Below are 116438 nucleotides of genomic sequence, written 5' to 3' on the forward strand. Positions count from 1 at the left end.
AAGCTTTGGAAGAAAATAGCCATCATCAGCTTTAGCCTTAGAGGCAAATAAGGCTAAAGCCATCATCCTAATGACTCGTCATATGGATGATTCGCTCCAGTACGAGTGTATGAATGAAGAAGACCGCAGAAGGCTGTGGGTCTCACTCGAAGAAAGATTTGGCAACGTTCGTGTCTCCCTGCTTCCTGACCTAGAAGTGAGATGGCATAGCCTCCGCTTCTGTGATTTCAAGTCAATTATTGACTACAACTCGGAAGCACTTCGCATTAAATCTTTAATGAAATTCTGTGGTAAAGAGATCACAGATGCGATGTTGATTGAGAAGACTCTCTCTACCTTCCCCGTCTCTGCATTGATGGTTGCTAAGAACTATCAAATCGATGTTACTGCAGGACGTATCCCAAGGTTTCATGAGCTCATTGGAGCTATGAATGTCGCTGAAAAGATGACAACATCCTTGTGAATAACTATAATTCGAGATTCGTGGAAACAGAGCATATTTCGGAATCCAATTATAGTCGCGCCTCTAAGAGAGGGCGGTAAGAGCGAAACCCTAATCTTAGGGATACTTCTGGACGTTCTGGTCCATATAATCGCTCTACTTGGGAAGGTAACTGCCAAAATAGGAGAACACGGAACCGAAGAGGTAAACGTGGAAAGAGAGAGGGAGGCAACGCCTCTGGCCATGTTGGTAGCGCCACCAACACTAAGAGCCATCTAAATGATGCTTTCAAAGCGCCTCAATCAATGGAGTCTGAGCAAAGAGATGTATGTTCTCGATGTGGAGTATCTGGTCATTGGGCACACATTTGTAGAGCTCGTGAAGAAATTGTCACCGCCTACAAAGTATATTGTGCAGCAAGAGAAGCTCACGATGTTGAACAAGAAGATCAAGAAGATGATCTAGAGTGAAGGGTTGAAGACTACAAATCTGGCTGGGATCAATAGATCGCCAATTCTATTTAAGTCTTTATTTTTCCAAGAGATGTAATAGGCAATTGCCATATATTTTTGTAGTAAATGCCAATGGTTTAGTCTTTCTTCAAACTAGGCTCACCCAAAGTAAGTGTGATGTCTAGGAAGGTTCTGAGATTAGTGGAACTTAAGCGAGCCTTGCTCCACCGACATCTCTCTACTCACCTAGTCACATTTATTTTGGAATTACCGAAAGAAGTTAGACGACTACCATTGTTTTGCATTAGCTAGCATTTGGATTATATTCTCCTAATGGTTAAGAGACAATGATGTACTCTGTTGGCTTATGAATAAAATTTCGAGTTCTTTTCATTATGGCTCCATTTCGATTATGAGCATATTACTTTGTGACTATGATGGCTAGGTCATCAGTATTAATTCAAGGACCTGGAATAGCCCAAGTTCCCCTTGCCAAATGGCACCTTGATTACTGTCACAGAAACTCTCTACGCTCCTAGGGCAAATCGCACCTATGAATAGCCAATAGATTCCATGCGAAAACTCATGTAGAGAACGGAAATGAGTTCCTTTGCAATTCCTCTAATGATTACGAATAAAGGCGCGTGTTAAAGAAGTTTATGTGTCTCTCTAGTGGACTCTATGTCACTATTCGAGCTATTAAATCCAATAAAGTCATGAGAGAAGATCTCTTGGATTTAGACACATATTGGCTTTGTCACGACAGGATAGGTCATCCTGGTCATGATATGATTATCCGTCTATTAAAGACTTCACATGGACATCTTTTCTTTCGAGAGAAACGAAGCATGAATCAAAAGTTGATTCCTGGACTAAGTGTGACCACCGCCGCTGCCTCTGGAGCAGCCGCGATCCACCACCAGCCTAGGGCTGGCATAGTCCTTATCCATGACGCCATAGATAGCGTACATCATGGTGATGACGCCCTAGGTGATGTTGCAATCACCAACTTGGCTTCAAATAGCATTTCAGACACTTAGGCCCAACCAAAATCCTCATTGGTTGATTCTAAGGCCTCTCGCTTGTTTTACAAAGCCCGTTCCATAGGGAAATTAGGACTGAGACCGTCCGATGCAAAGGATATGAAAATACTCATTCTGTTCTTACATAGAATCCGTAGGGATTCTATGGACTTATTCAACCAACTTGCGGACGTTTAAATATCTCATGATATTGGTTGACACGCAAACACGTTGGTCACGTGTTGTGCCATTGTCCACTTGTAATGTTGCTTATGCTACACTCCTAGCACATATCATACGACAACGGGCTCACTCCATGAATTATCCTATTCAGTCAATTGGATTTGACTATGCTAGTGAGTTTACATCGAAGACTTTCGATGGTTATTGCATTGGGACTGATGTTGGACATCATATTCCCATGGGCACACCCAAATGGTCTCGCGGAAACGACTACGATGGTAGTCCGGACATTGGTAATGTGCACCAATCTCCTAATAGCCACTTGGGGTGATGCAATATCGCATGCAGCTATGCTAATTCGTCTACGACCCACCGCCACTCAATCTACCTCTGCGTTACAGCTAGTGACTGGGTAAAAGTATCGTACTTACGCATATTTGAGTGTGCCATATATGTGCCAATTGCGCCGCCACAGTGCACTATGATGGGTCCTGACAAACGAATGGGCAACTACGTTGGAGTGCCCTTGCTAGGCGATCTACTTACCGCTAGATTTGCATATGTCACTTTGATGAGACAGTTTTCCCGTCGTTAAGGGGAGATAAGAACACAGATGTTTAGCAGGAACTACAGGAATTGTCGTGGTTTGTCTCCACTATGTCTCATCTCGATCCCTACTAAAGTGACTAGATCACACAGATCTGCTGCAAACATGCCTGCAAGGATGGACGTCCTTATGAGAGGACGTAGCGTCACCCTACATGGAGGTAGGCATGGCACCAACGCCAAAGAGAGTGGCACTCTGGCGTCACAGGCCATGGCCCCAGCTAGGATACGTGGGAGGCCCGTGGGTTCGAAGGATACTTTGGCACAACTCAATCCTTGGATCATCGAAACTCAAAATCCGTCTCATGAGTATCTTTCGGATTATGGTTATCGTTGGGGGACACCTCAACGTCAGAACCTATTCCTGAGAATATAGAGCTCTTTGAAAATTACACTAGTGTACATGAGACGTGGGATAGAAACTCCATCATAATTGATGATGTAGTCGCGCATTTCATTGCGCATGAGTTTGTTGAGTCTGATGATATCGAACCACGCTTCGTTGATGAATGGATGCCAACTAGAGAAATTTGGCCTAAATGGAAAGATGCGATCCATGTTAAGTTGAATTCTCTAACGAAGAGGAAGGTTTTTCGAGCCAGTGATGCCAACACCTCCTAAACATAAAACCTATTGACTAATGGGTCTTCGTTAGAAAGCGGGATGAGAAAAAGAGGTGGCAATCTCGCCTTATGGCGCAAGGTTTCTCACAAAACGCCCTGGAATCGACTACGATGAGACATACTCTCGTAATGGATGTCATTGCACTCCACTACCTTATTAGTTTGGTAGTTTCCAAATAACTGAACATGCAGCTTACAAATGTGGTCAACATGTATCTCTATGGGGATCTAGATACGGAATATACATGAAGGTTCATGGTGGACTTCATTTACCCAAGTCAAGTGGCTCTAGACCTCGGAGCGCGTTTGCAATAAGGTTGAAACACTCACTAAAGTGACTACTTGATTGGGAAAGGATATGCCCGCGCGTTTCCATAATAAGTTTCGGATTCTATCGCCGTTCATGTTGAACATGATCTTCATTGGAAACCCTTACAGAGTTAAGGAAAACCGCTGAACACTTGAAATCCGATTTTGAGATGAAGGATTATGGGAGAACACGATTATGTCTTGGTTTGGAACTTGAGCATCGTGTTGATAGATGCTTAGGCATTTTGACAAGGTCAAGCCTTCAAGCACCCCGATGATCGTCTGTAGTCTTGATCTTGAAAAGGATCCTCTTCGTTCGAAGGATGATGACGAAGATGCGCTAGGGGCAGAAATGCCCTAGTTAAGTACAATAGACACATTATTGTACTTAGCTCAATGCACAAGACCAGACATCTCATTTGCCATGAACTTGTTAGCTAGATATAGCTCTGCGCCAACACAACGCAATTGGATTGGTGTAAAAGATATCTTTCGGTACTTGAGATGTACGATTGATATGGGCTTATTCTATCTCTACAGAGAGACGATGGATTCAGACCCATCACACACCAGGAACGCCGCCAACACCGGCCTGCGTCCACTATCCCCATCCCAAAACAACATGTGTTTTGGAAGGTTTGGCTGATGTTGGGTATCTCTCTGACCCACACAAAAGTCTTCCCAAACTGGTTATGTGTTCACCATGGGTAAGACCGTGATATCTTGGAGGTCTACAAAATAGACCCTAGTCACTATATCTTGGAACAATACCGAGACTATTGCTCTTCATGAAGAGGTTCGTGAATGTATATGGATTGGATCCATAATTACGCATGTTCGAACAATTGTGGTTTGAAGACTACCACAGATGAGCCTCCAGGATAATACTGCTTGTTTTGAACAAATGAAGAAAGGCTACATCAAAAGCGACAACACTAAGGATAATCAGCAACAACAGACTCTCCTCAAGATCAAAGTGAACTAGGTTAGATCTTAGGACAGTATGGCAGACTTACTCACTAAGTCATTGCCTAAATTCCACTTTCGAGGAACATGTTGGTAGCATCATTTACGGAAGTTATCCGAACTCCCATGACCGTAGTCATCAGGGGGAGATGCAGACATTAGGGGGAGATGTCTACATGTATGGTCTCGAAACGTGAAGGGTGTGTTGTGCTCTTTTTCCCTTTCGACCGAGGTTATTTTTGTCCCACAGGGTTTTTGTTACTCGGCAAGGTTTTTAATGAGGCAACGAGAGGAGCACCACGTTTGGGCGACACAAGGGGGAGTGTTCAAGTAAATCCAGAATATGTGTCTGACCCAAACTCGAGATTACTTGCTCTAGTTGAAATAGGGTTTATATTAGGAGTAAAACCCACCACTAGGGTCAAAACTTTCCTCTACCAGACAAAATGATACCCAACTTTCAAAAGTGATCAAAATGATACCTAAATTTTTAAAAGTGATCAAAATGATACCTAAATTTTTAAAAACAAATCAACTTGATACCCAACTTTCAAAAGTGATCAAAATGATACCTAAAGTTTTAAAAATAAATCAATTTGATACCTCGGTTTAATTTTTTGTAACTTTTTGTTAAAATTGATCACTTGTGGTGCAGTATTTTATGGGGTTATAATAATATTTTACACAAAAAAACTATTTTTCAATTATTTTTTATTTTACTTTGTTAATTCTCTTCTTCATCTTCTATCTCTGCCTCTCTCTCTCTTCCCATTTTTCTTTGTTTCTTTAAAAGTTGGGAAACATCCGAACTTTATTTGTTTCTACTATCGATGGTAGAATTGAAATTGAATGGAAGATTTGTTTTTTTAATTCTATAGAAGAAGAAGATTGGGTTATAGATGATTGATGGCCCTCTGACCACAAATCACTTCAATTTGTGTGCTTGATTTTGCATTTGATTTAACAAATAAGTTAAAAAAAGAAAAGGGGCTAAATACTGACTACTACGTAGTTTGGGTCCAAAATCAATTCTGTCTCTAAACTTCTAATTTCATCAAGAACACCCCTGGACTTTTAATTTTGATCTAATAGGTCCAATTTGTTAGTCTTCTGACAATTGTGTCATTTAACTTGTTGACGTGGCTCATATATGGCCTATGTTTTATGATGTGGTGTTGAGGTGGCCTGCATAGTCAATTTTGGAGTGAGTCCCACTATTAGAAATCTATCAAATAAATAGTTTTTCAACAAATTATCCAACTATAACTTGAACCCATAACAGAATATTAATGAATTGGACATATTAGATCAAAACTGAAAGTACAGGGGTGTTTTTGATGAAATTAGAAGTCCAGGGAGTGAATTGATTTTGGACCTAAACCACAGAGTGGTAACCAGTATTTAGCCCTAAAAAACATAAACTGAGGTATCAAATTGATTTGTTTTTAAAACTTTAGGTATAATTTTGATCACTTTTGAAAGTTGGGTATCAAGTTGATTTATTTTTAAAAATTTAGGTATCATTTTGATCACTTTAAAAAAGTTAGGTATCATTTTGATCACTTTTAAAAGTTGGGTATCATTTTGTCCGGTGGAGAAAAGTTTTGACCCTAGTAGTGAGTTTTACTCTTATATTAGAGATATTCTCAGAGAATCTTAAGAGATATCAAATCAATGTACGATTATGTTTTCATGTACAACTCTATCTCTAAGTTAATAATTCTCTATATAAAGAAGCTTATATTATCAATGAAAACACAACTCAATTCTCTTCCAATTAAGTTTTCCTTAAACCTTAAGCAGCTCGTTCATTATCATAATAAAGTTCATTTTTACTATAAAAAACAATATGAATGTCTGTGAAATTTGAGAAGTTTTGACATTGTATTAAATATTCGCTTATTATCTGAAATTTAATGGGTTGTTACTTGAGCATTTTTCGATAAACGTGCTCTTATCAGTCCTCAACCATCATTAACCCTAGAATATAGGTCGTCCTAATTCAAAGAACAAAATCAGAAGCAATTGCAACTGGTTTGGTCCAACCTGGGGGTGGCTTATACTTTGAAGACATTTTTCACACTATCGATGCATGCTGTTGCAGACACACCTTTAATTAAAATGGGCAAGCAAGCCCTGTTCCAAGATGTTTCTCATCATATCATATCTTGTACGTGAATCAAAAGAAACTCCTCGATATTTGTTCAACTCCAGAACCCTCCATTCTCTGTCGCCAAAACCCTCCATTCTCTCCATGTAATGCTATAAATGGGACCGATCATTTCTTCAGTGAAAACAACCGAACCAAAATTTCCAATGGCTGAAGCTCAGGTTGCTGTAGACAGATTCAGTGAACTCCCACCGGAAATAACCCATCACATTCTGGCCTTCCTTCCCATAGCTGGTGTCACTCGAGTGAGCAGCTTGTCCAAAAGATGCAGAGCGCTTCATCTATCAAATCCCACATTAAATTTCGATTCATTTCCCTCCGAGTCCACCCTTACATTTGATAAGAGGTTGGAGTTGTTGAACTCCTTGGATCGCTTCCTCATTCAACGAGGGAATAACAAGGTAAACTACTTATCCATTATTTGGACACCTGAATACCATTTTGGGGAAACCAAAATAGAAAGTCACTGTGGTCTTGACAAATCACGAATTCTGGGTTGGATTCAAAATGCAGTACGTTGTAATGTTGAAAACCTTAATGTTTTCTTTGCAACTTTTATGCCAACTCTAGGAGATACTGATCAGGATCATGGTATAGATTTTCCTTCTTGTGTCTTTCTTTGCGAGTCTTTGAGGTACTTAACCCTGGACATGAAGCGTGCAATTCTTGAAGCTCCCTCCTTTAGTACTTCTCCTACCTCTAATCTCGTGTCCTTGAGTTTGAGAAATGTGACTATAGAAGATGATGGAGGGTTTTGCAAATGGGTCTCCTACTGTTGTAGGTTTATTAAGAAATTGTGGCTGGAACGGGTTTATGGGTTGGAAAACATCACCATTGAAAGTTCGTCCTTGGAGTCACTGTCGGTCCAGTTTCCCTGTTATTTTGACGTTGCCCGTCTTGTAATAGCTGGTGATAAAATTGAAAATATAGATATAGATTGGGAGTATGATTCAGACAAGCGCAACAATAGAAGTTTGTTGAATATTTCGGCCCCAAATCTGAAGTGTCTGAAATGGGTTGGGAATATGTTGAACCATCAGCATCTTGGGGAAATGAATTGTTTGGAACAAGTTGAGATTTCTCTGACTTCTTATGATGTAAATGATTTGGATAGCGTTTGTGAGCAGTTCTTGTGCAGTATAAGCAGTGTTAAAGTTCTTCTTCTAGTCCAAGTAACTGCCAAGGTAAAGAGACACTATCTAATACTTCCCTCCTCGGTTTATATTATGATTGATTAGATTTATCCATTTTGAAAGATTTCTGACTTTGGTTTAATTATACTGTTGTAGACTTTGTTCAGGGAAGGTTTCACACCTGCCCCATTGGGCAATGTGTGGTACTTGCTTATGTCTATTTGGTGCAGTATTGATGACAACCTTGTGCTAGCCGTGACCTCTCTTTTCAGGGCTGTGCCTAATTTGATTACTTTGAACGTATCATCATCTCCTGAGTTTCCTTTTCATGGTGGTGGTGATAATGTAAGTAGAAGTTTGTGGAATTCCAATCTTGGCACATACGTACCTTCAATTCTTTTGATTGATTTGCTTGTTTATTACTTTTTCAGGTATCTGGATTTGATAGGGGATATTGGGAACTCCAGGGGCTTGATTTTGTTTCTAAGCTAGAGGAGGTAACCATAGAGCTTACCACTGGGTCTAATGGATTTGAATTAGCGAGGTACATGCTTGAGCATGCTGGTAATTTGAAGAAAATGTTTGTTATTACTACACCCGATCAATCAAGTTTAGTACCGGAAATACGGAGAACCAACCGTACTTCCAATGCTAGAGTTGTCTTTCTGGTAAAACGGAAGCTGCCTCCTCGTCGTGTTTAATGACCAAATCCTATGTCTATCCTATGTCTATACAAGTGGATTTTGATGCTTCTTTTGGGGACCTTCTATTGTGTAGTTTTTGTTCGACGTGAAACTCTTGATGCTTCTATTGTAGTTTCAAGCTAGGGGTTCATTTGTAGTAGCATAAGCAGGTAGCTGATTATGTTATATGTCTAGTGCTACTTCTGTGTAAGAAAGATGGATCTCAAATTCTCAATCTTTTGTTGCTTTAATTAAGGTATTAAGGGTTTTTGGAAATAAACTATCAAAGGGATATACTTAATTTAGTAAAGGTGTTTAAAAGATTTTGTTGTATTTCATAACACTTGAAGTGTTACTATGTTGAACGTCTTCAAAATTTGGAATAAATTTCTGCGGTGAATACTACTGAAGTATAACAAGTTTTTGGATACTTCTGTTAATAGGGTAACGAGTCAAAGCAAGAGATCGATCACAAAAGTTACTTTTTAAAATCAAAGATGAGGAGTAAATGGTTGAAAACAGACCCAAGAGTCCGAATATCTATATTCAAGACATAGGAAGCCTCACTTTGCCGGCCTGAAATATTAATAAGAAGTTTTATCGGAAATATTAAGAGAGTTTTTCTTTAAATTGAATTTCTAAATATAATAATGTTTATCTAGTAAGAAGGGATAATGACCATTTACACACTTTAGGATAAAAATTGCCCACTTACACAAACACTCTAAGAGATTATCCATTTACCCAAACACTCTAAGAGATCATTTATCTAATACCCAATTAATTATTTTTTAATTTCATTTTATTTATTTTTGGGACATTTTTGCCCTCTCCTTCTTTGTCACCTAGAGAGAGAAGTCACCGGACTCCGGCGACCGGTGAAGGGACTCCGGCGACCGGTGATAGGACTCATGCGACCGGTCAGCAAATTCCGGCGTCCGAATTTATTGCCCCCCAATAATACCCAGTAATCATATTATTGCCCCCCAATAATCATATTATTGACTCCTAATAAACATATTATTATCCCTCAATAATCATATTATTGCCCCCCAGTAAACATATTATTGCCCCCCAATAAATTTTCTATTGAGGGTCAATAATCATTGAAAAATATAGATGTTCTCAGAAATAACTAACAATACGAACACTGTGGCATTAGCAATTCCCCTAAATCACTTTGACAGAACAAAAATCAAGAAACAGAGAACAGAAGTTGAATCTAAAGTCAATTTCTATATCAATCTGATTTGATCATTAGATACACACCAGACGGTCAACTATCTATATATAATCAACTTATTACTCTCAGCAAACTCCAATTCATTGATTTACACACAACAAAATGGACCATAATCAAAGTCTCAAAAACACAAGCAATAAACAGATAACCAACATGAAAGAATCAAAGCATCACAATCCAGGTGGAGGTAAACTAATATTTGTTGGAATCAGTGTTTTTTATTTTTTTTATCGATGAAATTTCGTTGGAAAAGTATTGTTTGAACCCAAAATTAATATTTTTTCTCGATAGGAGTGTCTCGAGAAAATCCGGGTCAATATTCGTGGCCCAAGCTATATAATATATTGTTTAGAGGCTAAATAAAGTCTACTTGAAGATCAAGTAATCTTGAAGCAAATCTGAATATTCCTTGATTTACTATTAATTATTAAATATTTGATAATTAATAGTGATTTGTTTGCTTGATTACCAAGATTATGCAAGAGAGAACAACGACATCAGTCATGCGAATAGCCTATACTGCCATGCAATGAAGGAGTAGGTTGGACTTGGAACATATGGAAGCATGCGGTCAAAAAGGAACATATATATGATGTATATGGTGGCTCATGCATGGTTCAATTAAGGAAGGGATCATGGACAAGGAACCATGCAAGGAAGGTTTCCCATGCAATTAAACATGGCGAACGTGCTGTCCTCCTCTACCCATATTCAAGATTACTAATGCAATTAAGGCCTTTTGGTTAGTCAATTAAACAAGGAATATATCTGCAAGACGTGTATAGCGAACAGTTCGCATCCAAGATGATTACGTCCAGGACTCTAAGAGGCAATTAAACTTTGTTTACATTCTAGCCACGTACAGAGGCAAATTTTTTATTGTCTACGATAGTTATCAAGACTATTAAGTGTGTTGATTTGATTTAAGGCCAATAACTGTGGCCTAAAATATAGTATTTCATTCCTATTTGGAAGGTGAATCTGCGAGTAGCCTATATTTAGAGGCTAAAGCGATACAACAAGGGACAACACAACTATCCAATCAATGATCAAAGTCTCTCCGGAGCAAACCTACCTTCAACCTAGTTGAAAACCAGCGAAGCAAGGGTAACGCCCTCGCAACCCAACAAAGCTAAAGTCACGCTTTAGCAAAATCCGTCCTTTCTCCTACTTCCCGGTGATTGCTCTGCTTAGTCTACAACACTAAGTATCGACTCGGTGACGCAAGAGATCACACCACAAGTCCTTACCCGTAAGGCAAGAAGTCCTTTTCCGAAAGGCACAGAAAAGAACTTGGTGACGAGGTTGGTGCTCTCCTCATCCACAGCGTTTTATTAAGAAGTCAGGTCAAGGGACGCTCCGACGACTGCACCCCACGGTGCTGGCACGCTCGCGCACTCAAAAGAGACTGTTTGCACGCCAGACTGGTTTTGGAGCCAAACAAGTATATATATATATATATATATATATATTTTTTTTTTTTTTTTAGAAATCATTACAGATGAAATTTGTTCAGAAATTTATTTATTTATTTTGGAGACCATTGAGTTTTTTATTTTATTTTAGAGTAATGCTACATACACCAAAAAGTTATACAAAAAATAAATACCAAATTATGTGGTTTTCTATGTGGCATCTACCATGTCATCACCTTCAATTGAATAATTTTCAATATATCTATTATTTTTATTTTTAAATTGGGTTTTTGTCCATTTACCCCATTTTTAGGGATTTTTTTCCCACTAACCCCATTAAGTTTTTTTAATTCCCTCTTATCCAATACACTCTAAGGAAGTCTTCCTTAATACCTCATTACGATTTTTTTTTTGTTTTTAATTTTTTTTTAATACCATTTTAACCCTCACCCCTTTGTTACTTAGAGAAAGAGAGAGAAAATGGAAGAGAGAGAAACCATAGGAGACTTCGCCGGAGCCCGTCACCTGTCGCCGGAATCCGGTCACCGGCCGCCGGATTCCAGTCACTAGCCGCTGCCCATCGGATTTTTTTGAAAACCTCTATTGCCCCCAATAGACATCTATTTCCTCCCAATAGATGTCTATTGCCCCCCAATAGAGGGCAATAAACATCTATTGCACCCCAATAGAACTTTCGGTTGCGAGAATATAAACTAATCTCCCCAAATTTAGACAAATAAAACTTTGATTAAAGAAAACGACGAAGAGATTATATCAATTTAAAAACGTCTATTGCCCCCCAATAGACATTCAATTTTTTTTTTCTTTCCTTCTGTCCCATTACTTTAAAAAAAAAAAAATTGAACGACTGCGTTGGAGCCCGACCCGGACCGAACTCCCGTCCTGTGGGCTGTGACGAACTGAAGAATCTGGTCGGTCTGTGGGCGAGATGAAGGCGACAAAGGTCGTTCTCGGACGAATGGTGAAACCGATCTGGGCAAGAGGAGCGACGGCGGTCTTTGGCTGAAGACGAAGCCGGAAATCGATCTGAGCAAAAGGAGAGCGACGGTGACCTTTGGCTGAGAACAAAGCCGGAATCGATCCTAGCGCTTGGAGCTTTAGAGGTCTGATGACGACCCTGGCGTGGCGGTGGAGCTTCGGAGGTGTTCTTCACGTGGCGACGGTGCTCGGAATTCGAGGTGCGGTCGATGTCGACGGCGGTCGTCGACTCCAACTCCGCCCAATCCCTGTCACTATCCTCGTTCTCGACCGCAAACCTCCGTCCACGGGTCACCGGCGTCGGACCTCCTCGAGGAGAGATGTCGGCCTCATTGGGGGGAGAGAGAGGGGAGGGGAGGAGAGAGAGGGGAGGGGAGGAGAGAGAGAGAGAGAGAGATCGATGTAATTATTTAATTTAGCTGAGGGCAAAACTGTCATTTTGCATTAAAAGGGGTAAGTGAGAATAAAAATTTGTTGCTGGGGTAAGTGGGATACTTTTTGTCAATTTTGGTGCTTTTGGTCAAGGACCCTTTTAAATTAGCCTAAAAATGTAATAATAATAAAAATAAAAATAATAACTTCCTTAGCATAATCACTGATCATCAAGGTTTCATCCAAGTCTTCCACGGATGTATGCGAATGAACCAAATCACCTTTGTTGGAGATGGCACAAGAATATTGCCCACAAGAATATTGCCAACAATTGTCTGTCTAAAAACTTCCACTCCAAGAACATTCTTGATCAGCATGTGTAAAGCAACGTGATCATTGCATGTAGTTACTGTTAGCAAGAGCAAATAGCCTCTCATCGATGCGCTAAAACAACAATTAAATCAGGCAAGCTATTCCTCAAGTGCTGTAGCTTTTGGTCAGTGGTGGTGTGAGGCAAAAACAACCCATTTTTGTTCCTGGCACGATTTCTCAAATTGAAGTCTATTAGTAATGGCCATGGCTAAATGCAGATTGCAAGTTGCAGAAGCATAAGGAAACAATTCCATCAAACAATTAACAATACTTTGTTAACAATTCAGAAAAATAGATGATGTGAGAGATTGGGAAGACAAAATGAATACATTTATTCGAAATTGTGAAATCCAAGTTTAATCACACAATTGTTCTAATGATGACCAAACCCTAACAAACCCTAAGTTCAAAATTTTATCTCTTAATTCATTGATACTTTTCTAATAAAAAAATATCAAAATGAATTTTTTTTTTTTTTTTTTTTGTAATTGTTGATTTCATTTTAGATAAAAAATAATTTATCAAGTAGATATGTTGGAAATTATAAGGATTAAGATGAATGTGCCACATCATTTGGTATAGGTTTTTTGTATAATTTTTTAGTGTCTTAAGCATTTTCCTTTATTTTAATAACCATTTCTGATGAAATTTCATTGATAAGTTTTTTTTTTTTTTTTTTTCTAATTTTTGAGACCATTGCTGATGAATTTTCGTTGACATAAGTGTCTTGAAATGTTTCATGTAGTCTAGATTCCTCACTACAACATGAAATAATGGGCTGCTCCGATGTAACCCATATAAAAGCCATAAAAACACTAATTGGCAAAACATAATCCATCAATATTAAAGACAGAATAGAAATTGTTAAAATTAACATGACCACTTTAATTTGCAATTGAAAATTGGAAATTGGTCCACTTTAACTAGGTACTTTGGAGACGTAATCCTTGATAATATCCTTCGGAGAAACAAAGCTTGGAATATGGTCTGCCACGAAATGGAAGCCCCCTGGTGGCATCCCATCAATTTCAACCCTCTCAAGGGTCCTTGTTTCAGGAGTATAGAGGCACAAATTAGTGTTTGCTAACAACAAAACTTTCCCCTCTGTAAATTTCAAAACTGAAACATATCGTATATAGGACCCATATGCGTCATTAGGATCAATTGTATCATGTCCAATTACAAGCTCCTTGGTCCAAGACCTCTTGACGCCGTACTCTTTCATTACCCAAAACGTGCGGCCATCACTTACAGAAAGTGAACCTCCTAAGACTCGCATTTGAGGTATAGAATCGGGACGGAAATAATAAGGGGGCATTGGTAAATCCTTGAAACGCTCGCTTTCAACATCAAATGCACGAATGAAAAAGTGACAACCTTTTCTACAGTGGCAAACCCAGTGAAGAAATCCATTATGAAAGACCCCTTCTCGTGTTCCATGCATGACATTGGATACTTTGCCAATTCTTCTCCAAATCCCAGAGCCAACAGTCAAAACCATCACGTCCAATTTTCTTTTGTGAAAGCGATGTTCATTATCTTCATTGGATGTAAACACAACCACCTTATAGACATCACTTATGGGACTAAACCCAAACCCAAAGTGAGCCGGACGGCCTATTTCTTTATTGACTGGAAGAGGTACAGACTCGCCGGTAATGGGATTGGATATGTTAAAAATGAAAGCACCAATTTTACAATTATAGCGGAATAAGCAGAGGAAGCCATTGCAGGATCCCATAATACCTGTAACACTTGAATGGAGCCTGTTGTATAAGGCATTGGGATCTGAAAGCTTCAAGACCACGTTGTTTGGGCTCGAGACGCTTTGCAAGTTGGCCAAGATGTGCTTATTCGGGGGTATACGATGACGTATGGTGTTTTGCCTCCGGCATGGGGTCCTACTATAGTCTTGGAGAAACAAGCACGCCGGAGTACGTGCAAATAGGGATTTTGAGAACTCTTGGTCTGTGAGAGAACGGCGCCAAGACTTGCATACATACTTGCATTGGATGACCGTGTTTATTGGGATTCTACAGAAGATCTCCAGGATTATGTGGTCGGGCAATTGTAGAATAATGCAGGGTTTCTCATCATCTCTTTTGTCTTCTACTTCTTGATCTCTCTCAGTGTTGGTTGTTTTGATTTTCATCGCTCTCATTGTCATGGATGAAGGCATGAAGCGTTTTTCGAATAGACCTCGTGAGATAGAAAAAGAGTCATCGATGACTTATATAGCCACCAAGCCCTAATTCCTTCCAATTAATCACGGAAACTTTAAGCCATTTCCCAAGACTGAATGGATCGGAATTGCGAAATCTTCTGGGAGTAGGATGTGAGAATATACATTAAGTTGTCACAAGATCATTTACAAGAATATAGACACAATTGTAAATACATCCAGGATAAATGAATTAAAATTGAGAGATGTACCTGTATGATCGATTGAAGTGATTGAAGCAGCCACGAGCACAAGTCTTCTGCAATTCTCTATTCTCTAAGTTTGAGCTTCTTATGAATGGGGCAAGAACTTCTCTATTCTCTAAGTTTGAGCTTCTTATGAATGGGGCAAGAACTTATGCTCTAAGTCGTAGAGGTTGCAGAGACTTATACATCCTTATATATGAGTTAGGTTAAGCCTTGAACCCCTCCCATAAAGGAAGTTCAATACGACTCAAACTTCACTCTTAAGAATCCTTATGATATCATATCTTTGTAATTAAGTTAATAATATTTTCTGTTACATATTCATACTTAACACCGTCAAACAAGAACAGTATTAACAACGTCTAGAATTATGAACTGGATCTGGAAATTCATCCTTCCCAAACCATTTGCAATTATGCAAAGCACTTCATACTCAACTGCATGCCAGTAATAGTTTTATTGCAACATGATGATGAGTTGGCAATTTGGAAGAATTAAACATCCAAGTGATATCATTTGACTACTGAGGTCGTTCTTGATTCTCCTTCATAATCAAGTTGATCTGGTGCTTTGTTGTTCTCTTAGATTTTGGGTTTGATTATTCCACCGGAATTATTTAAAAGATCAAAACCCAGTCCTCAAGGAAGATTTCTCCCACCTTCTTTTGGATTTTCACATCAATTTTGTTCCTTCTTGTTTGAATATCTGTTCTTCCAGGTATAACAATAGACTTGAGAAAAATCATTTTCTTCACGCACTCAATCTAAAGTGAAGAGATTCTTGTATTGATCAATTTAGATATCATATATATTCAATTCATAGGTTGGATTTAAGGTTCTGGCTTTGTTTCTTTATTCTTTACGGAAGAGATAGCACAGAAGAAGAGATAACGGAGGGAGAGACGTTATGGGTGATTTGACGGAGAAAAAGTAGCAATGACGTGGACCAATAAGAATTGTCCATCACATATGCCAGGTGGAATGACGGGAGCATAGAAAAATTTCTCGCCTGGACTTTACCTGGACTTTTAAAACCATATCAATCAGGTGCTTCCGTCTACTCTCTGTCATGTCTCAGTTAATTATTCGGACAAATAAGATTTTCCCGCAACTTGACCACTGAAATGAATGTAATAACATCATCTGTCATTCTGTCAACTCAGCACACTTACCTCACCTCCAAAGTCAATTGACTCTTCCCTCCCAAATCTTCATCTTCTCCTCCCCCCATTTACAGTTGGAATAAATCCTCTTCTAATTAAATAAATATAAATATACGAGATCACCCACCTATCAGCCAAGCAAAAACAATAGTAATAGCTATGGTTGTCCATTTACCAAGTACACCCACCTATCAGCCAAGCAAAAACAATAGTAATAGCAATGGTTGTCCATTTACCAAGTACACCCATGAGAAAACAATGACAAGCTGAAGGTCTTGGAAGTACCCAATAAATTAGCTTTGCGAAAAGATAAAAAAATAAATAAACTTTTCAATTTTTGTCTAAGGGATGCTTTTATTTAACGGACGAATCTTTGGTTCGCAAAATTTTTATTTCATAGAACTTTTCTAACGAATATTACATTAGCAAAAAATTTGAAACCTTTAACATCATTAGCAACTATCATTAATGCATAAATAAAGATATCATTGAATTCCTTATATCATGTGGAACCATAAACAATTTTTGTCAAAATTAGTGTTTTGTTTAAGAAAAACTGAATTGGGAAGAGAATTGAGTCGTACTTTCATTGATAATAGGGACCTATTTATATAGAGGATTACAAGACGTAGAATCAGAGTTGTACAAGGAAAGATAATCGTACAATTAATCAGATATCTATGAATATCTCCAAGAATATATCTAATTCAAAACCTTATTACAACTAGGTCAAGTAACCTAGAGTTTGGGCCAAACACATATTCTAGATTTACGTTCAAGTAATTTATTTTTTAGTTTTGTGAGAACTTGCAGACCATCTTTCGTCTCCACAAGTGTTTTTTTAGGACCAATGACATTAGTGTTTTATTTTTTACTTTAAAAATTTTATTATTCTCTAGGCCACAAAATATATTTTCTTCTTCACATATTTAGCAAACTCTATCTCGGCTCATTAGGCTTTTATTTTTTTGTTTGAATTAAAAATATCAATTCATTTTTATATAAGCAAAATTACATATAGAGAGTTTCTATTGAGACCTCCAAATTTGCTCATTTGACCTCTCATACTCTTTACACCTCCTTTGTGCTTTTAAATACAAATATTTGCTCACTAAACCTCTTTTTGAATTCCTCAAATAACCTTAGTTATATTATTCACATACAAAAAATAAAATAGTCATTATACCTCTAATTCACTAACTACACCTCCATTCCTTTTTTTTTTTTGGTTATTTTTGCATGCAAACCTACAAAATGGCCAAAATAAATTTCTAGAACTTTAAATCATCAATCAAACGGTCATAACACAGAAATTGATCAAGCAGTCATAAATCAAACGGTTAGACATGATTCCTATGTTTCTAACCCTTATCAAAAATGAAAGGTTACAGAAATTGATATAAATAAAAAAACCCAGAACACAAAAAAAAAAAAACTAAAAACCACCGTCTCTCACCCAAACCTCATCCTCCAACCAAACCTTAAACGAAGTCTAGACTAGGAACTCAATAAAAGTTTTGGAACAATTTCTTAGTCTTTAATTTGTGTTAAAACTAGGGGGAGAGGTTTGTAAAAAAAAATATATACTAGTTGATTATAATTCATTGTCTATAATTGTCACTGTATAAGAGGATATATATGTAATTCATTAATTCAAAAGATATAGAGGTCAAATAAGCAAATTTGGAGGTCCCAATAGAAACCTTCTTACACATAACTCACCTCATGTGGGGCTGACAAAAGAGTCATTACATAAATAATTCAACATTTTAAAGACAATAAAGTACATCTAAAACTATCTACAACACCTGCACGAATCAAAATGGCATGAATGCTACAGCTACTCCTGGCAACAAATCGTAATCCTGAAAACATGCCGACTCATTTCTCAAAAGAAAAGGAGTCACAAGCATTTCAGTCTCCCAAATCCAACTAAAATAAATAAAAGTAAAAAAGAAAATTGCAAGCTCGTCCCAAGGCCCTAACAAACCTAGGCAAAAACACTTTAGCCCATGAACTTGGAATGAAACCTAGGCCCTCTGGCCCATCTGGAAACCCAAAAGTAGAATACCCCCATCCCCATTTGTAGAGGCAAAACCCAACTCCATTTGCAAGGGAGCCAGCCCAGCCACACAAACCTTGCACATGCAACCGTGCAACCACCATTGTTGCAGCTCCATCATGACACACCGCCGCAGCTCGAGTGGTCAAGCAATACCGTGTAAAACATCCACTGCAGCCTACATAACTAACCTCCAAACCCAGCAAACCTACTGCCCGAGGTGTTGCCCAGCCGCGAGCCTCTAGTAGCCACCTCCAAACTGCCGCCGCCACTTCTTACTTAGTGTTTTGGATTTTGATCATGAATTCTCATTAACAAAATACTTTTTTCATTTTTTTTATAATAAAGTAATTTATGACGCATTACATATTAAAAATCACTTAATAAGATGAATGATACTTTTGATACTTTTGCATACAAAGGGAATCGAGACTAACTAGCTAGATTGAATGTTTGATTCTTCGGAGAATCGAACCATTTTCTGAAATATTCGTTATTATTATTTATTTATATCATAATTTTCACATTCACTATTGATACATAAGTAGAAAAGATGACCGAATAGTTTCATGCTTCAAAACCCTTAGCCTGACTCAATGAGTAGAAGTAGGGCTATCATTCGGTCGGTTCCAATCGGTTATTGGCCTATCAACTTCAAAATCAAAACTTTCGGTTTCAAAATGGAGCTACTAATTTGTAATTACCGGATGGAACAAAATTTATAGAGTTTGAGTAATGACAGTCATTCAAACAAGCAACAACACAAATAAAAGAACACAAGAATTGCTGACGCAGTGTAAACCTCTCCACTGAGGAAACTTCACTGCGTGGCTTTTAACGTAGCCAACACGAGAATCAAATCCAATATAAATCAAATCGTTACAGATCACAAGTAGTGGTATTCAACACAACCACATTGACTAGCAACAATGCTAACTTGCTCACAACTGTAAAAAACCTATTCTAAACAACTATGAAGCAATCTGTATAGATGAAGAAATCTGGACACGCCTTCAGATTCAATCTTGCCTTGAAGCCTCACTGATCTCAATCACATATGCAAGTGATGAATGCAGTGAACAAGCAGTATGATCAATCAATCAAACAAACAATGAGAGTTTTGTAAAACAGTTAGTGCAGACTATGCAGCACAATTAAAATTCTCAATCAGAAAACTCTACATCTCATAATGCAGTTTCAAAACCTTTTATAGAAGATAAAGACTCCCCCTCAATCCAATCACATTAAACACCGATTGAGATAAACATGGAAAGGTTTTTCAAAACAATATGCAATCACAATCTTTTATCTGATATGTATTCAAAACAATTCTAAATGCAGATAAGATTTCCTAAACTCCTTTCCTTAAACACTATTTGAATTGGAGAGTTTAGACCCACAATATATGCATCAATCACATGCAAATTGATATGATATGCAGATTAAAAGCTCTCTAAACCTAGACCATATTTTCAGAATTATATGGAGAAAGAATCGTGTACAATCAATGCGTCTAACCCTAATTGATTCCTATTAGGAAAGATCTTTTTAACAAAAGATTGCCAATTAAAATAAACAGACCTAAATCAATTAGGTCTTCAATGGGACGATTTTAACTGGTGAAAAAATCTTTGCATAATAAAATTTAAGAATAGAAAGATACTTTCCAAAAACAAACTTCCTAAAACCTAGGACTGACTCAAGGATTGCAACACAGATTGCAATCCCAATGCATATGCTGACTCATGAGATGCATTTACCTGTAACGTATTTGAGATCAGTATTAGGCCCTTTTCCAGCTTCTTCAGTGATGAATTGTCATGATATACTTCACTAGCTTTGTATGGGAATGCCAACAAATAACATGTACAAAATCTTGTACTTACATAATTTCCAACCAAAATTTTCTGTATTTAATCATAACTACTAAATTCAATTTTTTGGTTTTTCAGTATTACCAACTTTACAACAAATATTTCTTTGTAATATAAATTAGAATGAACAATAGTAGATTTTTAATTTGATAAATTGTAGGAAACTTAGTATTCATCTAATTTTCATATTATAGCTCTCCTACATTGACATCAAGTTTTAGTTATTTTCAATAAAACTAATTACTTAACGATCATTTACTAGGTTACTTAAAATACATGTAATAATTTATTAATGTTAATACTATTATGAAAATAATTATATTTATATTTCTCAATATACATGTATATCAGTATGTGTATTGAAAACTAGAATATATATAGCTAATATATAGATAATCGGTGGGTCGGTATTTACCAAAACTAAACCAACTGTTTTGGTAATATTCGATTTCAGTTACCAAACCTAAAATAATATTGGTTGGTATTCGGTCATTTTGCTCTAAGTAGAAGCAAACATTTAAAAGGGAGTGAACAGTTTTTTGTCTCGATGCTCCTGGGACCCAATGTGTGAACTTGTTCTAAGTAGGTTAAAGGTTTGATGAGATCATCTGTAATAACCTGATGAAATGAACATTTATTATTTTTTGTGATGTTTTTTTCTTTCCCAAATACAGTATTGAAGAATCGGACCAAAAAAAAAAAAGTATTGAAGAAGTTTTCAACATAGACATAGTAACCAAACGACGCGTCGTAAACCTGGCAGACTGTACATAAACATTTACAAAACCCTTAATTAAATCAACAAATTAGGGTTCTCTTTCTGCTCTCTCTACTGCGAAAGGAAACCTGGGCTATCCGTCAAATTCCAGAACTTGGCTAACGAGAATGTGGGCACATCCACCCATTTTAGCTCCCGCGTGATCCTACCAGATAGAATAAGCTCAAGTTTTGCTGGGTTCATCAATGGTGGTACTTACTTGCATCACAACACTTCTCTGTCAACTCCCTCGTTGAATTTTAACGGATTTTCTCATGCCAATTTGTTAAATAGTGATAAGCGATTAGAGTTTTTGATTTCTTTGGATAGGTTCTTATTAGTTCCATCGAGGGTTTAATAAGCTGAAACGTTTGTGTATCTGTTTGAATGCTTGCCGAGGCAGTAAGAATGAGGCATTTCAAATAATCACATGGATCCACAGTGCTGTAAGGTGTAATGTTGAAGTCCTTGAGCTTGACATTGGTGTACCCGATGAGAAACTGCCTTTTCCCTTGTCTATCTTCCATTGTGGATCTCTGAGGTCTCTATTGGTTGAGATGAGCTGTCGGATTCTTAAAGCACCCTCACTCGCATCTTTCTCTAATCTTGAATACTTGAAGTTGACATATGTTATAAACTTATAATAGAAGGTGAGGGGCTTTTCAAATGGATCTCTTGTTCCTGCAAATGTATTGAGGAATTAAATCTTGAATATGTTTCTGGGATTAAAACTTTCACCATTCAAAGCTCTCCTTTAAAATCATTTCGCTTTTTGAACGATTTTGTGTTTTGTCCCTACAATCTCAACATCTCTGTTGGAAGACTTGAAGACATATTTAAGTCAAATAAGACGAGATATAGAGAATGAATTTTCTGATATATCATTACACCCATTCTGTGGTGTATATAAACATATTACAATCATACTACAATGTACTACTACTATTGTGTATTACTGTACTACACAACATATACAAGGTAAGTAGTTACAACAATATATTCCCTTGTTAGTCTATTCCTAATAGGGAACTATGACTCACACTAACACTCCCCCTCAAGTTGGCGCATATACATCAACCATGCCCAACTTGCTAAGTGAGTCATAAAACGCCTTCCTGGAAACTCCTTTGGTAAGTACATCTGCAAGTTGCTCTTCAGTTGGAACAAAAGGAAAACTAATAATTTTGGCATCTAGCTTCTCCTTTATAAAGTGATGATCAACATCCACATGCTTAGTACGATCATGCTATACCGGATTTTGTGATATGTCAATGGCTGCCTTGTTGTCACAATACAACTGCATGGTACTCTTGAGTTTGAAACCCAAATCACGTAACAAATTTCTCAGCCACAACAATTCACACACTCTGTGAGCCATACCCCTATACTCAGCCTCAGCACTAGATCGTGCCACAACTTTCTGTTTCTTACTCTTCCATGTAACCAAATTACCTCCCACAAAGGTAAAGTAACCCGATGTCGACCTCCTGTCTGTGATGTTTCCAGCCCAATCTGCTTTTTTGAAGCCACAAACCTCAAGAATGTTGCTGTGTTTAGAAAATAGTACTCCCCTTCCTGGAGCTGACTTTAAGTACTTCAAAATTCCCATAACAGCATCCATATGACTCTCACTCGGGTTATGCATGAACTGACTCACCACACTCACTGCATATGCAACATCTGGTCTAGTATGAGCCAAATAAATCAGGCGCCCAACCAACCTCTGATAGTGAGCTCGATCAGCAGGTACCTGATCTGGATACTCAGTTAAACAATGGTTCTGCTCAATAGGAGTATCAACAGGTCTGCAATCCAACAAACCTGTCTCTGTCAGCAAGTCAAGAATGTACTTCCTCTGGCACAGATAGATTCCTTCTCTCCCCCTGGCTACCTCAATTCCTAAGAAGTACTTAAGTTCACCCAAGTCCTTCATCTCAAACTCAGAGGCTAACTGTCTCTGCAGTCTATCTATCTCAACAGTATCATTGCCAGTGATTACCATATCATCCATATAAATAATTAGAGCTGTTACCTTCCCTTGTTGATGCTTAAGGAACAAGGTATGGTCTGAGTTGCTCTGTCTGTAACCAACCTTCCGCATGAACTGTGAAAATCTTCCAAACCAAGCACGAGGTGACTGTTTAAGACCATACAGAGATTTTCTCAATCTGCATACAAAATCACCAGGAGAAGCAACTACATACCCAGGTGGAAGGCTCATGTACACTTTCTCGGCTAACTCTCCATGAAGAAATGCATTCTTGGCCTCAAATTGTCGGAGTGGTTAGTTTAAACTAGCAGCGACTGAGAGCAGAACCCGAATAGTGTTCATCTTGGCAACAGGAGCAAACGTTTCATCGTAGTCAATACCATACGTCTGAGTAAACCCCTTTGCTACAAGGCGTGCTTTGTACCGATTCACTGATCCATCTGCATTATACTTCACGGTAAACACCTAACGACAACCTACAACCTTCTTGCCTTGTGGTGGAGGCACAAGTTGCCAAGTATTGCTCTTCTGCAACGCCTCTATCTCTTCCTCCATTGCCTTCCTCCACTTTGGATCCCCCAATGCATCCTGCACTTTGTTAGGTACTGATACAGCAGATATTTGATTCACAAAAGATTCATATGACTTAGACAACCTCCTAGTGGACATATAATTGGCTACTGGGTATTTTGATTTGGTAGTAAGGGTAGGTTCATATCTTTTGGCTGATTGACCCCGAGTGGTCCTATTTGGTAACACATATTGCCCAACATTAGACTCATTACTACTAGTAATAGTGGGTGGACATACCTCAAATGAGTGATCTTCAGTACCAGGAAGCTGTGGGTCAGGGGTAGAAGCAATGGTAGGAGGGACAGTTGTGTCTTCAACATCATTTTCTGCCATAGAGACTGGTGCTTGGATGTTTGGAGTTGTATCTGCAACATCATTTTCCGCCATAGAAACTGGTGCTTGGATGTTTAGAGCTTCTCCTTCTGGCGGCGAGCTAATGGTCTCAACTGGATCCGTCAAAATACCACCTGCTTCTTCTCCTCCTTCTGATTCCTCCCCCTCTCCATGATACAGCTCTTCAAAAAATGAATTCTCCCCCTGAAGAGCTGTATCGGAAGAGGTAAAATAACTCATGTCCTAAAAAAAAGTGACATCCACAGTGACATAGTACTTCCTGGTAGGTGGATGAAAGCACTTGTACCTTTTCTGATACCCTCCGTAGCCAACAAACACACACTTAAGTGCCCGGGCATCCAATTTAGACCTCTGGTTCTTAGGAACATGGACAAAAGCAATACAACCAAAGACACGAGCTGGAAGATTATGAAATGAAGGTAAGGAGACATGAGATGCAAGAACCTCAAATGGAATTTTTCCCTGAAGGACACTAGAGGGAAGACGATTGATAAGATGGGAGGAAGCATATACAGCATCGCCCCAAAGATACTTAGGCATATGGGCACTAAAGAGAAGGACACGAGCCATATCAAGTAAATGACGGTTTTTCCTTTTAGACACTCCATTTTGTTCAGGTGTTTGTGGACATGTGGTTTGGTGAACAATCCCATGGGTGTTAAAAAACTCTTGAAAAATATGATTAACATATTCCCCCCATTGTCAGAACGAAGGACTTTAATGGTGCTATGGTACTGTGTTTGAACAAGAGTACGGAAAGTTTGGAAAGCTTGAAAGACTTCATCTTTGGTTTTAAGAAGGGCAACCCATGACAATCTCGTACAATCATCAATAAACAACACAAAATATCTCATACCTGATACAGTGGGCTCTCTAGAAGGTCCCCAAACATCAGAATGAATCAACTCAAAAGGAATAACACTTTTGTTAGACACTCTAGGAGAATAAGTAGCACGATGACTCTTGGCCAAAACACATGTTTCACAACGTAAAGCAGACTCATTCACACCAAGAAATAGAGTAGGCATGGTTGTTTTCATAAGACTAAAAGAAGGATGCCCTAAACGGCGATGCGACAACCAAATTTCACTTATCTTATCAGAATTCGAAGTCAAAGCGACTCGGGACTGTGCTCCTGGTTTCTCTCCCACGTATGTCTGATCCAGATGGAACAACCTGCCCCTCAGATACCCCCGACCGACTATCTCCCTGGTGAGAAGATCCTGAAAAATCACATACATAGGATAAAAGGTTACGGAGCATTTAGACTCAGTATTCAACTGTGGAACAGATATCAAGTGATGAGACAAGTCAGGTACATATAACACATTATGAAGCTCTAAAGTGGGAGTAATACGCACTGACCCGGACCCTAACACAGGAAAAGTCTCACCATTGGCATTGGTGACATAGGACACTGGTGGGGAAGACAAGTTAGTAAAATATGATTTATCATAAGTCATATGATCGGAGGCACCAGAATCAATAATCCATGTATCAGAACCAACAAAGTTAGAAACCTTTAAAGCCATACCAATCTTACCACAATCCCTAAAAGAACCTCCATCTGAACTTCGCACAGACACTTCAACCCTCTGGACCTCATTGGTCTTAGAACTCTGACTTTTACTGTCATCACCACCCATTGCAATAATACAATAGAAAATATATATAAATCCCAAAGTACGCAGCGGAAATAAACAAATAATAACAATTGATTGTTTTTTTTTTTTTTTTTTTTTTTTTTTTTTTTGTGGAACCTGAGGTATGGGTTGACTGTTATCCCACGTGTGTGGCTCAGTTGGGTGAGGCGAGTAGACCGAGTGAGAGGGTTGGAACAGTGAGCCGGGTTAGGAAGGATGCCGACTGAAGTAGAAGCTCGACGGCGGGATTGAGCGACAGCCGGCGAAGCAAGGCGAGGGCCGACGGGTCTGGGCGACAGAGGGCACACGACGGCCTGGGAACGTGATGAACAGGAAACCGATGGGTCTGAGCTTGATCGGTTGAAGCTGTTCTGAGCAAGAGATGAAGATGATCGACGGTTCTGAATCTAATCGGTTCTGATGTGAACCCAAACTGCTGATGATGTCACCTGACGGAATAAATGGCAGAACGGCGCGGTGGAGGAAACTGATCTGGAGAAGACGAAGTCGACCTGGAAGTAGACCTAGCGCTGACTTTCTAGTGCTAGTACCCAAGCAAAACGTTGGGTCTGAACGAGGAAGATGAAGCCGACCTGGACAGGTGATGAAGGCGGCTGGTTTGCTGACGTCGAGGTCCAAGGAGAAGACGGTCGATCTAGTCGTTCTTGGACGGATGTCAACGCAAGAGGAATAACGACGGGAGAGTAACGCCGTGAAGGAAACAATAACCCTAACAATGGAGTTTTTAAATTAATTCCTCGAACTAGGAAAATTAAAAGTAGAAAATAAGAGACAAAGGCATCTCGGATCTTTGCTCTGATACCAAGTCAAATAAGACGAGATATAGAGAATGAATTTTCTGATATATCATTACACCCATTCTGTGGTGTATAAAACAGATTACAATCGTACTACAATGTACTACTACTATTGTGTACTACTGTACTACACAACATATACAAGGTAAGCAGTTACAACAATACATTCCCTTGTTAGTCTATTCCTAATAGGGAACTATGACTCACACTAACAATTTATTGACTTTGGATATGATTCCACTTGCAGCAAATCATTAAATCTTTTTCCCCAGATCTTAAATATTTGAATCAGTCAGGGAGCTTGTGAGCTTGTCGACTCAACAAAAACTGGGGAAAATGGCATGTTTACAGAAAGCTTAGCTCTTTCTGAAACCTGAAACAGATGACTTCAACATGTTTGAGATTCTTTGCAGTATTAACAAGGTTCCCTCCTTCTTGTGTCTTTCTTTGCGAGTCTTTGAGGTACTTAACCCTGGACATGAAGTGTGCAGTTCTTGAAGCTCCCTCCTTTTCTACTTCTCCTACCTCTAATCTTGTGTCCTTGATTTTGAGAAATGTATCTATAGAAGATGATGGAGGGTTTTACAAATGGGTCTCCTACTATTGTAGGTTTATTAAGAAATTGGGGCTAGAACGGGTTTATGGGTTGGAAAACATCACCATTGAAAGTTCGTCTTTGGAGTCATTCTCGGTCCAGTGTCCCTGTTATTTTGACATTGACCGTCTTGTAATAGCTGGTGATAAAATTGAAAATATAGATATAGATTGGGAGTATGATTCAGACAAGTGCAGCAATAAAAGTTTGTTGAATATTTCGGCCCCAAATCTGAAGTGTCTGAAATGGGTTGGGAATATGTTGAATCATCAGCATCTTGGGGAAATGAATTGTTTGGAACAAGTTGAGATTTCTCTGACTTCTTATGATGTTAATGATTTGGATAGCGTTTCAGAGAAGTTCTTGTGCCGTATAAGTAGTGTTAAAGTTCTTCTTCTAGACCAACTGACTGCCAAGGTAAAGAGAAACTATTTAATACTCCCCACGGTTTATATTATGAATTTATGATTGATTAGATTTATCCATTTTGAAAAGATTTCTGACTTTGGTTTAATTATACTGTTGTAGACTTTGTTCAGGGAAGGTTTCACACCTGCCCCATTGGGCAATGCTTGGTACTTGCTTATGTCTATTTGGTGCTGTATTGATGACAACCTTGTGCCAGCCATGACCTCTCTTTTCAGGGCTGTGCCTAATTTGACTACTTTGAACGTATCATCATCTCCCGAGTTTCCTTTTCGTGATGGTGGTGATAATGTAAGTAGAAGTTTGTGGAATTCCAATCTTGGCCCGTACCTTTTGTTTTGGTATCAAAATTCTTTTGATTTAATTGCTTGTTTGTTACTTTTTCAGGTATCTGGATTTGATAGGGGATATTGGGAACTCCAAGGGCTTGATTTTGTTTCTAAGCTGGAGGAGGTAACCATAGAGCTTGTCACTGGGTCCAATGGATTTGAAGTAGCAAGGTACATGCTTGAGCATCCTGGTAATTTGAAGAAAATGTTTGTTATTACTACACCCGATCAATCAAGTTTAATACCGGAAATATGGAGAACCAACCGTACTTCCAATGCTAGAGTTGTCTTCTGGAAAAAAGGAAACTGCCTTGTCGTCGTGTTTAATGACCAAATCCTATGTCTATGCAAATGGATTTTGATGCTTCTTTTGGGGAACTTCTGTTGTGCAGTTTTGTTTGACGTGAAACTCTTGATGCTTCTGTTGTAGTTTCAAGCTAGGGGTTCATTTTTAGTAGCATAAGCAGGTAGCTGATTATGTTATATGTTTTGTGCAACTTCTGTGTAAGAAAGATGGATCTCAATCTTTTGTTGCTTTAATTAAGGTATTAAGGGATTTTGGAAAATAAACTATCAAAGGGATATACTTAATTTAGTAAAGGTGTTTAGAAGATTTTGATGTATTTCATAACACTTGAAGTGTCACTATGTTGAACGTCTTCAAAATTTGGAATAGGTTTTTGCAGTGAATGCTGAAGTATAAAAAGTTTTTGGATACTTGTGTTAATAGGGTAACGAGTCAAAGCAAGCGATCACAAAAGTTACTTTTTAAAATCAAAGAGGAGGGGTAAATAGTTGAAAACAGACCCAAGAGTCCAAATATCTCTATTCACAAGACATAGGAAGCCTCACTTTGCCGGCCTGAAATATTAATAAGAAGTTTTATCGGAAATATTAAAAGAGTTTTTCTTTAAATGGAATTTCTAAATATAATAATGTTTATCTAATCAGCATACAATAATGTTTGCCTAGTCAGTAACTATCTGACCAAGAAATTTATTGGTATTCACTTAGTCAGTAACTCATCAAGTAAATTATGCTCAACTACTTTTTGATGTAAATTTGATGGTGGAAATAAATATTTTAAAGTTGAGTTATTTAGCTTCTCTCTCTGATGTGCACATTTATAGTTTCTATAGGAGTTCAGTATTACTGTAGTACGGCTTGGCGCATGAACATGAATACATGATGATGTTATGTTGTGCAAGAACGAGTCAATGTTTTTCATTACGGTAATAAGGGGTCTTGGAAATAAAATTTTTATTTTTTTAAACTTTCCAATCTTTTCTAGTCCAATTTTTTTTCACCGACATATTTTCGGTTGGCAAAAGTCCTTTTTTTTTTTTAATCTTTAAGACCATTGTCAATGAATGTTTGTTGGAATCAGTGTTTCTTATTTTTTTATCGATGAAATTTCGTTGAAAAAGTTTTTTTTATTTTTTTGTTTTAGAAATCATTGCAGATGAAATTTGTTCAGAAATTTATTTATTTATTTTGGAGACTATTGAGTTTTTTATTTTATTTTAATAACTATGAAATTTCATCGACCAGTTTTTTTTCTTCTTCTAATTTTTGAGATCATTGCTGATGAATTTTCGTTGACATAAGTGTCTTGAAATGTTTCATGTAGTTTAGATTCCTCACTACAACATGAAATAATGGGATGTTCCGATGTAACCCATATAAATGCCATAAAAACACTAATTGGTAAAACATAATCCATCAATAAATACATAATAGAAATTGTTAAAATTAACATGACCGCTTTAGTTTGTAATTGGGAATTGGAAATTGGTCCATAACCATCTATAATAATAATATTATTAAGAGAAGAAGCTTTGTTAGCCAAAATTGATTTTTTTTACCTTTTCAACCCTCAAATATTAAAATATCATGGATAACATTTTATTCATCAGGGATAAAAGTGTCAAAACATAATAAACAAAATAAAAAATAAATTAAAAATTTTTCCTAAAACTACCCACTACTCCCACACCCATCGGGTGTAGGAAATTTCTAGTATAGATTTAGACAAACAGCAAAATGCTTTTAACTAGGTACTTTGGAGACGTAATCCTTGATAATATCCTTCGGAGAAACAAAGCTCGGAATATGGTCTGCCACGAAATGGAAGCCCCCTGATGGCATCCCATCAATTTCAACCCTCACAAGGGTCCTTGTTTCTGGAGTATAGAGGCACAAATTATTGTCTGCTAACAACAAAACTTTCCTCTGTAAATTTCAGCACTTCAACATATCGTATATTGGACCCATATCCGCCATTAGGATCAACTTTACCAGGTCCAATTTCAAGCTCTTTGGTCCAAGACTTCTTGACGCCGTACTCTTTCATTACCCAAAACGTGCGGCCATCACTTACAGAAAGTGAACCTCCTAAGACTCGCATTTGAGGTGTAGAATGGGGATGGAAATAATGAGGGGGCATTGGTAAATCCTTGAAACGCTCACTTTCAACATCAAATGCACGTATGAAAAGAGAGCGATAACCTTTTTTACAGTGGCAAACCCAGTGAAGAAATCCATTATGAAAGACCCCTTCTCGTGCTGCACGCAAGACATTGGATACTTTGCCAATTCTTCTCCAAATCCCAGAGCCAACAGTCAAAACCATCACCTCCAATTTACGACATTGTTTTCTTTTGTGAAAGCGATGTTCATTAACTTCATTGGTTGTAAACACAACCACATTATAGACATCACTTATGGGACTAAACCCAAACCCAAAGTGAGCTGGACCAGTGAATTAAAAGGCACGCATCAGGCGTGCCTTGAGGCTTCATATGCGTGAGGCGTACGGAAAAATGCCTCTGTTTTACAGCTGAGGTGCAGAGTCGTCGGAATTTGCTGCAAAATCGTCGGAGTCTTCAAGCTTCTCACCGTCGATTTGCTCTCCAAACTTGACGATTCGATGAACAAAGACCGGAGATGGGACAGCGACACCGAGACGAAGATATTGGCGCCGGTATGACGGCCAGAGATGGCCGGATGGTGTGGTTCCGGCCGGAGCCCCTGAAAAAGCTGTGTATCTGCTGGAGAAAAAGAAAGAAAATGCAGAAACCGATTTAATCTTTGATTGTTGTTTTTGGTGCACGTGGCATGCACGTGATTGTACTATAGTGGTGACCCTTTGATTGTTGATGACGTGTTTGATAGAGTACTATGTGTACGTCGTTATGTAGCAATTTGGGATTTACAAACTAACATTTTTGATTGGATTTACAAGCTACCATCTAGCTTGAGTCTATTGGATATTTTATCATCTGCAATCATATTACCATTAGTTCTTCAATAGGTTGTCTTGCAGAGATATAATAGAGACACAATTGTATTAATGCAAATAATTTCACAAATGCAGGTCATGTTGTGAGCTTTGTTAATTTTTAGGACTCTATTTTAGTTGTCAGCTTTGTTAACTTCCAATAATGAACTATGAAATTGAGAGGCGATTAAATCGGTTTCTTGGTATCTAACAATATGATATTTAGCATGCTGGATCAATTCTCTTTCGTCAGTATCTTTATCACATCATGGTCTGTATCTTTATCACATTATGGACTGACTATTGTTATCAACTAGATTACATATGGTTTTAGTACATACTTATTATGAATAGATGATAATTTATAATGTTTTTTTTGTTACAATACATGTTCTATATATAAGACTAATGATTACATAAATACAGTTATACAACTCATTTATACATAAGGCTTATGCCTTACGCCTCAAGGCGAACGCCTTCTTGAGGCTCTCCCGAAAACGCCTCGGCCTATGCTTCAGCGTTTTAAAACATTGAGCGTACTACCTATTTCTTTATTGACTGGAAGATGTACAGACTCACCGGTAATGGGATTGGATATGTTAAAAATGAAAGCATCAATTTTACAATTATGTCGGAGTAAGCAGAGGAAGCTTATTGCATGATCCCATAATACCTGTAAAACTTGAATGGAGCCTGTTATATAAGGCATTGGGATCTGAAAGCTTCAAGACCACGTTGTTTGGGTTCGAGACGCTTTCCAAGTCCGCCAAGATGTGCTTATTCGGGGGTATACGAGAACGTTTGGTGTTTCGGCTCCGGCATGGAGTCCGACTATAGTCTTTGAGAAACAAGCACGCCGCAGTTCGTACAAATAGGGATTTTGAGAACTCGTGGTCTAAGAGAGAAAGGCGCCAAGACTTGCACACATACTTGCATTGGATGACCGTGTTTATTGGGATTCTACAGAAGATCCAGGATTATGTGGTCTGGCAATTGTAGAATCATGCAGGGTTTCTCATCATCTCTTTCGTCTTCTACTTCTTCATCTCTCTCAGTGTTGGTTGTTTTAATTTTCTGCTTCTTCATCGCTCTCATCGTCTTGGATGAAGGCATGAAGCGTTTTTTGAACAGACCTCGTGAGATAGAAAAAGAGTCATCGATGACTTATATAGGCACCAAAACTGAATGGAATTGCGAAATCTTATGGGAGTAGGAGTTCATAAGTAGTATGGTTTACTTCTAGGAGTTCATAGGTAATTTCTAGGGCTTTTATCATGAGTGAGGTCTCGATTTTTCTTTAGCAGATAAAATAGTACTCAAGGCTATGATCAAGTTGTGTGTTTAGCTGCAATTGCACGGAGATGGAAATTGAAGCTATGAGAGCCGGCCTCCTAATTGTTATCCACCAAGGCTATGATCAAGTTGACATTGAGACTGATTGTGCTGCTGTGGTGAACGCCCTAAAGGGAGATTTGGAGGATCTTTCGGAGGTAGGTTGTATTGTGGAGGATTGCAAAGCATATTTGCAAGCAATCCCCTTCTATTCTGTACAATCTATTTATCGTGAAGCAAATGGTGTTGCCTATAGATTAGTTTGCTAGTGTTAATTATTTAGATGACTATTGGTTAGAGGAGACACCTGTGATTATCCAGGATGTTCTCTATGAGGATTCTTATACTAGTACTCGAGGTATAGGTATTACGTCCCCCTCGCTGTACAATCATCCTTCTTAATTAAATAATAATAATGGGCGCGGGATGTAGCCTTCCAGTTAGGTCGGGTTCCAAACCCCTTTTCAAAAAAATAAAAAATAAAATAAAATAGTATTCAAATTTTAAAAACGATCAATTCCTAAACTTTTAAACCACATCAACAAGGTGTTTCCGTCTACTCTCTGTCACTTCTCTAATTATTCGAACAAATAAGATATTTTCCGCAACTTGACCATTGAAATGAATGTAGTAACATCATCTGTCAAGTCAGCACATTCACCTCACCTCCAAAGTCAATTGACTTTTCCCTCCCAAATCTTCATCTTCTCCTCTCCCACTTATTATCTATACTTATAGTTAGGATAAAACCTCTTCTAATTAAATGAATATGAATGTACGAGATCACCCACCTATCAGCCAAGCAAAAACAATAGTTATAGCAATGGGTGTCCATTTACCAAGTACACCCATGAGAAACAACGACAAGTTACTTAATTTGCTTTCAACTTTGCGATCTTATCTAAAAGACAAATAAATTTATTTTTGTTGTAGAGAAACTGATTTTGAGAGGAATTTGCTGTGTATTCTCATTGATAATAGGGGCCTCTTTATATAGAGGATTACAATGCATAAAATCTCAATCATACAAGGAAAGTAATTCTACATTGATTAGGATTCTAGATTCTTCTAATTAAATCCTATTACCACTAGGTCAAGTAACCTAGAGTTTGGGCTAAACACAAATTAGGTTTTCCTTGAACACTCCCCCTTGTGTTGCCCAAACGCAGTGCTTCTCTCGTTGCCTCATTAAAAACCTTGCCGAGTAACAAAAACCCAGTGGGACAAAAATAACCTCGGTCGAAGGGGAAAAAGAGCACAACACACCCTTCACGATTCGAGACTAACATGTAGACATCTCCCCCTGATGTCTGCACCTCCCCCTGATGACTACGATCATGGGAGTTCAGATAATTTCCGCAAGCCAATTCTTGCCACATGTTTCTCGAACGTGGTATTGGGCAATGACTTAGTAAACAAGTCTGCCTCACTGTCCTCAGATCGAACCTAGTTCACTTTGATCTCGAGGAGTGTCTGTTGTTGCTGATTATGCTTGGTGTTATCGCTTTTGATGTAGCCTTGCCTCATTTGTTCAAAACAAGTAGCATTATCCTAAATGCTCGTAGGCTCATCTGTGGTAGACTTCAAACCACAATTGTTCGAACATGCGTAATTATGGATCCAATCCATATACATTCACGAACCACTTCATGAAGAGCAATGATCTCTGCATTGTTCGAAGATATAGCGACTAGGGTCTATTATGTAGACCTCCAAGATGTCACGGTCTTTTCCCATGGTGAACACTTAACCGGATTGGGAATGACCATTGTGTGGGTCAGAGAGATACCCAACATCAGCAAAACCTTCCAAAACACATGTCGTTTTGGGATGGGGACGATGGACGCAAGCCAGTGTTGGCGGCGTACCTGGTGTGTGATGGGTCCGAATCCATCATCTCTTTGTAGGGGTAGAACAAGCCCATATCATTCATACATCTCAAGTATCGAAAGATATCTTTTACACCAATCCAATGGCGTCGCGTTGGCGCAGAGCTATATCTAGCTAACAAGTTTACAACATATGAGATGTCCGGTCTTGTGCATTTAGATTAGTACAATAATGCGCCTATTGTACTAAGTAAGGCACTTCCGCCTCTAGCACATCTTCGTCATCATCCTTTTGACGAAGAGGATCCTTTTAAGGATCAAGACTACGGACAATCATGGGGGTGCTTGAAGGCTTGACCTTGTCAAAAATGCCTAAGCATCTATCGACACAATGCTCAATTTTCAAACCGAGACATAATCGTGTTCTCCCAAAATCCTTCATCTCAAACTCGGATTTCAAGTGTTCAGCGGTTTCCCTTAACTCTTTAAGGGCTTCTAATGAAGATCATGTCCAACATGAATCGCGATAGAATCCGAAACTTGCCATAGAAACTCGTGGGCATATCCCTTCCCAATCAAGTAGTCACTTTAGTGAGCGTTTCAACCTCTTTGGAAACACGCTCCATGGTCTAGAGCCACTTAACTTGGGTAAATGAAGTTCGCCATGAACCTTCATGTATATTCCGTATCTAGATCCCTATAGAAATACGTAGTGACCATATTTGTAAGCTGCATGTTCAGTTATTCGGAAACTACCAAACTGACAGGGTAGTGGAGTGCAATAACATCCATTACGAGAGAATATGTCTCATCGTAGTCGATTCCAGGGCGTTTTGTGAGAAGCCTTGCGCCATAAGGCGAGATTACCATCTCTTTTTCTCACTACGCTTTCTAACGAAGACCCATTAGTCAACAGGTTTTATGTTAGGAGGTGTTGGCATCTCTAGCTCGAAAACCTTCCTCTTCGTTAGAGAATCCATCTTAACCTGGATCGCATCTTTTCATTTAGGCCAAAAATTCTCTACATTGGCATTCATTCATCAACGGAGCGTGGTTCGATATCATCTGACTCAAAAACTCATGCGCAACAAAATGCGCAACTACATCATCAATTCTGATGGAGTTTCTATCCCACGTCTCATGTACACTAGTGTAAGTTTCATAGAGCTCTATATTCTCAAGAATAGGTTTTGACGTTGAGGCGTCCCCAAACGATAACCATAACCCGGAAGATACTCATGAGACGGATTTTTGAGTATCGATGATCAAGGATTGGTTTGTGCCAATGTATCCTTCGAACCCACGGGCCTCCAACGCATCCTAGCTGGGGCCATGGCCTGTAACGCCAGAGTGTCACTCTCTTTGGCATTGGCGCCATGCCTACCTCCGTGTAGGGTGGCGCTACGTCTTCTCGTAGGGACATCCTTCCTTGCAGGCATGTTTGCAGCATATTTGTGTGATCTCGTCACTTTAATAGGGATCAAGATGAGACATAGTGGGGACAGACTACGACAATTCCTGCCGTTCCTGTTGAACATTCGTGTTCTTATCTCCCCCTAACGACGGGAAGACTGTCTCATCAAAGTGACAACCCGCAAATCTAGCGGTAAAGAGATCGCCTTGCAAGGGCATTAAGTGGCGGACGATTGTTGGAGTCTCAAATCCAACGTAGTTGTCCATTCGTCTGTAAGGACCCATGATAGAGCGCTGTGGCGGCTCAATTGGCACATAAATGGCTCACTCAAATGTGCGTAAGTACAAAATACGTGTACCCAGTCACTAGCTGTAACGCAGAGGTACATTGAGTGGCGGTAGGTCGTAGATGAATTAGCATAGCTGCATGCGATATCGCATCACCCCGAGCGGATGTAAGAAGATTGGTGCGCATTACCAATGTTCGGACTACCATCGTAGTCGTTTCCGCGAGACCAATTGGGTGTGAACATGGGAATGTAATGTCCAATATCAAGCCCATTGCAATATCCATCGAAAGTCTTCGATGTAAACTCGATCACTAGCATAGTCAAATCAAATTGACTGAATAGGATGATTTGGGGAGTGAGCCCATTGTCATATGATATGTGCTAGGAGTGTAGCATAAGCAGCATTTATAGGTGGACAATGGCACAGCACGTGACCAGCGTGTTTGCGTGTCAACCAACATCATAAAACATTTAAGCGTCCGCAAGTTGGTTGAATCAATCCACAAAATCCCTATGGATTCTTTGTAAGAACAGAATGAGTAATGTCATATCCTTTGCATAGGACGGTCTCAGTCCTAATTTCCCTAAGGAACAGGCTTAGTAAAACGAGCGAGAGGCTTTAGAAGCAACCAATGAGAATTTTGGTTAAGCCTGAGCGTCTGAAACGCTATTTTGAAGCAAGTTGGTGATTGCAGCATCACTTAAGGCGCCATCACCATGATGGACGCCATCCATGGAGTCATGGATAGAGACTACGCCAGCCCTAGGCTGGTGATGGACGGAGGCGGTGCCCTAGGCAGCAGCATCGGTCACACTTAGTCTAAGAATCAACTTTTGATTCATGCTTCATTTCGCTCGAGAGAAAAGATGTCCGTGTGAAGTCTTTTTGTAGACGGATCATCATATCATGACTAGGATGATCTATCCTGTCGTGACAAAGCCAATATGTGTCTAAATCCAAAAGATCTTCTCTCATAACTTTATTGGATTTAATAGCTCGAATAGTGACATAGAATCCACTAGAGAGACACATAAACTTATCTAAGATGCGTCTTTGTTCGCAATCATTAGAGGTAATGCAAAGGAACTCATTTCCGTTCTCTACATGCATTTTCGCATGGAATTCGTTGGCTATTCATAGGGTACTATGTGCCTTAAGAGCGTAGAGAGTTTCTGTGACAACTATAATCGAGGTGCCAATTGGCAAGTGGAACTTGGGTTATTCCATGTCCTTGAATTAATATTGATGGCCCAGCCATCGTAGTCACAACGTCATATGCTCAGAATCAAAGTTGAGTCATAATGAAAAGAACTCGAAATTTTATTCATAAGCCAACGGAATACATCATTGTTTCTATGATTAAAGAAAATCTAATCCAATAAAAGTAATATGGCAATCGCCTACATCTCTTGGAAAATAAAAGACTTAATCAAAATCGCCAATTTTGGGGTCTTGATCCTTGTAGTCTTCCACCCTTAGATCTAGATCACCATCTTGATCATCTTGTGCCATGTAATTTGCTTCCCTTGCTTCACGATACGTCTTGTATGCGTTTGCAACATTCTGGGGTGCGGTACATGTTTTGGCCCAATGTTCAGTTGATCCACATCGAAAACAAACATCATTAGGCTCCCTTGATCGAAGCGCCATTGGGGCGCGATTTGGACGACCTATCCTCTTGGTGGCGTTACCACCATGGTCGGAGGCTCCGCCTCTCTCTCTCTTCACATGTTGACCTCCACGGTTCCGTGCACGCCTCTCTTGGCGATTTCCTTCCTCTTTAGGGCGAACATATGGACCAGAATGTCCAGAATTGTCCCTATCCTTAGGGTTTCGCTCCTTGCGTCCTCCATTGGGGGCGCGACTATAGTTAGACTCCGGAATAGGCTTAGTTTCCACGGGTCTAGCATTATAGTTCTTCACAAGGATATTATCGTGCTTTTCAGCTACGTTCATGGCGCCAATGAGCTCATGAAACCTTGTGATACGTCCTGCATTTACATCAATCCGATAATTCTTTGAAATCATCAGTGCAGAGACGGGGAAGGTAGAGAGAGTCTTCTCGATCAACATCGTATCAGTTATGGCTTGGCCACAATACTCCATTAGAGACTTGATACGAAGAGCTTCCGAGTTATAATCAAGCACAGACTTGAAATCACAAAAGCGGAGGCTATGCCATCACACTTCTAAATCAGGAAGCAGGGAGTCACGAACGTTGCCAAATCGCTGCTCAAGTTCTACCCATAGCTTTCTTGGGTCTTCCTCATTGAGGTATTCATTTTGGAGCGCGTCATTCATGTGCCTTGTCATGAGAATTATGGCTTTAGCTTGTTTTGCTTCGAAAGCAGTAGCTTGCTCAATGGAGAGCACGTTCTGACCAGGCTCTTAGATGGCTTCTAGAAGTCCATCAGCCTTAAGATGTTGGCGCACATCTCGGACCCATCTATGGTATCCTGCGCCAGTTGTTTCTAGTGGAATGAAGTTCAACTTGTTCAGGTTACTCATCCTGAAAAACAACACAAGATTAGGGTTAGTTTCGGAGCGAAAAGGTTACCACGAAAAACTATTAAATTTCTAAGCGTAGTCGCTTCCAAGAAATTAGGGATTTTCTGAGCGTAGTCGCTCCCAAGAAAATCCGATTCCAAGAGGGGTTTTGGATTAGATCGAAACAACGATGTATGTGGTCGATCGTTTTCTTCTCAACAAACTCTAAGTTTGGAGGACTCTACAAGCTCCAAGCTTGGAGTGAGCGCGAACCCCCACAGTTCGGCTTGTGGTCTCCCCTATGTAGAGAAAGGGGGTAGAAGAAGGGATGTTGGAAGTCCTCAAGAAAAGAAGAAGAAATAAAAAAAAAGGGGAACTTTTAGAAAAGTTTACCTTAAAAGATAGCCGGAAAATGTCGCCCGAAAAGTTACTGTAGCTGTCTGAAAGTACTGTAGCTGACAGGAAAAGTACTGTAGCTGACCGGAAAAGTCACCGGAAAATGCCAGGAAGTGGCAGGAAAAGTTGCCGGAAAAGGGTTGACCGGCCGTTGACCGTTGACCAATGCTGACGTGGCAGTGGGACAGGGTGCTGACGTGGCCGTGGGGTCTGCGTCAGTGGGCTTGGGCTTGGGCTTCTGTCCTTCTGGGCTTCTGGGCTTCTTTTGCTTTCTCTTTTTCTTTTCTTTTCTTTTCTTTTCTGCCGGTTCAAGATGCAGCAGCTCAAGTGGCCGGTTCACGCTTTTTTAGGCCGGTTTTTGCAAATTTTCTTCTGGTTCCTGAAACTTCATATCAATGGGCTTCTGGTATCAAAATTTGGTGAAATTTGAAGGTCCGGAAGATGGTGAACCGGTGGAATATTTGCTGCGAGTTGTATGGAGCTTCCGGTGGCCGGTTCGGTAAGTTTCCGGCCGGTTCTTGGGGTGGGGCTGCCGGTTCTGGACTCTTGAGATCGATTCCTTTAAGGTGTGAGGTGGAGGCAGAAAAGGCTTCAACGATTTGTATTCGGATTCAAGGTTTTTAGCTTCTTGAATCAGGGTTTGGCTATTTGTTTCAGGGTTAGGGCTCGTGCTGATAACGTGTTGTAGAGAAACTGATTTTGAGAGGAATTTGCTGTGTATTCTCATTGATAATAGGGGCCTCTTTATATAGAGGATTACAATGCATAGAATCTCAATCATACAAGGAAAGTAATTCTACATTGATTAGGATTCTAGATTCTTCTAATTAAATCCTATTACCACTAGGTCAAGTAACCTAGAGTTTGGGCTAAACACAAATTAGGTTTTCCTTGAACAATTTTTTATTTTTTGAGAACTTGCAGACCATCTTTCGTCTCACCCAAGTGTGTTTTTAGGGCCAATGATATATAAGGTCATTTTAAAAATTTGAAAGCTGTATTATTTGTAATGATGCTTCTTTGAAATTAAAGTATCTTTCCAGTATGTCACCGCAATTGTAAAGCGAATGGAGTATGGAGTAGTCAGTAAAGCACTCCTTGCTAGTTGGTGCTTGTTAGAATACATTGTTTTAGTTGAGACTCTTGTTATTATTTCAGAAAGTTCTCATAATGTTTTTTTGTAATTTGGGGTATAGGCACCATGTCTCCCTCAAGTAAAGCACTCCTTTGACATTTTTCTACTTCTCCTGCCTCTAATCTTGTGTCCTTGATTTTGAGAAATGTAACTATAGTAGATGATGGAGGGTTTTGCAAATGGGTCTCCTACTGTTGTAGGTTTATTAAGAAATTGGGGCTGGAACGGGTTTATGGGTTGGAAACCATCGCCATTGAAAGTTCGTCTTTGGAGTCATTCTTGGTCCAGTGTCCCTGTTATTTTGACATTGACCGTCTTGTAATAGCTGGTAATAAAATTGAAAATATAGATATAGATTGGGAGTATGATATAGACAAGCGCAGCAATAAAAGTTTGTTGAATGTTTCGGCCCCAAATCTGAAGTGTCTGAAATGGGTTGGGAATATGTTGAATCATCAGCATCTTGGGGAAATGAATTGTTTGGAACAAGTTGAGATTTCTCTTACTTCGTATGATGTAAATGATTTGGATAGCGTTTCTGAACAGCTCTTGTGCAGTATAAGCAGTGTTAAAGTTCTTCTTCTAGACCAAGTGACTGCCAAGGTAAAGAGATAGACACTATCTAATACTTCCCTCCTCGGTTTATATTATGATTGATTAGATTTATCCATTTTGAAAAGATTTCTGACTTTGGTTTAATTATACTGTTGTAGACATTGTTCAGGGAAGGTTCACACCTGCCCCATTGGGCAGTGCTTGGTACTTGCTTATGTCTATTTGGGGCAGTATTGATGACAACCTTGCCCCAGCCATGACCCCTCTTTTCAGGGCTGTACCTAATTTGGCTATTTTGAACGTATCATCATCTCCCGAGTTTCCTTTTTTTTTTTTTTTGTGGCTATTTTGAACGTATCATCATCTCCCGAGTTTCCTTTTCGTGGTGGTGGTGATAAGGTAAGTAGAAGTTTGTGGAAGTCCAATCTTGGCACGTACCTTTCGTTTTGGTATCAAAATTCTTTTGATTTATTGCTTGTTTGTTACTTTTTCAGGTATCTGGATTTGATAGGGGATATTGGGAACTCCAAGAGCTTGATTTTGTTTCTAAGCTGGAGGAGGTAACCATAGAGCTTACCACTGGCTCCAAGGGATTTGAATTAGCAAGGTACATGCTTGAGCATACTGGTAATTTGAAGAAAATGTTTGTTATTACTACACCCGATCAATCAAGTTTAGTACCCGAAATATGGAGAACCAACCGTACTTCCAATGCTAGAGTTGTCTTTCTGGAAAAACGAAATCTGCCTTGTCATCGTGTTTAATGACCAAATCCTATGTCTATACAAGTGGATTTTGATGCTTCTTTTGGGGAACTTCTATTGTGCAGTTTTGTTTGACGTGAAATTCTTGATGCTTCTGTTGTAGTTTCAAGCTAGGGATTCATTTGTAGTAGCATAAGAAGGTAGCTGATTATGTTATATGTTTTGTGCTACTTCCGTGTAAGAAAGACGGATCTCAATCTTTTGTTCCTTTAATTAAGGTATTAAGGGTCTTGGAAATAAACTATCAAAGGGATATACTTAATTTAGTAAAGGTGTTTAGAAGATTTTGATGTATTTCATAACACTTGAAGTGTTACTATGTTGAACGTCTTCAAAATTTGGAATAAGTTTATGCAGTGAATACTGAAGTATAACGAGTCAAAGCAAGCGATCATAAAAGTTACTTTTCAAAGCAAGCGATCACAAAAGTTACTTTTTTAAATCAAAGAGGAGGGATAAATAGTTGAAAACAGACCCAAGAGATTCAAGACGTGATTTTGCCGGCCTGAAATATTAATAAGACGTTTTATCGGAAATATTAAAAGAGTTTTCTATAAATGGAATTTGTAAATATAATAATATTTATCTAGTCAGAATACAATAATGTTTACTTAATCAGTAACTATCTGACCAAGAAATTTATTTGGAGACAATGGTATTCACTTAGTTAGTAACTCATCAAGTAATAAATTATGCTCAACTACTTTTCGATGTAATTTCGACGGTGGAAATAAATATTTTAAAGTTGAGAAGGGCATCTCCAACAGACTACTTATTTCAAAATAAATTTAATATTTAACTAATTTTAGACTAAAATTCTACTCCAGCAGAATACCTAAATAAAAGTTAAATTTAACTTTTGTTAAATTTTCTAGCTATATTTAGCTAGGATGAGAGAAAATTTAACTGAAACCTAAATTTAACTTGAAATTTAGGTATTCTGCTGGAGCATAACTCAATAGCTAACTAGTTATATTTCACTTTTAACTATTTTTAGCTATGAATATAAATATCATTGTTGGAGATGCTTATTTTGTTTCTCACTCTGATGTGCACATTTATAGTTTCTATAGGAGTTCAGTTGTACTGCAGTACAGCTTGGCCCATGAACATGAATACATGATGATGTTATGTTGTGCAAGAACGAGGAAATGTTTTTCATTAAGGTAATAAGGGGTCTTGTCAGTAAAATTTTTATTTTCTTTACACTTTCCAATATCTTTTCTAGCATAATTTTATTTCACATACATATTTTTGGTTGGCAAAAGTCTTTTTTTTTTTTATCTATAAGATCATTGTCAATGAATGTTTGTCGGAATCAGTGTTTCTTATTTTTTTTATCGATGAAATTTCGTTGCAAAAGTTTTTTTTTTTTTTAGAAATCATTACAGATGAAATTTGTTCAGAAATTTATTTATATATTTTGGAGACCATTGAGTGTTTTATTTTATTTTAATAACCATTGCTGATGAAATTTCAACAATAAGTTTGTTTTTTTTTTTTCCCTTCTAATTTTTGATACCATTACTGATGAATTTTTGTTGACATAAGTGTCTTGAAATGTTTCATGTAGTTCAGATTACAACATAATATAATGGGCAGTTCCGATATAACCCATATAAAAGCCATAAAAACATTAATTGACAAAACATAATCCATCAATAAAGATAGATCGAATAGAAATTGTTAAAATTAACATGACCGCTTTAATTTGTAATTGAAATTGGAAATTGGTCCATATATATATTTAGACAAACAAAATGCTTTTAACTAGGTACTTTGGAGAGGTAATCCTTGATAATATCCTTCGGAGAAACAAAGCTCGGAATATGGTCTGCCACGAAACGGAAGCCCCCTGATGGCATCCCATCAATCTCAACCCTCACAAGGGTCCTTGTTTCTGGAGTATAGAGGCACAAATTAGTGTTTGCTAACAACAAAACCTTCCCCTCTGTAAATTTCAAAACTGAAACACATCGTATATAGGACCCATATGGGTCATTAGGATAAATTGTATCATGTCCAATTTCAAGCTCTTTGGTCCAAGACCTCTTGACGCCGTACTCTTTCATTACCCAAAGCGTGCGGCCATCACTTACAGAAAGTGAACCTCCTAAGACTCGCATTCGAGGTATAGAATCGGGATGGAAATAATAAGGGGGCATTGGTAAATCCTTGAAACCCTCGCGTTCAACATCAAATGCACGTATGAAAAAACCCTCCGTACAGCGACAAACCCAGTGAAGAAATCCATTATGAAAGACCCCTTCTCGTGTTCCATGCATGTCATTGGATACTTTGCCAATTCTTCTCCAAATCACAGAGCCAACAGTCAAAACCATCACGTCCAATTGACAACAAAAGCGATGTTTATTAACTTCATTGGATGTAAACACAACCACCTTATAGACATCACTTATGGGACTATACCCAAACCCAAAGTGAGCTGGACGGCCTATTTCTTTATTGACTGGAAGAGGTACAGACTCGCCGGTAATGGGATTGGATATGTTAAAAATGAAAGCATCAATTTTACGATTATGGCGGAATAAGCAGAGGAAGCCATTGCAGGATCCCATAATACCTGTAAAACTTGTATGGAGCCTGTTGTATAAGGCATTGGGATTTGAAAGCTTCAAGACCACGTTGTTTGGGCTCGAGACGCTTTCCAAGTTGGCCAAGATGTGCTTATTCGGGGATATACGATAACGTTCGGTGTTTCGGCTCCGGTGGGTCCTACTATAGTCTTGGAGAAACAACCACGCCGGAGTTCGTGCAAATAGGGATTTTTCTTTTTTTTTGAAATTCGCAAATAGGGATTTTGAGAACTCGTGGTCTGAGAGAGAACGACGCCAAGACTTGCACACATACTTGCATTGGATGACCGTGTTTATTGGGATTCTACAGAAGATCTCCAGGATTATGTGGTCTGGCAATTGTAGAATAATGCAGGGTTTCTCATCATCTCTTTTGTCTTCTACTTCTTGATCTCTCTCAGTGTTGGTTGTCTTGATTTTCTGCTTGTTCATTGTTCTCGATGTCATGGATGAAGGCAGGAATCGTTTTTCGAATAGACCTCTTGAGATAGAAAAAAGTCATCGATGACTTATATAGCCACAAGTCCTAATTCCTCCTAATTAATCACGGAAAGACCTAGTTAAAATAAAGTTTTGAATTAGAGATATTTTCGGAGATATTCATAGATATCCGATTAATTATACGATTATCTTTTCTTGTACAACTCTGATTCCATATCTTGTAATCCCTATTATCAATGAAAGTACGGCTCAATTCTCTCACAATTTCAGTTTTTCTTAAATATGAAACCCTAACCCTGAAACCCTAAAATCGTAGCCTACAAACCCTAACAACCACCGCCGCATATATTGAAGCCCTCAATCCCAAGAGTCCGGAACCTGCGACGCCTCCCCCAGAACCGTCTGGAAAAATACCGAACCGACCCCCAGAAGAAGCAAAAGGTCCCCTGCCCAGTTCGTACCCTTCCAGTTCACCTTCTGCCTTAATCTTTCATCACCTACAGTGTCTCTGCCCAAAATCCAGGAACCGGAAAAATAATTCACAGAACAGGCCTAAAAACACGTGAACTAGCCACCGGAACTGCTGCTACACCTTGAACTAGCCTTAATAATTACTCTGTTCCAGCCAGCCCAGACCCAGACGAGCCCAAAAGAGGGAGCCGCCCGGTTGGTGCAGCCCACAAAAGAAGAAGAAGAATGCGTCTCGGTCAAAGGAAGAAAGAAAGAAAAAAGGAGCACGGGCCCACTGCAAGAAAAGAAAGAGAAGAAAGAAAAAAAAAGGGAAGCCCACATGAGGTAGCAGAAGAAGAAGAAGGAAAAAAAAAAAAAAAAGAGGGAGCGGGGCCCAGAAGAAGAAAAGAAAGAAAAAAGGGTGGGCCGCAGCCGAAGACTGAAGAAATAAAAAAAAAAGTGGAGTGACCAGCCTACTGGTCCGCTGATGTCAGCAGGCCCACTTCCATCAGCACGCCTATCTCCGGCAGCAGGTTGTCCGGGGGCGTAAAAAAAATAAATTTTTTTTTTTTTAAAACAATAAACTTGAAAATGTTTTAGGGAATCAGAAATTGAGAGATAATCGCTGTGTATTCTCATTGATAATAGGGGCCTCTTTATATAGAGGATTACAATGCATAGAATCTCAATCATACAAGGAAAGTAATCGTATATAGGAATCTAGATCCTTCTAATTTAACCCTATTACCACTAGGTCAAGTAACCTAGAGTTTGGGCCAAACACAAATTAGGGTTTACTTGAACACTCACCCTTGTGTTGTCCAAACGCTGTGCTTCTCTCGTTGCCTCGTTAAAAACCTTGCCGAGTAACAAAAACCCAGTGGGACAAAAATAACCTCGGTCGAAGGGGAAAAAGAGCACAACACACCATTCACGTTTCGAGGTGAACATGTAGACATCTCCCCTTATGTCTGCGCCTCCCCCTGATGACTACGATCATGGGAGTTCAGATAATTTCCGCAAGCCAATTCTTGCCACATGTTTCTCGAACGTGGATTTGGACAATGACTCAGTAAACAAGTCTGCCACACTGTCCTCATATCGAACCTAGTTCACTTTGATCTCGAGGAGAGTCTGTTATTGCTGATTATGCTTGGTGTTGTCGCTTTTGATGTAGCCTTGCCTCATTTGTTCAAAATAAGCAGCATTATCCTAAATGCTCGTAGGCTCATCTGTGGTAGACTTCAAACCACAATTGTTCGAACATGCGTAATTATGGATCCAATCCATATACATTCACGAACTACTTTGTGAAGATCAATAATCTCTGCATTGTTCGAAGATATAGCGACTATGGTCTATTCTGTAGACCTCCAAGATATCACGGTCTTTACCCATGGTGAACACTTAACCATTTTGGGAATGACCTTTGTATGGGTCAGAGAGATACCCAATATCAGCAAAACCTTCCAAAACACATGTTGTTTTGGGATGGGGATAATGGACGCAGGCCAGTGTTGGCGGCGTTTCTGGTGTGTGATGGGTCCGAATCCATCATCTCTTTGTAGGGATAGAACAAGCCCATATCAATCATACATCTCAAGTATCGAAAGATATCTTTTACACCAATCCAATGGCGTCGCTTTGGAGCAGAGCTATATCTAGCTAACAAGTTCATTGTAAACGAGATGTCCGGTCTTGTGCATTTAGCTAAGTACAATAATGCGCCTATTGTACTCAAGTAAGGCACTCCTGCCTCTAGCACATCTTCATTATCATCCTTCGAACGAAGAGGATCCTTTTCAGGATCAAGACTATGAATGATTATGGGGGTGCTTGAAGGTTTGACAATGTCAAAATGCCTAAGCATCTATCAACATGATGCTCAAGTTCCAAACCGAGACATAATCGTGTTCTCCCAAAATCCTTCATCTCAAACTCTGATTTCAAGTGTTCAGCGGTTTCTCTTAACTCTTTAAGGGCTTCTAATGAAGATAATGTCCAACATGAACCGCGATAGAATCCAAAACTTGTTATGGCAACGCGTGGGCATATCCCTTCCCAATCAAGTAGTCACTTTAGTGAGCGTTCAACCTTATTTTAAACGCGCTCCATGGTCTAGAGCCACTTGACTTGGGTAAATGAAGTTCACCATGAACCTTCATGTATATTCCGTATCTAGATCCCCATAGAGATACGTAGTGACCATTTTGTAAGCTACATGTTCAGTTATTCGGAAACTACCAAACTGACAGGGTAGTGGAGTGCAATGACATCCATTACGAGAGAATATGTCTCATCGTAGTCGATTCCAGGGCGTTTTGTGAGAAGCCTTGCGCCATAAGGCGAGATTGCCATCTCTTTTTCTCATCACGCTTTCTAACGAAGACCCATTAGTCAATAGGTTTTATGTTAGGAGGTGTTGGCATCACTAGCGCCAAAACCTTCCACTTCGTTAGAGAATCCAACTTAACATGGATCGCATCTTTCCATTTAGGCCAAATTTCTCAACGTTGGCATTCATTCATCAACGGAGCATGGTTCGATATCATCAGACTCAACAAACTCATGCGCAACGAAATGTGCAACTACATCATCAAATATGATGGAGTTTCTATCCCATGTCTCATGTACACTAGTGTAAGTTTCATAGAGCTCTATATTCTCAGGAATATGTTCTGACGTTGAGGCGTCCCCCCAAGATAACCATAACCCGGAAGATACTCATGAGACGGATTTTGAGTGTCGATGATCCAAGGATTGGTTTGTGCCAAGGTATCCTTCGAACCCACGGGCCTCCCACGCATCCTAGCTGGGGTCATGGCCTGTAACGCCAGAGTGCCACTCTCTTTGGCGTTGGCGCCATGCCTACCTCCGTGTAGGGTGGCGCTACGTCCTCTCGTAGGGACGTCCTTCCTTGCAGGCATGTTTGCAACATATTTGTGTGATCTCGTCACTTTAATAGGGATCAAGATGAGACATAGTAGGGACAGACCACGACAATTCCTGTCGTTCCTGCTGAACATTTGTGTTCTTATCTCCCCCTAATGACGGGAAGACTGTTTCATCAAAGTGACATCCGCAAATCTAGCGGTAAGGAGATCGCCTTGCAAGGGCATTAAGTGGCGGACGATTGTTGGAGTCTCAAATCCAACTGAGTTGCCCATTCGTCTGTAAGGACCTATCATAGTGCGCTGTGGCGGCACAATGGGCACATAAATGGCTCACTCAAATGTGCGTAAGTACAAAATACTTGTACCCAGTCACTAGCTGTAACTCAGAGGTACATTGAGTGGCGGTAGGTCGTAGACGAATTAGCATAGTTGCATGCGATATTGCATCACCTCAAGTTGATATAAGGAGAGTGGTGTGCATTACCAATGTCCGGACTATCATCGTAATCGTTTCCGCGAGACCAATTGGGTGTGTACATGGGAATATAATGTCCAACATTAGTCCCAATGCAATAACCATCGAAAGTCTTCGATGTAAACTCTCCCGCATAGTCAAATCCAATTGACTGAATATGATGATTCGGGGAGTGAGCCCGTTGTCATATGATATGTGCTGGGAGTGTAGCATAAGCAGCATTACAAGTGGACAATGGCACAACACGTGACCAGCGTGTTTGCGTGTCAACCAACATCATGAGATATTTAAATGTCCGCAAGTTGGTTGAATCAGTCCATAGAATCCCCATGGATTTGATGTAAGAACAAAATGAATATTTTCATATCCTTTGCATAGGACGGTCTCAGTCCTAATTTCCCGAAGGAACTGGCTTTGCAAAATGAGCGAGAGGCCTTAGAAGCAACCAATGAGGATTTTGGTTGGGCCTGAGCGTCTGTAGCGCTATTAGAAGCAAAATGTGTGACTACATCTCCCATCATGGCGTTGGAGCCATGGAAATTAGCATGTATGGCGTCATGGCCACTAGGAGGAACAACCATGGCGTTATGCTCATGGTTGGCGCCATTTATGGCGTCATCAGATTCTTGCTTCGTTTTGATCAAAAGGATGGATGTCCGTGTGAAATCTTTAGTAGACGGATCATCATATCATGACGAGGATGACCTATCCTGTCGTGATAAAGCCAATATGTGTCTAAATCCAAGAGATATTCTCTCATAACTTTATTGGATTTAATAGCTCAAATAGTGACATAGAGTCCACTAGAGAGACACATAAACTTCTCTAAGATGCGCCTTTATTCGCAATCGTTAGAGGTATTGCAAAGGAACTCATTTTCGTTCTCTACATGCATTTTCGCATGGGATCCGTTGGCTATTCATAGGGCAATTTTCCCTAAGAGCGTAGAGAGTTTCTGTGACAGCAATTAAGGTGCCATTTGGCAAGTGGAACTTGGGCTATTCGATGTCCTTGAATTAATATTGATGGCCCAGCCATCGTAGTCACAAAGGTCATATGCTCATAATCAAAATGGAGTCATAAAGAAAAGAACTTGAAATTTTATTCATAAGCCAACGGAATACATCATTGTCTCTTAACCATTAGGAGAATCTAATCCAAATGCTAGCTAATGCAAAACAAAGGTAGTCGTTTGACTTCTTTCGGTAACTCTAAAATAAATATGACCAGGTGAGTAGAGAGATGTCGGTGGAGCAAAGCTCGCTTAAGTACCACTTATCTCAAAACCTTCCTAGATATCACACTCATTTTGGATGAGCCTATGTGAAGAAAAACTAAACCAATGGCATTTACTACATAGTGTGGCAATTGCCTATTACATCTCTTGAAAAATAAAGACTGAAACAGAATTGGCGATCTATTGATCCTAGCCAAATTTGTAGTCTTCAACCCTTTACTCTAGATCATCTTCTTGATCTTCTTGTTCCACATAGTGAGCTTCTCTTGCTTCACAATATGCTTTGTAGGCAGTGACAATTTCTTCACGAGCTCTACAAATGTGTGCCTAATGATCAGACACTCCACATCGAGAACATACATCTCTTTGCTCAAACTCCATTGATTGAGGCGCTTTGAAAGCGTCATTTAGATGGCTCTTAGTGTTGGTGGCGCCACCAACATGGCCAGAGGCGTTGCCTCCCTCTCTCTTTCCACGTCGACCTCTTCGGTTCCGTGTACGCCTATTTTGGAGATTACCTTCCCAAGTAGAGCGATTATATGGACCAGAACGTCCAGAAGTATCCCTAAGATTAGGGTTTCGCTCTTAGCGCCCTCTCTTTGGGGCGTGACTATAATTGGATTCCGGAATATGCTCTGTTCCCACGGATCTCGAATTATAGTTCTTCACAAGGATGTTGTCATGCTTTTCAGCGACACTCATAGCTCCAATGAGCTCATGAAACCTTGTGATTCGTCTTGCAGTAACATCGATTCGATAGTTCTTAGCAACCATCAATGCAGAGATGGGGAAAGTAGAGAGAGTCTTCTCAATCAACATTGCATGTGTAATCTCTTTACCACAGAATTCCATTAAGGATTTAATGCGAAGTGCTTCCGAGTTGTAGTCAAGAACTAACTTGAAATCACAGAAGCGGAGGCTATGCCATCTCATTTCTAGGTCAGGAAGCAGGGAGTCACGGACGTTGCCAAATCTATCTTCGAGTGAGACCCCTATCCTTTTGGGGTCTTCTTCATTCATACACTCGTACTGGAGCGAATCATCTGTATGATGAGTCATTAGGATGATGGCTTTCACCTTATTTGCCTCTAAGGCTGCTCTATTTGCTTCCAAAGCTTGAGCTTACTCAACAATTAGCACGTCCTGGCTAGGTTCGAGAATGGTATTCAAGATTCCATCGGCCTTGAGATGCTGGCGGATATGACGAACCCACCTGTGATATTCAGAGCCAGTTGTTCCCAATGGAGCAAAGTCCAATTTGTTCAGGTTACTCATCCTGAAAGTGAACAAGAAAAGGGTTAGTTTAGGAGCGGAAAAAACTACCACGAAAACATATAAAATTTCTGAGCGTAGTCACTTCCAAGAAATTAGGAATTTCCTAGCGTAGTCGCTTCCAAGAAATTCTATTCCAAGAGGGATTGGATTAGATCGAGACAATGATGCAAGTGGTCGATCATAAATTCTCTACAAACTCTAAGTTTGGAGATCTCAACAAGCTCCAAGCTTGGAGTGAGCACGAACCCCCACAGTTCTGCTTAATTAGGTCTCCCCTATGAAGAAGAAAAGGGGGGGGTAGAAGAAGGGAAGTTGCAAGTCCCCGAGAAAAAGGAAGAGGAAAACAAAAAAAAAATTCCAAAAACGGGAATTAAAAGAACCTTGAAAACATACCTCAAAAGGGGTAAAAACTTTGCCAGAAAAATCGCCGGAAATTTGGTCGCTGGAGGTGGCCGGCGATGGTCGCTGGCCGGAGCTGCTGCAGGGCTGCTGCGCAGCGCTTGCAGGGCTTGTGCAGGGGGCTGTCGGCAGATGTCGGTAGGCGCTCGGCAGGCTCTTGGCAGATGTCGGCAGGCTCCTCGGCAGGTGCGCGCAAGCACTAGGTAGACACTCGGCAGGTCTGGGCAGCAGGCGCAGGGGCGCGCGCAGGCTTGTGCGGGGCCTAGGGCAGGCTTTGTAGACAGATGTCGACAGGAGCTCGACAGATGCGGGCAGGCCAGGTACAGGGGCTTTTGGTAGCGAGGCTAGCAGAGCGAGGCTAACCCGAGCAGTTCAGCCTATTCCGGCGGCCGGTTCAGGCGGTTTCCGGCCGGTTCCGGTGGTTCCGCCGCCGGTTCTGGGTTCCTTAAGGCTAGGGCTTCAATATGTGGGGCGGTGGATGTTGGAATTTGATGGCTACGAAATTAGGGTTTCAGGGTTAGTGCTTCGTGCTGATAACATGTTTTAGGGAATCAGAAATTGAGAGATAATCGCTGTGTATTCTCATTGATAATAGGGGCCTCTTTATATAGAGGATTACAATGCATAGAATCTCAATCATACAAGGAAAGTAATCGTACATAGGAATCTAGATCCTTCTAATTTAACCCTATTACCACTAGGTCAAGTAACCTAGAGTTTGGGCCAAACACAAATTAGGGTTTACTTGAACAGAAAACAATTTGTTGTTTATTGTAACAATTCGAAGGAGTACTTAGCAAAAAATTACAATACATCAAAATCTTAACAAAAAGAAATAATTGGAGCTTGGTTTAATCAAGTGTTGGTCATATAACTATTATTGTTTCGGTTACTCTAAGGTCATATGCCTTTATGGCTCCTTCTTTCATTAAATGTTTCTGTTTCTTTTTTTTTAATCAAATGTTTCTGTTTCTTTTTCATTTAATTACACCTTGTCCCATAAAAAGTCTATTAGGCTGCTACACGTTTGACACCAATTTCATCTCTATAATTACCAATTGTATTAGTATATTTTGATCCAAAAAAAAAAAATTGTATTACTATATATGTTATTAAAATATTAGGCTAAGACGCTAAGCGGCGGCTTATATATGTTAACATTTTGTCTCCTAGCTTAATTAGATCATCAATGAAGTACATTGTGCACAAAATTTCAGTGGGCACATATGCCCCCACTTGCCCCTCCTTCGGTCCACCAATGGGTCATCCCACATGTCAACTTTGGTCAGCAGGTCAACTTCGGTCAACTGTGTCAACTCCAGTTGACTGTTTCCGGTCAACTACCTCCTGCCACTTCCGGCGACTTTTCCAGCCAGATTTCCGGCGACTTTTTCTGATCAAATTTTATGGCGACCTATTTCAAGGTATTTTTTTACTAAAAGTACCTTTTTTTTTTTTTATTCAATTTCTCTTCTTTTTCTCGGGGACTTGCAAACTCCCTTCTTCTACCCCCCTTTTCTTCATCATAGGGGGGACCTAATTAAGCTGAACTGTGGGGGTTCGTGCTCACTCCAAGCTTGGAGCTTGTTGAGATCTCCAAATTTAGAGTTTGTAGAAAATTTATGATAAACCACTTACGTCATTGTTTCAATCTAATCCAATATCTCTTGGAATTGAATTTATTGGAAGCGATTACGCTAAGAAATTTTATGTTTTCGTGGTAGCTTTTTCCGCTTCGAAACTAACCCTTTTTTCTTGTTCTCTTCCAGGATGAGTAACCTGACAAATTGGACTTTGCTCCACTGGGAACAACTGGCTCTAGATATCACAAGTGGGTTCGTGATGTCCGCCAGCATCTTAAGGCTGATGGAATCCTGAATACGATTCTTGGGCCTAGCCAGGACGTGCTAATTGTTGAGCAAGCTCAAGCTTTGGAAGCAAATAGAGCAGCCTTAGAGGCAAATAAGGCGAAAACCATCATCTTAATGACTCGTCATATGGATGATTCGGTACGAGTGTATGAATGAAGAAGATTCCAGAAGGCTGTGGGTCTCACTCGAAGAAAGATTTGGCAACGTCCGTTACTCCCTGCTTCCTGACCTAGAAGTGAGATGGCACAGCCTCCGCTTCTGTGATTTCAAGTAAGCTCTTGACTACAACTCGGAAGCACTTCACATTAAATCTTTAATGGAATTCTGTGGTAAAGAGATCACAGATGCGATGTTGATTGAGAAGACTCTCTCCACCTTCCCTGTCTCTACATTGATGGTTGCTAAGAACTATCAAATAATTGTTATTGCAGGACGGATCACAAGGTTTCATGAGTTTATTGGAGCTATGAATGTCGCTGAAAAGCATAACAACATCCTTGTGAAGAACTATAATTCGAAATCCGTGGAAACAGAGCATATTCCGGAAGCCAATTATAGTCACGCCCTTAAGAGAAGGCGCCAAGAGCGAAACCCTAATCTTAGGGATACTTCTGGATGTTCTGGTCCATATAATCGCTCTACTTGGGAAGGTAACAGCCAAAATAGGCGAACACGGAACCGAAGAGGTCAACGTGGAAAGAGAGAGGGAGACAACGCCTCTGGCCATGTTGGTGGCGCCACCAACAGTAAGAGCCATCTAAATGACGCTTTCAAAGCACCTCCATCAATGGAGTCTGAGCAAAGAGATGTATGTTCTCGATGTGGAGTATCCGGTCATTGGGCACACATTTGTAAAGCTCGTGAAGAAATTGTCACCGCCTACAAAGCATATTGTGAAGGAAGAGAAGCTCATTATGTGGAACAAGAAGATCAACAAGATGATCTAGAATGAAGGGTTGAAGACTACAAATCTGGCTGGGATCAATAGATTGCCAATTCTGTTTAAGTCTTTATTTTTCCAAGAGATATAATAGACAATTGCCATATATTTTGTAGTAAATGCCATTGGTTTAGTTTTTCTTCACATAGGCTCATCCAACATAAGTATGATGTCTAGGAAGGTTTTGAGATAAGTGGTATTTAAGCAAGCTTTGGTCCACCGACATCTCTCTACTCACCTGGTCATATTTATTTTGGAGTTACCAAAAGAAGTCAAACGACTACTTTTGTTTTGCATTAGCTAGCATTTGGATTAGATTCTCCTAATGGTTAAGAGATAATGATGTACTCCGTTGGCTTATGAATAAAATTTTGAGTTCTTTTCATTATGACTCCATTTTGATTCTGAGCATATTACTTTGTGACTATGATGGTTGGGCCAACAGTATTAATTCAAGGACATGGAATAGCCCAAGTTTCCCTTGCCAAATGGCATCTTGATTACTGTCACAGAAACTCTCTACGCTCTTAGGGCAAATCACACCTATGAATAACCAACGGATTCCATGCAAAAAGGCATGTAGAGAACGAAAATGAGTTCCTTTGCAATGCCTCTAACGATTGCGAACAAAGGCGCATCTTAGAGAAGTTTATGTGTCTCTCTAGTGGACTCTATGTCACTATTCGAGCTATTAAATCCAATAAAGTTATGAGAGAAGATCTCTTGGATTTATTGGATTTAGACACATATTGGCTTTGTCACGACAAAATAGGTCATCCTAGTCATGATATGATGATTCGTCTACTAAAAACTTCATATGGACATCCTTTCTCTAGAGCGAAATGAAGCATGAATCAAACGTTGATTCCTGGACTAAGTGTGGCTACCGCCGCTGCCTCTGGCACCGTCACAGTCCACCACCAGCCTAGGGCTGGCATGGTCCTTTTCCATGACGCCATGGATGGTGTACATCATGGTGATGGCGCCCCAGGTGATGTTGCAATCACCAACTTTGCTTCAAATAGCGTTTAAGACGCTTAGGCCCAACCAAAATCCTCATTGGTTGATTCTAAGGCCTCTCAGTCATTTTTACAAAGCCCGTTCCTTAGGAAAATTAGGAGAGATCGTCCTACGCAAAGGATATGAAAATACATTCTGTTCTTACATAGAATCCATGGGGATTCTGTGGACTAGTTCAACCAACTTGCGGACATTTAATATCTCATGATATTGGTTGATACGCAAAAATGCTGGTCACGTGTTGTGTCATTGTCCACCTGTAAATGCTGCGTATACTACACTCCTAGCACATATCATATGACAACGGGATCACTCTCTGGATCATCCTATTCAGTCAATTGGATTTGACTATGCTAGATAGTTTACATCGAAGACTTTCGATGGTTATTGCAATAGGACTGATGTTGGACATCATATTCCCATGTACACATTCAAATGGTCTCGCCGAAACGACTACGATGGTAGTCCGGACATTGGTAATGCGCACCAATCTCCTTATATCCGCTTGGGGTGATGCAATATCGCATGCAACTATGCTAATTCGTCTACGACCTACAGCCACTCAATGTATCTCTGCGTTACAGCTAGTGACTAGGTACAACTATTTCGTGCTTATGCATATTTGAGTAAGCCATTTATGTGCCAATTGCGCCGCCACAACGCACTATGATAGGTCCCTATAGATGAATGGGCAACTCAGTTGGATTTGAGACTCCAACAATCGTCCGCCACTTAATGCCCCTTGCAAGGCCATCTCATTACACCTAGATTTGCGGGTTGTCACTTTGATTGGACAGTCTTCCCGTCGTTAGGGGGAGATGAGAACATAAATGTTCAGCAGGAATGACTGGAATTGTCGTGGTCTGTCCCCACTATGTCTCATCTCGATCCCTGTTAAAGTGACGAGATCACACATCTGCTGTAAATATGCCTGCAAGGAATGACGTCCCTACGAGAGGACGTAGCGCTACTCTACACGGAGTTAGGCATGGAGCCAACACCAAAGATAGTGGCACTCTGGCATTACAGGCCATGGCCCCAGCTAGAATTCATGGGAGGCCCGTGGGTTCGAAGGATACATTGTCACAACCCAATCCTTTGATTATCGACACTCAAAATCTGTCTCATGAGAATCTTCTGGATTAAGGTTACCGTTATGTGATGCCTTAACGTCAGAACCTATTCATGAGAATATAGAGTTTTATGAAAATTACACTAGTGTACATGAGACGTGGGATAGAAACTCCATCATAATTGATGATGTAATCGCGCATTTCGTTGCGCATGAGTTTGTTGAGTCCGATGATATCGAACCACTCTCCGTTGATGAATGAATGCCAACGTAGAGAAATTTAGCCTAAATGGAAAGATGCGATCCATGATAAGATGGATTCTCTAACGAAGAGGAAGGTTTTTGAGCCAGTGATGCCAACATCTCCTAACATAAAACCTATTAACTAATGGGTCTTCGTTAGAAAGCGTGTTGAGAAAAAGAGATGATAATCTCGCCTTATGGTGCAAAGCTTCTCACAAAACTCCCTGAAATCAACTACGATGAGACATATTCTCTCGTAATGGATGTCATTGCACTCCACTACCATGTCAGTTTGGTAGTTTCCGAATAACTGAACATGCAGCTTACAAAAATGGTCACTACGTATCTCTATGGGGATCTAGATACGGAATATACATGAAGGTTCATGGTGAACTTCATTTACCCAAGTCAAGTGGCTCTAGACCATGGAGCGTGTTTAAAATAAGGTTGAACGCTCACTAAAGTGACTACTTGATTGGGAAGGGATATGCCCATGCGTTTCCATAACAAGTTGTATCACGGTTCATGTTGGACATGATCTTCATTGGAAGCCCTTAAAGAGTTAAGGGAAACCGCTGAACACTTGAAATCCGAGTTTGAGATTAAAGATTTTGGGAGAACACGATTATGTCTTGGTTTGGAACTTGAGCATCGTGTTGATAGATGCTTAGGTATTTTGACAAGGTCAAGCCTTCAAGCACCCCCATGATCGTCCGTAGTCTTGATCCTGAAAAAGATCTTCTTCATCCGAAGGATGATGGTGAATATGTGCTAGAGGCGAAAGTGCCCTACATAAGTACAGTAGGCGCATTATTGTACTTAGCTCAATGCATAAGATTTGACATCTCATTTGCAGTGAACTTGTTAGCTAAGATATAGCTCTGCGCCAACGCGACGCCATTGGATTGATGTAAAAGATATCTTTCGGTGCTTGAGATGTACGATTGATATGGGCTTGTTCTATCTCTACAGAGAGATGATGGATTCGAACCCATCACCCACCAGGAACGTCGCCAACACTGGCCTGCGTCCACTATCCCCATCCCAAAACGACATGTGTTTAAGAAGGTTTTTCTGATATTGAGTATCTCTCTGACTCACACAAAGGTCATTCCTAAACTGGTTAAGTGTTCACCATGGGTAAGACCGCGATATCTTGGAGGTCTTTAAAATAGACCCTAGTCGCTATATCATCGAACAATGCTGAGATTATTGCTCTTCATGACGTGGTTTGTGAATGTATATGGATTGGATCCATAGTTACGCATGTTAGAACAACTATGGTTTGAAGTCGACCACAGTTGAGCCTACGAGCATTTAGGATAATGCTGCTTGTTTTGAACAAATGAAGCAAGGCTACATCAAAAGCGACAACACCAAGGATAATCAGCAACAATAGACTCTCCTCAAGATCAAAGTGAACTAGGTTCAATCTGAGGATAGTGTGGCAGGCTTGCTCACTAAGTCATTGCCTAAATTCCATTTTCTAGAAACATGTTGGTAGCATCATTTACGGAAGTTATTCGAACTCCCATGATCGTTGTCATCAGGGGGAGGTGTCTACATGTATGGTCTCGAAACGTGAAGGGTGTGTTGTACTCTTTTTTCCCTTCGACCGAGGTTATTTTTGTCCCACTGGGTTTTTGTTACTCGGCAAAGTTTTTAATGAGGCAACGAGAGGAGCACCACGTTTGGGCGACACAAAGGGGAGTGTTCAAGTAAATCCAGAATATGTGTCTGGCCCAAACTCTAGGTTACTTGACCTAGTTGTAATAGGATTTTGAATTAGAGATATTCTCAGAGATATTCATAGATATCCGATTAATTATATGATTATCTTTCCTTGTACAACTCTGATTCTATGTTTTGTAATCCTCTATATAAAAAGGCCCCTATTATCAATTAAAGCACGACTCAATTCTCTCTCAATTCAGTTTTCCTTAAGTAAAGAGATTATTCTTCTTTTTTTTTTTTTTCCAAAGAGAAGGTCATCTTAATTTAAAATTTAAAATACAAAAAGAGAAGAAGACCCATAAGATCCAAACCACCTCACCTTTCAATCTTCACAGAACCATCGACTCCCAAACCAACTCTCTCTTTTCCGTTAGAACCAACTAGAAGTAGAAGCTTATTAGGCTCATAGTTCTCTACATGGGCTCTTTGAGCAGAGAGCACTGACAAAGAATGAAGCTTTTCTTCTTCTTATTATTATTGTAAATTTTGTTGCTTTTGTGCTTATAGACCATAACAAGCCATGCCTTGTTTGTTTTGGAGCCATAGTTGTACCTGACCCACTTGTTACTCCACATCTGCTCTCTTCTCATCAAGCTTCTCACCTGCTTGCCCAATTGCTTCATCAATGGCTTCCTTTTCTCCAGGTACATCATTCTTGCTCTACTCTCTCATTCTAGCACCTTCAGATATGAAAGAGATCCTAGATTTGTTTGGCAGACCGTAGACATTAGAAGGTATATTTATGTATGAAAAATAGAATAGTTCATATGGATAACTATGTGAACTAAAAATATCAGCAGCAACCTGATTGACTCACGGATGTCAGTGTGAATTATTCACACAGATATCTGTAGAGGTCAGACAAACAACAATGAGGAATTGTCATGTTACAGATTTATGTGTTAATGCAATTCGTTTAAAAATGTATTATTTCTGTTATTTTGTACTAATATCCGTGTAAATAATAACTCTTACTGATTAATGTGTATGTTACAGTTATGATCATATCTGTGTATAATGCTAATCACACTTACGTCTGTCTATAGGTGTATGATAAATTCTAATCGGGGGCCCATCTCAACTTATTATACACTGACTGACTGACATCAATGATAGATTAAAAGTTTACACAGACATAATGGCCTATACGTCACAAAAGCAACAAATATAATCAGTGTGAAGCTTAATGTGAATTAAATCAGTGTAGATTACCCTTTTTACTAGTAGTATATGCTCGATATATAAGATATTTAGGATATATCCCGATAAGATATTTAGGATATATCCCGATAAGATATTTAGGATATATCCCGATAAATCAGCAAACCCGCACCCTTGCATATCCCAACAGCTCCGCGTCCTTGCAGATCCCCGCGCACAGCAGCCCAGCCCTTGCCTAGCCACACGTCCTCGCTGCCTAGCCACACGACCTGCTGCACGCCCTCGCTGCCCCACCGCACGACCTGCTGCACACCGTCGTTGCAGACACCAATCTGCAATCCAGAAGGAAGGAGAAGAGAGAACCAGAAGGAAGAAAGAAAACACGAAGAAGAAGAGAGGAAAAAAAAACAAACAAAACAAAAAGGGGTGCATGACTCGGCTCAGAAAAGAAAAAGGGCGGCCCAGAAAAAAGAAAAAAGAAAAGAGGAAGCCGCCACTACTAGAATTATGCCATCAGACATCACCACTATTAAATCGGTCGGAATTGCACGAGATGTAAAAAATACATCCTAACATCGGTTTATGAAATATCGATTTCTATTGTGATTATAAACATTGGTCGTTAAATTAACCGATGTGTAAAGTCTCGTTCAAAAATTTTGAAAAAACGCGGAGGGACTAAGTTAAGAAGTTTGAGAAACGCGGGGTTCAAAATTTTAATTCCCTCCAACACTTGTCTGAAACTTTCGAACCCCAACTCTCACTTGACTACGATTGACACCAGCACAGACGCCTCGAGCTCGTTCTCTGGCCTGAGCTCGTTCTCCGGGTTCAACTCTTTGTTTCTCACTCTTCCCTGAAACCCGAGCGCTCTCCTCCTTCTTCTCTTGCTCTCTTTCCACGGCTACTGTCTCTCCCTCGTTAATCGCCTTTGTCCACTCACCAGCACCATCGCCTCTGAAGACGCTTCTCGTCTAACGCCACCACGTCCTTGCTCCGAGATCTGAACCCCAACTAGTCCAACCGGCCTCCAAGGAGTCTATGGTCCTCGATTGGTGCGACTTCGAGCACCAAATGCCTGGGACGGAGGAACCGTACACAACCACGATGACGACGGCGCAACCTGCATCAGGTACTCTGTTCTATGTTTCCGGGTTTGCAAATTCTGGGTTCTTCCTGCTTCCTCTCTGTCTCTACCCCTCTCTTTTCTGCTTAAAGATAAAATCGCATAATTGCAGCAGCCATGGCCACCGCGTTGCCCTTGGATTCTCCGAAGACCGACTCCGAAGCCGCCGACACGGAGCCAAACCCTAACTCTAATCCTTCAAACGCATTGTTCCCTGTTTCCCCAAACGGCTTTGCTGTCTGCCTTCTCAGGTTCGCTGGGGACTCCGGCGGTGCATTCATGGACTCTATCTTTGGCTATGGTTTCGCCTCTTCCTCTTTCTCTTTCTGTTTATCTGCCTATTGCGTGGCCTATGGGAATTTGAGTTATTTTGGATGTTGATTTTGAATTTTTGACAAGATATTATATGCAGTTTTCATTTGGGATTTTGCTCTCTCCAAAGAATAAAAGGATTGTTCTTTTTGTTCGATACTGCTTATTTTTAAGTATGCTAGTGTTTGAAAGTTTGATGTTATGGTTTGTATGGTGGAATTGAGTTAAGGTACTTAATTTGATGCATGAGGGTGTGATTTGTGTCGCGAACGGATGAATCAGTAATTGGGATTAAGTTGTTAGAACTTAAAACAGTATCAAAGGTTAGAAATTGCACGAGTCTAAGGTTGGAGATGGATTGGTGCAGGATACATGACTGGTTTTGGCCTATGGTGTTATTGGTTATGTAATACCATGTTTTTCCCAATGCAAGTACCAAACCTTTAGAATTTGTCATGCAAGACACTTGTTTTTTACAGTGTTTTTTCAATCATTGACTCTATCATGAATTGACAGCGTCATTGATTTATGGGTAATCATGCACACATGGCAAGGGATGAAGAACAAACCATCCCTGTTAAATTTGGCTTTTGATTTGAAAGTTTGTACTTGTAAAAGGAAGAGATTCAAGGATATAAGTTTAGCACCAAATCAAATATGCACAGACCCTTCTTAAGAATCTATGCTCAACTATCTCAGTTAAATTGTTATATGTATATATACAGTACATAGATCAAACTTTGAGAAACTTTTAAGAGAGATACATGTAAATGTGTCTGTGTGCCCATGGTTATATCATTATAGTTCGATGTTGTAATTCTGGTGGCGAAATCTTTTCTTTATCAACTATGTGATTATCTGTGTAATTCAGTACTTACTGCGCAATTGCATCGGTATTCTTCTATGAATGTTGTGTCTCAATAATTCAAACTTCTTTACTACCTGAGTTATGGGATTTTGCAGGAAGTGTAAATACAGTACTGTGTTTCTTTATATCATGTATATAGTTATTATTTTCTCTTTATGTTTTAAATATGTTAGTTTGGGAGTTCATCATGTACTATCAAGAGTTGCTTTTACAGTAGAAATAGACAGAGATGAATCCGCATGCATTGTCTATTTGTATTGCTAAAATTATTCTGTATCACATAATTCATATTTGGTTAAGAGGATTTTTGTGTTTCTGAGTTCATTCTCTATGTTCTGCAGGTTGACAACATATGTGGAGAAACATGAGTTTGTTTTTGATGCAGTGCTGAATGAGGAAGTGTCTAATGATGAGGTTTATACATATATATTTGCATACATATTGCAATTAAACTTGGAGTAGAAACAAGAATTTGAAATCATGTATAAACATTAGTGGTATTCAGAATATTGGTCTTTAATATGTTTAAGGTTACTTATCAACTGTTGTCATTCTGTACTAATATGTAGGCTTTGTGCTCAACTTGGAAGGATGATGGGGCGACTGTCTTCTCTTGAGGCTGTGACAAGCAAGCTAAGATGTGGTCCTTGGCTATTAACCAAATAATGACTGTTGCTCTGCATGATGCCCCCATTAAAGACATGGCTGGGATCCCCAAGTTGAACCTCTTAGTCACTGGAAGCTTGGACAAGACTGTAAAGTAAGTAATACATGTAAATGTTTTGAAAATGTTATGAGCTTGAACCTGTATAGCTGTCTTTCTAAAATGTTATGAGCTTGAACATTTTGGTCATTTAAAGCAGAAATATGGAGATATTTGTTGCTTGCTAATGCTTGATTTTCTTTATTAAATTTTATTTGCAGGGGCTTTCACAGCATTATTTGCAGATGCAGTTGTATTCATTGTATTGGCCATCATGTCTTCGCTTTTTGGTTTTCTTTGGCCTCATTGTAGTTGGAGGTGCCAACATATGATTGGGAAGGCATGGCATGGTGATCTGGTCTTTCACAAGCATGTCTTGATCCCTTTAAGTCTCTGTGTTTCTGCTTGTATCCGCTTGCTCGACAAATAGTAAGATTTGCCAAATCCTTTAAAGCAACAACTGTGGTCCTGTTGTTTGCAGTATTTTCCTACTGCTGTTTCTTATGTGGACTCCTATTTTACTTTTTTGGCTTTATCTACTTGAAAAAGGAAACCAAAAGACATATACTTTGTTTAGTTAATTAATTTGGTAACTAAATGTTCATTTCTTTATGCAGTCGTTTCTGTGGTAAACATTTGCAGTTATTTTTCAAATTAGCCATACTGTTAGAGTTTCTGTTCAGTGGATAATGTAGTGAAAGATGGTAAAGTAGTAGTCTAGTACCCAAGTTTTGGCGGGCATGATTATTTTAGTGAATATTGAAATGTCCAGTCATTCAATCTTACCAAGCTGTCAGTCGGTTTGAATTGAAGCTGGCTTCAAGTTTGTAGGTAAATAGTGGTCTAGAGGTAAATATATTCTTTGCAATCTCTCTGTGAAATTTAACTGCTCATATTTGTTTGTAGGTAAGCCTTGATATGGACCAAATGATGAGGCTGCTTCATTACTGTGGATTACCAGTAGACGATATTGACTTTATCAACTCTGCAGGGAAGACAATGAACAAACTATTATTGAAGTGGTCGACTACTTACAGACTTTACAGTAGATTCCAACTAGTTTCTTGATTTTGAGTAAGGCTTGTGATTGTTTACCTTTTTGTAGTAGATGAAGTGACTGCAGCAATTGTGAACAAAACCGCAATAGTAATTGCTAGGCTAGCCTAGCTTGTAGTAGGTTAATTGGGGTTTTATTTTGCTTATTTTGTGAACTGTCAAGGATAATGATTTTGGACAGAATACCTCAATATTCAAATTACTCTTGTCAAATGTGGATTGCATTTTATAGCAGCAGCAGCTACATATTTTGTTGACATCATCCTCATCTAAAGAACATGATGTCTGTACATAAAGTTTAAATCAGTTATTACCATAAAGACTGATGTCCATCGAGAGAAATACATCAGTCTCAAAATGAAAATCGATGTCTCATTAACCACAGGAGATCGAATTATTATGGTGGAACCGATGTGTCACAAACAAGTGCACATCGTGTTTTAGATAGAAATCGATGTCCAGTATAAGTATTGTCATCGATGAAGACTAGAAAACCGATGTGTGAAACAGTATCAGTCATCGTTTTTAAACGAATTACGATGTTAAAATGCATAGTTGTGCTATAGGATCTATCTTTCTTTAAGCATTAAAGGCAATAAAATGAGGTTTAACAATATATAAACATACAAATTTGTTATCAATTAAACGTATTTACATCGATTTATAATGAGGAACCGATGTGTATAATGATACTAGACATCGGCTAAAAACCGATGTCTGGATTTTCCGGACCTTTCTCATCACCCACTAAGACATCGGTCGGAATTCTTTTTCTCATCGGTTTTTGGCCGATGTCTGAGGCCATAATTCTAGTAGTGCGCCCAGTTTTTCTCAAGCCCAAAAACATCGTTATGCATGCCTGCATCAACATGCGTGTGCGGTAGGATCGTTTTTGTTTTCTTGAAACCAAGTATGTTCTCCTTCATTTATTTAAATTCGTACTCCGATATATTTAATTGTTTATAATTAGAACTTTTGAGCATGTTTAGTTAGATAATATTGCTCCTCTTAAGCATGCCTTGTTATTTATGTTTTATATGATTATCTTTTAGTATGATTATATATTTTATTGTCTATATTTTTGTAAAATTTCAAGCATGATCTGCGAATTTTATTTATGCTTATATTATGTTATTGTTTATATTTTATTTTGAGCATGCTATATATATATATATATTGTTATATATTATTTATGAAAATTTTGAGCATGTTTTGTGATTTTTATTTATGTTTATATAATTACCCCTATGCATGCCTTTATATTATAATTGTTTTGCTACATATAAATTGCGTTTTGCCATGATAATGAAAATTCATGCGCATTATAAATATATACTTACAGTGATAAAGTATTTTCACATAGCATCGAAAAAAAAAAAAAGTGACCATTACGAATCTTGGTCTTGAAATCTAATTTATATTTTTGGAAAATAATTCACGTAGATGTCTTTATGACTGCGTAATTTATATCTTCTCTCTTGTTTATGTAGATGGTTAATCCAACTCGACCTGAATTTGACACTTTGGACTCAGAAGGACTTGAGTACTATCATTGGGTTTCCGATGTAGAAACTGCCTTTGTGGCAAAAGATTACACTGCCACCATCAAAACTCCCACTGACCCTAAAGACGATGGACCGTCTGACAATGTGAAAGCAAATGCCTTAATGTTTCTGATGCGACAAGAGGGACCGCAGATGGAACTGCAATCCCTAAAGGAAATGTTCATGGCGAAAGCGCTATTCACTACACTGAAACCCCAAATAATGTTTTAGTTGGTTTTGCTGATGCTGGGTACCTCTCTAACCCACATAAAGGTCGTTCTCAAACTGGTTATGTATTTACCATTGGGAACACGGCGATATCTTGGATATCAACAAAGCAAACCCTTGTGGCTACCTCCTCGAACCACTCAGAGATCATTGCTCTACATGAGGCGGTTCGTGAGTGTATATGGTTAAGAGCTTTCATTACACATATTCAAGGGACTAGTGGTTGGAGTTCTACCACTGAAGAGCCTACTTGCATTTATGAAGATAATGCAGCTTGCATCGAATAGATGAGGCTAGGTTATATCAAGGGTGATAATACAAAACACATATCGCCAAAGTTTTTCTACAATCAGCAACAACAGACTCTCCTCAAGATTCAAGTAAATCAAGTAAGGTTTGAGGAGAATGTGGCAGATTTGGTCACCAAATCATTGCCTAAGGCCAAATTTGAGAAACATGTGAAAAACATAGGAATGTGAAGACTTTCCAAGCTCCCTTGATTAATGTAAGGATCAGGGGGAGGTGTAGACGTCAGGAGGAGTCTAACACACACATGTCATCCTCAAATGTAGAAAGTGTGTTGTGCTTTTTTCCTTCGACCAAAGTGTATTTTTTGTCCCACAGGGTTTTTGTTGTTACTTGGTAAGGTTTTTAGTGAGGCAACAACTCATGCACCATTTCGTCTTTGACATGGCACAAAGGGAAGTGTTAAAGGAAAAGCACATTATGTGCCTTCGTCAGATTAACTGATGAATAGGGAATCAAGGAATTACAATCATATCACAATCAGCATTTACTATCATTATTGTAATTAATGTTTCCGTTGTAATTCTATCCCTATATAAAGGGACTATGAAATGAAATGAGTAGAACAATTCCCATTTACTTTTACATAAATGGACTTTTTAAAGAAATATATATTTTTCAGAATATCTCCGATATTTCTAATATTTCATTTTTTCAAAGTTCCGATGGATATGTAAAGACTGATATTTTAATCCCGGATTGAAGAAAGAAAATTTTATTCGCACATCCCTAAATATTTAATAAAAAAATTAAAAGCTATCAAATATATTCCAACTCTATTTTTCTTTTCTAATATGGATGTGTTATAAATATTATATATATGTGGCTGTCCATTGTAAATACTCATTATTTATGTCCTTATGATGTAAACACTACTCCTATATAAAGGGGTCTAATGAGAATGAAACACACACTTCTACCTCCTCCTAAATTCTGTTTCTCTGTTCTCTCTCTCTCTCTCTCTCTCTCTCTCTCTCTCTCTCTCTCTCTCTCTCTCTCTCTCTCTCTTATTCTCTAGTTATAACACATTATCAGCACGCATTTGCTCTTATTTTTCTTCTTCTTCTTCTTTGAACTCCATGATGATCTGCAAGCCTTATGGTGCAACATAGTTGCTTATGACCAAGGCTAATGATCTATGAGTTTTTCTTCTTTCTCTCCTAGATGAATATCAATTTTTTTTATGCGATCATTTACATATATTTGTATGTATCTGTTATATAATGTAATTGTTGAAATTTATATTTCATATGCGACTTTGAGAACTACATGTTCCAATAGTCAAGACTCGAGTCCGTTGACCGAGTAGTCTTAGACCTATGGCTCTACAGACATCACACGAATGTTTTTCTCGTGTTTTCCCTATGGGATCCATTGTTCATATTTATGAACACTTTGAAACTTCTGTTTCATATATGAATCTCTATCATTTTTCATAGAACATGTTATTCTAATACTTATGGATCCTGATATATCTCATCTTTTCTCTTTGTAAAAAGATGACGCATCTAACAAAATTAGACTTTGATCCTCTTGAAATTTCTGACAAGAACTATTTGATGCTGAAATTCACCTTATGGCTAAAAACCTTGGAAATGCTATCAAAGTTGACAATAAGTCATTTGTGCAAAATCCCGCCAAGCCTATGATTTTCTTGCGTTATCATCTTGATAAGATCCTAAAAGATGATTACCTTACGGTGAAAGATCCACTTGAGATTTGGCAAGTAGTGGCTGATCGATTTACTCACCAGAAAACCATTGTTATACCTAGAGCACGATATGAATGGACGCATTTGTGCCTTCAGAACTTCAACTATGTCACTGATTTTCAATTTTGCTATGCATCAGATTACCTCCCAACTAAAATTATGTGGAGAATCTGTCAGTGAAGTTAACAAGCTCAACGTCTTTGATTTTTTTGTAGACAATGGAAAACATGTTGATGACATGATCAACGCCAATGTTATTGACATCGGTTAACTTTAATTAAGCCTATATCTAGGCTTTTTTTTTTGTCTCTATTTATTTATGTAGTCATTTTAAGCCTATATTTTGGCACCGATTAAACATAATTATGTTTCCTTATCTTTATCTGTTTAATCACATTTATTACGTTTAAATTACTTTTATTACAATTCTTACATAATTGAATTTGTCATGAGTATTTGTTGCTTACAATTATCATGATATTACCATTATCTGGTAGTTATTGTTATTAATAACTCATTTTATTAACATTCTCCCCGATAATTATTGTTATAATAAAACTCATTTTATTACCATTATTCGATACTTATCATAGTTATTTATTTTATTCGATCATGATGTCTTATGATTATTTTTGTCATATCTACCTCATATGATTATTTCATTTTTTTTTTTTGTGAAAAAATAGCAAAATTATTTTTCCATCGTTGGGATTTGAACCTAGGTCTTTTTGGGTGAGAACCAAATATCCTAACCAACTAGACTATAATATATTTTCGATTATTTTGTTATAATGTTATATTAATGCATGTATCAATTATTGGTATCAACAATATTAATTATGTTTCAAATAGAATCGAGGTATGCATTTTCATAAGTTCGACGACTTCATTTTGATTTCCTCTTATTATATTATCTGATAATTTGACATAAAGTTGTCAATTTCTAATGAGATCGAAACTACATGTTTCTTGATCCAATTATATGAGGACTTAAAATTCCTCCACTGATTGTTATACAATCAAATAGATCGAAACCTCTTGTTTCTTGATCTCCAATTATGTCTGGATTTTTGTCCCTTCTCTTTATGAGTACATGTGAACCTCTGTTCACTCCACTTTTAGAACAAGCTTCTAATTGTGAAGACTCGAGCCCAATGCTTTGAGTACAATATAAAATTTGATGAGGCTATGTTCCTCCATTGTATTATTTATTGGAGTATACGCTTATACCCATATGGACCACTGTCCCAGACTCAAAATTTGAGTATATAATTTTGACATTTGTTTTCAGTGTCAAACAATAATATGAACCATGTGTTCATCAATAAATTCAATTTCAACTATGAATGTTCATGATAAACATAATGACAAACATATTTGTCTTGCATATAATGCAACTATGGAGATGATCCATTGCAATTGTTGATAACTTTTCACAATTGATGCTTCAAAAAGCTATGGTAACAATCATCTCAAAAGCTGCAGATCTTGATTGATGGTCGGCTCCAACTGAGCTCGTATTATGTTACCTATGTGGAATATCATTGCATCTATTTGGTGATGAAATTTCACCTAAATTAAGTTGTATTAATCAACTATAGGTATACTACTGTATACTGTATCATGAACTAAAATTTTCATTGAGCCAAATAAATTTATTTTGGCGTAACTAATGTGTCATTACTATGTCATGTAGACTCATCTATATACATACTCTACGTTGTTGTATAATACAACAACAGTTGCAAACTATCCTAACACGGAAATTATAATTTATCGTATATTTGCGAGTTGTCACTTTAATGGGACAATCCTCCTGCCATTAGGGGGAGCAATATCATTTATGAAAAACGACATGAATTGGTGTGTAATATCTATCCACCATGTCTCATTTTAATTTTGAGAAAAAATCTCAATTCATTATCTTTTTGACCTAAAATTTGGTATGGGCTCGCTATCCCTAGTGGATATCATAAATCCAATTTTTTGCACGCATATTTTGCGAATGGTCAAACTAGATAGTCTTCCTGCCGTTAGGGGGAGGAAACGCTATTGTAACGGCGCGAATTTATGTGGAATATATCCACCAAGTCCAATGTTTCAAGCTCCCTATAAGGGAAGATTATACAAGTCCTATAACACTCTTCATGAGGTTATACAAAGATCCACATTCTTGAATTAATTTGTCCTTGAGAGACATCAAATGCTAAAAGAGGCATAGGTACCTGATATGAATAAGCTTTTATAGCTAATGCATGCATATATTTTGACTGTGTGATAGATCTCTAATTGATGATATCTCATCTGTAGTAGCTACTAAATATCATCAAGGGCTGTATACTACCACGTTTCATTGTGTCGACAAATTATACTATTGGCCAAATTGGAAAGAGGCAATTCCAATGAATTTGAATATTGTAAACATGATGATATATTTGAACTTTATAACCCCTAAAATACAAGAGGGTGTTCATTCCAGTGAATTAAAATCACTATGACACAAGTCTCTTAATAGAGACGTGGGACTATCCTTCTTCTCCAAGCGACAACTTTTCTATAAGTACAATGTTACATGTAAGTGTTATATTGACGAGTGGCTTATAGTATGTTGTCCTGGCCGGTTAATATGAAGATCTTATAAGCAAATTGCTAAAAGCAAATCCCTTAATTCTATGTGTCATTATAAGCATATTGCTTAACCAAATCCTTAATGGATTCATATTGCCAAAAGCAAGTCCATGAATGAATGAAAGAGCTTAAGGCCCAGTTTGGGATTGCTGTGCTGTGGCCAGAATTGCTTTTAGTTTTGCTGTGGCCAGAAGTGCTTTTGGTTTTGCTGTGAGAAGAAGTAGTGAGTGTTTGGTAAACTGTTTTTCAAAAGTGCTGTGAGAATGAAAAGCAGTTTGAAGGTGTTTGGTAAACTGAATGCAAAAAGTTGTTGTATATATTTACCAAAAAAGACATGAATACTCAAACTGAAACATTTTCATATATTTTGCTCCTATAAACTAGTTTTTTTTTTCTTTTCTTTTTTTAATGAGAGGAATTTCATTGATGAAGCTTGCAGGAGTACAAAAGTCTCATATGAAAAATAATGATAAAACTAGTTTGATTAGAAATCCCTCCAAGACCTTAATTAACAACATCATGAATATGGATAAATTATTCAAGAAAATCTATCTTAGCTAAGGAGGATAAGCTCCCTACTTAAATGAAGGTTGCCTAACGTAACAACATTTTGAACCAAAGAATCAGCTTCATTGCCTTCGCTGGGAGTTTCGCACAAAAACACCGGCTCAAAGTTGTTGGTTAACAACTTGATCTCACAACTCAAATCTTGGAGAGCTTCTCTTAAATGCCATGATCACATAAACTGCATCACCTTGTAACTTCTACGGTAACAAAACTGTCTGATGCCTTCAATGCCTGCAAAATTGTAAGCTTCTCATACCAGACATGAGAAATGACAAAAATAAAACTAATAATAGCCAAGTCATTTTCCTCATTGTCCACAGTGTAAGGAGGTGATTACATGTGGTTAAGACAATAATAGGCATGAAGTTCAGAGCAATCTCTACACTCCTGAAAACAAACGGCCAAAGAGACTCTCAATCTCGAATCCTATCTCATAGATGATTAACCTCCTCACACTTAGCTTCCTCAAAGATCCTTTTGTTTCTCTCCATCATATCATCCAAAGATCAATAACACACCACATAATTGGAACTATGAAGTAGAACATAATTGGAACAATGAAGCAGAACATAATTGAATTTAGCCTCCCTCATACCATCCAAAAATCAATAACACACCACACAAGTATTCAGCCTCCCTGTAGAAATTATCAAAGCTCATATATATTCCTAAGGTTTCATATTTCATATTGCACGAGGAACAGAACAAAATTAGATAGGAGTAGTCCAGCAAAACATTTGAATAGAATTAAAATGAAAAGCTCATGGCTGCTAAAGCTTCCATACTCTTCGAGTCTTCTAGCTGGCCTAACAACTAAAAGTATTGCAGCAAGTACACTAATATTTTAGCAACCAAACAGAATAACAACACAATAGGAAAAAAAGAAGAAGCACATATATGATCAATTGCAGCAAAGTAGCCAGATCAGTTTTATCAAAATGTAAAAAAGCTTGGTAACATGGTATCTCCTTTTGTTTCGTTTCTCTCATCTCCTCTCTATCCTTCTGCATTTATTTTTCTAAATTTCTTTTCATCTAAACCTCTGAATAGTCATAGTTACTAAACATTCGACCATCTAACACACCAAAAACCTGAGACACAACTATGCAACTGATTATATGGAATAGATTATACAATGTAAAACTCTTGTTTGCCAATTTGTGATTACCTCCAAGACACACAAACCTCCAAGACTATTCATGTGATTACCTATGGCTAAGAGTAAGGAGGTGATTGCTTGCCAATTTGCCATGCCCAGTCTACAACGGTTAGTCAAGAGCAATACAAACTTTTCAGAAGCAATAAACATAAACATGAAACTGATTTGAGAGCAATCACACTATTGAAAATGATGATTTTTGAGAGATAATAGCACACCCGACAAAAAGGAAAGGAAAAACAGGTTGTGTAGGATGAGGCAGAGAATAACACATCGAAGAACCTATGTAGGTGATTCTGCAAAACTTTCAACAAAAACCAAAATTTCAAAAGAGAAATCTTCAAATAAAAATTGCGAATACATAGAATTAAATAAGAATGATCACCATCTGGGTCATCTTGTTTATAATTGTGTGAAACTTGGATCTGGAGGATGAGGGGCGCGTCCGTGATGACATGATGATTCAAGAAAGATTGAAACTTTGGGATCAGATTGAGATATGCATTCATTAGAATCCATGTCAAAATATCGAACAACATTGCCTTTTTCAGTGAGATAGAAGATCATTGAGACAGAGAGAAGGGAACAATGTCGACGATGAAGCGGTGCGAAAGTGAAATGAGAACGAAGGACTTTCTGATGTAAATTTCAGAAAAGCAAGAGGACAATTTAGGTTTTTCAATAAAATTCATTTAAACCTCCGCATCAGGACTTGCTTCCCGCAAAAGCAGAAACCAAAAAGCTATGAATTGGAGCTTCCTAATTTCTCCGGTTGGAAGAAGCGCTTCGGGCCGAAAGCTGCCCCCAAGTGGTTTACTAAACAGCCCAAAGAATTTTGGAAGGGCTTTTGGGAGGAAAAGCAATTTCAAAAGCCCTCCCAAACTGGGCCTATGACGGATTGACCTAGGCCTGGCAACGTGCAGGTATAGTGCGGGTACGGTGCGAGTTCTTAACGGGCCAACCCGGTAAGAACCCGTTAGCTTAACGGGTTTCGCGGGCCAAACCCGGTGGGTTTGCGGGTTTTCCGTTGGAACCCGTTAAGACCCATAAATTTTTTATTTTTTTTATTTTTTAACTTTTTATCAAAGCAACTAAAACCAATTAAGACTTATTATGTATACAACCCCTCATTTGCCATTTTCTCTATATGAACTTTTTTGGTTTTCTATTTTGAAATTTTTTATTTTTTATCTTTTTAGATTTTTTTTCCTTTCCTTTTTTGACAAAAAATAATTCACAAATCACAATTATACGACGATCCAACGGTCGGACCCTCACAGATCACCTAGAGGATCATCTTTACCGATTTATACGATGATCCAACGGTCGGATCCTCACGGATCGCCCTTAGGTTCATCCTCTCAAAATTATACGACGATCCAACGGTCAGATCCTAACGGATCACCTAGATGATCATCTTTACCAATTTATATGATGATCCAACGGTCAGATCCTCACGGATCACCCTTAGTTTCATCATCTCAAAATTATACGACGATCCAACGGTCAAATCCTCACGAATCGCCCTTAGTTTCATCCTCTCAAAATTATACGACGATCCAACGGTCAAATCCTAACGGATCACCTAGATGATCATCTTTACCGATTTATACTATGATCCAACGGTCAGATGCTCACGGATCGCCCTTAGGTTCTTCCTCTCAAAATTACACGACGATCCAACGGTCAGATCCTCATGGATCACCTAGATGATTATCTTTACCGATTTATACTATGATCCAACGGTCAGATCCTCACGGATCGCCCTTAGATTTATCCTCTCAAAATTATACGAAGATCCAACGGTTGGATCGCCCTTAGAATCATCCTCACAAAATTATATGACGATCCAATTGTCAGATCCTCACGGATCGCCTTTTGAATCATCTATGCACAATTATACCAAGATCCAACGGTTGGATCGTCCCAGATCGCCTTTAGAATCATCCTCACAAAATTATACGACGATCCAACGGTCGAATCCTCACGGATCTCCTTTTGAATCATCTTTTCACAATTATACGAAGATCCAACTGTCGGATCCTCATGGGGAATAAGAAAAATTATAAAAATGCCCTGGTTGAAAAAATATATATATAAAAAAATAAAAAATGGGGAACCCGTATGGGTAATGGGAAATAGGTTTTTGGGAAGGATTTTGAGTTAACGGGTTCCAACGGGTTTAGCCCGCAAAACCCGTTAATTTGAGGGTTTTTTTAGCCCAGATTAATAAACGGGTGGGTTTGTGCGAGTTTTTAGCGTGCGGGTTTGCGGGTTTAAATGCCAGGCCTAGATTGACCCAACGACACGTAGTAGCCTGGTCGACTGTACATAAACATTTACAAAACCCCCAAATGAACAAAATTAGGGTTCTCTTCCTGGTCTCTCTACCGCGAAACTCGACCAACGAGAATGGAGGCACACCCACCCATTTCAGCTCCCGCGTGATCCTACACGATAGAGTAAGCTCAAGTTTTGCTGGGTTCATCAATGGTGGTACGTACTAGCATCACCACACTACTCTTATCTTTAGCCCCCTTTTTCTTCCTTGAAGGCTTTTAGCATAAACTGAAACCAATTTCTCTAACAAACGCAAAGAGACGCATGCAATTTGGTTTCTTGAGAACAAATGGAGTTCAATGACTGCTGAAGTTTAGGTCAAGGACTTGATACTATTTGGTTCGCTGTTGAAATGAATGTGATTGATGGTGTGATATTTACTTCTCATTTCCTTGTAGGCATGTAGTATAATCGTAACCATCTTCTCTTACAATTGCGAAAAGATACCCCATTGTTTCATGGAACAGAGGCCTAGGTTGAGGGGAGTTGGAGCTCCTACCAAGTGTAGGATAGACAGATTTACAAGCCTTCCGGACCATCTTGTTCATCACATACTTTCCTTTGTTGCTATCACTGACCTTACTCGTTTCGGTTGCGCCTCTAAAAAGTGCAGAGAGCTTTATCTGTCAACTCCTTCGTTGAATTTGAACGGATTTTCTCATGCCAATTTGTTAAATGATGATAAGCGATTAGAGTTGTTGAGTTCTTTGGATAGGTTCTTATTAGTTCATCGAGGGGTTAATAAGCTGAAACGTTTGTGTATCTTTTTGAATGCTTACCAAGGCAGTAAGAATGAGGCATTTCGAATAATCACATGGATCCACAGTGCTGTAAGGTGTAATGTTGAAGTCCTTGAGCTTGATATTGGTGTACCCAATGAGACACTGCCCTTTCCGTTGTCTGTCTTCCATTGTGGATCTCTGAGGTCTCTATTGGTTAAGATGAGCTGTCAGATTCTTAAAGCACCCTCACTCACATCTTTCTCTAATCTTGAATACTTGAAGTTGACATATGTTATAATAGGAGATGAGGGGATTTTCAAATGGATCTCTTGTTGCTGCAAATGCATTGAGACATTAATTCTTGAACATGCTTATGGGAGTAAAACTGTCACCATTCAAAGCTCTTCTTTAAAATCATTTCACTTTGTGACCGATTATCTGGTTCGTCCCTGCAATCTCAACATCTCTGGTGGAAGACTTGAAGACATATTTATTGACTGGGGATTTAATTCCGATTTCAGCAGATCATTAAATATTTCTGCTCCAGATCTTAAATATTTGAAATGGTCAGGGAATTTGTTGACTCAACAAAATCTGGGGAAAATGACCTGTTTACAGAAAGCTGAGCTCTTTCTGAAACCTGAAGCAGATGACTTTAACATGTTTGAGATTCTTTGCAGCATAAACAGGGTTGAAGTTCTTATTCTAAACAAAGAGACCATCATGGTAACAAGACACTACTCTTCAAGCTCTGGTTTTTCTATACTGTTCTTTACGGGTTTTCTGGTTCCCTACCTTATTTGGGGATTGTTTCTATAACTTTCAGGCTATGTACAAGGGAGGTTCCATGTCAGCCCCATTAGAAAATGTTCATTACTTGTCTATTCATATTGGAAGTTTTCTTGACATCCTAGTCCTCCCAATGGCTTTGCTTCTTCAAGGAATGCCTAATTTGACTACTTTAGACATGAAGTCTGACCCCTTCTTCCTTGACCCAAATACTGATGTAAGTGAAAGTCTCACCGTCTCTTCCCTGAATACTTATTTTTCTGTTCTTTTTTTTTTTTTTTTTTTGCATTTCTCATCATTTCTAGACCCGTGTGAAATGATCATGGTTAAGAAATAAGTAGGTGTTGTTTCTATATATTTTGCAAATTCTTAGTTTTAGTAGTTTATTTGTTTGCATTTTTCGATTGATTTTCTTGTTGCATTGTTGCGTTCCAGTGTTCTGGGTTTAACATGGGATTTTGGAAGGTGCAAAGTCTTGATTTTGTTCATCAACTTAGAGAAGTAACCATTGAGCTATCCAGTGGATCCAATGGAATCGAGTTTGCGAGGTATATCCTTGAGCATGCTCAGAATTTGAACAAAATGACGATTGTGCATTCACCTCATCAGTCTAATGCTATAAGGGCGTTAAAGAAAAGCAAGATGGCTGCCAATGCCAAAGTTGTCTATCTGGAAGATCAAAACAGAGGAACTGAAAAGCAAAGAGGAAGAAGGGTTGCCAGATAATCAATCATTAAAAGGTGCTAACAGGATACAGGATCATAGAATCAGAAGTAGAAGTTTGACGGGGATTGTCGAATCTCCTCCAGAGTTTCTCTCTCCACCTTTAGATGCTGAATCAATCCTTTCAAAAACATGAGGCATTTTGTTTCTGATTTTTGCTCGTCTTTTTTCATCTGGTAGCTGTTCTCTATCAGGGGGGGAATGTTTATGTGTCACATCTATAATACTTTGTTCTATGTAGTGTTTCAATTGAAGTATATATATTAGTTTCGTCTAACTGAATTGAGTATACTATTATTTATTCTGTTTGGTGCTGTGTACATCATATCATACTTTACCAACTTCTTTGACTTAAAAAGGTACTGATACGATCCCATACTGGCATACTGCCATACATTATCAAGAACTTATTGATAATCAATTAGTACCTTGTTCTTGCAAATGCAGTAAGAATGTACATCTTGAATCCTATAGTGGGACAAAAGATGACCACCATTTAGAGGTCGATGAATCTCCTTATTGGAATAGGAGTTGCCATCTTAACTTCTCAGGTGTGAACCTTAGAAAACTAATCTCTCCACTGTATATTTGCTTCACCAGGAAGAAGTCATTGACTACAGATTTTTACTGGCCAGGACATTCATGAATCGCCCGTATCTGGGCACATGAGAATGTTTAGACTTCAGAGGAAGCTGAAATTTTCTGCTGCCTAATGTTTGATGACTTTGTCAATGCATAGCTTTTCAGCTTTTTTTTATGTTATTTTTTTGCTTAAATCTAGGTACTTTTTAATTTGGTCTTATTAACTTGCTGGATTCTTGGACCTAGAATCATGCTAAATGGCTTAAATAAGCCAGAGATCTAGGTTATGGGTTCGAGTCACCATGGAGATAGGAGTGAAATCCTTTGATCCTCTTTAAATAAAAGAAAGAAAGAAAAAGCCTGAGATAAATTGAAAATATTTCCCACAGTGAATATACATAACTCACGAAACTAAGACTGGACAATTGTTGTTGAGTTTCATCTTAATTTTTTTTTATTTGATTATTATTATTATTATTATTTATTTCACTCTGAGGACCCATAAAATTGTGCAGCGTCTGTCATGACACCAAAACTAATATTGAAATTACAATCTAACTTTCTATTAATAATTTTCACATAATCTTTTATTGATGGGTGATTTAGTCAATTCAAGTTAAAGGGTTGCGGTGGGCCCTCCCTTCCCATGAGGATGGTTTACAAGGATCATAGCTGCTCCTCTCTTATTATAAGACGATTAATTACTTAGCCAAATTTCGAACGACGTTTCTACAAAACCAACGCCGCCGATGCATCCTACTAGATTATCAGAAACTTGTTTAGGAACTAAAGATAGTGAGAGTGATTTGAAGGTTTGTGGGAATTTGAAGGACGTTTCTATAGAAGCAGATACAATTTGGAGGAAAAACAAAGTGAAGGTTCCCTAGCCTCTATGTCTCTGCTTCGAAGGGCAAAACAGCTATCCATCAAACCAGAATCCAGACCAAGGAAGACGGTGCACACTCACCCGTTTTAGCTTCCACATTCTCCCAGCTCAGTTTCTCTTGGGTACATGTATGTTGGTACCGTGGTACGTACACTTATCGACTCTACTACTTAATAGTTCGTGTTTATGTTACTTTTTACTAAAAACCACCGACTACTTTTCTTTTTTTGGATCGGACTGAGTACTTAACTTGATGGAACAAAAGGCAAAGTTAATGGTCAAGGAATTCATAAATAGCTTATGGTAGACAGTCTAAGTAATACTCCAGACAAAGTTGATTATCACATCGATTTGGTTTTGAAATAAATAAATGTAATCGATTCCAATTTTCTTGTAGGATTCTATAGTATAAACTGAAATCTACTTTTCGTACAAACTGCAAAAAGACACCAATTAGTTTCATGGAAGACGGGGAAACGTGAGTTATAGGCTAGTGAAAGTTGTACTCAAGGCCAAGCAGCTATATAGCTGTTAATATATATATATATATATACAGATCCTATCCAGAGCGGAGCTCCGCTTTGAAAATTAACGTGTGAAGTTTGAGTTTTGGGTCACTTTTCGGTCGCACATCCACATCTCGACCGTTCAGTTTTTAGATACTAGTGTATAGATCATCTCTGCAAATTTTCAGCCAAAATGATGATCGTTAAGGCATTGTTAACTGCCTTAAAGCTAGTACGGTTCAGGTTGACAGATTCAGTTCGTCTATTTGTTTAAGCGAGTTAGATACCTTAACAATCATCAACTTGGCTGAAAATTTGCAGAGATGATCTATACACTAGTACCTAAAAATTGAACGGTCGAGATGTGGATATGTTACCGAAAAGTGACCAAAAACTCGAACTTCACAAATTAATTTCAAAGCGGAGCTCCGCTCTGGATAGGATCTGTATATATATATATATATATATATATATATATATATATATATATGGCCAGGGTCAATTGATAGGTTGAGTAATCTTCAAGACCATGTTGCTCATCACATTCTTTCGTTCCTTGCTATTAAAGACCTTACTCGCATCGGATGTGTGTCTTAAACGTGTGGAGAATTATATCTGTCAGCTTCGTCATTGAATTTTGGTGGATTCGGCAAGAACTTGTGGACTTACGATAAGAGGTTGAAGCTGTTGAGTTATTTGGAGAGATAAATGTTTCATCGTGGGGTTAGTAGGATAAAGTGCTTTAATTTGAATTCGGAACTTAACTACATGGACCAATTAACATCGTAGCTTATGTGAAGATGGGAAATATCGAATGAACACATGGATTGACAATTCCATATGGCGTAATGTTGAAGTCCTTGATATTAATATTGGTTCACTTTTGCATATATACCCACTGCCCTTACCTCCTTGCGTTTTTCTTTCTGGATATTTGAAATCTCTATGAGTGACCATGTACAGTAGGACTTTTAATAAGTAATTATGTAGGTACAATTCTTCTACATGTTGTATTGGCAATATTCCCATACAAAAACTATGACAAAGTCCCTTTACTGATCTCAGAGAATCATTGGTAAATGCATCTACATATGCATGGGATTGCAACACATGCATATGCAGAGTGTAGTCATTTAATTAGTAGTCAGTTTCATGTGGAGTCCGATTTTGAAAAGTAGGTTTTAGGTTTTATGTATTTATGTCTTTAAAAGATTTTTCTGAGTGTTAAAATCGTGGTGTTGATGCCCTAGGGTTTTTAGGACTTGTCTATTCGTAATTGATTTTCTTTAAGATTTATTGGATTTCATATATGGAAAGTTACTTTTCTAATTAAATGACAATTAGGGTAGAATCTTTGGTTGAGAGGTTTTGCCGATGGTGCTTGATATATATTCAGAAAATATGCACGGCAGAAGGGTGGATCTTGTGACGCAAGAATTTTGTTAGAGTCTTGCATGTTAGTTTGAGATTGAATCTTCACAAAGAGTCAAACACCTGGTCCATGTGTAAGTGTTATTGATCATGTTTTCATATGCATAAAAAAACTTTCTTGAGATCAGTAGAGAGACTGTGAAGAAGGAATAACAAGATTTGGTCATCCTTCAATTGAAGGAGTTCAAGAAGATAGACAAATTGTGTGTTAGTTTTTGTCTAAACAAGATAGCCGAGCTAGTGCTATTTGAAGTTGTAAAAGAACATATCCTTTTGAATACGATGATTCTTATTTTGGGTTCTCAAGAGTAAGAGCCCCGCAATATTTTTAATCTCATATTTGAGGTTTTCACTGCGTAATCAAAATATGGTGTCCCGTTTGTTTATTTTGGTTTCTGCTGCCCAGTAAGGATTGATCCGTGTACTGCAATCCCTATTCTCCAGAAAACAGTTTATGTCCTTGTATTTTCAAATTATAGAAGATGACATTTTTCAAATGGATCTCATGTTCATGCATTAATTAAGGAAGGAATTATGTCTGTTACTGGGAAGGGGGTAAAGGATCGATATTGCCATAGAGATCTCTGGCATTGTTTTGCTTTGAGCGGGTTAGTAGTATCTGCATCTGAATATCGATCTCAGGTGAGAAGCTTAGAAAAATAATTACTATCGACTGGAGATTGATGGAGATTTGGCTTACGTACAGACAAACCATCCATTAATTTAAGCAGCAAAAGGGTATATGATTTATCTTCTTCGTTGGTTTCTTATATTTTGTATCAGTAACTGTCAGCCGCAGACAGTTGTTTATGCAAGATTGCATTGTGATATGTCTTTGTCTGGTTGCTCTCCTCTTTTTTTCTTTTTTTTGAGAAAAAGATAAAATTCATTCAATCAACCGGAAAGCATACATTGGGGGGGGGGGGGGGGGGACATGAACCAAAACCCCAATAAAACTGCAATTACAGATAGCATTAGGCCAATGGGCCCAAACTCTAACCACAATACGCCCCTTTCCAAGGCTACAATATTGATCATATGATCACCCCGAAAGTTCCAGTAATACCTCATAATCAACCGCCAAGAAGACTGCGTCCTCTTCAACACCGTGTCCAAAAGTACTAGACCACGTGTAAAGGATCGCTCGTCAACGACTCGACACCAAAAGTAAACCAGAATTGAACCAAATAATCCACGTCCTCGGGGATGACACCATTTACATGGCATGGCACCTACACCCAATCCTATCTCAAAAGAGTAGGAACTCAACACTATCTCAAAAGAGTAGGGACTTATTAACACTAACCTAACCAAAAAAGAAACCCTACTAAAAACCAACAGACCACTGTCACAAACCCTGTCCCGTCCAGGACAGGACAGGACATGCAGTGGTTTTGCTATTCAGGGCCTATCACGGTTATCGGTAGGGAGAAGTTAGTCACCGACCTCTACAGATCCACCCTTGCTGGATGGAGACCCGCCCCCACCCATGTCTCTCCACCCCAAAACGCCAAACCACCACCAGGCTCCCATGACCCCCACCGCAATCCCCCACAGCCTAGATCTGGCATAGTGGCATACAGAGACCACACCATCGGGGCAAGTCACATAACCAACTATCCGACCACCGAGAGCCCCTCCACCATTGATCAAAACCCGGCGCAGCCCAACGTACTAGAGAAAGCTAGCCATGACTGCCGTCCTAGCTGTGACCAAGGCATGAAGCCAATCCAAAGAATCATCGCCGCCACCCAAACGAAAGAGACACCGGATGCTCTGGTTGCTCTCCTCTATCTTCTCATGAAATTTAGAAAATGAGCATTAATACGAAGACTAGAAATAGCTCGACAAGTTAGACCACAAAAAACCCTCATTATCAGCCCCGGGGCCATAATTTGCTAAGACGAATCATGGAATTTCAAATTGTTCCTCAAAGAAACAAAGGATCGATCATATAGATAACTTTTGATATTATTATTTTAATGCTTTATACACATGAACAAAACATTGATCGTTTCAAAAAGAAAAGAAATCGCAAGACCAATACAGGTCTTGGTAAACTCATGAGTCATGAATGAATAAATTTGGGTTCAGCACTAATTGCTTTTCGACAATATATTATCACAGCCGCAGTTGCAAGATGTCGGAATGCTCATCGCTGGATCTGTGATGGACGATTGTAAAGTGAAACAGCTTTCAATTTTGTGCTGTAAACCATCCTATTCAGGCCATGGTCTTGAAGGACATATGGCCTTTCCCTGATCCTCCCCTCAAACCCTCTGATCAGGTTCTCTTTCTCCTGCACAGCTCGCTGTTCATCACCCGACATAGACCTCTGCAACATCTCCACAAGTAGTTCCTTCTTCTTGTCATTGACAGATAACAACGCCCAAAGTTGTTGCTCCTCTAGGGCACACAGCTCTTCCCTACTCAAGTCATCCAACTCTTTTCCCATTCTCCGCGAGATCTCCAAACTCAGCGCTGCATGTTTTCCCTTCAGTTCATGAATAATGTAATTGTCACATGGTTTTGGCTTCTCCAGTTTCGCAGGTTCGTGGCGGCGGCCCTCTTCTGGCCTAGACTGCTCCACCTCGCCCTTGTATCTTGAAAGAGTGTGCTCCATGCTGGTGCTCGAGAATTCATGAAGCTTTCCATCGCTTGTGAAAGCGATGATCGCTACCTCCGCATCACATAAAACTGACAATTGATGAGCCTTCTTGAACAGAGTGGCCTGCCTCCTGATCCCTATGTTTTCAGTGGTTGGCATCGAACGTAACTTCTCGTTTCTGTTTTCTTTCCCTAACTTCGGCAAGTATTTTTTTTTTCCCCTAAGAGAGAAATTTAGGGTTGACTATTTCAATTTTTATAATATAATATTCATATGGTGTGGTTGCTTATATAAGGATTCGATCAGTAGGTCATACGGGAAAGTACGACAATGATTAGAAGACAATATCAGAAAAGGAATAGGTTACCGGAAAACAAGGATAAGAACAAGTAATCAAATCAGGTATGGGTTGATTGCTTGCTGAAAAAGTAATTACTCCTTTTTATTCACCCAAATATGAAAGGATTATGAATTAATTAAAGAGTAAGAGCAAGTGCACCCGTAGTCAAGAAAAAGCAAAGTCAAGAAGTCAAGAATTCGACCAGTCAAGTTACTATTCACTGCCACTGGACATGTGTCTACACCCGTTGTTTTTCTTGCCCGGTCAACACGGTTCATTATTATATAATTTTAGGGGGGTCTCGAAAATCGACTTTTTACACATACATAATTTGGGAAAACTTCCTTCATAAAAGTTATAGAGATCGTCGATACGATCTCGTGCATACATGGAACGCAATATTCGGAGTTCGTATGAATTTTTGAAATCTGAAAATTTTCTATAAATAGCTAAAAAAAAAAAATTCTATTTTGTTTCAAAGGACGAAAATTTTTCATTTTTTCATTTTCCCCCCTGCGGTTCTCTCTCTCGCAGCTGCACTAGACCCGTTGTTTTTCGTCCGACCCGACCCGGATTTTTCTCCGTCCTCCGGCCAAGGACCCGGCCCCCCCGAGGTCGCCTCACCTCGTCCTGCCGCTCTGTGGCGTCAAACATCCCAAAAGCTTCCCCTAGGCCGAGATCGAAGCAACCCAGGCGGAGCAAATCGTCCGGCCACGTGAATCCTTGCGGCGCAGTGGAGGGTCTGGTGATGACGTCGCCCAAGTGAATCCTTGCGGCGCCACGCATCGATGCCCAATCCTCCACTGCCTCCATTTGGCGCGTCGACCATTGTTGAGCTCCTCCTCACGTCAGCCACGATCAGGCTTGGAAACCGCTGGCATCTAGGCTTGACCGGTCAGGAAAATAGTCATGGCTGTGACTTATTTCTTGGCTGTAGTCAAGAAAGGCAAAACCCACCCCAGTCAAAAAACCATCGGTGGAAGCATCATAATCCATCTCAAGGTCATATAGTCAGATTTTTCTTGACTATGCCCAGTCAAGAACAAACCAGTGGACTTGCTCTAAGTACTAGTCTTTTACTCTCTCTTTTTATTTTATAAAAGTGATCTTTATTCCATCAGTGTCTTTTTATGACATATTATCAATTAAACCACTATATGTTTTTGTCTCTCATAACTATTGCCACTGCATTTTTATTTTTCATTATTTATAAAAATACCACTGCCTTCAAATAATTATTGTTATTAATTGAAAAGCTACTACCAATGAGCGAAAATATTACTATCAATAAACCAAAAAGCTACTGTCAATGAATTGAAAATATACTGTCATTTGCCTGAAAAATTACTGTCAGTTAGTTGACAATAGCCTTTCAAAAGATGATAGTGCCTTTTCTGACGATTGACAATAATTTTTTTGAAAATTGACAATAGCTTTTTGGTTGGTCAATAGTAGCTTTTTAGTTATTCGACAATAGTTTTTTTGTTCATCAGAAGTAGCTTTTTTGGACGTTGACAATAACTTTTCAATTAATGATAATACCTGTTTTGACGCAATTGCATTTTTGTAAATAATGAAAATCAAGAGTGTAGTGGCAATAAATATTGATATTTCTTATATTTTGCGGGGTTTATTTTCATATTTAAGTGGCCTAGAGAATAATAAAATTATTAAAAGTGGCATTATGTATCATTAGCCCTATGGGTCCAAATTGCACTTATATGTAATTATCTCTATTCCTTTTGGGTCCAAATTGGAAAACTATTTTCCCATTAGCCTGCCTAATAAATGGGCAAAATATAATGGACAAAATCAAAACTTTTTTTTTTTCATTCCTAATAAAAAAAAAAATTATATATATATATATATATATGCGCATGTTCTTCCCCGAAATGAAATACTACAAGCTATACTTCAAGAACCCTAATTAACTTAGGTAAAAAGTTAAATGTTTGCAGCTGCTACAAGCTAGGAAAATGAAGAAAATTTAGGAATCTGAATACAGATTAAATTGTTTGGAACTTGATCGAGAAAATAAACCTAGCCCGGATTAACGAAGGGACCTGGACCGGCCCACAAGACCCGGTTTATATGAACGAGCTTGGATCTTAAAATTTACAATGAAACTCGGCTCGTCATTATGTAAAAATGATGTAAGGCCCGGCCCGGCCCAACCCGCTAAGGATGGGCCTGGTCGAGCCCACCCGGCCCGTTGATGACCTAAGGACAATGCATGAAAGCCATTGTTTTAGATCTTTAGAATCTCGTAGGTTCATTGTGAATTTTGATAGATCCATTACAGCATTCTTCTGGTTGATCAGCCAAAATCTGTTGGTTAGGACTAGTTTGGGATTGCTGTGACTTATAGAAAAAAAAACTGTTGCTGCTGTGTTGTGAGAATAATCAGCTGTGAATTACAACAGTTTCGTGTTTGGTAAATAATATTTTTTAAAGTGCTGTTAGTACATAAAACAACTGCATAGTGTGTTTTGATCCACATCAGATTCTAAAAACAACCTCTAGGCTGCTTCTAAAATCTGCTGCTAGTGATCTATAACTTTCAATTAAAGCTTTTTTTTTTATTTACCAAACACAATAAAATCTAAAATTTTGAACAAAAGCGGATTTTTTTTAAAAACGAAGCAATTCTAAACGGGGCCTTAGCCCCACATGTTGAGGCTGAGCGGCAGAGGTGAAGAAACTAGTTTAGTTAGGATTAATAGTGTATAAGTGAAGTGTTCAACAAAAAGGTGTACGTGGTTTTCTTGGTGAAAGAAAGCTAGTGGATTACAAACGACAACCATGACAAACCCATCAACAAAGGAATCTCAAATAGCTCTACAACTTGCTGCTCATCTTTACCAGGCACGAATGTAGGGGTGGGCTGAGGTGTGCTACAGCACACCCCAACATTTTACGGGGAAAAAATTATTATATATATGTTTGATTAAGATATGTTGTAGTTTGCAAATAACAAGTAGACAACTAGACAAAGAAAATTTTTCTCCTCTTTCTCTCCTCTTTTTCAGTTTTCTGTCTCCTCTTCTCTCTACCGGGTTTTGCATTTCTCATACTCAACTCTCACTTCTCTAATTCTCTTTGCACATCATTATTATAGGGGTCGGTCTGTCTTCTTTCCTGCACTCATTCTCATTCTCTCAACCTTGCGAAGGTATTACACTTTAACTTCTCTTCTATAATGAAATTTTTGACGAAATTAGAATGTAATTTATGTTAGAATTTGAGTAATTCATGTTAGAATTTGAGTATTTATCGATTTGTTGATGTAAGTAATTAAATCTATTGATCCCTAATAATTTAGCCCACCTCAAATTTAATTCCTGGTTCCGTGCCTGATCTCTACTGTTCTCTTGATGAAGAATGAGAATGACTGAGAGTCGACCACGGAATGCGCTGAGAATTTGGGTTCTTGGAAACCACATCTGATCTCCCCATACTCCAACTAAGAAATGATAAACAAGAACCATGCTTGGAGAATCTAATCGCATATTTGATATATACGAGAATCTTTGAATACTAGGTCAACAACGTGTGGACCATTAGATATAGACTTTATCATTTGCTCCCACCCTAATTTTGGGGTTCCTTTTTACCAAATATTAGCATAAACAATGGTTGCCGAACAGAGCTTTTAAACAAAAGTTGGGAGAAGCTTGGGTTTTTCCGATGGAATTTGAGAGATGCATGGAAAAAACACCCCCTTAGTTCTTTTTGATGGTGCATTCACATGGCTCCTCAAAAGCAGGCCTCAGGAGCTTTGTGAATTTACAAATTTATTTTACCAAAGGAAGAGAAAGCAGACGATGCTGGATGCTGTGTTTAAGCACCATTCACGACCAGATCTGCTCAACACCAGATTGCAGAATTAGGGCTCTCTGTGCATTTCTTCTATTAGGAGATTAAAGTCAAGTTTAGCGGGGTAAATCAGGTATATAGTATATATATACTAGAATCAAGATTACAACTTCTCTTTAACTAGTTTGGTTAAGTGTATTATTACAAGAATGTAATGAAGTTTTAATTTGGTATAACTTCCTTAATTGCCTTGTAGTAAATTGAGACCGACTTCTCTTGCGAGAGTCAGCTAATGGCTACTGCAAGTTGTGAAGGTGAAGGAGGTTGTACGGAGAGTGAGAATATGATAGGAACGTTGGGTAATCTTCCCGACCCAGTTGTGCATCACATTGTTTCTTTTCTTGCTATCACTGACCTCACTCGTTTTGGCTGTGTGTCCAGAAAGTGTAGAGAACTTTATCTATCAGTTCCATCCTTGAATTTTGATGAATTTTCCTTGGCTAATACATCCTCATGTTATAAACGGATGAAGTTGTTGAGGTCTTTGGATAAGTTCTTGATTCATCGTGGGGAGAATAAGATGCACAAATTTCGTATTCGGTGGGTTCCCCTTGAGTACGTTGACCATGAAACACCATGCTTTTGTGGTTGTAATGAGAAGTCTCGAACGATGGCGTGGTTACACTATGCAGTAAGGTGTAATGTGCAAGTGCTTGATCTTGAGATCTCTATATTTGAGGATGAAACACCATTAGCATTTCCATGTTGCATCTTTCCGTGTGAATCTTTGAGGTCTCTGTCGGTGGATATGAATTGTAAGATTCAAATACCCTCCTTCACTTTCGTCTCTAATCTCACGTACTTGGAGCTGACAAACGTTGAAATAGAGGAAGAATCATTTTTCAAATGGATCTCACAATCCTGCAAATGCATTGAGGTATTGAATCTTGAGGATGTTCATGGGCTAAAAAATATCAACATTGAAAGCTCGTCTTTGAAATCATTATATTTTGAGTATACTTTCAGTCAGACTAGCATCTGTCATCTTAATATATCAGGTGAGAAACTTGGCAACATAACTATTGTCTGGGGATTTGATTCACCTAGCAACAAATCGTTTAATGTTTCTGCTCCAAACCTTAAAAGCTTCTATTGGGTGGGGAATTTGATGATTCACTCATATATGAGAGAGCTGGTAGGCTTAGAAGAAGTTGGGTTTTATCTAGAGCCTGAAGAAGATGAGATTGACCATGTCCTAGATGATATCGGCACTTCACACAAGCGTAGCTTTCTTGTTATAAAGGAAGATGCCATGAAGGTAAAAACAACCCTGCCATTATTTTTCTCCTTTTCTTCTAGTTTGGTTGAAAAGATTTGACAACCAATCTGAGATATATGTGCCTTTACATTGATATTGCAGGAACTATACAAGAGAGGAATTTCGCCAACTTCGTTTGGTAATATTTGTTATTTGCGTTTGCATATTGGGAGCTTCGTCAGTGACTTAGTCCCATCAATGGTGTTTCTTTTCGGAGCAATGACAAATCTGAGTACTTTATACATCAAGTCAACTCCGCCTTTATACGACTTCGGATCTAATGTGAGTTTCTATGCCAGCTTTCTCATTTATGATCTCTACATTTTGTCATTGTTAGTTTTCCGATAGGTTTCGATTGATTAGCTTGTTGTCTTATTGTTTTTCCAGACATCTGGTTTCGACATGGGATACTGGGAGCAGCAAAACCTCGGTTTCATTTATAAGCTTAAAGAGGTTACAATCGAGCTTTCCAACGGATCTAATGGAATGGAATTAGCAAGATATATTCTCGAGCATGCTCAGTGTTTGGAGAAGATGGTCGTAGTTTATCTACCCCACCAGTGTGATATTGTTAAAAGGATGTTAGATAGAAGCAAGATGATTTCTAGTGGCACAGTTGTCTTCAAGGAAAATCGATGTAAAAGAAAGCTGGTCTGATATATTTCATATCAGAACCTTAATAAATGTTGATGGATCCATTTTGGACTGGTTTACTTGGTCTTGTTGAATTAGGTACTCCTTTATTGTTTTAGCAGGCTAGGAGTTCATGCTAATTGAGGGTACAGTCAATCGAAACAAGTTTCCCATTACTTTCTTTACTTTCCTTGCTATACAAAACCTCTGTCGAGGTGTGACCAAAAGATGAACTGTGTTTGCAATTGGTTAATTGGATATGAGAAAAGGCGGGGCGAAAAGCTAGAGTAACAAGACATTTGCATTTGGAAAAATCATCACAATTTATTTATCTTAAAAGAAGGCTAATTTCCAATGCAGAAGTTGTCGTTGGGGAAAGAAAAACAAGGCCATTTTGATTATTGTCAGATAGATCGAATTCTTAGTGTCAGTTGAGACTGTTGATGGATTACTTTTGGAATTTACTTACCTTGGAATGCTCTTACAAATGACTAGCAAAACTGCTCATCAAATTCTATTAATTAAGAACCGTCTGTACATAGCAAAAAGGTTGTTCTGGCTTTCTGTACATGGCAAAATATTGATCCCACTTCTTTTCGCCATGACAATCAAGTCACAAGCCCCATTGACACATGCTGACCACCCAAAAGATCTGAGCGGGTTAGCTCTTCAAGTTTTCCATCATTTAAAAGGAATACTCGTTTAGCCATCAGAACGGTTTCCAACCGATGAGCAATAACCAGGACCTGTTCATGAGTGCAATAGAAAATCCATTAAAATGAAACCCTGCAAGACATACTTGTTTTACTACCGGGTGCACATTGCTTCAGAAGCAAACAGATCTACACAGATGGTTTTACTACAATTAATATTATTAAAAGATAACAAGATAGGGCATGCTCAGCCATACCGTGCGGTTTTCCATCATGCGTTCGACAGCTTGTCTCACCAAAATCTCAGACCTGCTATCTAAAGCAGAAGTAGCTTCATCCAAAATTAATATTGAAGAATTATGATAGAGAGCCCTTGCAATAGCTAGTCTGCAAGCACAGAAGTTTGTTAGCGAAGTGTTGGAGTATCTAATATCTTGTGAATCAACATCTGTAGTTTTGCACCATGAACGTTTCTATTCCCATGGATGGCCCTAGCAATTATGCTACAAATCAATGGTAGAATCAGGGTTTCCTCACCTTTGCTTCTGACCTCCACTCAAAGTTGAGCCCCTTGGTCCTATGTCAGTATTGTATCCTTCTGGAAGTTTCTTGATAAACTCATCCGCATTTGCAGTTCTTGCTGCATTTTCTACCATTTCCATGTCAATTTTTGTCATCAGATCCTTATATCCAATGTTCTCGGCAACAGTGCCTGAAAATAATGTCTAACACAAAAGTTACCAAGATTATAATGACCCAAAATAAAATACTATCAGAGAACATTTGTTTTTAGAACACTATGTTTTCCAGATTCATGATGCACCTGTATCACCTTTTGCACATCAGGAGTTATCCAGTGATCATTTAACATATTAATTCAGAACCATGTGTCCATGTGTGTATCATACAAAAGAGAACAACTTTTTAAAATTCTGAATTTTGCAACAAGGATTTGGCATGATGAATGATATCCAAATATCAGCTGAATAAACAGCATACCAATCAACTCAAAACTGAACACTAGTAAAAAAGAACAAACAGCCAACTAATTAGATTTTGCTCAATATTAGCAGCATAGAAGGTAGATTGAAGATTTCGTGTTTGATCCTATGCAGTGAAGTTTATCGTTTCTTTTTTAGAATAGAAAAAAAAAACACCAGAATTTAAATTCGTAAGTCACTCACTATTTCCTGAGAAACGAGGCCAATGTTTCTCCTCAAACTTGTCAACCTGATGTTTTTGATGTTATGGTTATCAATGAGTATATGACCTATGCACACAAGAAAGTGACAAAGTCAGATATTGGTCCATCAGAAAATGACAAGGACCAATTCAATTTCCAAAACTTAACTAAAGGTTCATGAAATTTTGCAGAATACTCTTGAGCTTCAACTTAACTCCAGCAGTAAAAGCCAGCACTGGGATAGGAGCTGCTCTGTTTTTTACTATTTTAGTTTCTCTAGTTTTCTTGCCAAGCTAGTATAGAGCAGCAAAATCTCACCAGACAAAGGATCATAAAGCTGAAGAAGTAGTTTTATAAGGGTTGTCTTTCCTCCTCCAGAGGGTCCAACAAGAGCAACTGTCTCTCCAGCTTTAATATGCAGATTCAATCCATTCAGAACATGAGGGGAATTCTCTCCATATTTAAATGATACATCACAAAATTTCACCTCCCCTGTAGCGCGGTTTAAATCAATAGCATCTGGATTCTCCATCATCTGTTTAATAAATTGACACATGACACCAAAGCAGCTTGAGTAGTACGTAGCAAAACTGAACATCACAATGTTGAGTATAAGAAAAAAGTAAATGGAAGAGTAAGAGAACATCTCTATTATATGATTACCCAACAAAGAAATACTAGCATTCATATTCAGCAAGTTCTACTCCGGAATGGGATAACGATAACTCACTTACATAGCAAATCAGCAGTATACATAATAGATATTACAAAGAAAAATAAAAAGATCTATGCATCAAGAAAACAATAGAAAGTGGAGCAATAAAAAGAGAACACTAAAAAGGGAAATTTTGTGCATCATATCAGCCTTGCACAATATTTGAATGTAAAATCTAATGTTAGGCTCAGTCGCATGACAACCTATTTAATATGAATATATAGCGTGCATAAATTCCTCTGGGCTTTTGTCACGTGCAAAGTTGTAGGAGTGCAAAAGTTTGGCTCAACCACAGATTTCTTGAAGATTAAGATTGTCATTCTGCTGGAAAAAAGTGTCTAGAAAATTAAAGGAATCTGCCAATCTGGTTCACATCACATGTAAACAAACCATCCATAAAAAAAGAATCGTGGCAAAGGCATGAATGAGTAATTAAAATATCACTACGAATGGAGCATTCAAATCGCACACGGGATACTTAACTGAGAAACAGGAAAACAACAAATTCACAGCATCCTTTATTCCTTTAAAATTTATATTGGTATGTCCTTATATCACAACAAGTATCAACCTAAAATTAAATAAAGCAAAACAAAATTTTAAAAAGAACCATGTGTGTCTGTGCACATGCTTGTGCGTAATAAAGATCAAAATACAGATAAACCATGGATTTACTATCGATCTTAAAAAGATTACCGTTGATTTGAACCTGGTCAGGTCAAACAACCGTTCCATAGCTGGTTCACCTTGCTTCAACTCATTGTATGCTTTTCCAACACCCTGCATTTACATTAGGATTGATAAGTTAGACAGCTACTCAATAGCTGAACAATAATAATGATAAGCTAGTATGAAACCATTGAAACAATTTTCCGTCACATAAAAGTAGGTTATCAGTATCTACTGGGTTTTAAAAAGGTGAGTTCAAGAACATAAAATAAAGCTCAAGGGTTTTAAAAAACCTCCAATACTTGTATACTAACCATGTCATTTAACAATATTATAAAAAGTAAAACCAATACTGCATCATTAACACACAAAAAGAAAAAGCATCAGATAATAATACCTGAATTGGATCGATGAGAAAAATCAATGATGTTACAAATGAAACTATGCCAGAGATATTGATTGAGCTACTACACAACACCATTGGACCAACACACAGCATAGAAAGCCCTCCAAAATATATAATCTGTATGATCTGAGGAATAAGTGCCTTCATTTTCTTCTTTTTCAAACGCTCACAGAGGTCAGTGTGAGCAAGCTTCTTAAACCTAGCATTCTCCCACAACTCTGCATTGCTTGCTTTCACAAACAGAATTGCAGGGAGGACCTACAATACGATCATATACAAGAAATAATCACAATCCAAAATATAATGACCAAGAAAGTCCACAACACAGACAACCACACCACTAGAAACTATAATGTCAATGCAAGACATGAAATTGAGTGGGGATTTAACACGATAAACAAACCTCATTCAGATAAGCAGAGAGAGCAGCCGTGCTGAGCTGGGCCTTGTTAGATATTGTTCGAAGTTTCTCACCGAGATAAGCAATGACAAGAGCCATACATGGAATCACCTACCAATCAACCAAAAACCCAAACCACATTCACAAACACCCCAAACCAAGCACACAACCAGTGACTTTACAGGAAAACAAAACTTGCTCACCACAGCTGAAATCCCAGACAACGCAGGACTAATGGCCACCATCTTCGCCGCCATAACGGATATCTGCAGAGCACTGGGTACCACAGTCTGTCATTTTCACAAAAACCAATCAAAAAACCACATAACAACAAACAACACACTGATTCAGCATTGGCAAATGCAGCCATTTCAAAAGACACTCAACTCACATTGAGAACAGCATACACAGTATCCGCAACATCCGAGGCCTCAGCAGTGATCCTATAAGCAACATCCCCACTCTGCTTCGCCCCGGCCCCTTCGAAAAACCCCAAGTCCCTCTCCAGAACCTTCTCCCACACATGAACCCGAACCCGAAACGCCGCGTTCAATGCGGCCTCCCAGAGAAACGCCTGCTGCCAATAGACGCCGACGATCCTCGGCAGGACCAAAACCCCCAAAGCCAAGCCCTCATTTTGCAACGTGGCTGGGTTCAAACTTCCGATTTGGGCAGATAAATATCCGATTTTGGGGACAATTTGGGAGAGAGAGTAGACGGAGACGAGGCTGCAGAGCCAGCCCAGGAGGATGGGCTTTTTCTCGGAGAGAATGAAGGGTTTGAGGGATGTGAGGGAGTGGATGGGTCTAGAATCTGGGACCTGATTTTGGGGTTTTGGGGGTTGGGAAAGAAGGTGGGTGTAATTGAGGAGGTGGGTGGAAATAGGGTATAGGGTTTTGGGTTTAAGGTAAAACGAGAGGGATGGCGATGGAGGACGACGGATTAGAGAAAGAAACAATCTTTGGCTCATTTTTTTGTTCTTTTTTTCCGGTTTCAGTTCCAAAGTTCCAACATTTATACTCCTACCCGCCTAAAAAAAGCCCAGGGCTTTATTGGGCAATTGATAGAGGATATTTTTGACATTTAGCCCACCTTCACAAATCCTCTAAAACCCAATATTCTAGCCCCAAATTACCAAAAGAAAATTAGGGTTCCTTGTGCTCTGCTTTTGGAAGCTCCCCATCTATTGATTTCCAGAAGACAGAATCGACCAGTTTTGGCTCGCACATCCTTCTGTTAGGGAAAGCTCGAATTGGGTACATTAATGGTGGTACGTACTAGGACCAACTCTACTAGTTTGTGTTTACTACTGTGAATCTGTATTAGTTTGATTCAGTGGTTGAATGAATGTAATTGATGTTTTAGTATTCAAAGTTCCCATTTAGTTGAGTATAAATATTTGAAACCGAGTTCTATTACAAAAGGACACAACTTTATTAGATTCATGAGAATGGAACCCAAAAGTAAGTTGGTGGCTACTGCAAGTTTTGGTGAAGGTAGAGGAGGTTGTATTGTGAATGAGAGCAAGAAAGATAGGCTTAGTAATCTTCCGGACGAAATCGTGCACCACATTCTTTCTTCCTCACTTAAAACACCTATCCTTGATATAGAGGACCTCACTATGTTCAGCTGTGTGTCCAAAAGATGCAGACAACTTGTCCTGTCAAACCCGACATTGTGTTTTGATGGATTTCAGAGGACTAGAATATCCACCTGCAGTAAACGGTCAAAGTTGATGAATTCTTTTGATAGGCTGTTGGCTTGCCGCGGGGATTGTAAGTTACAGGTCTTTGATGTATCATGGAATTCACACTATTCATGGACAACACCATGCTTCTGTGAAGATAACAAATTTCGAGTATTCACTTGGATATACAATGTTCTAGTTAGGTATAAGGTTGAAACGCTTCATGTTTTTATCGAACATGGCTTACTAGATGATGATCACATATTACCTGCATTTCCATCCTACATCTTTCATTGTGACTCCTTGAGGTCTCTGAAGGTGGACGTAAATTGTATGATTCAAGCACCCTCCTTTGCTTTTTCTTCAAATCTCAGATCCTTGGTGTTGACTAGTGTTACTATAGTAGATGAGGAGTTTTTCAAATGGATTTCATGCTGCTGCAAGTTCATTGAGGATTTATGTCTGGATTCTGTTTATGGGCCAAATAATGTCACCATTGAAAGCTCATCTTTAGAGTTATTTCACTTCAAGTGTGCTGCTAATGGTAGGATATGCCATCTTCACATCTCAGGTGAGAAGCTTAAAGAAATAGCTGTGGACTGGAGTTTTAATCCGTATAGGAAAATATCATTTGGTATTCTTGCTCCGAATCTTAAAAGATACAGGTGGACTGGGAATTTGATAAATCACCCAAATCTGGGAAATTTAGTATCTCTAGAAGAAGCTGAGATTCGTCTGAAGCCTAAATTGGATGGCTGGGACAATGTACTTGAGATTCTTTGCAGATTACGTGGTGTTAAAGTTTTTCTTTTAACTGAAGAGGTCACTAAGGTAAAGTGAACTGCAATCCTTTGAACTGAAATCTTTATAATTCCAAAAATTTGATATTTTGCACTTTAAAGTTCTTTTCTTTTGCTATTTCTTTCATCCTATGGAAATGATAGGGTTAGCTTTTGTATATTTCATAACTTAGATTCTGTACTCTCTTAAACATCAGCTAGTATGGAAACTCATTTTTTCTTCTGAAGTTTTTGTTCAAACGAATGCAAATTAAATTGAAAAACTTGATATGGGTTTCTCCCTATCATTGCAGCCTCTGTTTAGTGAAGGATCCATACTAGGTCCATTTGAATTAACTTTTTATTTTTGTATATATATTAGGAGCTTTATTATGGCCTAGTTGCAGAAATTTTCCTTTTAATTGGAATGCCTAATTGGTGCACTTAACACTGAAGTCTAGCCCATCTTTACATGAGAATAAATTTTAATTTCTGTTTAAATAAGTCTACATTGGTTTTTCTGTCGCAAATTTAAATTTTTTTACAACTATGAGCATCTTCATCAATTCTTTGCATATTTTGGTCATTTTCATTTGATTTTCTTGTTGTCGTCTTGCCTTTCTAGACATCGGGGTTTAATATGAGACACTGGAAGCTGCAAGACCCTGCTCTTTTCAATCAGCTTAAGGAGTTTACAATAGAGCTCTGGGGAGAACCTAATGGAATTGAACTAGCGAGGTATATTCTGGAGCATGCTCAGAATTTGGAGAAAATGGTCATTGTTCACCTGCCGCAACATTCTCATGTTAAAAGGGAGTTGAGTAAAAGCAAGACGATTTCAAATGCCAAGCTTTTCTTCAGTACATATACCTAAATGTTCATAGATGAGAGTCTGAGAGATAGCATTTATATTCAATGAGTATGCTATATTGTACCTCTAATCTATTACTCATTGTGTGTGTGTGTATTGTGAATATTTCAGAAATCTGTTTAATTTTGTTTTTCTGTCACATGTGGTTGGGCTGAGGTGGTGGAAGCATGTAATCTCTGAATTGAAATTAGAGAATGACATCAGTGTTTGCTTCTCTAAAGATGCTTTTGAAAGAGATTTCTTCAAAGCTTTGGGAGTCACTTGACATTAATATTCTTAAGCCTTCAAATGGGTGTTAAACTTGCCATTAACACATTTGATGAGAATTTTCGAGTCTCTTTGAACTTAAATTCTTTTGAAACCCACGAATAACTGTTTGGATAGCTAGGCCCCTGCAACGATCAAGGTTTTTGGTATTAGCTATGAGGGGGAGCCCTAGGGGTTGTGGATAACAATACCAGAGGTTGCCTTCTTTTTGTCAATCACTGAGCCATCAAAGTTGCTTTTGACTTTAAAGGCGGAGAATTTAATCATTTTGGGGACGGGTTTGAAGAGTAGACAGAGACGAGGCTAGGATGGAAATGGAAGCTGATTTTGGATTAGGGAAGATGAGAGGGGACATGGGTTCAATTAAACGTTTTGTGGAGGAGAGAGTATTCAGTTGGGAATTAGGCGAGCGCCCGACGGATATTTATTTTAGTTTAATTTTATATATAATATGTAAATAAGTGTCTTATTAATTTTTTTTTTTTTTTTTAAGAATATCATGTCGATATATATTAATATTTAGGCCAGAAAGGACCATTACATATCCTCCATCTACCATCTATGGGTAGATAAAGAGTTTGTGGTAGTAGCATAGTGATACATAGATTAGGTCCGATCATTTGACAGTTCCATGCTCATATAGGGAGCCTATAGACTATTAATCGTACTACCACATAGTCAATAGGTAGAGTAAACAAGACTCGATGACACTCACTAAAAACCTAGAATCATAGCTCCCTAATAAAGTAGAGAATTATTTAGAGAAAAAAACCCTAATTAATTAGAAGCCCAACAAAGTTCTAAAGAAGAGGTGTAGGTCCAAGTCCAACAAAACAGATCAGGCCCAGGTCCAATGTCCATCTCTTCACCCACATATCATACGCAAGGCTAAGCTCGTCCCTGCCCACTCGGGCACGACCTGTGCCTCTCTAACCATGGCGCTCCACGACTTGCGCCATCCAAGCCGACCCGTCTCGGCGCCGCCACAGTCCGCCCTACCCCGATCTGCACCACCTCAATCCCGCACCTCCACGGTCGAGCGCCGCACAAACCATGTCGGCACTAACCATCTTACCGCCAAATCTCCACAGCGACAATTTAGCTCCTCCACGAACTGCCGCTATACACCACAACCACGACGCTTCAGAGATAGCCCACTAGAAACCTGCTCCCCAACACCATCTTGCCCCTACCGCAAACCACACACCTCCTCGCAAAATACCTGAGCAATAGCAGCAAATACCCGTCCGGCAGCACAACGCAAACGTCGGCGTGGCCATGGGCCTTTCCAGATGTCTGGGCGCCGCCGGACGAGATCAATCTTCTAGTCGGAACGCGCTGCCGCCGGCTTTAGGGTTTCTCAGAGAGAGAGAGAGAGAGAGGTTATTCGACTATTCATTAAAATAAAAAAAATTATAGTTAGCAATAATTGATTGAAAATATAGGAGGAAGTTAAGTATATAACGAGTACTTACAAAGTAAAAGTTAGTTTTGAAATATTTAATCTTACCCAAAAAAAAAAAAACATTCTAAACATTTTTCTTAAAACTCGGCAATGTCTAGATTAATCGAGACGACTATCCATGTTCTACCCAAAATACCCAAATCTTTAATGGCATGGTAGACTCGACCAAGAAGGAGGGAGGTTTGGAGGAAAACTAAAGACTTAACATTTTCATTCTTGCCCAGAAATGGGTGAATAGTTACAATTTAAAGGAGACTGTAATTGTCTCATGCAAAACAACCTAGCAGACTTCAAGGACCACATTCCATGTCATCAAGGCCAGTTGGCATTTGGGATACAGCAATACATAAACTTACTCACTACTACTGGTATTGGTCCTAATGGGCTTGGATAGTAGGGTGATCCTAACAAGTCCTCCCCCCTTGTATGGGTACCTGTCCTCAGGTGCAAAAAGAAGGAAACCATGCCTTGATCTGGTAAGCCTCTTCCCAAGTGGCGTCATCCACCGGCAACCCTACCCACTGTATGAGCTACTTAGTGATGGTGCGTTTCTTCTTCTTACAGACTGCCATATCAAGTACTTTCAGTGGCTGCCAAACCAATTCACCCTTGCTGTCAAATTGGGGAAGTGTGGAGGATAAAGGAACATCATCCCCCACCCTTTTCTTCAACAGTGATACATGAAACACCGGATGAATTGTAGCATGAGCTGGGAGAGCCAACTTGTACGCGACTTTACCTACACGAGCCTGAACTTGGAAGGGGTCATAGTAGCGGGGAGACAGTTTGTGAGAAGCTCGTTTGACCACCAATTGCTGGCGATAGGGGTGCAACTTAAGAAACACCCAGTCACCCTCCTGAAATTCGCGCTCAGTCCGGTTGTGGTCAGCATTTTGCTTCATGCGATTCTGTGCCTGTGCCATGTGAGTTTTGAGGGATTGAAGTAATGAGTCACGGTCTTGCAGGAGGCGATCCACTGAGTGAACAGAAGTGGAACCGGGATTGTACATGGATATTGAAGGTGGTGGGGAGCCATAAACAGCTTGGTATGGGGACATTTTGATTGTGGAGTGATATGTGGTGTTATACCACCACTCGGCCCAGTGTAGTAACTCCGCCCAAGAAGATGGCTTATCCGAGACAAAGCAACGCAGATAATGTTCAAGAGATCGGTTAACTACCTCAATTTGGCCATCCGTTTGAGGATGGTAGGCGGAGCTGCGACAGAGAGTGGTGCCCTGGAGCCTGAAGAAGGCCTCCCAAAAGTGGCTAATGAATACCGGGTCGCGGTCACTGACAATTGACTTGGGCATGCCATGTAAGCGAAAAATTTCCTTCAAAAACACCTCAGCAATTTGGCTGGCACTATACGAGTGAGATACGGGCACGAAATGACCATGCTTCGAAAGCCTGTCCACGACAACCAAAATCGCATTCTTACCATTAGAGGGAGGCAACCCATCGATGAAATCCATCAAAATGTCGAACCAAATTCTTTTTGGGATAGGCAGGGGTTGGAGGAGCCCTGGGGGTGGATGGTTTCATAAATCTGCCGCTGACATTGATCACAAAAGGCGATGAAGGCTTTGATTTCTTTGCGCATCCCCGGCCAGGCAAACCTACGAACCAAGCGGATGTAGGTGCATAGAAAACCTGAGTGTCCAGCGGTGAGGGATGAGTGAAATTCGAGCAGAAGTTTCGAGCGCCATTCTGAAGTTGCAGGCACGTAGATTCTGTCTTTGTAAAGCAATTGTTGGCCACGCAAGGAGAACCCTTTCTTGGTTGGAATACCTTGCTGCAAGTGAGAGATTAAGGTCTAAGCTTCTAGATCTCGCGCACAGGCGTGCTGAATGTGCTGCAAACTATCAAAAATTGGGGCCGAGACTGCCTGGAGTGTGCACAGCTCATGTTGCCGGGATAGCAAGTCCGGCACCGTATTCGACTTACCGGCGCGATACTCGATGGTATAGTTATACCCCATCAGTTTGGCCAACCATTTGTGCTGGGACGGAGTCGAAATGCGTTGATCCAAGAAGTGTTTGAGAGTTTGGTGGTCAGTGAAGATAGTGAACCGATTACCCAGCAAATAGGGACGCCATTTCTCAATTGCGAAGAAGATTGCCAACATCTCCTTGTCATACACCGACAAGGTTTGGTTTCGAGGAGATAAGGCCTTGCTCAAGAAGGCTATGGGGTGTCTCTGCTGCGACAAAACAGTTCCTATACCGAGACCACTTGCATCAGTCTCAACCACAAATGGTAGAGAGAAATTCGACTGGGTGAGTACCGGTGCCGTGATCAGAGCCAATTTCAGAGCCTCAAATGCCAATTCCGAGGCAGGAGACCAGTGGAAGTTGTCAGTCTTGAGAAGATCAGTAAGTGGTTTCACTAGAATACCATAATGATGGATGAAACGATGGTAGTATCCTGTTAGGCCTAAGAAGCCGCGCAGGGCTTTGAGACTTTTGGGCTTGGGCCAATCTTTGATGGACTGCACTTTCTCTGGATCCACAGACACGCCTTGGGAAGATATGATATGGCCCAGGTAGTGGACTTCGGGCTGACCAAATGAGCACTTGGATAATTTTGCCTTCAATTGGTTAGTGGGCAAAAGTTGAAGAACCTCTTGTAAATCACGGATATGGGAGTGGAAATCGTGACTATATACCAAGATATCATCAAAGAAAACTAACACACATTTGCGAAGTAATGGTTTAAAGGCTTGATTCATCAAAGATTGAAAAGTAGAAGGAGAGTTAGTCAAACCAAAGGGCATTACCACAAACTCAAAGTGGCCATCATGAGTGCGGAAGGCCGTTTTGGGAATGTCATCCTCATGCATATCGATTTGGTGGTAGCCGGAGCGTAAGTCGAGCTTGGAAAAATGAGTGGCTCCATGTAACTCATCCACAACCGGTATCGGAAAACTATCCTTGATTGTGACCGCGTTTAGGGACCGGTAGTCCACACAAAAATGCCAAGTACCCTCTTTCTTCTTTACCAATAGCACCGGAGAAGAGAAAGGGCTACAACTCGGGCATATGATACCTTGGGCCAACATTTCAGTGACTTGGGCCTCCAGCTCAGCCTTTTGGGAATGGGGGTACCGATATGGCCTTACATTCACTAGGCTAGTATTTGGGAGTAGGGTAATGTGATGGTCAGTGGACCTGGCTGGTGGAAGGCCCGAGGTGGGTCAAACACATCAGAGTAGCGGTCAAGGAGGGCCTGGAGTGCTGGGTCCTGAGGTTTGTGGTTACTAGGTATGGGGATTTTTGGGGATTGAGCTAGTGAGTCCCACTGATCAGGGGGAAGAAGGGATAAAATTTCTGAGGTTGGGTGTGGGGAAGAAGACTGGGTAATACCCTGGAGTATATGGCAGCGCCCATCCGTGTAAAACATCATTGTCTTTTCCAAGAAATGCCACCCAATCAGGCCTAACGAGTCGAGCCAAGGGGCCCCCAATACAAGGTCACAACCCGAGACAGGAAGAAGAAGTAAGGAGCCTTGGAATGTGTAATCTTGGATGGTGACGGTGACATCGTTGACAGCCCAAGAAGGGGAGAGAGATTGGTCGGATGCGGAAGAGAACCGGAACCCAGTAGCTGACGAGATAGTGAGGTTCAATCGTTAGGCAACTGCTGGGTTTAGGAAATTACAGGCGGCGCCTCAATCGATGAAGACCCTAATCGGTGAGCCTTGGATGGAGCCATTAAGGCGCATCATCTCGCTTATGGTGGTATTGGTGATGGCATGCAGTGGGTAAGCAAGTTCCGTCTCCTCACTTGGCTCGTCCAGCGTGGGTGGGCAGTCATGAAACTCTTGTGAATCCTCTGTTGGTGGAGAGGTGGGGTAGCCCAGAATGGCCATGAAGCGGCGTTTACAAATGTGGGTGGGTGAGTACGGCTCGTCACAGGTGAAGCAGAGGCCTTTGGCCCTGCGCTCGAGTTCCTCAGGTCCAGACCAGACGCGTGGGTTCCTGTTGGGCACAGGCCTGTTGTGCTGGTGGGGCGGAATTGTCGTTGGTGGAGTGGGGTGCACAGCTGTCGTGGTGTTGGGGGTGCGGTGTGGCTAGGTCGTGTTGGTTGTATATGGTGGACCAGTATAGGGTCTGGTGTGATGGGACCAGGAGGAGAGCCGTTGAAAATGGCTAGGACGTGCCTCATGACCCGCCGGTGTGTCCGACAGTTTGGCCTCATAGCATCGTGCCAAGCGCTGCGCCTCGACCAGAGTAGTGGGGTTGAGTGCCATGACATCGTGCTGGAGAGAAGGTTTCAGACCACCTAAGAAGATGGGGATGAGATGGTCATCACCCCAATTCGGAGCCCAAGAGAGCTTGGTGAATTTGTTGATGAATTCCTCGACGGTGGACGTTTGTTGCAGATGACATAGCGCCACTTTGAAGTCGTAGTTTGCACCGGCCCCGAAATGGGCAAGGAACGCCGGCAAAACTGTTCCCAAGTGATGACGATTGGCGTTGTTCAAACGCATCCATCCAAATCGAGGTTGTTGGGCCGAAATGGGTAGCAGCGAGGGTAACCTTCTCCCAAGGAGGAATCCGATGTGTGCGAAAGTAGCGCTCGGCCATGGAAATCCAGCCGGCAGCATCCTCGCCATAGAAACGAGGTAAATCGACCTTTGGCGGTCGGAAATGGGGCGGTTCCTGCTGGTAAGTGGTGTTGTTGTGACATAGTTGTGTGTGGTTTACTGGTAACAGTAGTTGTGTTTGGGATGTTGGTGTTTGTGTCTGGGCAAAGGAGGTAATGGTGGCATATTGTGGGGGTACCGAGTGGTATGGTGGTGGAGTGAGTGGGGATGGCCCCGGAGGAGTAAGAGGATGAGGACCCGAGCCGTCGATTGCCGGTGATGAAATCGACCCAAATGTAATGGTTGGGATGGTGGTCGGTGTAAGAGGAGGGGGTAATGGAGTGAAGGATGGGGCCGGGGAGTTTGATGAGGCTGGTGGCTCAGAAGAAATGGGTTGTCTTTGGTGTGTTAGGGAGTGGACCAAGGTGCTTTGAAGGGCGGCTATTTGGGCTGAAATGCGATTTTCGAAAGCGTCTTGACGGTGATTGATGGAGTCTACGGATTGATGGAATTCCTCCTGAAGCGTGGCAATAGAATGGTGTATTTCGGTGACATGAACCGGTTCAAGTTCATCTGGCTGGTGAGAGGCCGAAGCAATGATGGTGGTGGTTGGGTTGGGAAGGAGAGGGGGAACAAAAGCGGAGGTGACAGGGGTGGAGGAGGGAGCAGGATTTTGCAAGGTCCTTGATGGAGCCATGCTCTGATACCAGTTGGTAGACTCAACCAAGAAGGAGGGAGGTTTGGAGGAAAACTAAAGACTTAACATTTTCATTCTTGCCCAGAAATGGGTGAATAGTTACAATTTAAAGGAGACTGTAATTGTCTCATGCAAAACAACCTAGCAGACTTCAAGGACCACATTCCATGTCATCAAGGCCAGTTGGCATTTGGGATACAGCAATACACAAACTTACTCACTACTACTGGTATTGGTCCTAATGGGCTTGGATAGTAGGGTGATCCTAACATGGCACTTGTAAAGGATAATTTCGACATTTAACCCACGGCATTGTTACATTTCCCTTAAACCCTCGAGTAAAGGCCCAAATCATCAAAATAAAATTAGGGTTCTCTGAATCTCTGTACTCTACTTGATCGCAATCTGTCGATTTCCAGAATCTAGCTAGAGCAAGCTCGAATTCTGCTGGGTTACATGCACGGTGGTAAGTACTAGCATCAACTCTACTTAGTTTGGCCTTTACTGCTTTGTTCATATTCACAAACCTTGATTAAGCTTTAGTTCATCCCCTTCCCTTGTACAAGCACAAAGACAGGAGTTAGTTTCATGGAAGACAGGGGGAAGCGTAAGTTGTTGGCCACTGCAAGTTGTCAAGGCCAAGCAGTTAGAGCTGTTACCGAGGGTTTAATTGATAGGCTGAGTAATCTTCCAGACCATGTTGCTCATCACATTCTGTCATTCCTTGCTATTGAAGACCTTACTCGTTTCGGATGTGTGTCCAAAGGATATGGTGAATTGTATTTGTCAGCTCCGTCGTTGAATTTAAGGGATTTTCCTGCAAGAACTTGGTGACTTATGATAAGAGGTTGAGGTTGTGGAGTTATTTGGATAGGTACTTGTTTCATCGTGGGGTTAATAGGATAGCGCGCTTTCATTTTCACTGGAACCTTGATATACACCAACCAAAAATCTTTCGTGAAGATGAGAGATTTCGTTTGGACAAATGGATCTACAATGCCATAAGGTGTAACGTTGAAGTCCTTGATATTAACATCGAGAATTCGTGTCTGGAGGCACCGCCCTTACCTTTTTGCATCTTTCTGTGTGGATCTTTAAAATCTCTAGTGGTCGAGATGTATTGTAAAATTTCTAAAGCACCCTCACTTGCTTCTCTCTCCAATCTGGAATGCTTGAAATTGCAAGATGTTATCATACTAGATGAGGGGTTTTTCAAATGGATCTCATGTTCATGCAAATGCATTAAGGAATTGTCTCTTATACATGTTCATGGGAATGGGGGAATGCATTTCACTATTGAAAGCTCATCTTTGGAATCATTGTGCATTAAGTGGGTATATGGTATGTTCCATCTTAACATCTCAGGTCAGAAGCTTAGAAAAATAATTATTAACTGGATTTTTGCATATCGTACGGACAGCCCACATACAGATATATGTTTGAGGAATCAACTTAATCTGGGAAGATTGGAAAGTTTAGAAGAAGCTGAGATTTGTCTTCTGAATCATGATGACTTTGTCATCGTATCTGAGGTTCTTTGCTGCTTATGCAGTGCTAAAGTTCTTATACTGAACAAAGAGATTACAATGGTAATGTGACTCTATCGTCAACATTTTCTTTGTTTTTTTTTTTTTTTTTTTTGGCCTTGCTCTTGGTACCTTTCAATTATGTCTTATTTAGATGGGACTATAATATTTCCAGACTAGCACTAAGAGTGGACATTTACATTTATATATCTTAAATTTTCTGTATACTAATGACAGTGCACATTAATATTTAATATTGGCCATGAATCATTATAATTTTCATACTTCTAGAAGACATGAAATATCAAGTACGTCTAGGATACATTTGGAATATAAATTCGACATAAAGTAACTTAATGATATATTGACTTTCAGGCTCTGTTAAAGGGAGGTTCCATGCCATTGCTAAAGAATGTTTGTTATTTGAGTATTCATAATGAAGGCTTTCTAGATTCTAGTCCCTGCAATGACCTCTCTTTTGGGAGGAATGTCTAAGTTGAGTACGTTGATCATAAAGTCTAACCCATTCTTCCGTGGTCCTAAAGCTGATGTAAGTAAAAGTAGGCTCTCTCCAATTTCTTCTTCTTCTTCTTTATTTTTCTTGAATAGGAGTAAGTTAATCACACTTACAATAACATTGCGGTCTTATTATGGCAAACTATTTTGGAAATTTTCAATTGATTTGCCTGTTGAATTGTTGCCTTCTCAGTGTTGTGGGTTTAATATAGGATACTGGAAGCTGCAAAACGCTGCTTTTATTTATCAGCTTAAGGAGGTTACCATAGAGCTCTCCCATGGGTCTAATGGAATCGAGTTTGCTAGATATATTCTTGAACATGCTCAGAATTTGATTAAGATGACTATTGTGCATTCTCCCCGGCAGTCTAATGCTATGAGGAAGTTAAATACAAGCAAGATGACTTCCAATATCACACTTGACTTTCAGGAAGATCAAAGAAGAGGACCTCAGAAGCAAAGAGGAAGAAGGGTTGTCTGATGATCATAATGTCAACCATCTCACCAGATTAAGAATCACAAAGCAGTAGTAGTTTTACAGGCAGTGTCTTAACTTAGTCCAGCGAGGTCAACAAGAGCAACCTGTCTGTTTCTCTGGCCTTGTTCTGAACACTCCACCCTTTGGGCATGCTGTTTTTGACTGTTGTTTTTCGTTCTAAGTCTCTTGCTAGCATGTCGTTGCTCTTTTTTTAATTGAGAACAAATGTTTAGTATGTTTACAACTATAGTATTTCGGTCAATGTACAGTTTCAATCGAAGTACGCTATTAGTTTCATCTAAACACCGAGTGTATGTGTACAGCTCTATCATTTACTGTGCTTGTTGCATAAATTTTTGGCGAACCCTAAATTGTAGAGAAAATGTATATTCAGATAAAAAAAAAATTGCTTTGGGTTTTGAGATACCAGAAGAGGATGCAGATGGAGGAGCGATCAGAGTAATTAGAAACATCTCTGCCTCATTAATCTTTCAGTTCCATAGTTCCAAGCTATAGATAGCTTGTTACCCGCCAAACAAATTATGTAATGGCACTCCAAAGGTGTAACCAACACAACACCAATGGGTAAAGTTCGATGACCAAAAAACATTATGCCCAAACCCATGTCAGGCCTATTTTCGACATTTAACCTACAGCACCTTTACAAATCCCTTTATTCCCAAAATTCAGTTTAGTTCAACACTCGGAGAGTAAAGAGAGAAAGAAACGATCGACGCCCATATTATCTTTTATTTAGGGTTTCTCTGCTCTGCTCTGCTCCACAACCCGTCGATTTCCAGAATCCTGACGAAGGAAGATGGGTGGGCACGGAGCTGTTTAGGCTCGCACATCCTCCTACTAGCTAGAGCAAGCTCGAATTTTACTGGGTTACATGCATGGTGGTAAGTACGTACTAACATCAACTCTATTTCGATTGGCCTTTACTTTTTGTTCAGCTGCGTTTGCTATATTGACAAAACTCTCTCCTTTTCTTGTAGGCTTATAGTATAAATTGAAACGTTTCTAGTACAAAAGCGAAAACTCACCACTGACAATTTAGCTTCCAAGTTCACCATTGAAACAATGTTATTGATGTTGTAGTATTTAATCTCCATATCCTTGTAGGCTTCAATAGTGTAAAGTGTAAACTGAATTACCTTTTCGCATAAGCACAAATCGACACTAGCTAGTTAGTATCATGGAAGACAGGGGGAAAAGCAAGTTATTAAATACTACTGTAAGTTGTCAAGGTCATGCAGTTAGAGCTGCTACAGAGGGTTTGATTGATAGGTTGAGTAATCTTCCGGACCATGTTGCTCATCACATTCTTTCATTCCTTGAAATTACAGACCTTACTCGTTTCGGTTGTGTGTCCAAAGGATGCCGAGAACTTTATCTGTCAACTCCGTCATTGAATTTTGATGGATTTTCCAGCGAGCACTTACAGGGTTATGATCAGAGGTTGAGATTGTGGAGTTATTTGGATAGGTACTTTTTTCATCGTGGGGTTAATAAGCTAGAGCGATTTCATTTTCACTGGGAACTTCACTATGCAGACCAACAAACAATCTCACGTGAAGATGAGAATTTTCGTTTGGACAAATGGATCTACAATGCCATAAGGTGTAACGTTGAAGTCCTTGATATTAAGATCAAGAGTAGGTATCTGGAAGCACCGCCCTTACCTTTTTGCGTCTTACTAAGTAGATCTTTGAAATCTCTGTCTGTGCATATGTATGGTAATATTTCTAAAGCACCCTCACCTGCTTCTTTCTCTAATCTGGAATGCTTGAAGTTGCGAGGTGTTATTCTAGTAGATGAGGGGTTTTCAAATGGATCTCTTGTTCATGCACATGCATTAAGGAATTATGTCTTACATGGGTCCGTGGTAATGGGGCAAAGCATGTCACTATTGAAAGCTCATCTTTGGAATCATTGTGCATTGAGTGGGTTTGTAGTATTCATCATCTTTACATTGCCGGTGAGAAGCTTAGAAAAATAATTATCGACTGGAGATTTGGCATACGTACTGACAAACCACATACGGATAAATTATTAAATATCTGTGCTCCGAATCTCATCAGTTTAAACTGGACGGGGAGTTTGATGAATCAACCTAACCTTGGAAGATTAGAATGTTTAGAAGAAGCTAATATTTGTCTTCTGCCTAGTGTTGATGAGTTTGTCTATGTGTCTGAGGTAATTTCCTGCTCAGGGGCGGAACCAGGATTTGATTTTTGGGGGGTCCATACATAAAGTAACGATCATATAACCGAATTATTAAGTTCGAAGTAAAAAAAATAATAAACAACGGTATGACAATAATTTAAAAATCTTATTCAATAGAATTCGTAAGCAATAAGCCAACAATCAAGAAAAAATAAAACAATAATTCCATCAACTCAAAACATAACTCGACGTGGACATCTACAAATATAAAAAAATCGCATATAAACAATGAGTATTCAAAAAAATTCAATTGAAAAAAATAAGTTAAAAAACCAAAATCAGTAGAACAAAGCATAAAAAAGAATGGAAAAAAATAAGAATGGCACAAGAATCTAGTCGAGGGTTTGATCGATTAAATAGTAAATTTATATAAGAAAGTAACAAAAAAAAAGTATTGCAAAATACCTTAATACCTTTCACTGGCTTGGTGCAGATTAAGAGAGTTAAAAAAAAATAAAAAAAATAAAAAAATAAAATAAAAACCCAAGTTACCAGTATGGAATACAAAGCACAAATTGCAAAATATATAGATAACTACCAAAATTCCTTGATCAAATTCAAATACCTAGGAAATAGGAATAGTTATTTATTATTACTTTGACTTCTATCTCTTATCTTATTACTTCTTTAATCTTTATAAAATAAATATTATTATTTTGTTATTTTTTTTAAGTAGAGACTGACAGTATGGTTTGGGTAGTGGGAGGGGTCAGCATTATTATATATATAATTAATACATTTGATTTGGGGAGGGGTCCAGTAGGTTGCATTGATTACATCATACCTGTTTAACTAATAATATATATATATATATATATATATATATATATAATGTGTCAGCCAAAAAGCTAGGGGGGATCCGGACCTCTTTGGGCCGAACAATAGTTCCGCCCCTGTTCCTGCTTATCCAGTGCTAAAGTTGTTACACTGAACAAAGAGACTACGATGGTAATGTGACTCTATCTTCAGCATTTTATTTGTTTTTAGCCTTGCTCTTGGTACTTTTCAGTTTTCTCTGTAGTCTGTACATTTAATATCTTAAATTTGCTCTATACTAATGACAAAGCACATATTGGCCAGTGAATCATTATCATTGTTACACTTCTAGCTAGTATGGTTTGAATATCAAGTGTAGAGTACATTTAAAGTATTACTTGGACAGAATGTAAATTCATGATATATTAACTTTCAGGTTCTGTTAAAGGGAGGTTTCATGCCACCATTGCTAAAGAATATATGTTATTTGTGTATACATATTGAAGGCTTTCTTGATATTCTAGTCCCTGCAATGGCCTCTCTTTTGGGAGGAATGTCCAAGTTGAGTACGTTAATAATAAAGTCTGACTCATTCTTCCCTGGCCCTAAAGCTGATGTAAGTAAAAGTAGGCTCTCTCCAAACTTTTTTTTTCTTTCCGATTAACCGTCGGTGCATAGAATAATTTCCATTAAGAGTAGTAATTTTATCACCCTAGCTTATAAAACCTTGTTGTCTTATTCTGTTGTAGTGTTTTAGAAATTTTCAATTGATTTGCCTGTTGAATTGTTGCCTTTTAATAAATATCAAGGATTGAGATTATTTTATAGGGGCTGGGTCACTTACACCGTCGGTGCATAGAATAATTTCCATTAAGAGTAGTAATTTTATCACCCTAGCTTATAAAACCTTGTTGTCTTATTCTGTTGTAGTGTTTTAGAAATTTTCAATTGATTTGCCTGTTGAATTGTTGCCTTTTCAGTGTTGTGGGTTTAATATGGGATACTGGAAGCTGCAAAACACTGCTTTTATTTATCAGCTTAAGGAGGTTACCATAGAGCTTTCCCATGGGTCTAATGGAATCGAGTTTGCTAGTTATATCCTTGACCATGCTCAGAATTTGAATAAAATGACGATTGTGCATTCACCACAGCAGTCTAAAGCTATGAGTAAGTTAAAGAAAAGCAAGATGGCTTCCAACATCACACTTGACTTTCAGGAAGATGAAAAAAAAGGACCTCCGGAGTGAAGAGCATAATGTACCAGATACAGGCCATAAAGCAGTAGTAGTTTTACAGGCGTTGTCTTATCCTAGTCCAGAGAGGTCCACAAGAGCAACAGGTCTGTTTCTCTGGCTTTGTTATGAACACTCGATCCTTCCGGCATGCTGTTTTAATTTCATTGTAATTTTTCGTTCCGAGTCTCTGGCCAGCATGTCCTTGCTGTTTTCTTTAATTGACAACCAATGTTTAGTGTGTTTACAACCATAGTATTTCGTTCTATGTACAGTTTCATTTGAAGTATGCTATTAGTTTTATCTAAAATTCTAAACTCAAGACAGTACGGCTCTATCATTAACTGTGCGCGCTTTTTGCATCGAGTTTTGGCGAACCCTAAATTGTAGACAATATGTTTATTCGGATAAAAAAACATAGCTGTTTGGTTTTGGGGTACAAGCTAGAAGAGGATGCAATGGAGGAGGGCTCAGAGTAATTAGAAACTTCTCTGCCTCATTCGTCTTTCAGTTCCACAGTTCCAAGCTTTAGAGTCCTACCCTCAAAACAAAACTCCAAAGATGCAATGGCACTTAACAAAGGATGTTTTCAACAATTAATCCACGCATGACGCACCATCACATATCCCCTAAAACCAAACCAATATATACCATTATACCCTTAATTTGTCAAAGTAAAATTAGGGTTCTTTGTGCTCTGCTTCGAGAGGGAACCTCGCATTCCATTGATTTCCAGAATCTAGACAAAGGAATAAGGAGAATGATCGAGCCATTGTAGCTATCACGTAATTTTTCTACTGGTGGTAGCATTCACCACTTACTTTTGTTCTGTCTTTCAATGAATGTAATGATATTTTTACTATTCAAATTAAGTAGGCTCCGTTTGGGATTGTTTCATTTAAAAAAAAAAATTAGTTTTTGTTTAAAATTTTAGATTTTATTGTGTTTGGTTAATAAATAAAAAACAGTTTTAATTGAAAATTATAGATCATTGGCAGAAGATTTTATTTATTAATTTTTTTATTTTTTATTTTTTATTTTTTTAAAGATGATCAAAGGGTTTCACTCTTGCCCCCATGGTGACTCGAACTCATGACTTCGTACATAGGTAGTGGGTGCTCTAACCACTGAGCTAACACCACTTCATCCAAAAGCAGATTTTAGAAACAACTCAAATGTTACTTTTACTTTTATAAGCTGTTGTGAATTAAAAAAACGTTCTGAAGTTGTTTATGTATTGAGAGCACTCAAAAAAATGAAAAATGTTTTTCTTTTCTCTGACCTAGTTGAGGGCGGCTAGGGTTTACTTTCTTCTTGAAGAGAGCAATTTTGTATCCATGAATTTGGATAGTTTGAGTTGGAATTGTCGGGGTATAGGTAATGCAACGACGATGAGAGCTTTGAGGGATTTGGTGGCTCAAAATAGGCCTCAGATCGAATTTCTGATGGAAACAAAACTCAGCGACTTGAAGGAGTTTCAAGATCTGCAACGAGAACTAGGTTTTGCTCATGCAAAGGAGGTTCTTAGCGTTGGACAGTTTGGTGGTTTGGGACTATTCTAGGCAGAGGATGTTGATGTGCGTGTGCGCACGTCGTTGGCTCATCATATTGATATGGAAATCAAGTCGGGTCCGGGAGATCCTTGCTGGAGGTTGACTGGATTCTACAGATTTGCATGGACCTGTGAACATGATAAATCATGGCAATTGATACGTACTGATCTTTGTGATATGGACTCACTGCCTTGGGTTATCAATGGCGACTTCAATGAAATACTGAATAACAGCAAGAAAACGAATGGTCCTCTACGGCCTGAAAGACAGATGAGAAGCTTTAGGGATGCACTAGGGTACAGCGATCTGATCGATTTGGGTTTTCAATGACCAAAGATGACCTGGTGGAATTCAAAAACGCAGTTGAGATTGGATAGAGCTATTGGGACTCCAACTTGGAGTGATATCTTCGAATGCTCTAGGGTAAAACATTTGACCCCTAGCGATTCTGATCATACACCAATTTTGTTGCGAGCAAGCTCTGTGCCATTGCCTAAGAGGCCTAGGCATCATAGATTCAAGTTCGAATCCTTTTGGCTGTAGCATAAAGAGTGTGGCCCTTTGGTAGTGACGAATTGGCAGTCTCAGTTTCAGGGAGTTCCCATGTTTAATCTTACCAGAAAAATTATGTGTACAAGTCGTGCTTTGGAAACATGGCAGCATAATACTTTTCGCTTGAGGCAGCAACAAATATTTGAGGTTAGAGGGCGATTGGAATTTCTCATGAATGAACCCTTAACTCCAGCATACCATGAGGATAAACATAACCTAGTGACATCCTTACAGAACTTATTGTCTCAGGAAGAAGCTTTTTGGAAGCATAGAGCTAAGGTCACATGGTTGCAGGAGGGTGACCGCAATTCTGGTTTCTTCCATAGGAAGGCAGCGAATAGGAAGAGGAAAAATGCTCTCTTAGGCTTATTTGACTTGGAGGGGAAATGGAGAGAGGATGGTGATGGGATGGAGCAGGTGGTTACTTCCTATTTTTCAAACATGTTCACTGCTACTGCCTTGGATGTGGAGGCAGTTGATAGGACCCTTGCGGCAATTCAACCTTGTGTGGATAGTGCAATGAATCAAAGGTTGTGTGCTCAATATTCTGAGGAAGAGGTGCAGCAGGCTTTGTTTCAAATGTATCCGACAAAGTCTCCAGGGCTTGATGGAATGCCTCCCCTATTTTTTCAACATTATTGGGATACCATAGGGGCAGATGTTACTGCAGATGTGCAAAGTTTTTTTACATAAGGGCTCACTTCTGAAGCAAATAAATTTTACACATATCTACTTGATCCTAAAGGTCAAACAACCAGAAGCAATGGGAGATTTGAGGCCTATTGCTCTTTGTAATGTTATTTACAAACTTTTTTTCAAAGGTAATTGCCAATAGACTGAAAACTATTCTTCCTGATATTATATCACCCTTCCAGAGTGCATTTGTACCACGGAGACTCATTACATACAGACAATATCATAGTGGCTAATGAAGTTTCACATTTTATTCACAACAAGAGAGAAGGTCAGAATGGTTACATGCCATTGAAGTTGGATCTTAGCAAAGCCTATGACCGTATGGAATGGGAATTTCTTCGTAAGGTAATGCTAAGGTTTGGTTTTGGTCGAGTTTGGATTGATATTGTTATGCAATATGTCTGTTCTGTCAGATATTCGTTTCTTGTTCGCGGGAGACCTAGAGGCTATGTAGTCCCATCAAGAGGACTGAGGCAGGTTGATCCACTCTCACCTTATCTTTTCTTGATTGGGGCCGAGAGATTTTCTGCTTTGCTTCAACAAAAATAGCGGATGGGTTTATTACCTGGGATAGCTATTTGCCGGGATGCTCCTTCTATTAATCACCTATTGTTTGCGGATGACAGTATGTTGTTTGCTCAGGCTAGCCCAGAAGCTTGCTTTCAGATAAAAGAGGTAACTGAAGTGTATGGTAGAGCATCTGGTGATCAAGTTGTGAACTTTCACAAAAGCTCGGTTGCTTTCAGTAAAAATGTTGTGGAGATAGATCAAGCGGTTGTGGCTAATCTGTTAGGTGTTGAAATAGTTGAGTCTCATGAAAAGTATTTGGGACTTCCTACTTATGTGGAGCGTAAGAAAACTGCTACCTTTGAGTTTATCAGGGAGAGATTAGCTAAAAAGTTAAAGCATTGGCAAGGAAAATTACTTAGTGGTGCAGGCAAGGATATTTTAATCCGTGTGGTGGACCAAGTGCCTCCTAATTATGCTATGAGCGTTTTTCGGCTTACGAAGAATTTTTGTGAGGACCTTGACCAAATGTGTGCAAGGTTTTGGTGGGGTAGTACCGCAAATAAGAAGAAGCTTCATTAGAAGAAATGGGATGATATGTGTCATGCTAAAGAAGTGGGAGGAATGGGTTTTAGAAGTTTGGCTAAATTCAATATGTCAATGCTCTCAAAACAAGCTTGGCATGTAGTTTCACATCCGAATTCTTTGATAGCTCAGTTATACGAGGCACGTTACTTTCCGGATGGGAAATTTTGGACTGCAAGTGAACATGCAACTCCTTCTTTCTCTTGGCGTAGTATATTTGCTACTCTGGATTTACTTAAGGAGGGTGTATTATGACAAGTTGGTAATGGTGCTAGTGTGTCAATTTGGAATGACTCTTGGATCCCTACATTGGCTTCGCATAAACCACAAGCCCTTGCTGGGTTGCAACATGACGTGGAACTAGTAAGTGAGTTGATTGTACCTCCTAACTTGTGGAATGAGCAAAAAGTGCGTGCTTCTTTTGCTAATCATGAGGCTAAGGCTATTCTTTCATCCCTTTGAGCACTAGAGGTCCTGAAGATAGGCTTTCATGGCACCTAGAAAGAAGAGGTATTTTTACAGTAAAATCTGCATATCGTTTTGCATTTTCCAAAATAGCTTCTTCTCTTCCTCCTTCTGTGGTAACGAACCAGAGAGTCTGGAAAAAGATCTGGCAAGCTAAAATGCCAAATTTGGCAAAAGTGAATGCTTGGAAAATTGGGTAGAATATTCTTCCAACACTGGACCGACTAGCTGCTAGGCATGTTCCTATGGAATCTCAGGTTTGTGTACTCTGGAATACTGAGAATGAAACAATTATTCATCTGTGTCGCAATTGCTCTTTTACTAGAGAAGTGATGGTTACTAACCATAGTCTGAGTGGAAACTGTTTTGGTATGGATTCTGATCATCTAAATGCCCTTAGTTGGCTTAACTTTTGCTCGGAAAAATTGTCAAAAACAGCTTTTGCTCAACTTCTTTTCTCCATCCTTCCCCGTGCTTTTTTTGCTGTTGTTTTTGGTTCCAAGTCGCTTGCTAGCTAGCATGTCGTTGCTGTGTGTTCTTAATTGAGGACCAGTTTTTAGTATGTCTGCAACTATAGTATCTCGTTGTATGTATAGTTTCAATCAAAGTACGCCATTAGTTTCATCTAAATTTTGTGTGTACAGCTCTATCATTTACTGTGCTTGTTGCATTGAGTTTTGGCGAACCCAAAATTGAAGAGAAGGTGTAAATTCGGATATAAAAAAGAAAAAGAAAAAGAGAAGTAGTTTTTGTTGAAGGATATCGACATAATGTGTGCCTCTACAAACTAGGGTTTAGAGTTGTAATAGGAATGTGTTCTAGGTATTCAATTATAATCGGATTCTATTACCTTTTTGGGTACCTTGTAACTCCCTATTTAAAGGGCTCCTATTATCAATAATATACACACAATTCCATTTTCCTACAATACGTTATCAGCACGACGCTCTAACCCTAGCCCAAAAGAAAAAGAAAAAAACCCTAAAACTATCTCTCACAAAATCTGCCTCAGTCCTCTCCTCCCTAAACCCTAGCTCGGCCAGCAGCCCACTGCAGCCCCTGCAGCAAGTCCGCCTCCTGCAGTCTGCAGCACTCCTGCTGCACACCTGCCTGCTGCACACCAGCCCGCCTGCAGCCCAGCATGCCCCTGCTGCTCACCCTGCACCTCCCCGCACCAGCCTCCTACCATAGCCCCAGCCATCTGCCGTACGACCTGCAATAATCTGCAGTACGACCTACAATTAATAATCTGCCGCACGACCACGCCTGACTACACCCCTGCCCAGTCCACGTGACCTGCAGCCTCCTACCCCGGTGCTGCTGCATCCTTCCTGCTAGCGACCAGCCGTGCACGCTCCAGCCACCCACCTGCAGATTAGGAGGAAGAAGAACGAAGGAAAGAAAGAAAGAAAGAAAGAAGAAGAAGACCGAAGGAAAAGAAAGAAAGAAAAAGGAAAAAAGAGAAGGGCTGGACCCGGAAAGAAAAAAAGGGAGGAAGAAAAAAAAGGAAGGGAGAAGGGCAGCCCATCAACTGCCAATTTCCGACCAGATTCCAGTGATCTTAATTTAGCTACACGCCTGCATCAACACGCGCGTGTCTTCAAGCCAAGAACAATCACATAAGTTTTTATAATTAAGGTTGTTGCTTTCTTGTATTTAAATTCCTTTTATTTTCTGCAAATATTGGAATATATGTTGCCAAATGATTTTGATATTTAACAAAACGGAATTGTGGGGATTCACGCTTAACGAACTAAGAGTGTTCGTATGAACTAAGAGTGTTCATAATTAAACGAACTAAGAGTGTTCGTGTGAACTAAGAGCGTTCACAATGCTTGGACTAAGAGCATCCGTAAGCATCAAATTGTGACCATATTAAAACATTATTGTTTGGTCTAATCCAAAAGAGATTCTTGGAAATTGATTTCTTGGTAGCATAGCTCGGAAATCTTATTGTTTTAGTTTTCGTGGAAATTTAACTCCGAAACTAATATATCTTCTCTTCTTATTTTTCAGGATGTCGAATGAACCTAGACTCGACTTTCCCATGCTTGACTCAACAGGCTCGGATTACCACAGTTGGGTAACCGATGTTGAGAACCATCTCACTTCAAAGAGAATATTACCCATAATCCAGGCACCTAACCCGGATCTTGTGTTCGTGCGAGCACCTACAAAGCATGCTCAAGCACTTATCTTGATGCGACGCCATATGGACAAGGCACTCAGATTGGAGTATATGTCGATCAAGAATGCAAGAGAGCTATGGGTAGTGCTAGAAGAGCGCTTTGGCAATGTCCAAGATTCCCTCCTCCCTGACTTGAAGGTTCAATGGAACAACCTGCACTTTGCTGATTTCAAGTCTGTTGCTGAATATAATTCAAAAGCTCTTCGCATATAGTCCATGTTGAGGTTTTGTGGACAACCTGTCACAGAGCAAGAGCTAATTGAGAAAACTCTCTCCACCTTCCCCGTTTCAGCCATTGTGGTATCAAAGCAATACCGTACTGAAGTCAATGCTGGACGGATCACGAGGTTTCATCAGCTTATCAATGTTATATCTGTAGCTGAGAAACATGATAACATACTCGTGAGAAATTATAATTCAAGGCCCATTGGAACTAAGAGCGTTCATGAGGCGAATTATAATGCACCCAAAAGAGGCCGCAAGGAGCGGTACCCTAAGAATGGGGGACATGAGGGACATATGGGCCCATATAACCGCCCTAACCAGGAAGGAAACCGCAAGTTTGGTATGGATACACGTG

At 39.3% G+C, this 116438-nt stretch overlaps 8 protein-coding genes and 1 long non-coding RNA gene across 11 annotated transcripts; 4 read left to right on the forward strand and 5 right to left on the reverse strand.

Moving 5' to 3' along the window:
• The first annotated feature begins 6919 nt into the window (after positions 1-6919).
• On the forward strand, positions 6920-8607 carry LOC112194259 (F-box/FBD/LRR-repeat protein At1g78750-like). The gene is made up of 3 exons (XM_024334507.1): positions 6920-7957; positions 8063-8251; positions 8338-8607. The coding sequence occupies exons 1-3, from the start codon at positions 6920-6922 to the stop codon at positions 8605-8607; spliced, it is 1497 nt and encodes a 498-aa protein (XP_024190275.1).
• Positions 8608-13909: 5302 nt separating this feature from the next.
• Positions 13910-15142, reverse strand: LOC112194260 (F-box protein At3g07870). Its single transcript, XM_024334509.1, has one exon. It carries the CDS (start codon positions 15140-15142, stop codon positions 13910-13912), a length of 1233 nt encoding a protein of 410 aa, XP_024190277.1.
• A 28109-nt stretch (positions 15143-43251) lies between these two features.
• LOC112194261 (F-box protein At3g07870) lies at positions 43252-43827 on the reverse strand. The gene has a single exon (XM_024334510.1). The coding sequence runs from the start codon at positions 43825-43827 to the stop codon at positions 43252-43254; it is 576 nt and encodes a 191-aa protein (XP_024190278.1).
• A 27470-nt stretch (positions 43828-71297) lies between these two features.
• LOC121052079 lies at positions 71298-72135 on the reverse strand. Its single transcript, XR_005807927.1, has 3 exons — positions 71888-72135; positions 71721-71798; positions 71298-71602 (listed from the first exon to the last, which is right to left on the reverse strand). It is a non-coding gene; the product is annotated as an uncharacterized LOC121052079 (long non-coding RNA).
• Positions 72136-73828: 1693 nt separating this feature from the next.
• On the forward strand, positions 73829-76349 carry LOC112192931 (putative F-box/FBD/LRR-repeat protein At4g03220). The gene is made up of 4 exons (XM_024332873.2): positions 73829-73998; positions 74241-75290; positions 75391-75570; positions 75789-76349. Exons 1-4 carry the CDS (start codon positions 73993-73995, stop codon positions 76077-76079), a joined length of 1527 nt encoding a protein of 508 aa, XP_024188641.1. The 5' UTR covers positions 73829-73992; the 3' UTR covers positions 76080-76349.
• Positions 76350-81572: 5223 nt separating this feature from the next.
• Positions 81573-82248, reverse strand: LOC112194262 (agamous-like MADS-box protein AGL15). Its single transcript, XM_024334511.2, has one exon. The coding sequence runs from the start codon at positions 82246-82248 to the stop codon at positions 81634-81636; it is 615 nt and encodes a 204-aa protein (XP_024190279.1). The 3' UTR covers positions 81573-81633.
• Positions 82249-85361: 3113 nt separating this feature from the next.
• Positions 85362-88276, forward strand: LOC112193289 (putative F-box/FBD/LRR-repeat protein At4g03220). Of its 3 annotated transcripts, XM_024333371.2 has the most exons (5): positions 85362-86378; positions 86502-86604; positions 86687-87563; positions 87666-87845; positions 87951-88276. In XM_024333371.2, exons 3-5 carry the CDS (start codon positions 86772-86774, stop codon positions 88218-88220), a joined length of 1242 nt encoding a protein of 413 aa, XP_024189139.1. In that variant the 5' UTR covers positions 85362-86378; positions 86502-86604; positions 86687-86771; the 3' UTR covers positions 88221-88276. The 3 variants fall into 3 exon arrangements, with proteins under 3 accessions (XP_024189139.1, XP_024189136.1, XP_024189137.1); XM_024333368.2 differs by having other exon boundaries at positions 86502-87563; XM_024333369.2 differs by lacking the exon at positions 85362-86378 and having other exon boundaries at positions 86385-87563.
• A 351-nt stretch (positions 88277-88627) lies between these two features.
• Positions 88628-93258, reverse strand: LOC112193449 (ABC transporter B family member 29, chloroplastic). Its single transcript, XM_024333595.2, has 10 exons — positions 92614-93258; positions 92426-92512; positions 92226-92333; positions 91814-92080; positions 91444-91527; positions 90351-90567; positions 90034-90119; positions 89387-89574; positions 89107-89236; positions 88628-88942 (listed from the first exon to the last, which is right to left on the reverse strand). The coding sequence occupies exons 1-10, from the start codon at positions 93190-93192 to the stop codon at positions 88805-88807; spliced, it is 1884 nt and encodes a 627-aa protein (XP_024189363.1). The 5' UTR covers positions 93193-93258; the 3' UTR covers positions 88628-88804.
• Positions 93259-93345: 87 nt separating this feature from the next.
• LOC112193450 lies at positions 93346-95779 on the forward strand. The gene is made up of 2 exons (XM_024333598.2): positions 93346-94740; positions 95314-95779. The coding sequence occupies exons 1-2, from the start codon at positions 93667-93669 to the stop codon at positions 95560-95562; spliced, it is 1323 nt and encodes a 440-aa protein (XP_024189366.1). The 5' UTR covers positions 93346-93666; the 3' UTR covers positions 95563-95779.
• The last annotated feature ends 20659 nt before the right edge of the window (positions 95780-116438 follow it).

Source organism: Rosa chinensis, chromosome 3, assembly GCF_002994745.2.
Source record: "Rosa chinensis cultivar Old Blush chromosome 3, RchiOBHm-V2, whole genome shotgun sequence".
Classification (NCBI taxonomy): Eukaryota; Viridiplantae; Streptophyta; class Magnoliopsida; order Rosales; family Rosaceae; genus Rosa; species Rosa chinensis.

Bases quoted from the DNA above. Each gene is read 5' to 3' on its own strand.
- LOC112194259 (XM_024334507.1), top strand. From the start codon at position 6,920: ATGGCTGAAGCTCAGGTTGCTGTAGACAGATTCAGTGAACTCCCACCG. The intron at 7,958-8,062 runs GTAAAGAGACAC...ATACTGTTGTAG, and splicing joins TAGTCCAAGTAACTGCCAAG to ACTTTGTTCAGGGAAGGTTT. The intron at 8,252-8,337 runs GTAAGTAGAAGT...TTACTTTTTCAG, and splicing joins TTCATGGTGGTGGTGATAAT to GTATCTGGATTTGATAGGGG.
- LOC112194260 (XM_024334509.1), bottom strand. From the start codon at position 15,142: ATGAAAATCAAAACAACCAACACTGAGAGAGATCAAGAAGTAGAAGAC.
- LOC112194261 (XM_024334510.1), bottom strand. From the start codon at position 43,827: ATGGTTTTGACTGTTGGCTCTGTGATTTGGAGAAGAATTGGCAAAGTA.
- LOC112192931 (XM_024332873.2), top strand. The intron at 75,291-75,390 runs GTAACAAGACAC...TATAACTTTCAG, and splicing joins TAAACAAAGAGACCATCATG to GCTATGTACAAGGGAGGTTC. The intron at 75,571-75,788 runs GTAAGTGAAAGT...GTTGCGTTCCAG, and splicing joins TCCTTGACCCAAATACTGAT to TGTTCTGGGTTTAACATGGG.
- LOC112194262 (XM_024334511.2), bottom strand. From the start codon at position 82,248: ATGCCAACCACTGAAAACATAGGGATCAGGAGGCAGGCCACTCTGTTC.
- LOC112193289 (XM_024333368.2), top strand. From the start codon at position 86,538: ATGGCTACTGCAAGTTGTGAAGGTGAAGGAGGTTGTACGGAGAGTGAG. The intron at 87,564-87,665 runs GTAAAAACAACC...TTGATATTGCAG, and splicing joins TAAAGGAAGATGCCATGAAG to GAACTATACAAGAGAGGAAT. The intron at 87,846-87,950 runs GTGAGTTTCTAT...TTGTTTTTCCAG, and splicing joins TATACGACTTCGGATCTAAT to ACATCTGGTTTCGACATGGG.
- LOC112193449 (XM_024333595.2), bottom strand. From the start codon at position 93,192: ATGAGCCAAAGATTGTTTCTTTCTCTAATCCGTCGTCCTCCATCGCCA. The intron at 89,237-89,386 runs GTGAGGAAACCC...CTGTGCTTGCAG, and splicing joins AGTGGAGGTCAGAAGCAAAG to ACTAGCTATTGCAAGGGCTC. The intron at 88,943-89,106 runs GTATGGCTGAGC...ACTCATGAACAG, and splicing joins GCATGATGGAAAACCGCACG to GTCCTGGTTATTGCTCATCG.
- LOC112193450 (XM_024333598.2), top strand. From the start codon at position 93,667: ATGAGAATGGAACCCAAAAGTAAGTTGGTGGCTACTGCAAGTTTTGGT. The intron at 94,741-95,313 runs GTAAAGTGAACT...TTGCCTTTCTAG, and splicing joins TAACTGAAGAGGTCACTAAG to ACATCGGGGTTTAATATGAG.